This window comes from Pinus tabuliformis, chromosome 2_2 (assembly GCF_031772625.1).
Source record: "Pinus tabuliformis cultivar Carrire ecotype Pingquan chromosome 2_2, CPIR1, whole genome shotgun sequence".
Taxonomy (NCBI): Eukaryota; Viridiplantae; Streptophyta; class Pinopsida; order Pinales; family Pinaceae; genus Pinus; species Pinus tabuliformis.
Genome location: NC_142300.1, coordinates 1,031,785,774 through 1,031,929,952, shown reverse-complemented (window position 1 = coordinate 1,031,929,952; position 144,179 = coordinate 1,031,785,774). Strand labels below are relative to the sequence as shown.

Genomic DNA, 144,179 nt, shown 5'->3' with positions numbered 1-144,179 from the left:
TATTTTATTTAATATTATCATTTCCATATTATTTTACTGATTTGAAGAGATGGTTCAATTCTGGGTTGTGACCTAGGGTATGGGCCTGAAAAAGTGGCTCAAATCCTGGAGTTGTTGGCATAGCACTAACAATTTTGGTCTCTGGTCACTGGCAGGAAAGCCCGTGAGAGAGACTTTGGGTTGCTAGTCACTCCCTTGCCTATATCACAAGAGAGACTGTGGCTTAAATTGTCCCAAAAGATCAGTGGGACCCCAAGGCAAGTTGTCTAAAGTATTGGATTACTTCCCGAGGGTCCTATAGCAAATGATTAATGTCTGTATGGTGTGCTTCCATCGGTTCCACTTCCTTAATGTGACTTAGGAGGTCGAATTATATCATAGTGGCCTCTCATCGCATGTTTACCCTCGCTGGCCAATTGCTTGGGTAGATGTGGGATGAGGGTGTTACACTATTTTTGTGTGTTTTAATGGATGTATGAATCGTGTATGCAGGGACAATACACAATTTTGTGAAGTTTTCATATATTCAAGCTTTGCATATATTGATATAGGTGAACCAATAAAGGATTTTGTGATATCTGTATATGAGATCATTGTTTATATTTGTTGTAGATTTATGTTTGATAACAATAATTTTATATTTATCAATCTTGGGCATGGTGAAGTTTTGGATCTCAATCTTAAATATTATTAATGCTTTGTTTCCTTCCTACAAGAAAGCAATCTATGTATGTTGTTATATAATTGGTAATATTAAGTAGGGTTTATTGTAGACTATACACATTTGACCTTGTCCACTTTATATCTAGATCATCAATGAGTGCTTAACAGTGGTGTAACCTCGAGGGAAACTTAGGATCAACCACCTTCTTCCTTATAAAATCATGTGACAACAATGCTACCTAGTTGATAGGAGTTAATTGTAGCCTAGGTTCATTTCTTGTAGATTGATTTTAGAACCCACAATGAGTTCTTGAGTCCTTTTTCCACCCGAAGACTCGAGGGAACATAAAGCCAATCAGTATAGGAGGGTTTAGCACTAGGACCTCAATGGTCCCTTAGATAGGATTTCCTGATCTAGTTGTGTGAACCTGCCACTGAAGGCATTTTGATTGTTGTAGTCTAGGAGTAGGCTCTTCGATAACCACCCAAGGTGATGAAATTTTTATGCTTTCCTAGTTAGGTCCTTAGAGTAGTAGATCACCATTGTTTCCATCTCCACACATACAATGAAGTGTCTCTAAGTCTACGACCCTTGATTGTCAAGTAAATGTTGAGTAGTTGTAATGATCAATTATTCCACCCAACATTAATGCAAAAGCACTACTCATTCATCATGAGAGACTATCTACTAGCAAATGACATCTTTGTAGAATTATAATATTCACTTTTCTCTCTGGTGCTTTTGGAAAGAAAGAATAAAACTTCCCTTATTCTTTTCTACTGGTATATACATAATCATTGCACATTTTTCTGTATTATTGTCTCCAACAAATATGCCCACTCTCTCAATTAAAAATGCACAGTATATTGACTAGGTTGACCAAGTAGACATTTATGAGGAGTAGTTGAGGTTGACCATATAATATCATGACTCTAGCAAAGTTGATATTTCATGATGGTATGCCATGCAAATGCATTAGATCCTCAAGGTTAACATGATTGATTTAGAGTGATATTCCATTTAACATCTTTGATACTCCAACCATAATCAACGTTTTATATTATAAACCAGTAAAACAATTTTCTTTTCCACACAAAACAACAAAATTTCTCCAAAATAATTAATCACTAGATTTCTCAGTAATTCTTACTCAAGCATTTTTACCATAATAACCATAGCAATAACTTCTTACATTTTTATTTTCTCTTTTCCAATTGCTTGGGTAGACGAGCAATATCATACTTTTATTTTTACTTGTGCAAGATTTGGTAGACATAGTCCACGTGTAAACATCCACGAACAATGTTATAAATTTTCAGGTCTTCCACAAGCATCTTCATTATATTCAAACCGTGGTCAATCAATATTTTTCACTTAACACAAAATTCCCTTAATAAATATCCTAGAGCATCTTCCCAGACAAATTTGATGCGCAGGTTAATCCTCTCACTATTTTCTTTTCGTAGGTTCAAACCACTGCCTCCATTTGCTATGCTGTCACTCAAACCGAATGAAGGAGGAAACCATTCCAAAGTTTTGAAAGTTGAGCTTTCAATACACAATCAAGAATACACTACATTGCAACATTCAAGTAAGAATACACACAAACACATGAGGAGTACATTCAAGTAAGAATACACACAAACACATGAGGAGTACATTCAAGTAAGAATACACACAAACACGAGGAGTACATTCAAGTAAGAATACACACAAACACATGCGGAGTATTGGGAAGGATTCTAACCATCTTTGCATTAAGTCTTCATGTGCATTTATACATTAGGGGAATGGTTGGAGTGGTTATACTTGTTCCAAGTAATCATTCGTTAAGTATTTTTACCCTTTATTACATACATATATTTACTTAGTGTTTAATGACTAGTGTATGATGATTATTACATAGGCCTAAGAGGGCCTTCCAACATGTCAGTGAAGAAATACTTTGGTTATAATTTCCACACCAGGAAAGTAAATATATAAATGTAGCTAATGAACAAATCCTTGTGAAGAATAATAAGAGGGATTGAGCTAGTATTCAAAATTAGAGATGATAAAACCAAATCCATCATTTGCCTCACTATTAAAGATCTAAAGTTACATCGTGTAGATATGGAACTATCATCCAATGAAATATGGGATACATTGAATGCATTATTTGGAGCACAAGCACTAAATGCAAAGTTACCTTCAAAACTACAGTTATTTTGTTTTAAGATGTTAGTCGAAATCACTATGTATAGTCACATAAACAATTTGAGATATATTCTCAAACAACTAGTAGAGGTCAAGTCTACTGTAAATTAGGAGGATGCCAAAGCCATTTTGTTAAATAATCTATTATCTAAGTACAATGGTTTTTATTTTTACTCTAAGTCAATTGCCTTCTCAAAGTCTAGAAGATATGACCAGTGCACTCTTAATTGAAGAAAACAAATCCATTGCAGGGGATATATAAGGTGATAATCAATTCGTGATGGAATTCTACTCAAGAAATACTCATAATAGATCAACTAAAGACAAGAGGGAGATACAATACTACTACTACGAAAAAATGGGTCATATAATAAGTAATTGTAAATTACATGTTGATATTCTCAAAGGGAAGCTTAACGGATTCGTAAATATAGTTGTTAACGAAGATCCATCAAATATAAAAAATGGAAAAGCTTTGATAAATAATTTACATTTTAAGAAGGCCCACACTTTGAAGAAAGATAGGGATGCAAAGGAAGATAAATAGTTTTATAATGGTCCAAGATACTAGTGGATTAGAGAAAATATACATCTCTAGGGTTATGAAACATGCACATGGGGATTGCTATGTAATAGTTTGGGGGAGAACCATGATTTGGAAGTTCAACATCATACCTTTGCGAGAGTTACGAGACATTTCAAGTGCTAATGATGCCCATTGATGTTGGGAAACTTAAATCACAACTAGGAGATTATACCTTTCAATGGAATAGGGAGTAGCTTGAAGGAGTCTTACTAGTCCAAGCGTTGTTTTCAAAGACAAAGCCTCTTAATAATGACTAGCTATATTTTTAGTTGTGTTTATGTGGGTTTGCATTCAACATGTTTTGTCCTTAACTGTGTAATCCTTAAGAGGGGGGTTAGATTATAACGCTTACTTATGTAATAATATCAAGTTGTTATGCATTAAGTTATTGTTGGATGATGATTTAGATAATCACTTAGCAATCTTCTCTCGAATAAGTAGTTAGATCTTACAACCATTTACAATCTCTATAAAATATACATTGTAATAATGAACTTGAGCTTATATTGAATATCTTCTTCAAGTTCCTCATGTTCATTCTTCATTCTTCATTAATTGTGCATCAAAGTCAATATTTCTTGTAATATATTGTTCAATATATCATGAGTCATTCTCATATATATGTTATCATCTCATAATTCAATTGTTGATATTTATATATATTGATGGAGAGAATGAAATGGCAACTTAAAAGTGTCTTTGACATTTCCACTTTGGAGATACCAAACACATCACCCGAAAATTGGTGGCAATTGATTTATTAGCATAATTGTAGTTAAATCAACCAATGATAAAATTTAAATGCATCTTTTGTCAAGTAACATATCATTCAACATGAGTTGCTCTCATGAATATGTTGTTGTCTCGCAAGTTAATTGTCGATATTTTTATGAGTTGATTGAGTGATTGAAATGGTAACTTCTAATTGTCTTTGGGATTTCCACTTTGGAGATACCAAATACATCACTAAGACAACTCTACAAATGTGATTCAAGTTATAACACTTAAGGAGCCCTGGTTAGAAGGGAAACCACTTGTAATGAGTTTTAAAGCTTTTGGTTTATGCCTAGATTCTAGATAAGACTTGGACTCATTTCAATAGGCTATAATGTGCAAATTGTTAACACCTCTGAAGTGATATTTGGTGGTCTTTTCTATGCCTAGGAAGGAAGATGCATCGTTGGTAGTTGGTAGTGAAAGGGGGAATGGCTAGAAGTGTAGGTGGACAATTAAAAAGATATTCTCTGAAGTAATCTTTGGTAGTCTTTTCTATGCCTAGGAAGGAAGATGCATCGTTGATAGTTAGTAGTTGGTAGTGAAAGGGGGAATGGCTAGAAGTGTAGGTGAACAATTAAAAAGATACAATAGTTACCGAACAAATTCAATGGCCTTGAAAAAACTAAAAAAATGAAAAACATGAGTTTGAGAGAAAAAAATCTTACAATATAACAATATTAAAAAAATTATAATTACAATTAATAAATTTAAATTAAAGCCTAAATATCAACCAAATTAAATAATTTAAACATTCAAAAATAGAAAACACACTATGTAATTTCAACATTAAGATGCCAAACCGTATTCACACTTGTGTTGAGACAATAAATTGATAATAAAGATATATGAGTCGGTAATTTCAACATTGAGATCCCAAACCGTATTTACACTTGTGTTGAGACAATAAATTGATAATGAAGATATATGAATATTTATTTCTCACAATCAATAAATATATATGGGTTGATAATGAAGATGTGTGATGATTTGTATCTCACATTTATTAATTGTGATTAAAAGCACTTGGGTTTTTACTTCTTTTACTATATATGGGTTGATAAGGAAGATATATGAAGATTTATTTTTCACATTTATTAATCGTGATGAAAAGAGAGATATATAAAGTTCTATTCTTATTTGTATTCTTTGTATTATAATTTTCAATTAATTTTTTTAAATATATTAAAATTTAAAAAATATATTTAAAAAATCAATTTTTGTATTTAAGCTTTTGTGATCTATAATGAATTAAGCAAATTTTTTTGGTGAAAATCATAAATTTTTTTTTCTTAGATTTTGTTTAAATCAATTTTTAATTTATACTTTTTAATTCCATTAGAAATGTCTCATGAATAATTTTAATGATTTTAATGATTTTTATAAATTACAAATGTCTTGTGAATAATTTTGATGAGTTAGTAAATATAATTTAATGGGGATTTGAAAGAACAACTCTTTTGCAAAGAGTGTATTAACATTACACTCATTGACCATTAATTCAAAGGAAAGTAAACATTCTCCTCTTACTTTAAATATTTTTTTTTTCTGTTTGTGGAAAAACCTGTGAACAATTTTTGAAACCAACGTTTAAGACTAGCTTAGTGAGACAATGTGATTTATATTAAAAAATTACAAATTTAAAATAAAACAAACAAAATTTATAATTTTTATTTAATTGTGTTATTCATTTTTATTCCTAATAATTTTTTCCAATTAATCAAATTATAAATAAATAATTTTATTTATTTGTGTGTGTGTGACGAATAAACCTCAACCAAATTCGAGAGTCAACGTGATTAATCAGAAAATCTTTTGCTTAAATCATCAATCACAGGAGCCTCCAAACTCTAGATCAAATTTAATCGGCCATTTACTTGAGTGACTCGATCGTAACCAAAACCTGGCTTATCGAGTGACCTGATCCCAATAAATAAATATAAAGAAGTTTGCTACCCGTTTAGGCAGAGCTGCCTTTCGATACCCTGTCTTACCCATGGGACTGTTGAATTTTCTATCTACCTGAGATGCATTACTCATTCTCGTCACCATTTCTCCGGCGTCTGCCCTCATTATTACTGTCGAGGTATTTTTATATGTTGAACATTTTCTTTGTCGTTCCGGATAATCCTGATTTCTGATAGATAGCCTTCTGCTGCAGCAACTGCAGAAGAAGACATTTCGTGGCCGCATATTCATCAATGGCGGCCGAGAAACCCCGCGTGGGATGGATCGGAACTGGCGTAATGGGACAAGCGATGTGCGGCCACATTCTCTCGGCCGGTTATTCCGTCACAGTTTTCAACAGAACTCTGTCAAAAGCCCAAACCCTCTGCGACAGAGGGGCGATCATAGCGGACAGTCCCAAATCTGTTGCAGCTGAGAGTGACATAGTCTTCACAATCGTGGGTTACCCGAAAGATGTCCGAGAAGTAATCATCGGGGAGAATGGAGTTCTGCAGGGTCTAAAACCTGGGGGCACGGTGGTCGATATGACAACAAGCGAACCCTCTCTAGCCCGTGACATATTTGATTATGCAAAGCAAAAGGGATGTGAATCAGTGGACGCCCCGGTGTCTGGTGGCGACAAGGGGGCTAAGGCAGGAACCCTGGCGATCTTTGCAGGTGGGGAAGAAACCGTGGTGGAAAGGCTTAAGCCCCTTTTTGATTGCATGGGCAAGGTCACATACATGGGGGGACCGGGGCTAGGGCAATGCACTAAGTTGGGTAACCAGATAACCATAGCTTCAACCATGGTTGGGCTGGTTGAGGGTATGGTCTATGCCCACAAGGCGGGTTTGGATGTTGAGATGTATATCAAGGCTATTTCCACCGGTGCAGCTGGGTCTAGGTCTCTGGATTTGTATGCAGATAGGATTCTACGGAGGGATTTTGATCCTGGGTTCTTTGTGAATCATTTTGTTAAGGACCTGGGCATCAGCCTCAGAGAATCCCAGCAGATGGGTCTTTCGCTTCCGGGTCTTGCATTGGCTCAGCAACTTTATGTGTCCTTGAAGGCCCATGGTGAAGGTAATCTAGGCACCCAAGCTCTGGTTTTGGCTCTTGAACGCCTCAATAATGTGCAGCTCCCCAAAATCGGTTAGTTTTTAGGATATTAATTTATCCTTGAACGTTTATTTTAAGCATTATTCTGAAAAATCCAATTCTCCAATTAGCAAAGTGTTTCGGTGACTCGCATTGCCTCAGAACTCTGCACAGGGAAGTCAGCAATAAGAAGAGAATTCTGTTTTAGTTTGATGTTGTTAGCACTCAAGAGCGCAAATTCAAGACCAGCTAGCTATGGATTTTACTAGGCTTGAGTCGAATTCTAGATTTCATGTGGACCTTGAGTTCATTAGATAGATTTGGTTCAGTGGTTATGTAACTGAAAAATGCAGACCTGTTGTTATATAAGTGATCGCGAGAGGCTTAGTGCTTGAATCATCTAGCGGCCATGTGGTCATTAGATCTGTTAGAACTCGTATATTCTAATCAATATGTGCAATCTTCTCTCCTCTTCAACTTTGATCAAATGGGTGTATATTGATGGCCCAATATGTCCAATTATGACTCCACGTTTGGTCTGAGGTAACAGGTTAAAAAATATATTGGAATTAAGATATTTGGTGCAACATTATAAGGCAACTATATTAGCAGCCTCATAGAGCTGTTTTTACATTTTAGTTGATAGTTTCTATTTTATTTATTTATTTACAGATGTCACTTCTTTCTACATTTACAGATATCTCCAGAGTCTCACAGATTTTTGCAGTATACATTGTATGGCAGTGATTTAAATGGCCGTTGTTTCTAGATATTTTCGCAAATTGGGTCACACATGCAGGGCACCTCATTGTCATGTTGTGCTCATTCTCATTGTTTGATAGGTTACAGAATTTTGCAGTTTACATCGTAGGGCAGTGATATTTAAATGGCCCTTGTTTCTAGATATTTTTGCAAATTCGGTCACACATGCAGGGCACCTCAATGTCATGTTGTGCTCATTCTCAATGTTTGATAGCTTACAGAATTTTTGCAGTGTACATTGTAGGGCAGTGATATTAAAATGGCCCTTGTTCTAGATATTTTTTGCAAATTTGGTCACACATGCAGGGTACCTCATTGTCATCGTTGTGCTCATTCTCAATGTTTGATAGGTTACAGTTGACCTTTTTTAATCTCATGACGCTTTTGAGTTTTTCTGGTTGCTTATTTCATTTTTAGATGATGAGAGCTGTGTTCGACCCTATTCTTAACACTTCGAAGACTTGCAATATAATATGATCGAGCTAATTCGCTATTATTTCCATGGGATATTTTACTCTCTTTTTTTTTTTTTTAACTTCTGATTTTGTAAACTCATGCATCTTGGAACTGAAATGATTTTTTATGATTAACATATCAAATCTAATTGAATTTCGTAAATTTAACATGCCAATGTCATGAAAAGCTGTTTAGAAAACATTGGAAAGTATGGTTTTGCTCTGGGTCAGTGAATTTCTCTATGCTGCAGTGATCAGCTATAAGTCATTAGTGCCTTTGGGCAGTGTTATAGAACTCATATGTGGCATTGAGTCAGGTCGAGTCCAAAATCATTGACTTGGGAAAAATTCCACCAAGAATCAACAAGCTGTAAAAATGGAAAATTCATTTTTTTCAACTAAATTAAAACAACACTATGGATGAAACGCCCATCTTTCCCTTCTTTTGGAACGCTAAATTGAATTTTTCCCTTGTGCAAACAAAAAGTCCAAGTGAAAATAGGCAAAGAGAACCCCACATAGTGACTTATAAATGAAAAATTCGTCCTTCTCAGCAAGAAAAACCGGGAAAATATCAGCAACCTTCCAATATATAGCAGGCCGATTTTTGTCTGAGAGTAGTTGCATCAGGAGACCTACAACACTGCCATGAAGTTTCACTTCCCGTTCATTTCTTGTGAAGTAGTGATTTCTCCTGCCAGTAGCAGCAGAATACGAAACTGTTGAGTGGTTACCAGTGCTTCAAATTTTACCATAGGATGGCTTCTTGTGAGCAAGGTGGAGTGCAATACCAAAGTAATTGCTTCCGACATACCATTTGAACCTGTCATTAAGTTGCTTAATATCTGTGTAGTCTTGTCATGCTATATCTCAATACCATTAATCCTTCTATTTCTGGTAAGTTTTCTTATGACCAGCGACGATTATGATTACAAATTTTCCCTTCTGATAATATAGCTATTAATTCTGCTTCCTTTGTTTATCTTTTTTTGTCAATTTAAATTTAAACTTCATTTTTGATGAAATGTACATCATGGAAAACTCACTGGGCACATCCCCTCATTCCGAGGATGGAATCTAAGGTAAATCGGTTGCCTGTTGCAGTTTTGACAACCTAACCTGGCGGGAACATTGAGTGAGGCCCAGAAGCAGCCAGCCAGGGGATTTGACCTTGTACCTCCTGCTTGTAATTTACACTAAACTATTTGAGCTAACTCACCTGGCTAAGTTTCCTTCCTTTATTAGAGAAAGCAGTTAGATAGTCATAAACTAACAAACCACTGGATTGACCATTTGTTGTCAGCTAAGGTTTGTCTTTAGTAATTGTTAGGGTTTGTGGATGTTTTTAATCTTTGGCATGTTAAAGTGTTTAGAAAAAGATCAACCACATGACAGGTCTCTTTAGTACTTGACTATGAATTGGAAAGACCCAATGGCGTCAGAATATGTTTTTCTTTCCAGCAAGTTGCCATTGGCCTCTATAACATGTTTATTTCTTTATACACGCTTGTCTGTAATCTGACATCCATTTTTCGAAAAGTAGGTTGGCAATACTTCAAATTTGTTTAGTAATTCTCTTTTTTTGAACCCAACATGTATGTTCGTAGAAGATTGAAAACTTTGTATTTTTTTTTCTTTCTTATTCAATTTTGTTCACAATACCATGGTTTTCAAGTTATTCATTTGGTACTGGTTTTCAAGTTATTCATTTGGTACTGTTTGTACTTAGCTAGACCTACTCTTGAGATATTTGGTACTGTTTGTACTTAGCTAGACCTACTCTTGAGATATTTTTTCACAATCTTGGCTTTGTTTATGCTTAGTTAGATTTACTATTCAGATATTTGTTCCCATCTGAATATTTGTTGCCATCTTCAAATCTTCAAGTTTTTATGTGGGAGCTAACTTATCTAGATAGAAATGTCTCGATTTTAATCAGCTTGGATTATTAAGCTCAATACGCTGTTTTGCTGATGAACCACATTGGTTGTTTTGAGACGTCGACCAAAAATCCTAATGATGTGATTAATTCGAAAGACATTTATCTACATTATGAATCACAAAAGTCTTAGATCTAACCCCCACAAATGTTAGTCAAATATAAACTCAGTAAGCCTGTAGCAAATAAAGTCTTTTTCAAGTTCAAAATAATGTTTTATGTAGTTTGGAATCTTTTTGTTTATGGATGTGGTTCTTACATTCATTCCTAGGGCTTAATGAACTAGTTTCCATGCCACTGTATTTTAGATAATGAAAATGCAACCATTTTGCACCTTCATTGAACTCACATTCTGTTATCCATGGTTAGAATTCAATTTCTCTCATCAATTCTAGATTGTGGTATTGAGGACAATCTCTAAGCTAGAATTAGTTTTAGTAACTAATTAATAATATAAAGAGCTTTTAAAACCCCCAAGGATGATAAATTTGTGTAGGATTTAGGATTTAGATCATTGAGAAAAAGACACATTTTTTACACTAAATAGGCTCACTACAAAACATTACTTCCTTGTAAATAAAACTTTCTATATATTTTTACAGAAAATATATATTGCAAGCGAGCTTCCATGAGGGCATTTATGTTGCGAAGGATTACAAGTGGTCATGAAGTCCTACTTAGGATTAGATATGAAGCCCAAGGAGTTCTACTTAGGATTAGATATGAAGCCCAAAGGCTTGAGAAATTATCTAGCTAATCTACCTTTGAGCTTAACATCTTGAATGACATCGATGCTTACTTTTTTGCTTCCTTTTAGTTATCTTGGTTGTGGTATTAATCAAAATCTTGTCCTTAGAGTGCCAAGCTTCCTTTGAGGTGCTTACATCTTGCATCTCTTGATCCTTCACCTTCACTTGTGCCAATGGTAAATGATGCTGTTTTCTTGAACTAGACTTTTGTAGGGATTGTCAAAAAGGTTTTCTAAGACTTTGGGATTAACTTCCCCTATGTTTCATCCACCAATGACTCTTTCCTCTTTATCAACAAAAGTATCAACATTACTGATTCATTTTTTAAACTTTTTGACTTTAGGTTTATGTTCGATTTAGTAATTTTGTTTGTTGGCTTCTTTTCCTTTGAAGCTTTGGAGGGTTCATTTTTTACTTATTTCCATTTTGAGGGAGTTTCTCATTTTCTTGAGTTGAGGGCTTCTGAGCTTTTGTATTGTTGGAAACACTGAGAGGTGGGTGAATCAATATTTCTTTTCAATTGTGACTATTACCAGTTGGATCACTTATATTTAGAACACAAAATGAACAATAAGAATACATGCTTTTATTAATTTCTTTAATAAATCAAGTACAATGTATATAGGGCTCCAACCCTAGATGAAGATACCAATCTTCGATCACCCAGGCTCCAACCTATTGACAAGCACCAACTTGGACTTTCGTGAGACTCCGACCGCTAGGCCACCAACCCTATCTTTTCAAGGCACCAACCTTGTGTTTAGAGGCTCCAACCCGTAGGGCACCAACCCTTCTCTGGTATAGGCTCCGACCTGGTTTCTTGAAGACACCGATTCTCTAGGGCTCCAACCCTATCCTCCAAGGAACCAACCTTGTCTTTTCGAGGTTCCAACCTCTTGGGCTCCAACCCACTGTAATACTTCGTCAAGATATGTTTGGTAGTAACTCACGGCTCCCAAAATCTTCTTCACCAAGCCCTGTCAATCTCTAGCTTCACTGTAGTCTTCCACTTTACATCATCAATGACAACCTTGCCATATAGAAGCTGTCACCACTGTTCTTCATGGTACCCAATCAAATCCTCCAAGTTTACTTCATGATGACTTCAACACAACATCATGTCTCCAAGGATGTTTATAATGCTTCTTCAAGATTTACTCATCCACACATCACAGGTTCCAGGTGACTGTTCTTTTCACAAGTCAATAAACTTTAAACCCAAGCTTCAATCTTCCTATGAGCAATAATCCTTCATTGCATCAGACCACTGTTCAAAATATCACACTACCCAGTGCACCATGCTACACCAAGACTTCAACAATGACAATCCATGCACCACACTACACCACTGTCCAATGCACCATGCTGCACCAAGACTTCAATGATGACAATCCTTGCACCACACTACACCACAATCCAACGCACCATGCCAATTGTATCAAGATATTTGCACCATACTACACCAACAACCCCAAGAAAATCACATTGCACCAAGACTTTTCCCTACTCCAAACTCTAAATCAACTGTTGCACCAACGCTGTCACAAGTTCGGATTACAAACAATTCTCCACACCACCATCAAGTTTGCTATACCACCAAGAGAGGTCTGCCACAACACTGAGAGAAGTTTGCTACAACACTAAGAGAGGCTTGCCACAGTGCCTGTTGAAAATGCAACAAGATGATGGAGCTTAGTGAAAGAAGTCGCCTTCACTAAGTGGGCCCACAGACTATTTTTGGCATAAAGTCTATTTTTAGACATATGAATCATGGTCTATGAGCTGCAGGATGCTATTTATGGCTGATTGGTCATGTTGGTAAAAATAGATGGACTTCTATTTTTAGACGGCCAGTCTAAAAATAGAACAGTCGAATATTATTAGCTCTTATTAATATTTGGACTATAAACATTATCTTATCCTCTTGCAGCACTTCAGTTCGAGCTACGGATGTGGCACATGCAACTGCCAGAAGGAAATACGCTTTTCCTATGGGTTAGTTGAGCTATTGCATGGACTTCAGTTAGAACTCAAGTGATTGAGTTTGGTGGAGTTGATTGAGGAGTTGATGGAGTTGTGTTCAGTTTGACTTAGTTGTATTTAGTCTAACTGCGAAATACATTAGTGATGAGTGATGTGGATTAATTATTAATTAATTCACTAATTATTAACTCATAAATTAATTAAAGAATACATCAGTTAACTTAGTGCATGGACAGTTTAGTGGAGACAAGTGTTAGAGGTGGGTGAAAGGGTAAGACTACTATCAGTTGTGACTATAGCTGTGCATGAGATTTGCACAATCATTGATGGAGATTGCAAATGAGGATTGCACAGTACAGGCCAAGGGAAAACGAGGCTGGATCAGATCTATTCTCAACTTGGATTGTGCAGTAGACGTAGGCAAACAGTGGAGGAGATTTGAACCTGTGACTTGTTCAGATCTGAGCTAGTTTGTGTGTAGCAGGTGGAGATAGTACTGAGTACTTGTGAGGAGTATTGTACTATGTATTGTTACATGTTCTCTATCATTATAATATATAGATAGTTGGGGGTTTTCAGCTGTATGCTTTCCCCATGAGATACTGTGTTGATATGTGTGATTGATGTTTCAATGTGTGCATGCGATTGTTTTTAATTCCGAAAATTGATGATCAATGGTAGAGGAGGTTATGTATTATCTATGCATTCCGCAAATAGTGTATAATCAGGATAATCTCTGTGAATAAGTGTTATATTATTGAAAATTTCTACATGGTATCAGAGCGAAGTTGATCATCAGATCTATTATTGAGAAAGTGATTACATTTTATTTCTTCAGGTAGAGTCTGTAATCGGGCCAGGTAGCCTATGGATTCATCCTTCTTTTGGAAGGTGAGATATCCGGTAAATGCCCATACAGTCAATCTCTGTACGAGAAATACTTTGTTCTCACGAATTTTAGATCAGAAGCGGTTGAGTTTTGAGCTGGTGGAATTCGAATTTGCAGTAGTGTTTTCTTGGTGTCGAAGTTGAAATGTCTTTCAACGGATTGCGATTGGAGTATGCCCTTGAAGGCAACTCGAATTATATTGCATGGAAAGACAGGATGGAGGCGATGTTAGATGACAATGGGTTGAAGGAGTTCATAGAGGTTGAGGTCCCAAAGCCTACTGATGCTGCTCACGTTGAGGCTTGGCAAAAAAAGACAGCAAAGTGTCGAAGGATTCTATTGGAGGGCGTGAAGGATCGCATTGTATCCAGCTTGCATGGAAAGGCTTCTCCATACTTGATGTGGAAAGCGTTGATAGATTTATTCCAAAGCAAGAGCGACCAGAGGAAGTTGGCGCTCAAGGATAAACTCAGAAACATTAAGTGTGAGAAAGGAGACAGTATGCCCAAGTATCTCACGAAGTTCACCCAATGTCGGGATGAGCTGGGAAGTGTGGGGGTGACTGTCGATGATGAGGACTTGGTGAGCTTGGCTCTCCTTGGTCTTCCAAAGAGTTGGCATTCCTATCAAGACTCTGTCAATGGTCGGGAGAAATTGCCAGGATGGGAGAGACTTTGGTTTGATCTTGTGCAAGAGGAGATCAGGCGGAATACCAGGGACGGATCTTCATCAAAGGCATCTGATGAAGAAAATTGCGCTTTGGCTGCCAAAGCAAAGAAGGGGAAGAACAAGAAAGCTTCTCATTCTTGTGCGAAAGGCAAGAAGCAGGGCATGTCGAAAGTGAAGTGCTTTCACTGTCACCAGCACGGACATTATGCCACAAATTGTCCGCAGAAGAAGAAAAATAAGCAAGCTGCTGGATCTGCAGTGGGAGAGGCCTTAGCCTCGCAGTTTGAGCTGGATTTTTTGCTGATCGCATGCTTGGTATCAAGTGTGATGGGATCGGTATGGTTTTTGGACAGTGGTGCATCTTTTCACATGACAGGAGATCGAGATTTGTTTTCTGATCTGGATGAGAAAGATCTTGGAGTGCACATCGAGATGGGCGATGATGGTAGATACAGTGTGACCGGTATCAGTACCATTTCCTTTGAGAGGGACTCTGGTAAACCCTTCGTATTGAAGGAAGTGATGCATGTTCCAGGATTGAAGAAGAATCTTATCTCTGTGGCGATGTTAGAAGATAAGAGATATGATGTTGTCTTCAGCGAGGGAAAGGCTTTCTTGCAAAGTAAGACAACTGGAGAAACCCGGAAGATAAGGGTTCGAGTCAAGAACCTTTATCAGTTGCATGTAGATGGCTGCGCAACAATGGCATGTAAGGCAGAAGGATTGGTGAGCCGGGATGATGGCGAGCTGTGGCACCGGAGATTGGGCCACCTTCACCATGGAGCCTTGAAGATACTGCGGCAGATTTCTACTGGGCTTCCTAAAGGCAGTCTTGCGCAGTCAGATGAGTGCAAGGGGTGTACTTTGGGAAAATTTGTGAAAGCCACCTTTCACGAGAAGGATAGTCGCGCCACGATGATCCTTGAGAGAATTCACATAGACGTGCGTGAGCTTTTCTCAGTAGCTTCGACAGCAAAGTACAAGTACTATGTGATCTTTGTTAATGATTTCTCTCGAAAGTGCTGGATCTTCTTCATGCAAAAGAAGAGCGAGACATACTCAAAGTTCTGTGAGTTCAAAGCACTGGTCGAGAAGGAATCGGGGAAGAAGGTGAAGGCTCTTAGGAGCGACAATGGTGGTGAATTCATCTCTAGCGAGTTCAAGGACTTCTGCAGCGTAGAAGGGATTCGAAGAGAGCTCATAGCTCCCCATAACCCACAACAGAACGGGGTTGCTGAGCGGAAGAACAGAACGATTGTGGATGTTGCATGGGCGATGTTGCATGATCAGGGCCCACCCCTTCACTTGTGGGCAGAGACATGCAATACTGCAGTTTATGTGCAGAACCGTTGTCCTCAAAAGATACTTGGCATGAGTACACTCGAGGAGGCTTATTCTGGTAAGAGGCCTAATATTTCCCATTTGAGGATTTTTGGTTCTCCTGTTTACATGCATGTGACGAAGGATGCCAAGAAGAAGCTCAAGCCGACCGCAGAGGTTGGGATATTTGTGGGGTACACTGATACGCTCCACAACTATCGTGTGTATTTGCCAGATAGTTGCAAGACTGTTATACGACGGGATATCAAATTTCAGGAGGAGAAAGCCATGAAGTGTTCGCTTGAGAGGGAGCCACACTTGCATGAAGATGAGGAGCTATTAGTTCCTAAGGATGAGCTTCAGGATGTGGATCAACCACAAGATGCAGTTCATGGAGTGGAAGAGACCACTCATACAACACCAACCATCAGAGGGCGAAAGTGCACTACAAAAGTTGAGCGACTGGCTCAAGATGCAAAGAAGGTTGTAGGACCACCTACAGCACAGCGCAGACAGAGACAGTCACCTGATCGGTACACTGGATACATGGCTCTTGTGAGCAAATGTGTCGTGACTGAGCCATCCTCTTTCGAGGAAGTTGTGGAGGATCCCGCATGGGTAGATGCCATGGTGGAAGAGTATGATTCGATTGTCAGAAACAGTGCATGGGAGATTGTCCCAAGACCGGAGGGGAAATCAGTGGTGGGTTCGAGATGGATCTACAAAGTGAAGCAGGCAGCTGACGGGAGTGTGGAGAAGTACAAGGAAAGATTTGTTGCCCGAGGCTTCTCACAGATAGAGGGGATCGATTATGAAGAGACCTTTGCACCTGTCGCAAGGTATTCTTCCATACAGACGATTCTTGCTCTCTCAGCGCAGATGGGGTGGCATATCCATCAGATGGATGTGAAGACTGCGTTCCTCAACGGAGTCATTGAGGAGGAGGTGTACATAGAGCAGCCCGAAGGTTTCGAGATCTTCAGCAGCGAGTCGCATGTGTGCATGCTCAAGAGAGCGCTGTATGGGTTGAAACAAGCACCTCGTGCTTGGTACACACAGATAGACAATTATTTCACCGGACTTGGATTCTCCAAGAGTGAGGTAGATCCTAACCTATACCAGATTGTGGTGGAGGGTAATTCGCTGATCATTGTACTTTATGGTGATGATTTGATTTTGACGGGAGATGAGCTGTTGATACTTTCATGCAAGGAGGATCTTGCTAGAGAGTTTGAGATGAAGGACTTGGGCCTCCTTCATTATTTCCTGGGATTGGAAATTTGGCAGCATAGTGATGGACTATTTGTTTCTCAGGGTAAGTATGCCCGGGAGATACTGGAGAAGTTCAACATGCATGGTTGCAAGCCTGTTGATACTCCTCTTCCTAGAGGTTGGAGGAAGGAGGATGCTACTTCAGCGGAGGTAGTGGATATCATTGTTTATCGACAGTTGGTGGGGTCGCTTATGTATCTGGTCAATACACGACCCAATATATGCTATGCTGTTAACCAGCTTTCACAAGCTATGGTTAAGCAAACCAAGCTCTTCTGAAAGGCAGGCAAGCATGTATTGCGTTATCTCAGAGGCACATCGGGATATGGATTATGGTACAGACAGGAGGATGAGGTGATGCTATGTGGCTTCACGGATGCAGATTGGGCAGGGAGCCCAACGGACAGAAAGAGCACATCTGGAGGGATCTTTAGTATCGGGTCGACAACAGTTTCTTGGTACAGCAGGAAGCAGATATCTGTGGCACTCAGTTCAGTAGAGGTCGAGTATATGGCAGCAAGTTTGGCTGCATGCGAGGCTATATGGGTGAGGAAGATCCTGGTCGGGTTGTTCGGGTCACACTTGGAGCCCACTGTGATTTATTGTGATAACCAGAGTTGCATTAAACTCTCGGCTAATCCAGTATTTCATGATAGATCCAAGCACATCGAAATCAGGTACCATCATATCAGAGATTGTGTGCAGTGGAGAATCATGTTACTTTCATACATTCCCACGGAAGATCAGGATGCTGATATCTTGACGACGGATCTTCATCAAAGGCATCTGATGAAGAAAATTGCGCTTTGGTTGCCAAAGCCAAGAAGGGGAAGAACAAGAAAGCTTTTCATTCCGGTGCGAAAGGCAAGAAGCAGGGCATGTCCAAGGTGAAGTGCTTTCACTGTCACCAACACGGACATTATGCCACAAATTGTCCGCAGAAGAAGAAAAATAAGCAAGCTGCTGGATCTGCAATGGGAGAGGCCTTAGCCTTGCATTTTGAGCTGGATTTTTCGCTGATCGCATGCTTGGTATCAAATGTGATGGGATCGGTATGGTTTTTGGACAGTGGTGCGTCTTTTCACATGACATGAGATCGAGATTTGTTTTCTGATCTGGATGAGAAAGATCTTGGAGTGCACATCGAGATGGGCGATGATGGTAGATACAGTGCGACCGATATCGATACCATTTCCTTTGAGAGGGAGTCTGGTAAATCCTTCGTATTGAAGGAAGTGATGCATGTTCCAGGATTGAAGAAGAATCTTATCTCTGTGGTGATGTTAGAAGACAAGGGATATGATGTTGTCTTCAGCGAGGGAAAGGCTTTCCTGCGCAGTAAGACAATTGGAGAAACCCGAAAGATAAGGGTTCGAGTTAAGAACCTTTATCAGTTGCATGCAGATGGCTGCGCAACAATGGCATGCAAGGCAGAAGGATTGGTGAGCTGGGATGATGGCGAGATGCGGCATCGGAGATTGGGCCACCTTCACCATGGAGCCTTGTAGATACTGCAGCAGATTTCTACTGGGCTTCCTAAAGGCACTCTTGCGCAGTCATATGAGTGCAAGGGGTGTACTTTGGGAAAATTTGTGAAAGCCACATTTCATGAGAAGGATAGTGGCGCCGCGACGATCCTTGAGAGAATTCACACAGACGTATGTGGACCTTTCTCAGTGGTTTCGATAACAAAGCACAAGTACTATGTGATCTTTGTTGATGATTTCTCTTGAAAGTGCTGGATCTTCTTCATGCAGAAGAAGAGCGAGACATACTCAAAGTTCTGTGAGTTCAAAGCACTGGTCGAGAAGGAATCGGGGAAGAAGGTGAAGGCTCTTAGGAGCGACAATGGTGGTGAATTCATCTCTGGCAAGTTCAAGGACTTCTACAGCGTAGAAGGGATTCGAAGAGAGCTCATAGCTCCCCATAACCCACAGCAGAACGGGGTTGCTGAGCGGAAGAACAGAACGATCGTGGGTGCTGCACGGGCGATGTTGCATGATCAGGGCCTACCCCTTCACTTGTGGGCGGAGGCATGCAATACTGCAGTATATGTGCAGAACCGTTGTCCTCACAAGATACTTGGCATGAGTACACCCGAGGAGGCTTATTCTGGTAAGAGGCCTGATATTTCCCATTTGAGGATTTTTGGTTCTCCTGTTTACATGCATGTGACAAAGGATGCCAGGAAGAAGCTGGAGCCGACCGCAGAGGTTGGGATATTTGTGGGGTACATTGATACGCCCCATAACTATCGTGTGTATTTGCCAGACAGTCGCAAGACTATTGTACGACGGGATATCAAATTTCAGGAGGAAAAAGCCATGAAGTGTTCACTTGAGAGGGAGCCACACTTGCATGTAGATGAGGAGATATTAGTTCCTAAGGATGAGGTTCAGGATGTGGATCAACTACAAGATGAAGTTCATGGAGTGGAAGCGACCACTCATGTAGCACCAACCATCAGAGGGCGAAAGCACACTACAGAAGCTGAGCGACTGGCTCAAGATACAGAGAAGGTTGTAGGACCACCTACAACACAGCGCAGATAGAGACAGTCACCTGATCGGTACACTGGATACATGGCTCTTGTGAGCAAATGTGTCGTGACTGAGCCATCCTCTTTCGAGGAAGCTGTGGAGGATCCCGCATGGGTAGATGCCATGGTGGAAGAGTATGATTCGATTGTCAGAAACAGTGCATGGGAGATTGTCCCAAGACCGGAGGGGAAATCAGTGGTGAGTTCGATATGGATCTACAAAGTGAAGCAGGCAGCTGACGGGAGTGTGGAGAAGTACAAGGCAAGATTTGTTGCCCGAGGCTTCTCACAGATAGAGGGGATCGATTATGAGGAGACCTTTGCACCTGTCACAAGGTATTCTTCCATACGAACGATTCTTGCTCTCTCAGCGCAGATGGTGTGGCACATCCATCAGATGGATGTGAAGAGTGCGTTCCTCAATGGAATCATTGAGGAGGAGGTGTACATAGAGCAGCCCGAAGGTTTCGAGATCTTCAGCAGCGAGTCGCATGTGTGCAGGCTCAAGAGAGCGTTGTATGGGTTGAAACAAGCACCTCGTGCTTGGTACACATGGATAGACAGTTATTTCACCGTACTTGGATTCTCCAAGAGTGAGGCGGATCCTAACCTATACGAGATTGTGGTGGAGGGTAAGTTGTTGATCATTGTACTTAATGTAGATGATTTGATTTTGACGGGAGATGAGCTGTTGATACTTTCATGCAAGGAGGATCTTGCTAGAGAGTTTGAGACGAAGGACTTGGGCCTCCTTCATTATTTCCTGGGATTGGAAATTTGGCAGCGCAGTGATGGACTATTTGTTTCTCAGGGTAAGTATGCCTGGGAGATACTGGAGAAGTTCAACATGCATGGCTGCAAGCCTGTTGATAGTCCTCTTCCTAGAGGTTGGAGGAAGGAGGATGCTACTTCAGCGGAGGTAGTGGATATCACTGTTTATCGACAGTTGGTGGGGTCGCTTATGTATCTGGTCAATACACGACCCGATATATGTTATGCTGTTAACCAGCTTTCACAAGCTATGGTTAAGCCAACCAAGCTCTTCTGGAAGGCAGGCAAGCATGTATTGCGTTATCTCAGAGGCACATCGGGATATGGATTGTGGTACATACAGGAGGATGAGGTGAAGCTATGTGGCTTCACGGATGCAGATTGGGCAGGGAGCCCAACGGACAGAAAGAGCACATCTGGAGGGATCTTCAGTATTGGGTCGACAACAGTTTCTTGGTACAGCAGGAAGCAGAGATCCGTGGCACTCAGTTCAGTAGAGGCCGAGTATATGGCAGCAAGTTTGGCTGCATGCGAGGCTATATGGATGAGGAAGATCCTGGTCGGGTTGTTCGGGTCACACTTGGAGCCTACTGTGATTTATTGTGATAACCAGAGTTGCATTAAACTCTCGGTTAATCCAGTATTTCATGATAGATCCAAGCACATCGACATCAGGTACCATCATATCAGAGATTGTGTGCAGTGGAGAATCATGTTACTTTCATACATTCCCACGGAGGATCAGGATGCTGATATCTTGACGAAGGCACTCACCAGGAGCAAATTCGAATACCACAGAGGCAGGATAGGGGTTGCAGATAATCCATATCTTGTTGAGAGGGAGTGTTGAAAATGCAACAAGATGATGGAGCTTAGTGCAAAGAAGTCGCCTTCACTAAGTGGGCCCGCGACTATTTTTGGTGCAAAGTCTATTTTTAGACATATGGATCATGGTCTATGAGTTGCAGGTTGCTATTTATGGATGATTGTTCATGTTGGTAAAAATAGATGGACCTCTATTTTTAGACATATGGGCGGAGTCTATTTTTAGACTGCCAGTCTAAAAATAGAATAGTCGAATATTATTAGCTCTTAATAATAGTTGGACTATAAACATTATCTTATCCTCTTGTAGCACTTCAGTTCAAGCTACGGATGTGGCACATGCAACTGCCAGAAGGAAATACGCTTTTCCTATGGGTTAGTTGAGCTAGCATGATGGACTTCAGTTAGAACTCAAGTGATTGAGTTTGGTGGAGTTGATTGAGGAGTTGATGGAGTTGTGCTCAGTTTGACTTAGTTGAACTAGTTGTATTTAGTCTAACTGCCAAATACACTAGTGATGAGTGATGTGAATTAATTATTAATTAATTCACTAATTATTAACTCATAAATCAACTAAAGAATACATCAGTTAACTCAGTACATGGACAGTTCAGTGGAGACAAGTGTTAGAGGTGGGTGAAAGGGTAAGACTACTATCAGTTGTTACTATAGTTGTGCATGAGATTTGCACAATCATTGATGGAGATTGCCAATGAGGATTGCGCAGTACAGGCAAAGGGAAAACGAGCTTGTATCAGATCTATTCTCAACTTGGATTGCACAGTAGAGGCAGGCAAACACTGGAGGAGATTTGAACCTGTGACTTGTTCATATCTGAGCTAGTTTGTGTGTAGCAGGTGGAGATAGTACTGAGTACTTGTGAGGAATATTGTACTATGTATTGTTACATGTTCTCTATCATTATAATATACAGATAGTTGGGGGTTTTTAGCGGTATGCTTTCCCCATGACACACTGTGTTGATATGTGTGATTGATGTTTCAATTTGAGCATGCGATTGTTTTTGATTCCGCAAATTGATGATCAATGGTAGAGGAGGTTATGTATTATGCATGCATTCCGCAAATAGTGTATAATCAGGATAATCTCTGTGAATAAGTGTTATATTATTCAAAATTTCTACAGTACCAAGAGAAGTCTGCTACACCACTAAATTCATTATTTTTTAAGGCACACAAGTTCCATACTTATTTTACCCAAAAAATTCACTTATTCACATAGGTTTGAGGCTGCGACAGGTAGAGGGCTTCATCACTGGTTAATACCCATTGCAAAAATTTACAATACTGTCATACCTGTGTCAAAGAGTGCTAACTCAACTACCAATGTGAACGAAACAAGATAGCACTAGTCTGAGCCTCTGATCTTCTATACAGTCTGAGGTCTGTAGCACTTGATCCCTTAATAGGATTGTCTCAAAGTCCAAGTCGTTGTAGGATTATCTCCACAGGTCCGAGCCTTAATTCTGGACTGCAATAGGTTCGAGGTTTGGTTTAATTGTTCTAAGCCTTAATCTAAGGTCGCAACACATATCCGAGCCTCAAAACAACATACTGTTCCATCCTTTCACAAGAGGCTTGTCAATTCTCCAACCCGCAGTCTAGTCAACCCTTAGACACCCTTTCATAATATCTCTGCCATCAATCCGCAATTCTGTTCCCTTTTCCGCAACTTCCACAGGTGTATAACCTTTGTTATATGGTTCACAAGATGTGAACTCGGTTTCTGTGTCACTTGTAGGATCATCACTGAAATTTCTTGACAAAAACAAAGGTTTAACCTTCTTATATATATACCTATTCATCCTCACAACAAACAATCACGTCCTCTAGGTTCAGGCCGACATGAAAAAGAGTTTAGGTCCGCTTAATGACTAGATTAATTTCCATATCTTTAAAAAATTCATCTCTTAGAATATTTGGAGTTTCGGGGCATGTGATAGCTCATTAGAAAGCTAAAAATATGCTATAAAAGATGGCATATGTATCATGTTTAGATGGTGCCTCTAAAGAGTGAGAAATATGTTTTTATGTGGCTGGTCAATAGATGGTGTAGAAAAAATAGAGGACAATGGAAATTCTTCATGGATAGGCTTCATGTCATGAAGGGAATCTTTCATCATTAGGATCATCATTGGAGATAGGGCATGTCATCATGTTTATGTCATATAGACAATCTTCCAAGTGTAGTCCTCTTCTGGCATCTTCAAGAATATTTTCCATCCAATCATTGCTATATCAATGATCAACTATTGACATCAATGACAACCTAGATTAACAATCTCCCCCTTTGTCATTGATGGCAATATTATTGACTTTTCAAATATTCCCTCCCTCTTTGACATCAATGGCAAACGGGGTGTCCAAGAACTCCCCTTGTCGAGCTGCTTTTTTTCTTCATGAATAATAGTTCTTCATAGGTATGTTACTCCCCCTGTCATGGTGCTCTTCTTTCTGGCAATGTGGTCCATGATAGATGTGCTTACATTTATTCATGTGATGAACCAACTTCCCCTGTCTATACAACCTCTAGCTCATGAAAGATTACCTACTTAGTGATCAAGTGGAAGACGTCTTAACAACAATCCATCATATAGATGAGAGATCATGTTCTTCAATGGAGCTATTCTCAAGAGATAATCTATCAACGAATGATTGTTCAAGTGTGACTCATCAAGGTTCTCATAGGATCCATCCATGACTAGCTTCTGCAAGAATGCTTAATCATCATAAGCTCCCCCTAGCTATACGCATGATCTTCCTTTTGGCAGAGTCTCCCCATCAAATGCTTAGATTGTCGAAGATCAGGTCAACAACATGTGTTGTTGGCTGGAGAGTTCAAGGGACTTCCGGATTCAATTTGTTTCTTTCTCCATACTTGTGAAACTTTCTTTTCTAGTATAGTTCTAGCTTGAGTAGGTGCCCAAGTCAAGTTACAATTACGTGCCATATGTCCAATGTTATGAAACTTGAAGCACTTTATGTTGTTCATGAATAAGAATTCATGACTTCTTCTTGCAAAATTGCTTCTTGGAGATTGACGGGGACCATTATATTTATCTTTGTGATATGCCCTACAATTTTTTGCCATGTGCCCAAAGTTTGTACAAGAATAACAATAACCAAAAAATATACTTTGGTACTTGGGAGAAGAAGGTTTCCTTGATGTACTTCCGAAGTCTTTTTGCCTTGGGATTCTTTGATGATAACCATTGCTTCTTGCATCCTTGATACCATCTGCATTTTTTCTTACAGTAGGATTTATTCCATAGTTGTCTTGACTCTTCTCCTTACTGTTGCTGGAATTGGGAGCATCAACATTTCTTTATGGCTTCCTCACATCCTTGATGTTTGAAGTATTATCATACTTACTTTAGGATTCACCTGCATAGCCAAGACTTGATTTATCAAGTGGAGACCTTTGATGACTTAGGATGTCATCTAGGGTCTGATAAATTTTCAAGTTCTTATTCAGCAAGTCAACTTTCTTTTTAAGAAAGACAATTTCTTCCTTCATTTGCTTGCATTCTTCATCCCTCTTTGATAAAATGATCTCCATCTCTTCCTTCATCTTGGTTACTTCACATGATTGGGCCTTAAGAGAAGTGACTTCTGATTTTAACTTGGTGATGTCGTCATCCTTTTCTTCTAGTTGGCATATCATGGTGTTTCTCTCCTTTTCTGCGTCATCAACTTGTCCTCTATGAATGTCAAAGCTTCCATCACCTTCTCAGCTTCTTGTGCTTGTTTCCTTTCTTTTTCTAGTTGAGATCTAAGGGAGGAGACCTCTTCCTTGTATTGACCAATTTCTACTTCAAGTTTGTTAAAGATCTTATGCCTTTGTTCAAGGTCGCTTTACAAGGTATCTTCCCGTTTATTTGCCTTATCCAATTGATTTGTCATGGATATGAATTCTTCATGATGCTTTTTCTTGTTTTGATGAAAATTTTCCTTAGTCTTGGCGAGCTCCTCATCTCTTTCTTGTACTTGAAGCTTGACAAGGTCAACTTCCTTCCTTGTCTTGTCCTGGTCACCAGCTTGCTCTTTCTTCTTAAGTTCCTCATTTTCCTTTTTCAAATTGTTAATCTCTTCCATGACAGCCATAAGTTTAGTGAGCTGATCTTCTTCAAAATCTTTTTCATTCTCTTCATCTTCTAGGTCTTCTTTAGCCTTGACGTCATCACTCTTATCTTCAACTGCCTTGATGGGCTATGGATTTTCTTCTTGTTTTCCATAATTTTCTTGACTAGAGATCATTGTCAATGCTCTTTTTGAGAGAAGATCATGAAGTTTATCCCATATGCCTTTTGCTGACGAACATTTTTCAAAATTGGCCTTCATAGAGTCTGGTAGCCCATTCAAGATTGCTTTCATTGCTCTTGTATTATTTTCCTTGGATTCTCCATCCATCATGCTATTAGTGATCATTGATTTCCAGACTTTAATGCCTTGAGTCTTTAAGAAATTCCTCATTCTTGCCTCCCATATATCAAAGTTTCCATTGAAAAATGGAGCCTTTACAAATTGATTGACTTCAATTTCGGTGGTTGAGGGAGACAAATCTTTAGGAGGATTGGAGAATTTTTTCTTTGGCTTCACCATTTGTGTTCTAATGATCAACCTTCAAGCTGTTACACTTTGAGAGAAGGTACAAGCTTTGATACCAATTGTTGGAAATACTAAGAGGAGGGCGAATCAATATTTCTTTTAAGTGGTGAATTTTACCAATTAGATCACTTATATTTAGAACACAAAATGAACAATAAGAATAAATGATTTTATTAATTTCTTTAATAAATCAAGTACAATGTATATAGGGCTCCAACCCTAGATGAAGATACTGATCTTCAATCACCCAGGCTCCAATCTGTTGACAAGCACCAACTTGGACTTTTGTGAGGCTCTGACCTCTAGGGCACCAACCCTTCATTGGTACAGGGTCCAATTTGGTTTCTTGAGGACACCGATCCTCTAGGGCTCCAACCCTATCCTCCAAGGCACCAACCTTGTCTTTTCGAGGCTCCAACCTCTTGGGCTCCAACCCACTGCAATACTTCGTCAAGATATGTTTGGTAGTAACTCACGGCTCCCAAAATCTTCTTCATCGAGCCTTGTCAATCTTTAGCTTCATTGTAGTCTTCCACTTTACATAATCAATGACAACCTTGTCATATAGAAGGTGTCACCACTGTTCTTCATGGTACCCAATCAAATCCTCCAAGTTTACTTCATGATGACTTCAACACAACATCATGTCTCCAAGGATGTTTACAAGGCTTCTTCAAGTCTTACTCATCCACACATCATAAGTTCCAGGTGACTGTTCTTTTCACAGGTCAATAAACTTCAGACCCAAACCTCAATCTTCCTATGAGCAATAATACTTCACTGCATCAGAGCACTATTCAAAATATCACACTACCCAATGCACCACGCTGCACCAAGATTTCAACAATGACAATCCTTGCACCACACTACACCACTGTCCAATGCACCATGCTGCACCAAGACTTCAGCGATGACAATCCTTGCACCACACTACACCATGGTCCAATGCACCATGGCAACTGTATCAAGATATTTACACCATACTACACCAACTGTCCTAAAAAAATCACATTGCATTAGGAATTTTCCCTACTCCAAATACTAAATCAACTGGTGCACCAAGGCTGTTACAGGTTAGGTTTACAAACAGTTCTCCACACCACCAAGTCTGCCATACCACCAAGAGAGGTATGCCACACTACAGAGAGAAGCCTGCTACACCACTAAGAGAGGTCTGCCAAAGTACTGAGAGAAGTTTGCTACACCACTAAATTCATTATTGTTGAAGGCACACAAGTTCCATACTTCTTTTACCCAAAAACTTCACTTATTCACATAGGTCTGAGGCTGCAACAGGTAGAGGTCTTCATCACTGGTTAGTACCCATCACAAAAATTTACAATATTGTCATACCTGTGTCAAAGAGTGCTAACTCAACTATCAATGTGAACGAAACAAGATAGCACTAGTCCGAGCCTCTGATCTTCTATACAGTCCGAGGTCTGTAGCACTTGATCCCTTAATAGGACTGTCTCAAAGTCCGAGTTGCTGTAGGATTATCTCCACAGGTCTGAGCCCTAATTCTGGACTGCAACAGGTTCGAGGTTTGGTTTAATTGTTCTAAGCCTTAATCCAAGGCTGCAACACAGATCCGAGCCTCAAAACAACAATATTGTTCCATCCTTTCACAAGAGGCTTGTCAATTCTCCAACCCGCAGTCCAGTCAACCCTTAGACACCCTTTCGCAGTATCTCTGTCATCAATCCGCAATTCTGTCCCCTTTTCCGCAGCTTCCATAGGTGTATAACCTTTGTTATATGGTTCACAAGATGTGAACTCGGTTTCTGTGTCACTTGTAGGATCTTCACCGAAATTTCTTGACAAAAACAAAGGTCTAACCTCTTATATACATACCTATTCATCCTCACAAAACAACCACGTCCTCTAGGTGCAGGCCGTCATGAAAAAGAGCTTAGGTATCATGATAGCTCATTTGGAGTTTCGGGGCATATGATAGCTCATTAGAAAGCTAAAAATACGTTGTAAAAGATGGCATAGGTATCATGTTCGATGCTGCGTCTAAAGATGGTGCAAAAAAAATAGAGGACAATGGAAATTCTTCGTGGATGGGCTTCATGTCATCAAGGGAATCTTTCATCAATAGGATCATCATTAGAGGTAGGGCATGTCATCATGTTTATGTCATATAGGCAATCTTCCAAGTGTAGTCCTCTTCTGGCATCTTCAAGAATATTTTCCATCCAATCATTGCTATATCAATGATCAACTATTGATATCAATGACAACCTAGATTAACATGTAGTATTTGAGGCTGAAACCATTGATTGTTTTTGTTTCTATGGGAATCTATGTGTCAATGAATGTTTTGAAAGTCCGAGTCAAACTCAAAATTAGTCAAGGGTTAGAGTGGACTTGGATTAAAATTAATCAACCACTAATTTTATAAACCAATTTAATAAAACAAATATAAAATTTTGATAAGAAAAATAAATTAATTCCTTTATAGGGATTAGATTTCATAATTGGAAGGAATATTCTCATATTCCAAAGGCCACTTCTACGAAAATCCAACCCTATCTTCAAATTAACATAAGTTGGAATTGATTTGCTAAAGTGTAAGTCCACTCACAAGCTTTCATATGACAATTTAGTGTGCTATGCTGGGATCTTCAAAGATATTGAGTAGATTCCTAAAATGTTTTCTACCTATAAGAAGTTAGCTTATGCCAAAACACTAGAGATAAGTTGACTTGTACTAGAATAGATGGAGGTGTTTTTTAAAGGAGGTCAAGACCTTGTATCCGAAGTTTTATAAAAGGTTTAGCTCATCCCATCATTGATGATACCTTTCAAAAATTGAATCCATATCTCAATGACTTGAGAAAAAGCTAGAAAATATCCTCTTGGAAGACACTAAGCAGTAAGGTCATTTTGTGTTTTGAAGTTTTGTTTGATTCATTTGGTGATCTTTTTAGTCAATATAATTTGCACATTAAGGCCTATTTGAAGATTCCCAAGACGTTTAGCAAACAACTTTTGGTTTAACACCTATTGATTCCTCTGTAAATTGAAATATTCAATTTCTTGGGCATTAGAGATTTCTTGCATCCCTTAGTCTTCAATATTTTGTCATGGATTCAATTTGTGAGGTGATGGTCACTATGCCTTAAAAAACTATTTACACTAGTGTTTTGTCTCCACTTAGTTTGTCATAAGTGAAAGAAAGTGGTTTCTTTTTAGTCAATATAAATTTGCACGTTAATGGCTATCTTAGAAGATTCCTAGGATGTTTTGCAAACAACTTTTGGTTTAACGCCTATTGATTCTTTTTTAAGTTCAAATATCAAATTCGTTGGGCATTAGAGATTTATTGCATCCTTTAGTATTCAACACCTTGTCATGGATTTAATGTGTGAAGTGTTGGTCACTACTTGAATAACCATTTCCACTAGTGTTTTGTATCTACTTAGTTTGTCATAGGCCTCATCAAGTGAAAACTTGTGGTGTCTCACTCCCATCATTGTTTGGAATTATATATGTATCGAAATTTTGTCCATTAATTAGAACTAGAAAAAAAGGTCTTAACATGTTGTAACATTGCCAAATAGGTTTTTGGTATTAGGTATAAACATATACATGACTACCTAGAATCCATACTTGCCAACAATTTAGATATTACTACAATGATATCCCCAACATGTTCCCCTTCATTCACGATTTCTTTGGATGTGGCTTGTTAAAAAACATCGATCAATTAGGAGTGACGACATTCTCATCAAGTGTGTTAACACAATGCTTTGTTGAAAATGGCAACAAGAAATGCTAAAAATAGCATTGTTATAAATAACATTTCAGGATATACTCCAACTCTGTTGGAAATAGCAAAAAATAGAAATGATAAAAATAGCATTGCTATAAATAGCATTTCGGGATAGATTCCAATTTTAATTAGTCCCTGAATTAAAATTTGAATTTTGTCTCAGCCGCTGTTTAAAAAATAATTAATTAATTCATCTTGAGTTAATTAGTTGGAGAAATCAAACATGACGTCTATATGAAGACATACAACAATTATCCCTTTGATTGAGAAAGTTATCTCTTAATTAAGCAGATAAGGATGCGTTGTATTTGAGTTGTAATTAGTTAGCTCAATTAACTGAGTTAAGTCCAGTTAAATTAGTTCCAAATAGTTGGAGGAACTAATTGTGAGTTTAGCCAGTTAATGCATGCATTCATGCAACTAGTGTTCTCCAGATAATTGAATATTTTCTCATAAATAACTCATGCATGTTAGTTTAGACAAAGACCCAATTGAGATTAAATACAAGGACATTGTATTATCAGTTGGAGGATTTTTCCTATAAAGAAAACTCATCCATGCAGAAGGAATTATCTCCTTCAGGATTGCACAGTTATTTTAGAGGTCAGAGTTGTGTGTGAGGTGAGAATCACACAAGTTGCAGATGGAGGACCCAGAAGAAACTGCGCAAGGAAATAGGGGGCTTGGAGGACTGAAGGAAGGCACAGGGGTTGTCTATTTTTTCTATGAGCAATAGTGAGGGATTGTACTGAGAGCTGGATAGCTTGTGAGCTAAAGCTTTGTGTAATCCTGAGATATTTCCACTTGTATGATAATACAGATAGTGGTGTTTTTAGCTGAGGCTTTCCCCAGAGTATTCTTCTGTGTTCATGTGTGATTGATTTTTCATTCTCAGTTATATGTCTTCTATTTGATCTTGCTCATAATCGATTAAGCTTCCGCAAGTTTGTTGTAGAAGTAGATATTGTATTTTACTTTAGTATATTGCATAATTTGTTGATCTACAGTGGGAATTTTTAAATGCTTTACAATTTGCATATAAGCCATTCATTTATTTTAAAAAGGAAAATTTTGGTTCCACTTAAACTATTCTTAAGGAATTTCATTTGACACTTTCAATTTTTATAAATTTCAACCTATTATTTGAATTTAAATATGTAATTCAATGGCCAACATCAATCAATTTTTTGATAACGAATATGCTATATTTGTTGCTCCGAGGCCAAAATTGAAAAATAAATAGCTGAAAGATACTTTCTAGTTTAAGTTGGATAAAGACATTTATTTTGTAGAATTTTCTTGTAGATTCAAACTACAGATTGTAATATGCTAAAACAATTGACTTGAATCTACTCTACTCATCAGTGGAAACAAAATTTGATCAATGAAATCACGAAGCAAAAAAAGAAGAATTTCAATCACACATAACACAATAATTTTATGAGAAAAGCAACAACTACAAACCCTTGCTATTTGTATATTGCATTAATGAGAAGGCATGAGAAGAAAATACAATGCTTGTTCAACTCGAACAATCTCTGCACAAGTACAAACTAACTCACTGCATCAAAAACCAGCTCAAGCCAATACTTAGCCAAATCTGCCGCCTACCAAACTCTTACTTCCTTGTGCAGTTTCGTAGGGAATTAGCCCATATTTAATTGGGAAATTCCTCACTCATAACTATGCAATCCATTCATAGGACTTCCTCTTATTGTATGCACCATTGGTTTAATTTAGATGATTTTACAATTGATAGTACACTGTCCCTGAATTCTAATCTCAATTGGGTTTTTCTCAGAACTGGCATGCATGGGTTATTTATGAGTGAATTATCAGTTGTCTGATTGATCACTGCATGTGAATTAAATCTAATTTAATTCACTTGACCTCTCACTAGTTCCTCCAACAGTTAGAACTAGTTTAATTGAATTTAACTTAGTTAAACTGAATTAAATAATTACAACTCAAAAGAACTCAACCCGAGCTCCTAAAATTTAGGGACCACTCTACATGTCTCTAGATAGACTCTCAACTCAAATTTACTGAGCCAACTTAACTTAGGTAACTATTACAAGTTGCTATGAGAATAGAATTACAATTTAATTTTCAATTTAATTCAAGAACAAATTAAATTAGGATTCTTCTTGATGCTATTTTTAACATTTTCTTGTTGCTATTTTCAACACTCCCACTCAATAAGAAATGAATTAAACTCTATCCCGATTTGACATCTTTGTGATGTTTTGCATGCAACTCCTGTCACTGTTGCTGTTGCTACTACAACATCTGCAACAAAAAAATATCCAAACAAAATAAACTAAATCAACTGTCTGTAATTGTGTACTGGGAAAACTACGTTGATGCTCTTTGCTACTGAGCCTCCTACTCTATTGTCAACAGTGCTTTTCACTCCTCAATATCTGATTGATGCTGATCCTCCTGATACTAAACACTGTGGGTCCCCGTAGCAAGGCAATGATCTATGAGACAAAAAAACTCCTCAATGGACCTTGCCGAATTCCTGCAACACTTGGACTAAGGTTTCATATCGCCCCACCTCTCACTTGGAAGTATGGTTGCATGAGCTCCCTTTGCCCACTTGGCTCAAAATTTCCCTCTTTTGGAGGTTTCTTCTTGAGTGAATGTCTCCACTCAATCTCCTCTTTGATTCTCCAATTGTGGCTGCTACACAACTTGCTGAGGTTGCTTCTGAGGCTGCATCTGACGCTGCATGTTGAGAGGTAATTTATGCTCCCTCTTAACCATCAAGTCTCTAAACTTTTCCTTGCTCCTCAAGACTTTTCATGCATCTTATACCTCAAGTGCATATAGGTTCTTACCTCACACACCGATTTGTTTCACCTGTCCCGTGGCAATGTGTCTAAGGAAAACCTTTCCTTTTCTAAATATCATATCGTAGCCACTTTCTTCCAATACTGCGGTGAAAACAAGATTCTTCTTTAGTCTTGGAACATACATCACATTTGTGAGTTTGAGAGGGGAACCAGACTCCCTCTAAAAAGTAATAGTAACAATACCGATGTCGGTCGTGCCATAAGGTATTTATCCTTCAAGTCACTGAAGATATCTCTACTCCCCGTCATATGGAACGAGGCACCACTGTCGAGATACCACATGCTTCCCATTATAGTGCTTTCCATGCATGCAATGAGAGTGAAATCAAGTTCGAACTGTGAAGCTAGAGATTCACTTGCTACTGCTACTATAGACTCCTTGCTCACTTTCTTCAGTGGGAATTTCGTGGCGTAGTGCCCAAACTTGTGACAGTGAAAACACTTGATGTTCGACAAGTCCTTCTTGCTGTCCTCCTCGCCTTGGGACTGATTTACCTTGGATTTATTTTCTTTGTTGACTAATGCAAAGTCCTCTTCCACTTCTTTGGATGAGGTCCCATCTCCGGTGTTCTGCCAAATCTCTTCTTGTACCAAGTCGGACCATAATTGCTTTCGCTCTAGTATCCTCTCCCTCCCATTAACCGAGTCCTGGTAGCTGCCAGCTCTTGGGAAGTCTTAGAAGTGTTAGGTTCACCAGATCGTCTTCCACAATAGTAACATTGAAACTTCCAAGCTCATCTTGACATTGAGTGAAATAGTCAAGTACTTCGATATTGTATCGCCCTTTTCCATATTGATCTTTCTGAGTTTGTCCTTCAATTCCAACTTCTTATGGTCAATGCTGTTTTGAAACAGGTCCGTCAAAGCCTTCCACATTGCAAATGGAGCTTCCTTATCGTGGAGATTCGAGACAATATGATCTCAAACTCCTTCTTGCCTTTTCCACACACTTTCTCCATTATGCTAGATCTTTAGCATCAGATGTTAGAGGCTTCAGAATATCATTATCTATGAATTCCTTTAACTCGTTGTCTTCCAACACTACCTCCATCCTATCCTTTCAAGCTATGTAATTCGAGCTACCCTTAAGGGCATACTTAAGTCTCAATCCATAGAATCCTGCTGGCTTTGAAGTATGATATTGCAAATTCGATTTCTTGTGCACAACAAACTAGTATTCTCCTTTTCTATAGTGATTTCAGCTTCGATACTATGTACAATTTTCTTGTAGATTAAAACTATAGATTGCAATATGCTAAAACAATTGACTTGAATCTACTCTCATCAACGGAAACAAAAATTGATCGATGAAATCACGAAGCAGAAAAGGAAGAATTTCAATCACACAACACAATAATTTTCTGGGGAAAGCAACAACTAAAAACCCCTGCTATCTGTATATTGCATTAATCAGAGGATCTGAGAAGAAAATACAATGCTTGTTCAACCCAAACAATCTCTGCACAAGTAAAAACTATCTCACTGCATCACAAACTAGTTCAAGCCAATACTTAGCCAAATTTGCTGCCTGCCAAGCTCCAACTTCCTTGTGTAATTTCCTAGGGAATTAGCGCATTTTTAATTGGGAAATTCATCACTCATAACTGCGCAATCCATCCATAGGTCTTCCTCTAATTGCATGCACCATTAGTTTAATTTAGATGATTTTACAACTGATAGTACACTATCACTTTAATCTCAACTAGATCTTTTTCAAAACTGACATGCATGAGTTATTTATGAGTGAGTTATTAGTTATTTGGTTGATCAATGCATGTGAATTAAATCTAATTTAATTCACTTGAATTCTCACTAGTTCCTCCAATAGTTAGAACTAGTTTAACTAAATTTAACTAAGTTAAACTGAATTAAATATTTACAACTCAAAAGAACTCAACCCAGGCCCTTAAAATTTAGGTATCACTCTACATGACTCTAGATAGAATCCCAACTCAAATTTACTTAACTTAGTTAACTACTACAAGTTGCTATGAGAGTATAATTACAATTTAACTCCCAATTTAATTCAAGGACAAATTAAATTAGGATTTTTCTTGATACTATTTTTAACATTTCTTGTTGCTATTTTCAACATATTCTTCTTATACCATGCTAGATCCATTTTAAATTCGGATTTACCAAGCATTGAGTGTTATCAAGTCTAGAGTTAATATGGATCTAAGCTAGTACTTTTTAATTACATAATGGATTTCCTCAAGCCTTTAAATAGGTTTTGTCATAACAAATACCACATACAAATACCATAAGTAAACCCATCAAATGACTAACTAAAACTTATCTTAACTAGTCTATGACCTAAACATTTATTTTTAATTTTATTTTTATTTGACCGAATCAACATTACATTACATTACCCCTTACATAATGTTTTACAACATCACTACATATTGTGTTCTAGAATGCCTCTCCGCGCAATCATATAGAAATTTATATTACTTAAGTTTACACTTTACATCGCTTGTTTTTTCATTAGTAGTAGATGATGGTTATAGTCAAGCACTTTGCTACCACAAAGAGGAGCGCTGATTAGAGTAGAGCAGTAAGGGCTCTGCTTTCCTAGGTGCTAAGGCTAATAGAGGGACCCATAAGATATCCACTTTAGCAGAATATTAATTTATCTAACTATTTCCTAAAGTTGGATTTAGGAAAAATAAAAAATTCCTAAGTTATGTTATAATTTAATCTTAGCCCTTCATTATGATTTAATCTCAACCATTGAGAGTGATATTAGGGTTGAGGTTGAAATTATAAGGGGGAGATAAAACGCGTAAGTACCCAGATCGAAGAAGCACAGAGAATGTGTGATTGGCTCAACAAGAGAAGGGTTTTCAGCAGTCAACAAGCAGATCAAGGATTGAGACGTAGGGAGGAAGAGGTCGAACAACCGTATCCCAACACATAACTTGCACGACCATACAACAAGTTGTAGGCGTAAGGAGAAATCAACCTGCACAACTGTACAATGCACATTCATGTGCAAAAGAGGAGATTTGCACAAGCATTGCACAGGGGTTGTCTTGCTTTTGATTCAAATCAGATTTTTAGAGGAGTTTTGCTGTAAAAGGAAAGCATTCCCTTGTTGTATAAATTTATGGAAAGAGCTAATAGAAAACACACACAATTGTAGGTTTTCCTTGGAGTTAGGGTTACTTGGGCATATCTTGTGTTCTAGGTGATTGAATGTGTTTGTCTTCAAAGTTATTTATTTATTCTCTAATGTGCATGCTAAGTTAGAATTTGTATTTGCAATTTCAGTTTCCAGCATAACAATTGTTTGTATCTCTAGTTTTACACTCAAAGAATTGCAAATCATTTACTGGGTTTTAAGGAAATCTAACATGGCATCAAAGACAAGTTCTGATTAAAGACCAAACACAATTTTTATCTTCAGGAGCAGGTTCTTTGGTTCAAAAGGAGCGAGTTTATCAGATTGATTTGGCTGCTAGGGTTTTTGGGTGGTGTGATTTTTTTGAATAGTGAAAATTGGCAATATGGTGTACCAGGGTCTCATTATCGAGGACAAATTGGACGGTGTGTCCAACTTCTGTTCTTGGCATGAGAGGATAACAATGGTGCTGGAGGAGAAATGGGTGTGGCAATTTGTTAATAATGTCCCAACTGCACCTGCTAAACCTCATCAGTGGGCTCATCATAACAAGAAGGATGCCAAGGTAAGAAGAATAATTTTGGAGGGAGTCAAAGAACACATTATTCCTCACTCAACTAGGAAGAATACAACTAAAGCCATGTGTACAACCATCATTGGTCTCTATTAGGGTTTGAGTGAGGCCGAAAAGCTGGTATTGAAGGAAAAGCTCAAGAATATTAAACTGTCCAAGTTAGTTTCTGTGGTGTCTTACCTCACCATGTTTACCCAAGTGAGGGAAGAGTTGATTGTTGTGAGTGAGACAGTTCTAGATAGGGATCTTATGAATTTTGCTCTGTTGGGTTTCACCAAATCTTGGCAAGCCTTCACAGATGGGATTTGTACTAGAGAAAAGCTTCCAAATTAGAAGTGATTATGGGGTGCTTGTGTCCAAAAGGAGATTCACAGAAAAATTGGGTGTTGTGTTAAGACTAAGAAAGGAATTTTTTTTTTGCCTTAGCCAGCAAAGGGGGCAAGTCAAAGGGAAAAAAGAGTAGTGGTGGTAGAGAGCCAAGCTTCAAGGGTGAGAAGAAGAAAATGGATCTTAGCAATATCAAATGCTTTTTGTGCCAACAATATGGGTATTATGCTACTAAATTCCCTAATAGGAAGAAAGGGTCCAAGAAGGACCAAGTAGCAACCTCTGCAGAGATATATGAGTTCTCTTCTCATTTTGAGGAGGAATTTTCACTCATTTCTTGCATGGAAATCTCAATGGCTACCAATTTATGTATGTGGATAACAATGTGTTCTACCATGTGACATGAAACAATAAGTACTTCAACAAAATGTTAGAAATGGACATGTAGTTCAACATTAAGATGGGAGATGATAGAAAGCACTGGGTTGAGGGCACTACTACGATTCGATTTGATAGGGAGTCAGGAAACTCTCTGTATCTCAGAGTTGTCCTTTATGTACCTAGGCTCAAGAAGAATCACGTTTCAGTTTCAACATTGGAGGATAAGGAGTGTGAGGTGACCTTCAGACAGGGTTAGGTTTTTATAAAACCCTCAGACTCCAAGATGACGAAGTAGATCAGGGTTAAGAACAAGAGCCTTTAAAGATTATAGTTTGAGACAACCACAACATTAACTAGTAGAGGGAGTCGTGACTCAAGAAGGGAGATTGGAGAATTGTGGCATAGCTATATGGGACATCTACACCATAGTGTGTTGAAGATTCTTAGAAGACATTGTTAGGGTTGCCATAATGCAATGTGGATTAACATGAGGTGTGCAAGGGTTGCATGTAGAAATTTCCCTTGTAGATCAAACTCGTAATGCAATGCACTAAAGAAAAACACATGATCTACTTCTACAAAACACTAAGCGGAAGCAAAATCGATTTCATGAGCAACATCAACCATAAAAACATATAACTGATCAAGATAAATAATCACACATAACACAGATATATCACTGGGGAAAGCACCAACATAAAACCCCAACATTGTATTATCAATCAAGTGGAAATCCTCTTCTGTTTACAAAAAATATCAGCTCAAGAGCTATCCTGTACTTCCTGCAATCAAAAGATGATGATGATAGACTCACTATGCCTCAATATGTAGGCAACCATACATCAATCCCCTATTTCCTTGCGCAATTTTGATTGGGGTCCAATTCATAACATATGAGCATTGGCCCCAAATCATACCTGCTGTCAACCATAGATCCAACTACGCAATCCTTGAGGACACTAGTTCCTCATGCATGCAAGGAATATTCCATGGGAAGATCCAAGCATCTGATAGTACACTATCCCTCATCTGATCTCAACTGGGTCTATGACAGAACTGATATGCAATAGTTATCCATGAGTGAATCCTCAGTTATCTAAAATAATAGTTGCCACATGCATGCAAGCATTAACAAACTATATTTTATTATTTTAACAACTTGTTAAAATAATCTAACTGGACTTGACTAGTTAGAACTAAGTCAACTGATTCTCTCATTATAGGACTCATAATTATTCCCTCAATCAGTGGAGGAAATTAAGGATAAATTCCTCAATCAGTGGGGAACCTCATGTGCATGCTCACAAAGACTTCAAATTCGAATTTCCTTAACTACTTAACTCCACTGAATTAATTAATTAATATTTCCAACTCCTGTTAAGACCAAGATTAATTTTACTTCCTATAAATAGACTAGGGACTACTATAAATAGGAAGGGACCCAAAAATGCTATTTTTAGAACTTTCTATGTTTATCAGTTTCACCTCTCACCCAAGGTGGCCAATGACCTCACTGGCCAAACTGCTATTTTTAGACATGCTATTTTTAGACATTCTATTTTTAGCACATTCTAAATTTAGCATTTCTTGTTGCCCACTTTTCAACACTCCCTCTGAACAAGAAAGGGATTATCAGCAACCATGATCCTGTCTCTGTGGAACTAAAACTTGCCTTTTGACATGCCTTTGTCAAAATATCTACATCCTGCTCGGTCGAAATGTATTGCAACATCATGATCCTCTTGACCACATAATCCCGTAGATGATGATAGCGGATATCTATATGCTTGTACCTGTCATGAAACACTGGATTCTCAGAGAGTTTAATGAAACTTTGATTATCACAATGTATCACTGTAGGATCCATCATCTGACCAAACAATCCCACTAGAATCTTCCACATCCAGATGGCCTCACATGTAGCCTAACTAGCTACCATGTACTCTGCCTCTGCTGTGCTAAGTGAAATTGATCTCTGTTTCCGGCTATACCAAGAAACTGCAGCTGACCCAAGCTTGAAGATCCCTCCAGACGTGCTCTTCTTGTCTGATGGACTACCTGCCCAATCTGCATCTGTGAAGCCTTGGAGCTTCACTCCCTCTGTCTGCCTGTACCATAATCCATATTGTGTAGTGCCTCTGAGATATCTCAGCACATGCTTTGCTGCCTTCCAAAATAACTTGGTTGGCTGAACCATAGCTTGACTCAGTTGGTTCATTGCAAAGCACAAATCCAATCATGTGTTCACCAAATACATGATTGAACCCACAAGCTGCCTGTAAACTGTAGCAGCTACTACCTCACCTGAAGTAGCATCCTCCTTCCTCCAGTTACCTACTAGAGGAGTCTCCATGGACTTGCACATCTCCATGCGGAAGTGCCTCAATATCTCATTGGCATACTTGCCCTGAGACACTAATACTTCCCCATATCTCTGCCACACCTCCATGCCTAGAAAGTAGTGCATGAGGCCCATGTCCTTCATCTCAAAGTCTCTTGCAAGATCCGCCTTGCAAGACTTGATCAATTGATCATCACCTGTCAAAATTAGATCATCGACATAAAGTACAATAATCAATAGCTTACCATCTACAATGATGTGGTAGAGGTTCGCATCCGCTTCACTCTTGGTGAAGCCCAACCTGGTGAAATAGCTGTCGATCTTGGTATACCAAGCACAGGGTGCTTGCTTCAACCCATACAATGCTCGCTTGAGTTGACACACATGTGACTCACGATCGAAGGTCTCAAATCCCTCTGGCTGCTCTATGTATACCTCTTCCTCAATCTCCCCATTGAGGAATGGTGTCTTCACATCCATTTGATGGATCTGCCAACCCATATGTGCTGATAGTGCTAGAATCAATCTAATCGATGAGTACCTTGCAATAGGAGAAAAGGTCTCATCATAGTCAATCCCCTCAATCTGTGAGAAACCATGGGCAACAAACCTTGCCTTGTGTTTCTCAATACTACCATCAGCTTCCTGCTTTACCTTGTAAAGCCAACCACTGACTTGTCCCCTGGTCTAGGAACAATATCCCATACACTGTTTTGCATGATAGAATCATACTCCTCTACCACCGCATCCACCCAAACTGGCTACTGCAATGCCTCCTCAAAAGAAGAAGGCTTAGTCGCTACACACTCCCCAACCAGGGCCATGTAGCCAGTGTATCTATCAGGAGATATCCTCTGTCTGCGCTGAGAGGATGGCTGCCCCACATTCTCTCTTGCATCCTGCATCAATCTGTCAGCTTCCCGTGAGCGTTTCCGCCCCTCTCTGGAAGACTCTCCAGTAGTGGTGATCTCCACAACTGGAATCTCTGCATGCAGCTGCTCCACATCATCAGGAGGCTCCTCCTCCTTAGGAACTAATAGTTCCTCATCATCACCATGCAACTTGAGCTCCCTCTCAAGTGATGCTTGCATGGCTCGCTGCTCATCAAACTTCAGATCCCTGCGCACTACGGTCCTCTCACTGGCAGGCAGAAACACACGATAGTTGTGAGGTGTATTAATGTACCCCAAAAGTATTCCCAACTCAGCTATTGGGTCTAGCTTCTTCCAAGCATCTTTGGTCACATGATAGAAGACTGGTGATCCAAAGATGCGGAAGTGACTCACATCTAGTTTCTTCCCCAAAAAAGCCTCCATAGGTGTCTTCATCCCCAAAATATGATGAGGACTTCTGTTCTGAAGATATACTGCTGTATTGCATGCCTCAGCCCACAGATGAAGTGGTAGACCTTGGTCATGCAACATCGATTGAGATACGCCCACAATAGATCTGTTCTTCCTTTCCGCCACCCCATTCTGTTGTGGGTTATGAGGTGCCATGAGTTCCCATTTAATTCCTTATGAAGCACAAAAGTCCTTAAATTGCTGGGAAATATACTCTCCACTGTTATCACTTCGCAAGGCCTTTAATTTCATCCTTGATTCTTTCTCTGCCAAAGCTTTGAACTCACAAAACTTCAAGAAGGTTTGATCCTTCTTTTGCATGAAGTAGATCCAACATCTACGATAAAAATCATCAACAAAAATAACATAATACCTTTGCTTTCCGATGGAGGCTGTAAAGAAGGGCCCGCATACATCTGAATGAACTTGCTCCAGAAATGCTCCTGCTCTACCATCCTGATCATGAAAAGAAGATTTTGCATACTTACCCAACGTGCAACCTTTGCATGTGCTCACTTGCTCCAACTTGCACTTGGGTAATCCAGTAGAAATTTGTTGCATGATATTTAAGGCCCCATGATGCAAGTGGCCGAGTCTCCTATGCCATAACTCACCAATATCTTGCCCATGCATCACCTCTGCTTTGGAACTCAAAGTAGCACCGTCTTCTACCTGTAACTTATAGAGATTCTTAACTCGAATCCCTATCTGTTTGGTCTGTCTAGTGAGGATATGCCTTAGGAAAACCTTTCCCAAACTAAAGACTACATCATAGCCTTTATCCTCAAGCATAGCAATAGACACAAGATTCGTTTTCAGCCCTAGTATATACATAACATTAGAAAGAGAGAGGGGAGAACCATGCTCTCTCTGAAACACAACCGTACCTTCACCTGAGACACGGTCCTTTCCGTCATCATCCATCTCGATCTATATCTGCAGATCCTTCTCCTCCAAAGTGCTGTAAATAGTCTTGTCACCTGACATGTGGAATGAAGCTCCACTGTCCAAGTACCAAACACATCCCATGTTGGATGAAACCATGCATGCAATAAGTGAGAAATCCATCTCAAATTGTGAAGTTAGAGCATCACCATCAGATTCCTTGGAGGAACCTTTCTTGGACTTCTTCCTCTTTGGGCAACTAGTAGCATAGTGACCCAACTCATGACAATGAAAGCATCTCACCTTCGACTTGTCAAACTTCTTCCCTCCTTGAGATGACTTGGATTGGTATGCTTTCCCTTTCTCTTTATTAGCTTTAGATGCTAAATCCATGTTCTCTTCATCATCATTCTTAGATGAAGAAGCTCCATCTATGGTGTTCCGTTTGATCTCCTCCTGCATCAAATCCGACCACAGTCGTTCCCAATCTGGCAGTTTGTACCTTCCATTCACTGAGTCCTAGTAGCTATGCCAGCTCTTAGGAAGGCCAAGGAGTGCTAGAATCACCATATCATCATCGGCGGTAGTGACCCCTACGCTTGCAAGCTCATCTCTGCAGTTGGTGAGCTTGTTCAGGAATGTAGTGATCATATCGCCCTTCTCACACTTGATCTTTCGAAGCTTGTCCTTCAATGCCAGCTTCCTCTGGTCACAGCTATTCTGATATAAATATTTCAATGTTTTCCACATTGCAAATGGAGTCTCCTTCCCATGTAGGCTCAAGACTATGTGATCTCAAACTCCCTCTAAGATGATTCTACTAGCTCTAGCCACGTTCTTCTTCCAGTCTGCAGCCTGAGTAGCATCAGTAGGCTTGGGGACATCTTGATCAATGAAGTCCTTAATGCCATTATCTTCCAACACTGCCTCCATGCGATCCTTCCAAGCTATGTAGTTTGAGTTGCCATTAAGGGCATACTCAAGCCTCAACCCAGTGAAGGTCATCTGGATGAAATCTGAACTGTGATGAGAACTAGATATCTATATCCCGAATAATAAACTTTGAATTTCTTTCTGTTGCTTGTATATTGTTCCTTTCTTGATTATCTGTGCTCCGATACCATGTAGACATTTCACCTGTAGATCAAACTGGTAATGCAATGTACTAAAGAAAAATACATGATCTACTTCTATAAAACATTAAGCGGAAGCAAAATTGATTTCATGAGCAACATCAACCATAAAAACATATAACTGATCTAGAGAAATAATCACACATAACACAGATGTATCACTAGGGAAAGCACCAACATAAAACCCCAACACTGTATTATCAATCAAGTGGAAATCCTCTTCTGTTTACAAAAAATATCAGCTCAAGAGCTATCCTGTACTTCCTGCAATCAAAAGATGATGATGATAGACTCACTATGCCTCAATATGTAGGCAACCATCCATCAATCCCCTATTTCCTTGCGCAATTTTGATTGGGGTCCAATTCATAACATATGAGCATTGGCCCCAAATCATACCTGCTGTCAACCATAGGTCCAACTATAGGTCCAACTATGTAATCCTTGAGGACACTAGTTCCTCATGCATGCAAGGAATATTCCATGGGAAGATCCAAACATCTGATAGTACACTGTCCCTCATCTGATCTCAACTGGGTCTCTGAAAGAACTGACATGCAACAGTTATCCATGAGTGAATCCTCAATTATCTAAAATAATAGTTGTCACATGCATGCAAGCATTAACAAACTATATTTTATTATTTCAACAACTTGTTAAAATAATCTAACTGGACTTGACTAGTTAGAACTAAGTCAACTGATTCTCTCATTATAGAAATCTCACTTATTCCCTCAATCAGTGGAGGAAATTAAGGATACATTCCTTAATCAGTGGGACAACTCATGTGCATGCTCATAAAGACTTCAAATTCGAATTTCCTTAACTAATTAACTCAACTGAATTAATTAATTAATATTTCCAACTGCTGTTAAGACCAAGATTAATTTTACTTCCTATAAATAGACTAGGGACTACTATAAATAGGAAGGGACCCATAAATGCTATTTTTAGAATTTTCTATTTTTAGAAATTTCACCTCTCACCCAAGGTGGCCAATGACCTCATTGGCCAAACTGCTATTTTTAGACATGCTATTTTTAGACATTCTATTTTTAGCACATTCTAAATTTAGCATTTCTTGTTGCCCACTTTTCAACATTGCACACTTGGAAAGTGTGCCAAATCCTATTTTCCCAACAGATATAACAGGGCTAAGGGCATCTTGGACCTTTTTCATTCAGATGTTTGTGGTATTTTCTCTACAATATCCCTTAGTGGGTATAAGTATTATGTCACCTTCGTAGATGATCACTCGAGGAAGACCTAGACCTTCCAAGAGTATCTTGGACCTTGTTCATTCAAATGTTTGTGGTCTTTTCTATACATTATCCCTTAGTTGGTATAAGTATTATGTCACCTTCATAGATGATCACTCAAGGAAGACCTAGAATTTTTATTATTTATTTATTTATTTATGAAAAGAAGTATGAGGTCCTCTCGAAGTTTATGGAGTACAAGGCCTTGGTTGAGAACTAGTATGGCAAGAAAATCAAGATGTCAAGGTCTAATAATGGTGTGTAGCACACCTCGAACACATTCAAGGAGTTGCGTACCAAGGAGGGCATCAGGAGGGAGCTGACTACACCATATAACCCTCAATAGAATGGAGTGGCTAAGGGCAAGAACATAGTCATAGTTGGAGTGACCAAAGAAATGTTGCATGACCAGGGGCTGCCAAAGTTCCTTTGGGCTAAGAAAAATATGAGCCCACACAGAGTGTTGGGGCGAGTTACAGTAGGGGTGTTTAGGGGTGTTTATAGGGAAGAAATTGAATGTATTACATTTTCATATATTTGTTAGCCTTGTATACTACCATGCACCAGACGAGAAAAGGGAGAAATTGGAGCCCACAACAAAGAGGGGCATTTTCGTGGGCTATAATGGGATATCCCAAGCATACAAGGTGTATATACCAGCACTCAGGAAAACAATCATTAAGAGAGATGTAAAGTTTAAGGAGGTAAGTGCTTTGAGCAAGTCCTTAGAGCATGAGTAGGCTACAATGCATGAGGAGGAGCAACATGCTCCCAAGAAGCAAGCTCAACTACCACCTCAGACTACAACTGTGCATGGGCATGTTGAGTAGCATGAGGATGAGAGGGACATGAAGATGGAGGTGAGAGTAGTGCCCACTCGTGCTGTGAATCCCAATACAGGGAGAAGGAGAAGGTGATTGGTAGATCAACTAATTTAGGAGGTGCAAGAGAAAGTTCGAAAAAGAAAATATTTGTAGAGGTATACATGATATATGACAGTTATGATTGATTTGTTGGGTGTTGAGCCTTCTAGTTACCAAGTGGTAGCCACTTAGTAGGTGTGGAGACATGCCATGGTGGAGAAGTATGCCTCCATCACGAAGAATGATGTTTGGAAAGTGGTGCCGAGGCCAGAGGGAAAATCTATGGTGGTTTTCATTGGGTCTACAAGATCAAGCACGAGTCTGATGGGGGCATCGAGAAATATAAGGAAAGATTCATGGAAAAGGGGTTCTTACAAGTAGATGGGATTGATTATGTGGAGACCTTTACCTTAGTGGACAAATATTTGTTTATCAGGTCTATTGAAGTTCTTGCACCACAGATGGGGTGGATGATCCACCAGATGGACGTTAAAACAACATTCCTCAATGGGGTTGTTAAGAAGGAGATTTATATTGAGTAGGTGAAGGGATTTGGGACATGCAACAAGGAGACTCATGTTTGCAGATTCAAGAGATCCTTATATGGGATTAAGTAGGCTCCACAAGCATGGTATTCTTGGATAAATAGTTACCTTCAGGGATTGGGATTCACCAAGAGTGAAGCAGACCTTAAGAGTATACTACATTGTTGTTGGAGGTGAGATGCTTATTGGTGTTACATGTGGATGATCTGATTTTGACATGCACATATAAGCTCATCTAGGACTGTAAGAGAAATCTTGCAGGCGATTTTGAGATGAAGGATATGGGTTGATGCACTATATCCTTGGGCTTGAGGTTTGGTCGAGTGATGGCGAGATCTTCTTGGCGAAGGGAAAGTACACCCTGAAGATTCTAAGTAGATTTCAAATGCAGGATTGTAGGCCCATGACCACGCCTTCAGTTGCAAATTGGAGGAAGGTTGATACATCCACATTAGAGTGAGTAGATACTTCACTTTATTGGTAGTTGATTGGGTCGTTGATGTATTTAGTAAACATGTGACCAAACATATGTTTTGAAGTTAACTCTTTGAGCCTATTAGCACTTTGTAATTTTCCGAGGTTGCAGAAGAAAATCACAAAGCTAACCACAAACCTACTTTGGAAGCTAGGATCTAGCCCTGCCAGCTTCAGAGAGGGCTCTCTCTGTAAGATTTAACTTTGTTGTATTGAATATTAGGCTAGTTATGAGTGTTCGAAGTTTGGTTTATGAATTGGTTTGGTTGGGATAGCAAGGGAAGAGCCATTGGGAAATGGAGTCAGAATGGTTTAAGATGATCAAATGTAGAAATAATCAAGCTTAAGTGCAACAGGGCAAGGCAGGCATATTATTGGATCTTTAAAGTCTGTGAAATGGGGGAAAGAAGAATAGATTATGATTCACTTGAGATATAGAGCATTGTCACCTGAATTCTATGCTTAAGGTTCAATAGAAAACATTGATTTTGCTTTAAGACATAGCAGAGTGTATCTTTCAACAAATTTTGAACCTAATTTTCTTAAAGACAAAACAAATCTGAATACAATAGAGAGAAAAACTAAATTACAGTGAGAAGTACTTCACCAATAGATATGAAATGAGAATCTTGAAACAATTTGATTGTATTAAGGTAAATGGCCACTAAACCTTTGTGATCAACTTTACAATAATGGTAGTCTTTCTCAATACAAGTCCCAACCTCTATTACTTCAAATTATGAAGTATTTATAAAAATTATTACAAAAACTTTGAGTGGAAAATATCTAGAATTAATTACAAAAAATATCTTCAAACTTATTACATAAATAGAACCAAAATCTAGACATGTGAAATTGCTGACATTATTGTCAAGGATAGCAGTAGTTGTTGATGACAAGACCTGAAAAATAGTAGCACGCTGTTGATAACTAGACCTGAAAAATAGTAGCACGCTGTTGATGGCTGGACTTGAAAAATAACAACATGCTGTTGATGTCCTTGTCCTTCTGGAGATCTGATCACTGATTGTGCATTGCCTTGCTCACCATATTTTGAATACTTTGTTTTATCACAAAATACTTGGATTTAAATAATATATTGAAATTAATATTTCCAAATATTTAAATGAAATTCATAATTCATAATTCAAAGTATTTATTAGAATGATTTATAAATCCATCATGTTTTTGAATCCGTGTACTGTTTTTCTTCCCATGGATTTTGAAATCCATGTGTTGTTTTCGAAAATCATGTCTTGTTTCTCCTTTTGCCTTTTCTTGTAAATTTCCTTTTACTCATGTAAATCTTTGGATGGATTTCCAAAACCATGTGTTGTTTCACGTGCAACTGTATGAATTTCACCATATACATGTATTATTTTACTTATCCTCATGTTCGTAAAACTCAATTACATGAAGCTCATTTTTCTCACTTGTACATTACTTTCATATGATCGCAAAATTTCCCTTTTATTTTCTATCATGAATTTATTTTCTTGCACCCATGAATTTATTTTTACCTGTAGGTGTAAAAATGTTTTACTCTTTCTCTATCATTTCATTTCACCCACTTAGTCTTCCATCTGTGAATTTCATCACCTCATCTCTTTCACTCAACCTCCCATCCACATAGCATTTATTTCATAGTCGTATGAAATTCCATTCTGACCACATTTTGACGTTGGGGGAAATTGATGTATGAGTGTGGGGTGGACCACAAGCTTTAACATTGGGGGAAATTAATGTATGAGTGTGGGGTGGACCATAGGCTTTGGTTTTTGGATTTTGATTATTTATTTATTTGGTGATGCATAATGAATAAACTAATTTTTCATGCCTTTTAGATTTTGATTATTTATTTATTTTAATACTTCAAAATAAATGATTTCTCACTTATGTCTTTTCTTTTATTTCTGGTGCAGACTTCAACTTGCTCTTGCCTTCCATCCGATGTCGGTTTAAAGCACTAGATATATCATTAGAAAGCTTCTCCTGAGCACTTTATGATGGAAGCACCTACAAAATGATCTGATCCAACCATTCCTATACAAAGCACTTCCGTGATCTTCATAACTTCCCCTTGGAAATAATTTGAAGGGTGAAAAATTATTTACAATGTCTCAAACATAATAATGATCAACTATAATCAAGCAATCTTATAAAAATTTATAGGACCCTAACATAGGCTTCAGTTGGGGATGACACTTCCCTTGTGAGGTGTCAAAAACACTATAGACTAGTAGCCTGATCCATTGTGCTGATTTCAAATTTACAACCTATTATGTCATAAAAACTCTGCGACTGAAAGTATTAAACTGAAACCAAAACCATTATACACACTGAAATCTGAAATATACACTGAACTAAAAATTGTACTGCAACTTGAAACTGAAATTGACAATAATGCTTGAAAAAGATGCTCAGAGTGCTGAGCTTATTTACACATTTCCACCTACTCTACACTGCTGAAAATTACGCTGAATCAAATAATACAAAAATGCCGATGAATCCAGTCAAGAAGTTGTTGAAATAAGTGGACTACTTGACTGCTTGTTAGCAAAATCAACAGGTTAGCTTGACTTTTTGATCATAAAATCAAAGTTGTAGAGTGTAATGGCAACTACTATTGGATCTGGTCATGAAAACATGATTGAACACTTGAGCTGAAAAGAATCTCCATGTAATTTGCTATAGGATTAGTAAAGGCATATTAATTAGTTTACCTTGCTGGCCTTGATTGACCAATTGAGCATGGAATATTTCATCAGTTGTATTCTCAAGGTTAAACCCTGATTCAAGACGCAGCGCAAATTCAAGCTCGAAACCCTCACACTCATGGAAGCCGCCGCCGACGTTCAGATCGGCTCGGTTTTTTGCGCAGATCTCAAGAAGGGGTACTGCAACGCAGGTTCTCTCGTGCCCATCTCCCCCTCTTCCCATGCCGTGGACCTGGTAGGGTGGAGTTTCGATGCCAGTGATTCTCTGCGGGCATCACACGATTTGCCTGTAAATCCTGCTCAGAGTTTCCAGCCCTCTCTAGTTAATGAAGTCAGTGAGCCCCTGAGAAGAATCGGGATTTAGAACTTCATGCAGAATCACACTTCTGTTCAACAGAATAATCTCTATGGCGAGCCTGCTCCTCAGGCAAGAGTCGACAGAAAGGAGCCAACTCACAGATATTTGCCCGATGAAATGGATGACTTGAAGGAGGAATCAGATGAGAACGCACAGCCCAAGGCATTGGTCTCCCCTAGGGTGGATCTCGGGATCTCTATCTCATCCTCATTCCATTTTCGCGGCCAGATTGCCCCAAATCTCCTCTCTGCCAAAAGCAAGCAGCGAATCTACTCCTCATTCTCGTCAGATTTGCTTGCAGAGGTTCCTCTTTTGATTCAACCAGATCTGTTGGAAGAATCTCAAGAATTTAAAATCCAAGTCAAACTACTGGGCAAGACAAGGATGCATTGGGTTCGAGCAACAGATCTAGTCTAGGATCTTCTGCAAAAACTCGAATGCCAGCTGGGGATCCCCTCCTCCTTCCTCAGATTGTTATATAAGGGTAAGAAACTAATGAATCCCCTTCCTCTCTCTTTTTACAGCATTCATAAGGACGCCTCTATCAGGGCTTCTTTTCGTTTAAGAGGTGGTTCCTTTGGGCAGACCTCCTCTGCCCCTTCTTTCTCTTATAAAGATGCAGCTCGCAAAGACGCTGCCCAACCTCAGTCCTCTCCGAAAGCAGCCCATCCAAATGGGGCTCCAAAGCCATTTTTGGTAGACAAATCAGAGGAAATTCCTTCCATCAATTTCTCTCATGCTGAGATTGAAAATCGCTTACAGATTTTTGAAGAATCAGCACTCATTTGCAGATTTAATGGGCTTTGGCCTCGCACAACAGATCTATACCAATGGATCCACTCCACTTGGACTAAAAAAAGCAAGATTTACTTATGTTCAAAAGGATTCTTCATTGTGGTTTTTGACTCAAATGAAGATTACCAGAAGGCCTTAATGGGAGGCCCTTGGTTCTAGGGTGCGGCTGGGCTTTTTTTCACCCCCTGGTTTCCAGACTTCGACCCTTCTACAACAGTCATCACCAAGCTTCCCATTTGGGTCAGGCTCCCGAATCTTCCGGCTCATCTATGGCATGCATCTGTTTTCATAGCCATTGGAGATACTTTAGGACGCTACCTGGCTACAGACACCTCAAGAAAGGAAAATGGTCTTTACACCTACGGCAGACTTTGTGCAGAAATAGATATCAGCAAAGGACTACTGGATCAGATTAATCTCAAGATTGGAGATTTCCACTAGACTCAAACCTTGGATTACGAGAATACAACCTTCCGATGCCGCCATTGCCATCAAATGGGGCACCTCCAGAGTACATGTACTCAGTTCCTCGATAAAAAGAAGAATATAAATCGCAAACCCAAATCCAAGCGCTGGAATCCTTGTGAGCCTCCCCGCTCAATGTATGATCTAGATTTCTCTAGTTCGGATGAGGAGGAAACTGAAGCTGTTTTGTAGAATGATGAGGCTATTGTAGCAGATGTGCAGAATGATGTGATTCCGATGGAAACTCCCTCGGGTGCTCCAGCAGTCTCCTCTGACCCTCAGTTTTCTCAGAAACGTTCTCATTTTTCTTCTTCCTCAGATTTTGATAAGGATATTCCGCCGCCAGTGCAGAATAGTCTACAGCTTGTCATGGCTCAGCCACACTCCACAGGGTGGGTCAAAGTAAACAAGAAAAAAGGCAAAAAATGTCGTGTGGATGGAAATTACCCCTTGGGGTAGTTCTCTTAGCTGAGTTCTTTCTCTTTGTTCTCATTTGTCTTCTTAGCCCTTTCATGGACCCCTTGGGGTAGTTCTCTTAGCTGAGTTCTTTCTCTTTGTTCTCATTTGTCTTCTTAGCCCTTTCATGGAATGTCTCTAAGGCGCGAGGTGGATAGCCTATCACCTGTGGCTCCCTTGCTTTTCTACTTCGCTTGCTTGCAAGCTTGATTGTACTATACTTTTCTTATCTTAATAGAATTAGTCTTTATTCAGAAAAAAAAAAGGTTAAACCCTGATTCCCACTGTTGAGTTTCAGCCTTATGCTCAAAAACAAAACTCTCATCCCTCTGCAAATCAAAAGGCAATACAATCTCCTCTTGTTTTGGAGAAGGAAGATTTTCCAAGAATTGTCTAGGATCTTGGAAATTATAGGACTGAATCTGAAAATCCAAAAGTTCAATATCCTTCTCGAATCTTTCAGAAACTAACTCAATAAAAAAAATTACTTTCAGGAGAAAATTTGGTCGATTTCAAACAACGAAATACGACCGTTGAAAAATCTTTATCAATTTGAAAATCGGTTAATTTATCCCTGACTTCTTTTAAAAATTCACAATATAGAGGATTTGCCACATACCATGTCATCTCGTTTAGCAAGAAATCCAATCAACTTGTAGTGGAGTTGCCATGAATGCTCTAAAATCTAGAGTCTTTGACAATGGAGTCACCCTAAAAACTTTGAAGCTTTGGATACTTTGAACATGGAGTCACCAGGTGAATGATACAACCTTCTTGTATCTGGCCACTATCCACCATCAGTAATCAGATCTAGAACTTGATATTCTTTTCTTAGGAATCTAAAATGTTCAGGTCCCGAGTATGGTCACCAGAATGTTAGCGCTTTGTAATTTTCCGAGGTTGCAAAAAAAATCACAAAGGTAACCACAAACCTACTTTAGAAGCTGAGATCTAGCTCTGCCAACTTCAAAGAGGGATCTCTCTGTAAGATTTAACTTTGTTGTATTGAATATGAGGCTAGAAGTTTGGTTTATGAATTGGTTTGGTTGGGATAGCAAGTGCAGAGCCATTGGGTAATGGAGTTAGAAGGGTTCAAGATTATCAAATGCAGAAATAATCAAGCTTAAGTGCAACAGGGCAAGGTAGGCATATTATTGGATTCTTTTAGCTTATGAGATAGGGGAAGGAAAAACATATTATGATTCACTTTAGATATAGAGCATTGTTACCTAACATTAGGGGAATTTTTAGGTCTAAAATGGGTCTCCTAAGAAAACTATACAACAAAAATAAAATTTATAAGAACCAATAAGATTCAAGATGATGATTTCAACCATGGCGGATGATTCAATATTTTTGGAGTAAAAAAGTAAAAATACTAAAAAATAATAAAATAATAAAACTACTTTTTCAACTTATCTCCCTAAGGTTTTACTCAAATTTCGAGTGGGATTACTTGTTGGATGCAAAATTTAATTCCTCATTTAGGGAGTACCCATGTTGCATACTTTCGATGGACCCTCCTACACGAAAAATGAGAAATACATGAAAATTTGTGATTGCAACACGTTTTTCACGTATTTATCATTTTTCGTGTAGCAAGGTCTATCGAAAGTATGCAACATGGGTACTCTTTGGACGAGGAATTAAATTCCACATCCAACGAGTGTTTCTGCTTGAAATTTGAGTAAACCATAGGGAGATAAGTTGAAAATACGAGTTGAATATATCTATATATATATATAGATATATATATGTATATATATATTTCCCTGTAAAATTTGATGATGTAATCTAATATTATTTTATTATTTTTCACTATTATTTTATAATTTCCTTAGAAATCCCATTTTAGACCTCAAAACTCCCCTAATGATTCTATGCTTAAAGTTCAGTAGAAAACATTAATTTTTCTTTAAGACAGAACAAAGTGTATCTTTCAAAAAATTCTGAATCTAATTTTCTTAAAGAAAAAACAGATCTAAATACATTTGAAAAAACCAAGGGAAAAACTGAATTATAGTGAGAAATACTTCACCAATAGATATGACACAGGAATCCTAAAACAACTTGTTTGTATTAATGTAAATGGCCACTAAACCTCAGTGATCAACTTTACAATAATGGTAGTGTTAGCTCTGCTATAAGACGAAGTTTTTGGTGGATTGAAAACAGGTATGGCCGTGTGTTTTTAGCAAGCAGGGAGCCCGCAATAGTCCATTTTCCTCCTCTTCCTTCATTTTTTTCTTCACTCCCATAACCCTCGTTACCCCTGTTTTCTTCCAAAGCTCGGCATAAACCATTTTATTTAGCTCCCGGGCGCCGAGTGTATACCATCATGTAACAATATTCATATGAATGTGCGCATTCACTGACTTTTTCCCGCCACTACAGCCCTTATCCCATGCGCTAAACCCCATTCAGTTCTCTTTCGTCCGATTGTTTGCCGCACAATCCGACGACATTCGCACCTCGCACCGCTGAAACATGCACGCTCATTAGCCAGCGGAGAAATTGGTTTCTCCCCTGTCACATCCGCCACGCGTCAGCCAATTATTCGCATTGCGAGCCCGTGTACAAATATCGCCGCACACCAAAAGCGGTGTGATAATTACCACCGTCTGCCCAAAACCACTTTCCCGGCCGTTAAATTCCTCGCAGCTTCTGCGCCCAATGACCGTTGGATCTCCCTGCCCGAGATCCAATGGCGCGCGATCTCCACGCTCCCCTATCTTTTGATATCCTCCATAGACTGATCTCCACCATTGATCACTGCAATCTAATGATTGGTGTTCGTCCTTCGCCCACTTGTACACCTGCCATGAAGTCTTTGCAACCTTTGACTGAGCTGTGCTTCCAAAGGACAATGGCAGCCATCTACCAGAACCCTGTGCAATTATTCTTCAACAACTGATTTCAATATCATTATGGCCAAAAAGCAAGAAAATGACAACCTCGAGTAGTTAAAGAATTTATCAGTTATGGAGCTTCTTCTGTAGAACACTCCACCTATTCACGAAGGACAACCGAACACCAGAGAATGTCAAATTCAATTATTGAAGCAACAGATTGTATCAGAGACCCGTATTAGATAGTTAATGTGGTTGGTTGTCAGTTATGACTCCTCCACGCATAGGATAGCAGAGCATTTTTGTAATCAACCTCTATTTATACCCAAAACACAGATGTAATGAGGGTTGATGGTTGCAGTTCTGATGTAAGGTTCAACTTCTAGAGACTATAACTACTGTGATACCTGTAGCATCTGGTCTTCAATTTCAGCTAATACAAACTTCTTTTGCTGTTAATTGCTCACTTTCCACTTCTTCTACTCTGTTCTAGGCTGTGTCTATTATGTATTTTTCATGTGCTCTTGATGTTTAGCATTAGAGGGGCTATCATCCCACCTCTGTGTTAGAATCTAGTATGTATCATTGAATGTGCTATGCAGGGTTTTTTTTACTTAGTGCCACGGAGCTGTCATCCTGTCTGTGCATTAGGGAATAGATTTACAGACCTCTTTACTGGTTGTAGCCGGCCATCACAGGGTCCTGTGCATCTGCTGGTGTGGTTAGTATTCTTCATGTTCACCTAATCCTCAAACTGTGAGTAGTTGGTGGTCTAAAGCCTTGTAGTCTGGGGGTGTTCACCCATGTCTGGGGTTAAGCATAGTAGAAGTGGTTATCTAGCTTGAATATTTATCATTCCTTCCATTTATCCAACTATTTCCGACATTTTTGTTGAGTTTGCAATGTTCCCGAGCATCTTTGAGATACAACCTAGGAGAGTTTCTTGGGATGATAACATTAATTGTGCCATTGCCGGGGAGAGGAGATTGAAGCTCAACTTCCCTGGGAAAATGACACAGTTCCAAGATTTGATGATAGACAAGGTTTGGACACATTTTCTGGTTGTAATCATCTATCTGGCGACTCCATTGGAGGAAGACCAACCTTTGGCGACTCCACATTGCAGTTCTGGCTCAGTTTGTGAGACATATTCGAAGAAATCTTCAAAAATCACCAGCTGAATCAGTGCCTAACCCTGAGAAGATTGTCAAATTGAATAAAACATTTCAGAAAGGGGCATCAGGATCAAGTAAGCCTAGGAAATCTCATGCATATCTGAAACATAAAGTTATAGCTGAAGATATACAGTTTGAAGACTTAGAGCCCAACACTGTTAGTAAGGAAATTCCTTCAGAGATTAATACAACCCCTTGTTCAGTTAGTTCCCCTTTGAATCTCAGTCCAAAGAAAGCCTCCCATACAGTCCATAACATCCCTTTGTCTTTGTCATTCATTTCATTGTTTCAAACTACTCAATCTGCCAGTGTCCTTCCACATACCCCAGTCATGGTAGGACAACAAGCACCTACGAAGATGGAAAGAATTATTGCTGCTAGATATGGGCCCTTAGTTTTCCCTGCTCCTTTGAATGCCATGCCTGCAGGAGAGTATCAAAAATATATGCCTAAGTTCACTGGTACAGAGGGAGTAACAATAGAAGAACACCTTGAGGCTTTTTATAGTTATGCTGTTAACTTAAACATAAGTGAAAGTGATGTGTGGATGAGATTTTTTGTACAGAGCCTTGATGGAGAGGCCAGAAAGTGGTTCAGAGAACTAGCCCCTAGATCTATTGCTGATATTGAAGCCGTAGATGATGCATTTTTGAAGCACTGGGGAGATAAAAAAGATTTGCTATATTATCATACTGAGTTTGGTAGCCTGAAGAGGGAAAATGGGGAGTCATTGCCTGATTTTCATAAAAGGTTCAATCGTATGTATAGTAAGATTCCAACTGAGGTAAAGCCTACCCCCACCTCTGCTAAACTCACTTATGCCAATGCTTTTGACTATGATTTCTGCCTGTTATTGAGAGAAAGGAGATGTGCTACTCTAGCTGAAATGCAAGATGCAACCCTAGAAGTAGAGTCTAATATCATGGCTGCAGAAAAGCTAAGGAGTCATGCTGATAGAAGAAGGCAGAGAGGTGAGGCTTCTTCTTCCTTTGCCTCATCTTCAGAATCAAAATTAGACAAAATGACTAAGATGATAGAGTCATTGGCTGCTAAAGTATCTAAGCTAAAGGTTGAGCAGAATTCAGGAAAGACAAGGCAACAAAACACATTTTCTCCAAGAAATCCAAATCCATTCAAAAGAGAAAATGAGAAATTACAAATAATTCAGAGTGGTAAAGAAACAAATGAAGAACAGAAGGTTAAAGCTCCTTTCCAAAATTTAGTCATGGAGGAGGAACAGCTCAAAGATGAGGATGAAATCCACTGCATGGAAGATAAAGGCAGTGCTGCCTTTTTGACATTGGCTGCATACGAAGAATCCCTGCTGTAGGAACAAGACAGTTAGGAGTGGGACAGAGAGGCTGTTCTGCAAACTGGTGAACAACAAAGATACAATCTGAGGTCAAATGCAAAAAATTTCAAAGAGAATCCCGCCCAAAGAGTAGCTTTCCAAACAGAGTCACAGAATATCAGACAGAGAAGACCAGTAGCTGACCCAGTCATCCTCAAAGCTCTAGTTCAAGAGGTAAGAGGTTCTGATAAATTATCTCCCTCTTTCAGCGTTGAGTCAGAAGTTCAGAAGTTGAAAATATCTGTGCCTCTGGTAGAGTTGGTAAAGAGTGAAGTGTTTAGAAAGCCTATCCTTGAAGCTCTTGAGCTGGAAACCACACAAACCTCCACTGACTCTGTCAATTTGCAAGATGATAAGCCTGCCATTGTGCTTAGCCCCATGATTGAACCTGCTGATAATAATTCTCCATCTTTTTATGTTTCCTTGACCATTCATGACAAAATCCTCCACAACTTCCTGCTAGACACAGGGGCCAGCCACAATTTGATGCCTAAAGCTGTCATGGAAGAGTTAGACCTGGACATCACTAGACCATATCATGATTTATTCTCTTTTGATTCAAGGAAAGTGAAATGTCTAGGATTAATCAAAGACCTGGCCATTACCCTAACTCAACTGCCCATGAAGAGTATGATGATGGATATTGTGGTAGCAGATGTCCCTCCTAAGTTTGGCATGCTGCTATCTAGAGGATGGATTAAGAGACTAGGTGGGACATTACAGAATGATCTATCTTATGCTACTGTCCCACTATTTGGAGGAGAAAGCAGGACATTGTATAGAGAAGCACAATTGGCATACATCATCAGTGACGAGAAGAATCCTACTAATCATCCAATTTATGCTATGGACACCGATTTTGGAGCATGTATCCTCCAAATAGAAGAATCTCAACAGGCCTCAATGTAGCTCAGGAAATCAACATTTTAGGCTGAGGAAGAGCAAGGAAGTCAGGTTTGGGAGATGTTCTTTGATGGAGCATGTTCCAGGGAGACTGCAGGAGCACGGGTGGTGCTGGTATCTCCAGAGCAGAAAAGCACACAACTGTCTTTCAAGCTGGATTTTCAAGTCAAAAACAATATAGCAGAGTATGAGGCTCTGCTATTGGGCCTTAACGCAACAAAAGATAGAGGAATGAGGAATATAAATGTGTTTGGAGATGCTGATTTGATCATTTAGCAAGTAAATAAAACATTTCAAGCAAAGCACCCAAGGCTGAAAGCATACAGAGATGAGGTATGGAGAATCAGAGATTCTTTTGATTATTTCTACATTTCATATATTCCTAGAGCCCAAAATCAGCTTGCTGTGTCTGCTAGCATGTTTATTCCTCCCATGCCTCCCATGCTAGTTTATGAAGTGAAAATGAAATACAGACCATCCTTGCCTGATAATGTCCACTATTGGAAAGTTTTTGAATATGATGATGAATTAAATAGGTTCCTTCAAGTCATTGATGAGTTTTCCGAAATGCAAATTGACCAAGAGAATGAAGCCTTGGAAGAAAAACCCCAGTCCCAACTTAGAAATAAAATTGGCAAAGATAGCATTGTCCAACTTCCCAGAAATCATATACCTAAGGTTTTAATTCCTTTAGAAAGACTATTTGACCAAAATGATGTGCCTTATAGGGCTGCCTAGAAAGAAGACCAATATGCAGTCTGTAAGCATGATATAGGGAGTCCAGATCAGCGTAGATACACAAATCTGTCCACTCATCTGTCTGCTAATAAATGTTCCGAATACTGCAATTTAATGAAGCAATTTGCTGATGTGTTTGCCTGGGAATATAGTGACCTGAAAACCTATGATAAAAAGATTATTCAGCATAAAATCCCTCTGGAGAAAGACACCATACCTTTCAAGCAGAAGTTTATACCAATAAATCCTATGCTTCTTCCTCTTATTGAAAAAGAAATTAAAAAGTTGTTGGCTGCCAAAAGCATAGTCCTTCTCAGATATTCAAAATGGGTAGCCAACTTGGTGGCAGTGAGGAAGAAAAGTGGAGAAATCAGACTGTGTGTTGATTTCAGAAACTTAAACAAATTCTCTAAGAAAGACAATTACCCCCTACCCAAGATGGAGCGTTTGCTGCAGAAGGTCTTAGGAGCCAAAGTAATGTCTTTCCTAGATGGATTTTCAGGCTTTAATCAGATTGCTGCGCATCCAGATGACCAGAAGAAGACTGCATTCACTACTCCTTGGGGAACTTTTATGTATGCCAAGATGCCTTTTGGGTTGATGAATGCTGGAGCAACCTTTCAGAGAGCTATGGATATAGCATTCTTAGGAGAGAAGGATAAATTTGTCCTCATCTACCTAGATGATATAACAGTATACTCGAGCAGCCATCAAGATCATTTGAAGCATTTGAAAAAAGTGTTCCTGAAGTGCTGGAGGTTTGGGATTTTGGTCAATCCTAAAAAATCACAATTTGCTTTAGAAGACGACAAGTTGTTAGGACATGTTGTTTCTGATGCAGGTGTCCGGATTGACCTAGAAAGAGTAAAAGAAATATAGGCCCTGATTATCCCGAGATCAAAGAAGGACATATAGTCCTTTCTGGGCAAGATTAATTTTGTGAGGAGGTTTATACCAAATTTTGCAGAACTGATAAAGCATGTTACTTCCATGTTGAAGAAATGGTTAGAGGTCAAGTGGAATGATTCAACAACAAAATCCTTTACGTCCATTAAGAAAACTATTATGGAGGCTCCCACTTTAATAAGTCCAGATTACAACAAGGAGTTCCATATATTTTCATTTGCCTCTGAGGACACCATTGCAACAGTTTTATTGCAAGCAGATGAAGAAGGTTCAGAGCATCCGGTGGCATTTTTCAGCAAAAACTTAAGGGATGTTGAACTGAGGTATGACATTATTGAAAAACAAGCATATGCTCTTATCAAATCCTTGAAAGATTTCAGAGTTTACATTCTACATTCCAAGATAATTTCATATGTACCCTCTGCTGCAATAAAAGATGTCTTAACACAACGTGATGCTGATGGAAGAAGGGCTAAATGAATTGCAAAGTTAATTGAATTTAATATAGAACTGAAGCCCACCAAACTTGTCAGAGGTCAGGGTCTTGCCAGGTTGCTAGCTGAAGAAAATTGCAGATCATTGGATATTGATTTCCTGTGTACAATTGCAGAAATTGGTCAGACAAATGAAAAAGAGGAAGCAGTTGAACCAGAGGGAAAGCAGTTAGTGGCCGAAAATATAGCTTCTTGTGATTGGTATTCTGCAATAGTTAAATTCTTGCTGAAGCTAGAAATCTCTCCAGGCTTAAGCACAAGTCAAGCCAAAACTATTAAGCTTAGGGCAGCTAAATATTACATTAATGAAAGTCTTCTCTATTGGAGGGATCCATCTGGAATGCTTTTGAGGTTTCTAGACAAAGAACAGTAAATAGAAGTTATGCAACAATTTCATTCCAGCATGCGTGGAGGACACCATTATTGGAAACTACAACCCATAAAATCCTCAGAGCTGGATATTACTGGCCCTCTTTATTTTCTGATGTATTTTCATTTGTTAAATCTTGTGACAGGTGCCAAAGATTTGAAGGAAAACAACAACTAAAGTCCATGCCCCTAAAGCCAATACATGCAAAAGGCCCTTTTCAGCAGTGGGGCTTGGATTTCATTGGAGAGATCAATCCACATTCCAGTGGCCAGCACAGATGGATATTAGTAGCCACTGATTATTTTACTAAGTGGATTGAAGCAATTCCTACCAGGAAGGCTGATCATAATGTGGTCATCAAGTTTTTAACAGAAAATATTTTCACCAGGTTTGGATGTCCACACAAATTAGTCACAGATAATGCAGCAGCCTTCAGGGCAAAAGAATTGGTGGAAATGTGTGATTCAATGGGTGTTAATTTGGTTCATTCCACTTCATATTACCTTCAAGGAAATGGTCTAGTAGAATCCTCTAAGAAAAGCCTAATAAGGATAATAAAAAAATTGTTAGAGGACAACAAAAAGAATTGGGATTCTAAGCTCAAGTATGCATTGTGGGCTGATAGAGTGACCATTAAAAAATCCACAGGGAGTTGTCCTTTCAAATTGGTATATGACACTGAAGCTGTATTCCCAATTCAGTTAACTCTCCCTGTGGCAAAATTCCTTCAAACAGAACAGAATGAGGAAGAAGACATGGCACAAAGGATCACTGAATTGGCAGAGATACATCAGATCAGAGAACAACTGGTTGAAAAGGCTGCAGCACATTAGAAAAAGATCAAGCAAGCTTTTGACAAAGGGACAAAATCAAATAATTTTCGGGTTGGAGATCTGGTTTTGAAGTGGGATACACTAAAGGAAAAGAAAGGCAACCATTGGAAGTTTGATGCTTTCTGGACAGGGCCTTTTATCATTTCTCAGATTCAAGGGAACAACACCTTCATATTGAAAAGTATGGGAGGAGAGGTAGTTTTTGATGGCCCAGTTAATGGGTGTTTTCTTAAAAATTATGTGATTTAAGGTCTTGTGGCCTTAAAAGTTGTAAATATTTTGTTTTATCAGCTTAGTGTAGGTTCAGTCAGACTCCATGCCCAATGGAACACTAGGAATTTTGTTAATTTGTTTTCATCAGAAAGGCATTGATCTGCAGGTTCTTGAGACCTCACAGGGAGGATCTCATCCCCAGAAGGAGCCAGTGTTAGCTCTGCTATAAGACAAAGTTTTTGGTGGATTGAAAATAGGTCTGGCCGTGTGTTTTTAGCAAGCAGGGAGCCCGCAGCAGTCCATTTTCCTCCTCTTCCTTCATTTTTTCCTTCACTCCCATAACCCCCGTTACCCCTGTTTTCTTCCAAAGCCCGACATAAACCATTTTCTTTAGCTCCCGGGCGCCGAGTTTATACCATCATGTAACCGTATTCATATGACCGCGCGTGTTCACTGACTTTTTCCCGCCACTACAACCCTTATCCCGCGCACTAAACCCCGTTCAGTTCTCCGCCGTCCGATCATTTGCCGCACGATCCGATGGCATTCGCACCTCCCACCGCTGAAACATGCACGCTCGTTAGCCAGCGGGGAAAGTGGTTTCTCCCCTGTCACATCCACCATGCGTCAACCGATTATTCGCATCATGAGCCCGCATACGAATACCACCGCACACCAAAAACGGTGCGATAATTACCGCCCTCTGCCCAAAACCACTTTCCTGGCCATTAAATTCCCCGCAGCTTCCGCGTCCAACAACTGTTGGATCTCCTTACCCGAGATCTAATGACCCGCTATCTCCCTGCTCCCCTATCTTTCGATATCCTTCTTAGACTGATCTCCGCCGTCGATCACTGCAATCCAACGATTGGTGTTCGTCCTCCGCCTATTCGTACACCTGCCATGAAGTCTTTGCCACCTTTGACTGAACTATGCTTCCAAAGGACAATGGCGGCCATCTACTAGAACCCTGTGCAGAGATTCTTCAACCACTGAATTCAAGAGAATTATGGCCAAAAATCAAGAAAATGACAACCTCGAGTAGTTAAAGCATTTATCAGCTATGGAGCTTCTTCTGTACAGCACTCCACCTGTTCAGGAAGGACAATCGAACACCAGAGAATGTCAAATTCACTTATTGAAGCAACATATTGTATTAGAGACCGTATTAGATAGTTAATGTGGTTGGTGGTCAGTTATGACTCCTCCACGCATATGATAGTAGAGAATTTTTGTAATCAACCTCTATTTATACCCAGAACATAGATGTAATGAGGGTTGATGGTTGTAGTTTTGATGTAAGGTTCAACTTCTGGAGATTGTGACTACTGTGATACCTGCAGCGTCTGGTCTTCAATTTCAGCTAATACAAGCTTATTTTGCTGTTAATTGCTCACTTTCCACTTCTACTCTGTTCTAGGCTGTGCCTGTTATATATTTTTCACATGCTCTTGATTTTTAGCATTAGAGGGGCTGTCATCCCACCTCTGTGTTAGAATATAATATGTATCATTGAATGTGCTATGCAGGCTTCTGTTTACTTAGTGCCAGAGAGCTATCATCCTGTCTGTGCATTAGGGAATAGATTTACAGACCTCTTTACTGGTTGCAGCCGGCCATCACAGGGTCCTGTGCATCTTCTGGTGTGGTCAGTATTCTTCATGTTCACCTAATCCTCAAACTGTGAGTAGTTGGTGGTCTAAAGCCTTGTAGTCTGGGGGTGTTCACCCATGTCTAGGGTTAAGCATAGTAGAAGTGGTTATCTGGCTTGAATATGCATAATTCCTTCCATTCATCCAACTATTTCCAACATTTTTGTTGAGTTTGTAATGTTCTCGAGCATCTCTGAGATACAACCTAGGAGAGTTTCTTGGGGTGGTAACAGGTAGTATTTTTCAATACAAGTCCTAACCTCTATTACTTCAAATTATGAAGTATTTATAAAATTTATTGCAAAAGCTTTGAGTGGAAAATATCTAGAATTCATTACAAAAAATATCTTCAAACTTATTACATAAATAAAACCAAAATCTAGGCAATCTGAAACTGTTGAAGCCGCTGGCACTATTGTCAAGGATGGCTGTTGATGATTGGACTTGAAAAATAACAGTAGGCTGTTGATGACTAGACCTGAAAAAGGCTGTTGATGACTGGACTTGAAAAATAGCTGTAGGCTGTTGATGACTAGACTTGAAAAATAGCAGCAAGCTGTTGATGAATGGACCTGAAAAATAGCAGCACGCTGTTGATGTCTTTTTGGAGATTTGATGATTGATTGTGCATTGCCTTGTTCATCATATTTTGAATACTTTGTTTTGTCACAAAATATTTGGATTTATATAATATATTTAATTTAATATTTCCAAATATTCAAATGAAGTTCATAATTCAAAATTCAAAGTATTTATTAGAATGATTTATAAATCTATCATGTTTTCAAATATATGCACTGTTGCTCTTCCCGTGGATTTTGAAACCCATGTGTTGTTTTCAAAAACCATATCTTGTTTCTTCTTTTACCTTCCCCTCTAAATTTCATCTTACTCGTGTAAATCTTTGGATTGATTTCCAAAACCATGTGTTGCTTCACTTGGAATTGTAACTCAATTTCACCATATACCTGTAAGTATTATTTTACTTATCCTCCTATTCCTAAAACTCATTTACATGAAGTTCATTTTTCTCAAATCCATGTACTATTTCTCTTCCCATAGATTTTGAAACCCATGTGTTGTTTTCAAAAACCATGTCTTGTTTCTCCTTTTACCTTTGGATGGTTTTCTAAAACCATGTGTTGCTTCACCTGGAACTGTAAATCAATTAATTTCACCATATACCTATAAGTATTATTTACTTATCCTCCTATTCATAAAACTCATTTATATGAAGCTCATTTTTCTCACCTTTACATTACTTTCATATGATCGCAAAACTTCCCTTATGAAGCTCATTTTTCTCACCTGTACATTACTTTCATCTTATTGCAAAATTTCCCTTTTATTTTCTATCATGAATTTATTTTCTTGCACCCATGAATTTATTTTTACCTACTGTAAATTTTTTTTACTCCTTTCCCTGTCATTTCATTTCACCCACTTAGTCTTCATATGAAATTCCATAATCTAAACAATACAGTTAATGGATTTCGGAGGGGGTTCTAAATCACACGAGGATGACAACTGTAAAGGAAGGTAAAAGTGAAAACCACTTTTGGGATCCCCCTTTGGTTAAATGTCAAGGAGGGTAAAAGTGAAAACCACTTTTTGGATCACAGCTGTAAAGGAGGGTAAAAGTGAAAACCACTTTTCACATCCCCTTTGGTTAAATGTGAAAACCACTTTTCAGATCCCCTTTGGTTAAATGTTTGGGGCCAAAACACATTTATAGCGATTGATATTGATTTTAATATGCACATATCTCGAGGCCTTTAACATTGGGGAAATTAATGTATGAGTGCGGGGTGGGCCATAGGCTTTGAATTTTGGATTTTGGTGACCTATAATGAATAAACTATTTTTTCATGTTTTTTAGAGTCTTGATTATTCATTTATTTTAATACTTCAAAATAAATGATTTCTCACGTATACTTTTTTCTTTTCTTTCTGGTGTAGGCTTCAACTTTCTCTTGTATTCGATTTGGATGTCGGTTTGAAGCACCAGATATATCGTCAGAAAGCTCTCAACATTTTGGAAACACCTACAAAATAATCTGATCTAACCATTCCTATAAAAAACAATTCCATGATCTTCATACTTGGCTTCCACTTGGAAACAATTTGAAGGGTGAAATAATATTTACGACATCTCAAACATAACAATGATAAACTATAATCAAGCAATCCTATAAAAATTTATAGGACCCTAACAAAGCCAATTTATGGTCACGCCTAATAGAGTGCATTAGGTTGTTGCCGAGCACAAACTAAGGTATATCAAGGGAGCATGTGATGGGGTGAGGCTTGGGGGCTTCATTGATGAAAATTGGGAGGGAGCTCCACAGACAAAGATAACACAATGGGATGCACATTCAATGTTGGATCAACAATGTTTCTTGGTTTAGATGGAAACATATATCAGTTGCATTGATATTAGCTAAGGTTGAGTACATGGTTGCTAGTTTGGTAAGGTGTGAAGCTATTTGGTTGAGGAAGCTTCTCGTGGGCTTGTTTGGATAAGACTTGGAGCCCATTGTGATCCACTGTGACAATTAGAGTTGCGTCAAGCTTTATAAGAATCTAGTGTTTCAAAATCGCTCAAAGCACATCAACATACATTATCATCACATTAGGATATTGTTCAGAGAGGTATATTTACGCTCTAGTACATAAAAACGAAGGAGCAAACAACAAACATTATGACCAAGGCTTTCCAAGGACCAATTTTTTTTACCACAAAGAGAAGTTGGGTGTAGTGCATAACGCCTTCCTCTATAAGAGGGTGCTGATTGGAGTAGAGTACTAAGGGACCCACAAGACAACCTATTTAGCATAATATTAATTTATTTAGTAAATTCTTCAATTTATCAACATTTGATTGGGTCACTAATGTATTTGGTAAACATGCGACCAAATATATGTTTTGTAGTTAACTCTTTGAGCCAGCTTATGGTTTATCCTACTATAGCGCATTGGATTTCTATCAAGTTCATATTGAGGTATGTCAAGGGGATAGTGTTGAAAAATCTAGGGCATTGAGATGTACAATGATTCTTCGAGACTAGATAACAATTTGTGAAGTATTCTTACCATTTTTCCTGGTTAGCTTAATCTTCTTCTCTTAATAATGCATGTGTGTGTACTTTCACACTGCTATCAAAACATAAAAACAAGAGCACAAGATATTGGCTCTTTTGTAGGGCCAAAACCTCTCTTCTCTTGAGAGGAAAACCCTTCGGTAAGTTTTCTATTATTGAAGCTTCTTTCTTGATCAATGCCAAACCCTAGACCCTTGACTAGAAGATACTCCAAGCACAAGTCAAGTCCTTTTCCTTTTCTCTGTACTATGTTTCCCCGACACTTTGTCTACCTCCTTCCGGCACTTTATTCCCTGACACTTCGTTCTTCCTTCTACTATTAGTAGACCTTCTAGAAGAGATACTTATATTTTGTACTTAATGATATCCTTCACCTAAGGATACTCCTTCCTTCTCTTGATTGTCTGGGTTGCTTCTTAATGTATAGTGGTTAGCTTAGTGTGACAACACTACAGCCCTAATTCTCACACGTGTGAGAGGTACCTTAGATAATTAAGGTCCTTTTCTTTTGCTAGAGATATAGTCTTCTTTACTTGACTTGGAAGGCCTTTTAGGCCTAGTTTCAAACCAAAAAAACACTAGTTCATGGACTGTTTGTCCCTGCTATCATACCTACATATCTGACCTCTTTTTCTTTGCACGGGCAACTGTTTCTAGCCCTAGAAACAATCCTCTACCTTTTCTTTTCTTCCTCCTTTGCTTCACTACACTTTGGAGACCCTTTTAGACTTATTTCCCTTCACTTTATATCGGCTTCTTCCTTCGCTAATTTCATAGATGATTGCATTCAATTTGGAGGAGTGGACAACCTCTATATATAGAGGACTGTCCCTCCTTTAGGCTGACTTGACTTCCTTTGCTTTGATGGGTGCTTTTAATGGTGCCATTGCTTCTTTTGATGGTGTGTTTTCTAGGAGGAGACTTGCATGTGCTTGGAGGTGACTTCTTTGACTCTTATACACAATGTAACATACCCTTAAGGTTTTTAACATAATTCTTTTGACCTTTTGACTTACCTATAGCACTTTAGCATGTTCTAAACCTACTTCAATAAGCAAGAAACTCATTGATGTATATCATAAAAATAATATTTCTTTTCTTGGACAAATAAAAATTTCAAAATTACATTTATGAAGACCGAACCTAGTTACATTTCCTTCAACACTCCCTCTTAACTAAGGAGGTATCCATACAACATTATAAGATGCTTGGCTATTATCAATCTTGAAGAATTCACATAAGAGAAACCAGATTGGAAATCCATTTGTTATAACATCATAATAATCAACATTATTTCCATAGCAAGGCCTTGATTGACAATTTTATCTCTCAATAGATTAGTGCACAATGTTGGTGAGACCAATGACTTATAGACACCTTAGTCATTGTCTCTCAAGGTACATACCTACCTAAGTGTTCACTAAGTATGACCTTTCTAGGAATATTCTTGTCTTGGGTTCCCAACCCTGAAAGAATATCGGTCCTCTTACCTACTCTTCTTTTGGATTCCCTACACATCCTCAAAGAGTATCATATGCTAGATGATTACCCAATCCTCCCATTATTTCTTCCCAAGTGAAGACAAGAATGTTGTGTCTATTACTTCCTCTCAATTGAGGAAGACATGCCCAAGTATCTTCTGACAGGTACTTGTCCAAGTTCCTTTGTAATTGGGAACTTGTTATAACTCCCTCTTAGCTAGGGACTTGTCCATTCATCGACAACTTCTTCTTCATGGGTCCTTCAGATGCTTGATCTTATTCTTTCTTTCGATGTCATGAAGTCTTGCTTCGAACTTCCTTTTGGTAGGGCACCATCCATCGATCACTTTCCTTCATGGTTTTTCATGTCTTTGCTTCCTTTGTGGAAAGTGGCCTTATTTTCATATATCAGGATCTTTTGTTATCTAGCCACTCCTTTGTCATATTATCCATGCTTCGGGATACTCTTCTCATGGATGCTTCATTGAGCATGCTTGTTCCCATTTTTTGATCTAGTAGCCCTTCACAACTTCATCCTGATATTGCTTCAAAATTTATTTGTTTTCACTGGATGGCTTCTTCATCATGTCATCTTTGTTAGAGTAGAATCGGTTATTTGCACCTTTCATATCTCCATGGCCTTCATAGGTGTCAAGGGTCCTTTGATCTTTTTCTTCCTTTGTCAAAGTTGTCATGCCTTCTTTTAGGAGATGTCTTCAATTTATCTTTTCAGATGGTGTTCTTCACATGCTTGATATCTTTCTTCATTTTCTTCTTCATGGAGAGATTGGTCAACCACCTTCTACTCCTTGTGGGAGCACTTCTTCAATTCTTGCTTCTAGGACTAGTCAAAATTTCTTCTTCACATGCTTCTTAGTCAGCAATTTTATACTCCTTGTGTGAGTATTTCCTTTTGTTGACCTTCATTGTATTGTATTACATGCCTTTGAGCATGTCATTGGTGAAATATATTCTTCCCTACTTGATCATGTTATAGAACTATTCCCACAACTTAATAATATACATATAATAACATGACTAAACTTTGATGCATACATACCTCATCTTGATTCTCTATTGATGATCTTAGCTTCATTTGGTTGTCCTTGATGTGGCCCTTCTAGATTTATCTTAGCTTGACTTCATATCATCCTTTTCTTGAATCCCATGAATAGGATTCCTAATGAGACATCTGCTTTTGTTTATGAATCTTCTTTTGAAGATTCCATCATAGGATCTTGAAGACCCTTACCCTGCAAATGTTTCTTTCCTTTTGATGATGGAGGTCTCCTAAGATTCTTAATCATGATCAATTTTATTTCATTGTGGATGAGGTCCCATTCTAGGTATGCTCCTTCTACGTGAATATCTTGACCTATATATACCATGCTCCTATATTATAGAAGATATTTCTAACCAAGCATTTAGTTCTATTTATAAATGCTTCATTTACATGAGTATTTTGAACTCTATGTACATCATGCTTCTAGATTTTAGAAGATGTTTCTAGGCATGTGGTTTTATTCTATTCCTACATGCTCCTATACAACTCAAAACTTTGAAAGAATACTTTAAGTAAAGAAGTAGACTTAGTCATAGTAGAGATTTGGAGGATCTTCCTTCTTTTGCTTCTTGTCTTCTTATTTTATGTCTTGACTGAGATTCTTCCCTTTTTCTCTTGTTGTTGTTGAACTTCTTAAGTTTAGGACAATTCCTTTTGTAGTTTCCATATTCTTGGCATCCAAAACATTGGATTTTGGACATGTCTTTGTTGTTTGTTCTTCATGGACCAAATTTGAAATTTTTTCCATTTCTCTTAGCCATGTGTTATAGACATTTTTGTGCCTTACAACATTGAGCATGAAATGTCCATAATCTAAGGGATCCAAAGTCCCTAAACATGTTGTTCCTACCCCTAGAGGAACAAGGCTAACAAACCACAGCAATTCACAAAAGTTCTCATCCTGAAACTGCTAAAAAACAAGTCAATTCAGGATCATGTCAACTGCTCCACTAACCATCTGCGCTGAATGTCAATGGCTCCACTGGCTACCTGCGCTGAATGTCAACTCCAACACTGGCTACCTGCGCTGAGCGAGATTGGACAAGTGGCAGACTCATTCCTCAAGGTGTCAGAACCCAGGAAGCTTCCAAAATGACACTTGCCTCAAGGAATTCGACTGGTGATGAGTAAGAGGTTCCAAATCTCCAAGTGGAAGCAAGAACCTCCAAGTGGACTCAAGAACTGACAGAGGGAGAGGACACTAGTCAGATCTCAAGCTGACTCATCCTCTCTCCAAACATCTATATATGGATCTCTCCTCCATGAGATCGAGGGGCTGGAATTTTGTTATTGCAAAGAATTGCTGTTGGTTTGAGACTGGAATCATTGGGTGCTTAATGCTTTGAAGGGGCTAAGGATAGGAATTCCATTTTCTGGGAAGGAGATGCTGGATTGGAGCCCTCTGGGTTGTATCTCTTCCTGAACCTTGTTATTCATCAATAAAGCTATCTTGGTTTCTCCTATATGCTGATGTATTTTGATGTATAAATGTATTAGTGTATTTGGTTTATTTCTAATCCTAAACTAGTTATGAATGTGAACATCTGTCTTTGTGTAGTGTTCTTCTCTTGTCTCAAGTAGCTGGTCTCTTGTCGCAAGTAGCTGTTCTCTTGTGATCTTGCAGGAAGCTGTAGCTGGAGAAGCAAGAAGGCAAGTAGCTGTGAACACCCAAAGAGAAGGGAGATTGGATCGAGGGACAAACAAAAGACACTGGTAAGTCTATTGATCTCTCTTCTTTCACATTTCATAAAGGAAGAAACCAGTGTAGCTGTACTCGTTTGTTGCTAAGGCACTGTCACACCTTAGGTGGATAGGATCGTCCTGCATAGGCATTTTTCCCCACAACAAATTGGCAACTCCACTGGGGAAGATTTGTTTAGTCATTTTATTTGTGTTTCTATCATTTGTTTACTCCATAGACTTGACAGCAACAATCGAACTGCATCTTTCCCGGATGCAAAGTAGAAAGTTGCTGCTTTGATCCAGTTGCTGGACTTGTCTATGATCTGAACAATGGATTCACAAATGATTTGATGATACTTGTGATAGATCTTAGTAGCTTTCAAAGCATCCCTTTGATTATACCTTGCTTGTGTTTCTGATTTGGCCTGAAACTGTTGATTTTTGAGCAATTTGTGACCCAGAACCCAGGAGAGACGAGAGTTTCTCCTTCAGCGCAACTGCTGTGAAGGCAGTCTACATTTCAACGCAGGTCCCGTGAAGGCTACCTGCGTTGAATGTCAAATCCTCAGTGTTGAGGTTGCGCTGAACCAGTTTGACCTTGTGCAGCTGGGGTTCTTTGCTCTCTGTTGCCCTGTTTTGATCTCTGTTTTTTGCAGCCTTTAACCAGCATAGGTACCAGTCAGATAACTCCTTTTCTTTGCTTAGATTCCACCTCCTTTTGTACAAAAAGACTGTGAGTGTTTTTATGTGTTTGTGGCGTCATTTACAGTTTTCCTTTGCATGAGTAAAGTAGTCATCCTATAGCCTTTGATTCAGATCTGATTGATTGTGATCTTAGAAGAGAGTTCATTGGCTGTTTGCAGATTGATTATACATTTACTTTTGCTTATTGGTTTGAATTTGTCTCTTTTAAGTGTCAAAACAAGTCTTTATTTCGAAAATCGTTAAGTAGTGTAATCTCTTCTATCTTCTCTGATTTCGAAAAAGTGAACTTGTTTGTATTGATCATTTAAAAGCAAATTCAAAGTTGTACAAAAAGCTTTCTTTGTAGGCATCAATACTAAGAAAGTGGAAAACAAACACCTGCATTGTGCATTTTGCATTTGATAGTTTGCATGTTGGATTTAGGAAAAGTGCATTAGAGTGTGCTGATTTCTCTTTGAGAAAAGATGGTGTCTTTCTTTTCCCTTAGTAGCTAGGATTTTCAAAGTTGAAAAGATATAAAGCTTGCTTATCATCTTTAGACTGCATTTAGGAATTTGTATCATACATCTCGTGGTGAACCTTGAAAGGCAAACTTTAAAAAGATCAACCTAAAATAAACTGAATGAACTTAACAACGCTTTGCAACATAACGCACAACATAGAGGTCTAGGCTAGAGACGTGTTCCGGCGTCGTTAAGCCTAGTGACTGTCGATCTTGTGGAAGGTGGGTGATTCCTCCTGAGGGATGATAGCGCTAGTACGGATTGTGCTCCCACGTACCGTCGCGTATATATTGGGAGACCCCTATAGGCATATATCCTTTATCCTTAGGAAACCGTGTCGGCCGCCCTACTGATCACAATGCAGTGAACACAACATTCACGAAGATCGACCGCCCGTACCCTAAAAAGTATTCTGCGGTTTTGCGAAAAGTTTGGCACACCCTCTGCCTAGAACTCCAGAGCAGTTTCTTTTGGCCTTTTTCAGACTCTATAATAGAAAAAGTCCATCCGAGCATTTGTCACTTTGGGCTCGTTAAAACATCGAAGGAGACTAGAGTCATCTTTAGCTTTTTCTCGACTCTTTAAAAGTGAAAAAGCAAGTTGTGTCTAAAGCGTCTAATAAAATTCATTCAATTCGGAAACACCAATTTCCCTTTTTGTATTTTAGTTGATCGAGTAATCTGCAATCGTGGAAGAAAGTCAATTGAAACCCCGTCGTTCGCAGAGGCTTACGAGTCAACCGTCTTTGTCTCTGGAATCGAAAACAGTACGGACAAAGCGAACTCGTTTAACCGGTTCAAAATCTCCTATCAAAGTTAGAACAAGTGTTCCAACAACATCTGAGATTCCGGTTACTCCAAACATTTCTGGAAACCCTGCCTCTATAGAAGAAGTTCAACAGCCACAGAGGGACAGTAATACTGATCCTAGTCTGGGGGCAAATACTTGCGTTACTGAACTAGTTCCACCTGTAACCGGTTTAGAGAGTCTTGCTCCCCAAACAACTGTTGCTGTCGATTCAACCCCTTCTTCGGCACCAGAGATATTTTACGGACCTGACGGTCTTCCTCTTCCACCGGGTTTGATTGCAATAGAGGAAATTGTAGAGGATCCGCAAGCAAGTACTCCAACCCATTTTGGAGTCGGGGTCACTCTATTTCCTTCATCAGAAGTTAATCCACCACAAGTGGAAGTTCCTGTAGAATCGCTAGGCAATCTATTGGATAGACTCAAAATGTCTGAACAACCGTCAACATCTAGGACTGTGTCGAACGACACAGCGACAGCAGAAGCTCCTGCCGTCACTCCGACAATGTTTGCCGGCATACCATCTGTCCCAACTAGCTCGCAACCGCTAGAAGGAGTCCACCAAGGGACTATTTCGACAGTGTGGTCTGTTCTAGTTTGTTCATCCGGAATAATATCCGGCAACTCTTATGTTGAGACTCGCCAGATTGATCCATTTGGAGGTCAGTTTGGGCAATCCAGTCCACAAGGACAAACAATCCCCTTGAGTTCCGGATTGCTACCGTATGGGGGGCAGTATGCCCTTTCATTACCCCCTCCGGGAGGGTATCCATACGGGAGTTCACAACAGTATTCAGGTTATACTAGAATTACATCGAGTGGTTGGGTACCTATGCTACCTCAACAACCAAGGGTTGTATATTTTATGCAACAGTGTGCACCTATGTCGAACATCCCGACCACACCGACTATTGTAACAGTGTCACAAGTTCAAGCGATGCCTGTTGTATGTCAACCTCAGATTTCTCAGGTTGTAATGCAACAGCCTCTTGACCCTGGGTCACAACCACAATCGCCAACTGGTGGGGCGACACAGGTCCAAACGGGTACAATTACCCCACACCTTGGTCCAACAGTTAGTGTAGCACAACAGAACATGGCTTCACAACCATGGCTGGTGCAATACCAACAACCACAATTCCAGCAAGTGTACCAAGGTTCTGAGCAGCAGATCTTTGCGAACAGTGGACAACCGTATATTCAAAACGGTCAAAACCAACCACTTTATAGTGGTCAAGTCCACCAACCGTATCAGTCATACCAACGTCAATTACATTATGCTGGTATGCAAAGGCCCACTGCTCAGGCAATTCCGTCGTACCCTGGGTATGCTTCACCTAACCTGAATCAACAGTTACCATTCGTGGCAACTTTAGAGTTACCCGATTTACACCGGTTAACCAACGATCCGATTGCTTACGCCCCTTGGTGGCCAACGATTCCTCACAAACTTCCATCTGACATTCCTAAATTCAATGGAAATCCAGGTGAAGACCCATCGAATCACGTGATGACTTTTCATCTGTGGTGTTCATCAAACACCCTAAATGATGATTCGATAAGGCTTCGCCTTTTCCAGAGGACGTTAACGGGTCCAGCGGCAAAATGGTATATTGAATTACCTAGAGCCTCGTTCGACAATTTTAGCTCCCTAGCCACGACTTTCTTAACCCATTTTCAATTACCGATAAGGTATGAAACGGGAACCGAAATCTTAACCAACTTCAAGCAGACAACTGCCACTCATATATCCGATCATATACATGAGTGGCATCGTCGTCGTAGGATGGTGAAAACATACGTTCCCTATCAGCTGTTAGCTAAATGGTTTATAAAGTCGTTACTTCCTGCTATAACAGAAGATGTGGCAAAGGGGGGAGTCGTAACAGAGGAGCAAGTTATTGCTCGTGCACAATATCTAGACTTAGTTTATACTCAGTCTGGAACGCTCTACGACAAAATATCTGACGCCCCTAGACTGGAATTCTCAATTCCTCCTCCTCCTAAATCCAATAGTGACTCTCATGCCGGCGATGGCGTGATTGGCACGGCAAACGCGAAATCGACAAAGGCTTCGTCTAAGAAAGCCTGTAAGAATTCGGATCAAAATGCAAAAGAGGAAATTCTTGCTTCGGAAGTAAATGCCGTATCAGCAGATAAGGGCAAAGAAACCAAACAACCAGGGAGCAAGAAGAAGCAAAACAAAGGGAAGAAGAAGAAACAGAGTGAGTCGTCTCCCGGAAAAACTTCTTCAAACCCTCCTAGGAAAGGGAAACCAAAAAGTCCATGCATGATATGTGACGAGGATCATTGGACAACCGATTGTCCATACAAAGCTGAGCTTAGAAGGTTCTTCAAAAGTTCGCAAACCTCAGCTGTGTTAACTGATCCATTTCCCAAGCCAGGTCAAAATCTGGTTGATAGTAGAAATGCTTCCCCGTCGCAAGTACTTATGTTGTCGGTTTCAAAACAGCAGAATGATGTGTTGATTTCAACAAGGAACAAAGATTACGGGAATCCGCAGCTGTCGAACGACAAAGGTAGAGATCAACCAAGTAGTTCAACAATAATTTCGACAGAAGTTGTACCACCCATCATTCCTGAATTAACAATAAAACCGCCAAAGGGAGTAGTACACAAGTCGACATTTAATCCTCGCGCCAGAGCGGCGCAGCATTATAACATAGTGGAAGATTTGGCCCAATCGCAATCGCTATGTCGACTCTTGAAGTACTACAAAATTGCCCATCCCAAAGGCAGGCTTTGTTATCGGCTATTGGTGGGGTTGATCCTAAGGATTCCAATCTTGTATCTTTTGATCACAAAGGATACGATCCTCAGTTACCAGCTCAACTAGCTTTCCTTATTCAAGTGAAAGCCCTCAACAAAACTGTTCACAGAACAATTATTGATGAGGGGGCATCTACATGTATTATGTCAATGAGTTGCTGGAAAACTTTAGGATCTCCAACCTTGTCGCGATCTTCGACGACATTAAAAGCTTTCGACGGAAGGACTTATACCCCGTACGGTATCCTTAATAACTTGAAGGTTGAACTGGGAGGAAAAACAGTAGAAATAGATGTTGAAGTCATCGATGGGAATCTTGACTACAACATCCTACTGGGTAGACCATGGATCTATGCCATGGCTGCTGTTGTGTCGACTTATTTTAGGAAGATCGCATTCCTGTTTGAAGGAGGGATTACGATCGTCGACCAACAAAACTTCCTCCCTAATGGTTCACAAGTTACAGGAAGCATTCCCATGATCCATGGAAGCAACCATTCGCTTCAAGACATCGGAGTAGGCCTACTGAAAGACCCCACATTAATGGGAACTTTCGCACTTCCACCTCCATTCTATATAGGAGAAGTAGCATTCGTAAGAACCTGCAACATGATATCTTCCACGAATATCTCAGGAGACGATGTCAAAATGGATCATGCAATGGTTTTGCCCCCAAGCCCTATAGAAATATTGTAGCAATCAATGTTTCGAGCATGGGAGGCGAACCCAAATCAACGCTCATCAAGCGTTTGGGTAGATAGGTCTAGAGAATATGGTACCCCATTAGATCCTTGGTCAAAAGTACATGGGACTGACGAAGGAATTCTACAATCAATGTTGATTCAGGGAGCACCATGGAATGATTGCCACCATCGTTCCCTTCTTTCGGAATATGAAGAAGATACTCAACATGACCTTTATCACCCCTCAATTTTTGAATTCCTATCAAATATTGTAAATACGGTGGATTCCGAGTGAAACTTATCCAATATTGAAGAGACTATAGCCATAAATATCTCGACTAAAACAAATGTTGTAGAGAATATTTATGTCGGCAAAGGTTGTTCCCCTTCAGAACTGGAAATATATAACGCTCTTTTTCGCGAATTCAGAGATGTCTTTGCTTGGTCATATGATGAAATGCTAGGCATTGACTCGAGTATCATTGAACATGAAATTAAAATGTATCCTGATGTCAAACCAGTAAGACAACGGCTTCGACAGGTGCACCCCAAGAAGGCCTCTGCCATTAAGGCAGAAGTTGAAAAACTTCTCCATGCTGGATTCATCTACCCGGTTCCTCTAACCGATTGGGTATCGAATATTGTCCCTGTTATGAAGAAACAAGGGACAATCAGAGTGTGTGTCGATTATAGGGATGTAAACTAAGCTTGTCCAAAGGACAACTACCCTACACCCTTCATCGACCAGATAATTGATGAATGCGCCGGATGTGAAATATTTTCATTTATGGATGGTTTTTCAGGGTATAATCAAATAAATATCCGCCCATAGGACCAGTCAAAGACTGCATTCATCTGTCCGTGGGGCACATTCGCTTATCGAAAATTACCCTTTGGTTTAAAGAACGCAGGGGCGACGTTTCATAGGGCAATGAATTATGCCTTCCATGACATTAAGAACATCGTTCAACCTTATCTCGACGACCTTCCGGCTCATTCGTGAAAGCGGATTGATCATCCGCAACATTTAAGAGCGATATTTCTACGTTGCCGACACTACAAGATAAGACTCAATCCACACAAATGTGTGTTTTGCGTCGGTTCTGGTCGTTTACTTGGCTTTGTAGTCTCTAAGGATGGGATTCGTCCAGACCCTTGTAAGGTTCAAGCAATCATTAATTTGCCTCCACCTTTAAATTTGCTTCAGATTCAGAAACTCCAAGGGAAAGCAAACTTTCTGAGGAGGTTCATTCCAAATTACGCAGAACTTGCTAAAGGTTATACTCGTCTTTTGAAAAGGATGTACCTTTCATCTGGGACCAGGTGGCGCAAGCTTCCTTTGATGCTCTGAAAGATTCTCTAGTAAAAGCATCATTAATGTAGGCCCCGGACTATCAAAGAGACTTTAACCTAGATCTGGCTGTAGCAGATACGACCATTGCGATGGTTTTAGTTCAAGAAGTCGATGGAATTGAACATCCAATATATTATTTAAGTAAAAACTTGAATGATACAGAAAGCAAATATTCTTATGTTGAAAAGCTAGCACTCGCTGCTGTTCAAGCGATACAAAGATTTCGACATTATGTCCTCTTTCGGAAAACTACCATTCTATCAGATTGCAACCCCATGAATTATATATTGTCGCGACAGTTGCTGGGGGGAAAATATTCAAAATGGATAGCGATCCTTCAAGAGTTTGATCTGGAATTTATAAAATCCAAATCAAAGAAAGCTTTAGTTTTCGCAGAATTATTGTGCGATCTCCCATCGTCGTCCAACGATGAAACATCAGAAGAATCAATCGTGGACGAAAGTTTGTTTCTGATATCTACAAGCAATGAGTGGTATGGAGATATAATAATTTATCTCCAAACCCAAAAATGCAGGCCTGACACCTCTCACTCAGAACAGAAACGTATACGACACCAAGCGAAAGACTACATGATCGTCGGTGATACGCTTTATCGTCGTGGTATCGATACAGTTCTGAGGAGGTGTCTCACCCATGAAGAGGCCGAAAAAGCCCTGAATGAGTGTCATTCAGGCGCGTGTCGGGGGCATCAATCTGGATATGCTACAGCACAGCAAATCTTACGAGCAGGATACTTCTGGCCAACCATGTTCAAAGATTGCATAACCGTAGTCAGAAGTTGCCATGCTTGTCAAATTTTCGATAGCAAAACCAGAAGACCACCCGCACCATTACAGCCAATAGTTGTTGTTGGGCCTTTCGCCAAGTGGGGCATCGATTTCATGCAATGTAACCCCACCTCAACCGGGGGGCATGGGTATATTATAGTCGCTGTTGACTATTTTACCAAATGGGTCGAGGTGATGCCTACATTAGATAACACTGGTGAAACAGCTGCCCTTTTCTTTTTCAATCATGTAGTCGCCAGGTTCGGCATACCACAGGCCATAGTTACAGATCATGGATCGCATTTTCGCAATCACATGATGGTCGAATTAGCTGCCAAGCTAGGGCTATCTCACAACAGCTCTACCCCGTATTATCTGCAAGCCAACGGACAAGTTGAAGCAATCAACAAGGTCCTGAGGCGTATGTTGCAAAGGATGATCGGGGTTCACAAAAGAAGGTGGCACCTAATCCTGTACTAAGCCTTGTGGGCTTACCAAACATCAGTAAAGAACGCGACCGGGTTCACACCTTTCCAACTGGTGTATGGCCTGGAAGTAGTCTTGCCAATCCAGTGTGAAATTTCGTCGCTTAAACTCGCAATTGATCTCCTCCCCGGAACTTCGGAAGAAGAGGCTCGTTTCTTGGAATTAATCCAATTGGATGAAACCCGTCGTGATGCCACTTTGGCTAACGAAGCCCATAAGAAACGAGTCAAGGCGCAGTTCGACAAAAATGTCAAACCCCGTGTCTTCTCAGAAGGTGACTTAGTCTTGCTTTATGACCAAGAATCCGATAAATTGGGAGCAGGTAAATTTAATTCCTTATGGATAGGCCCCTATATTGTTAAACGAGTGTTAGCAAAAGGAGCCTACGAGTTAATGGATTATGACGGAATTCCGCTGGTGCAGCCCCGTAATGGGTTGTACCTCAAGCGTTACTATGCTTAAATAGTAACCTGTATGCTTTTGTTGTATTTTGTTTTCGCTAAAGTGTTTGTTTTGGTCGAATGATCCACCTTTTTACATTTATTGCAGATATCAAACCTTCTGGAGACATGTGTTGGATATGCCGACGGAGCGAGTCGTAGTTCGCGGAACCTATCCTCCGCAGCCTGGGCCATTTTTGATCCAAGCGGCGAGTTAGTAAGTTTCAGAGGTGTGTGTATTGGGCAATCAACGAATAACATCGCTGAGTATAGCGCGTTGATAGAACTACTCTCTGATGCCATCACCCGTGGTATACGCCGACTAATTGTCAGGCTAGACTCACATCTCGTAATACTACAACTCAATGGTATAAATTTCGTTCGCAATCCAGCTATTTATCGCATGTTCCTAAGGGTTAAGATTTTGGAAAGACGATTTGATTCAATTCAATACCAGCATATTTCCAGAAACTTAAACACATTAACCGACTCATTAGCAAACTATGTGTTAGATAGACATTTGCGACATTTATAAAAAGAGACACATCATCAATGATTGTACATATGGATCATATAACTCAACCAGAATAAAACCCGAAAATCAAAATATATATAAGCTGTTTATCGTTCATACATAATGTTCTGTAACCAAGACAAAATCAGTCGTATGACCCAAAAACTCAAAAGTGCTAGGGGGCACCCTAGCCTAGTGATGCTCATGATAGCACGTCACGGCCTGTGCAATCATGCGCAAGAGACGAGTCCATCGTCTAGGTACACCAGTAGTATGCCGCTGCAACTGTAAAGGTAACTCATCAATCCTCACATCGGGAATGCCGAGAGTAAGGCTCTCAACCTGCTCCTGCACAGCTGTAAGGGTCTCGGCTATGTCAAGGTCGCGGAGAATAACTCTCCCAACAGTCTCTCCTGCTGGGGCAGCAACTGGCGCTCTCGGGTGAACTGCTGGACGAACAGAACCAACATCTGCATGCACACATGAGTTTGATTAAAGTCTTGATAGAATAAAGCACAAGGACATTATAAATAAGAACAGTAAATAGTGATATGGTCGAAGATTTTACCAATAGCGCCCCACTGTTCGCCATCCGGCAGTACCAAGTCCGGATCACCTCGGAAATCCATACCAACGTATGGATACTCAGAATAGACCATCTCCTGACGCTCGAACCACCTGAAGAAGGTATCAGTGAAAGAAATCTGAGATTGACCAGCATGCCTAGACATGTGATCAACCCATCTCTGCATGCGTGGCTCGGTAGGAGAAGGCAAGTCGAGTGCAATATACTGAGGCTGCATCAGTGGTATTTTCTCCAAGGCAAAGGCAGTCAGAATAGAACCAAATCCAAAGTTCTTCAGCTTCCCGTCCTTTACCTTGTTCAACTGAATTTTCATCTGAAGAAGTACTGCATCACACCAGTTGAATACTTTCGATTGGAGACACTCCAAGGCGTGCTGCACATAAGATCTGTTGGCAACATGTAGAGATGCGCTACCGGCCATCCTACCAATAGTATATAGAATGGACCTGAGAGACCTGTCAGTAATCTCACGGATAACAACCTTGCCGTCTCTACTCGACTGGGACCCCTCCCTGCAATACTGGCGGACATAATCTCTCACGGAGTCATTCCCTCGGGCCGAACCAGACAAAGAAATGGGGGTACCCCGCCTCGACAAACCAGTCAAGAAGTAAATGTCTACCACGGTCAAAGGGATGGATTTGCTCTTGATCTGAAATACTTGGTTAATAGGATCCCAAGCATCAAGCATATACTGCAGTAAAGAGATCTGCGCTCTCATACTAGAGATACGAAAGAACTTCAGCAGGCCACAGTTCCGCAGCGCATTCACTGTGACAGGGTCATGGAGGGCAATCATGTCCTCCTCTTCATGTTTTCGTTCTCGCCAGGTGAGGGTCATTTTGCTTAAAAGTCCCTGCAAAACAAACAAGAGAAAGAGTAAGCTCCTGGATTTGATGAGAAACTGGCAAAATTTCATCAAAAACTGTGCAATAGAACTGCTTTTCTATGATCAACGCAATTGGCAAGTGTCCTACCTGCATTGAAGGTCAAATTGCCTTAAGGCAGCTTGAGATTCAATGCAGGTTTCGAATGGACTGCTTGCGCTGATGGCAGAGCGCCTTAGCAAAACCCTGGGGGCTCATGGGAACAGGAAAACAGGCACAGAATGGAAAAAGGAAACCATGAAAAGAAAGAGCTAGAGTTTAGCTCCTACTTGGTCCAGACGGCGCCGAAAATCGTCCGCAGAATCTCCCGGAATCAACTGGTGAAAATCAAGGGGGAAGAGGCACCTCCAAAGCTCCAACAAACCAAGTTCAAATGAAATGGTAAAATGAGAGGTAAAAACACCTTTTAATTGCTTTTTACGTAGTTCAAAGCGAAATATTAGGGTTATATTCTCATTTCCATGTAAATATTATTCATTTCTAACTATTTGATGCAGCAATTGAGGATACAATGCTATCTTTGAAAAGGGCAAAGCTAGTCATGGTAAAAATCAAAATTTGACCATACAATTATCGAGCAGTTTTAGCGCAAAGTTCATGCTCGTTAAAAAATAAACGTAAGATCCGAGCAGTTTTAGCACATAGTTCATGCTCGTTAAAAAACAAACATAAGATCGAGCAAATGTTTCCACCCGCATTTAAGCTCGTTAAAAAATGAACTATCCTGGTAAATAACCACTGTGAATGTAATATCATCAGCCGTTAAAGCCTTGGTCGTGTTTGCACCGTCACCTCCACTTTTCATTTGGCCGATCGTTCACCTCCATATGATTTTTTACCCATTTTGAGGAACAGCTGCGAAGAGTGATTTCACCTAGCCATCCTTGTGACACTGCCGTGATTGGAAAATTCCAACCTGTACCTGGAATCAGCTGCTATCCCTGTTTATCACTCATTCCTCAAAAGACGAGTCTTCTTTAAGCTCTTTTCAATTGAATCATAAAATATGAAAAGATTGCTGAGTTTTGGCCTTCCAGCTCGTTAAAGAGACTGGAAGAGCTATCCCTCCTCTAGATTTTAATCTTTTTGGACCTGAGGGATTATTGCACAAAAAGGTCGAGCGCTTGTTTTATTCGGCTCGTTAAAATTATCGAAAACTCATCCCTTTTGTATTGTTTTATACTTTTTCGGACTTAAGGGATTAGATGATGAAAAAGGAATTTTGGAGTTGACTTTATGTACCTTTTCAGACTCTCTAAAAATTAAAAGGACCGAGTTATCCTTGTCGTTAGACTCGTTAAAATCATTAAATAGCGACAAACTTGTCTTTAGACGAGAACGAGTTTCACTATCGCTAGGCTCGTTAAAACATAGCGATGGGCTTGCCCGAAGGGCAGGTTATAGAACAAGCATATGTTATCCTCCTCAAGCTTAACAAAAATAAAGAGGTACTGGTCAGCAATGACTGGGGAAAAATTGGGAGAAAGCAAAGAAAACTTTGATGGTAGCAAGTCGCTCTTGAACATGACACTTTTCCTCCGTACCACAATCGAGTTGGGTTGTTTCATTCACCGGTCACATCACCATGGTCTCGCCATACCATCCATATTTGGGGTAATGCTACCGATCCATCACATCAGTGTCGCCATATGTTCAAGAGAAGTCGTTCAGAAAGAGTCAACCGTGTCCCATCCACTGCCATACATTATCCTTCATCCATTCATGACCGCCACCCTGAATCATATGTCACAGATCGTTTTCACCTCCATTAAAATCATTAGCTCCATTCTGTGTCACTGATGTGGGATTCATTAAGGCCCTCCTTTGACGGATCACTTCTTGTCGACATCAGCTCATTATCCAAGAAGTTGATCTAGGAACACCCCCTTCAGTACTTTGAGGCTTGCATGCCACAATGGCAAGTTTCTCACTTCCGGCGACAGGTATACATCAATGACCTTCGACTGAAAGATTTTGCGTGGTGTTCGATGCCAAGTCCTTTATTCACACCACGTGAATTGTACTACAGTACCTTGAGGGTCATTATCATTATCGGTGATTCCTCTCGCGCTTGTTAACGGTTTACATCATTGACCGGTAATCAAGCGATGTCTTTCCATGTTCGACTTCAGAACAATTCTCACATGGATTGACTTGTACTTAGAGTGAAGATCGAACGAGTTTGAAGACCCTGGATCTAGTTTCATCCATCCGGGCTGCGATATATATTCAGGAAAGATAAAGACATTGACATGTACATCATTGCAGCAGATAATCATCCTACTCAAAGGATGATAATTTCATCAAAATTATCAGTCTACCATCAGACGATTGTCTGTTCTATGTACAGAAAAATGTATTTATAAAGCTGAGCATGGGAATGCCCGCCTCAGCTAGATCATGAAAGCAGTATGAAAAATAATGTATTTTATTGTATTGTATTACAGGTCTCCCTCATAGCATTGGATGAACTTCGGATCCCCCTGATAAAGCATTTCGCCCGATAAACAGCCTCATACTTTAGGGGGCAACTGTTATAGACATTTTTGTGCCTTACAGCATTGAGCATGAAATGTCCATAATCTAAGGGATCCAAAGTCCCTAAACATGTTGTTCCTACCCCTAGAGGAACAAGGCTAACAAACCACAGCAATTCACAAAAGTTCTCCACCTGAAACTGCTCAAAAACAAGTCAATTCAGGATCATGTCAACTGCTCCACTAACCATCTGCGCTGAATGTCAATGGCTCCACTGGCTACCTGCACTGAATTTCAACTCCAACACTGGCTACCTGCGCTGAGCGAGATTGGACAAGTGGTAGACTCATTCCTCAAGGTGTCAGAACCCAGGAAGCTTCCAAAATGGCACTTGCCTCAAGGAATTCGACTGGTGATGAGTAAGAGGTTCCAAATCTCCAAGTGGAAGAAAGAACCTCCAAGTGGACTCAAGAACTGACAGAGGGAGAGGACACTAGTTAGATCTCAAGCTGACTCATCCTCTCTCCAAACATCTATATATGGATCTCTCCTCCATGAGATCGAGGGGCTGGAATTTTGTTATTGCAAAGAATTGATGTTGGTTTGAGACTGGAATCATTGGGTGCTTAATGCTTTGAAGGGGCTGAAGATAGGAATTCCATTTGCTGGGAAGGAGATGCTGGATTGGAGCCCTCTGGGTTGTATCTCTTCCTGAACCTTGTTATTCATCAATAAAGCTATCTTGGTTTCTCCTATATGCTGATGTATTTTGATGTATAAATGTATTAGTGTATTTGGTTTATTTCTAATCCTAAACTAGTTATGAATGTGAACATCTGTCTTTGTGTAGTGTTCTTCTCTTGTCTCAAGTAGCTAGTCTCTTGTCGCAAGTAGCTGTTCTCTTGTGATCTTGCAGGAAGCTGTAGCTGGAGAAGCAAGAAGGCAAGTAGCTGTGAACACCCAAAGAGAAGGGAGATTGGATCGAGGGACAAACGGAAGACACCGGTAAGTCTATTGATCTCTCTTCTTTCACATTTCATAAAGGAAGAAACCAGTGTAGCTGTACTCGTTTGTTGCTAAGGCACTGTCACACCTTAGGTGGATAGGATCGTCCTGCATAGGCATTTTTCCCCACAACACCATGGTAGCAAATGCTTGCTCATTTGATCCCATATCTTCCTTACCTTTGAGTCTGGATTCCTCTGTCTTGCATTTCTCTTAGTGTGGTAGCTTCCTTATTGGAATATATGCTTCTTGTGAGGCTACCCTAGTACTCAGGTAGAGCATTGAGTACTACATTTGTAATTTCTTTGTTGGACATGACTTCCCCTAGATATTGAGGTTGATCCCTCATCTCAAATATCTTCATGAAGTAGGGAGCTATTCCTTCCTTTGATATCTTCATCTTGTACAATACATTTCTTAAAGATATCACTTCTCTGACTGTGGATACCAAGAATAGCTCTACTAGGTTATCATAAATTTCTTTTGATGTTTAAATTTGGAGACATAAGGAATGAGAGAGTCCTTGATAGATTCTATTAGAATCCTTTGAGATCTTGTCTCATCCTTATTATACTTGGCTAAGGCTTGGGTTTTTTCCTTAGCAGGGATAGTGATATTCCCTTTGACATGTTCTAGAAGTTCATTCTCCTTGAGAAGTAAACTAGTCCTCTTTCAACCATGCAAGAAAGTTATTGGTACCTACCAATTTGTTGCTTTCCTTACAAAAAGACATTGATGTATATTCAGAAGGGGACATATACTTGATAGATTTTGAAATGTAGTTGAATTTTTTTCTCCTTGAAGTCTTGATGGATTTATTTCCTTGAATCTTGATGTTCCTCAAGTTGTCTTCTCCAAGTGGGCTTGCTTGATGATTTGTGGCTTAATGTAGGTCCCTCTTTGATATGCTCTTCTTTGTAGGTGCCTTTATATAAGGCTCTTCTTCTAGCTTTGTAGTCTCCCCTGATGAATGATAGAAGATAGACCTTGTCCTGACGATGAACCACACTGGTTGGTTCGAAACGCGTCGACTTAATATTGATTATGTGATTTTGCCGAAGATTACTAAACAAAGATAGACCTTCTTTTCCTTGATGTGATAGAGACTTCTTGGCTTGATGCTTCAAATTTTGTAGATGTCATTCCTTGATGAGTATTCTTGAGATGCCATTTCCTTGATGTGCTACCTTAGCTCCGAAACCATTTTGAAAAATCTAGGGCATTGAGATGTAGAGTGATTCTTCGAGACTAGATAACAATCCGTGAAGTCTTTTTACCATTTGTATTTGTTAGCTTAATCTTCTTCTTCTCTTAATAATGCATGTGTGTGTACTTATTTCAATCTACTATCAAAACATAAAAACAAGAACACAAGATATTGGTTCTCTGCCACGGCCAAAACCTCTCTTCTCTTGAGAGAAAAACTCTTCGGTAAGTTTTCTCTCATTGAAGTTTCTTTCTTGATCAATTCCAAAACCTAGACCCTTGACTAGAAGATCCTCCAAGCATAAGTCAATTCCTTTTCATTTTCTCTGCACTATGTTTCCTTGACACTTTGTCCACCTCCTTCCGACACTTTGTTCCCCGACACTTCATCCTTCTTTCGGCACTTCATTCTTCCTTCCACTGTTAGTAGACCTTCTAGAATAGATAACTATCTTTCATACTTAGTGATATCCTTCACCTAAGGATACTTTTTCCTTCTCTTGATCATCTGAGTCCCTTATTGATGTATAGTGGTAGCGTGACAACATTGCAACCCTAATTCTGGCACGTGTGATAGGTACCCTAGAGAATTAGGGTCAGGCTAGAGAGATAGGATTCTTCGCTTAACTTGGGAGGCCTTGTAGGCCTAGTTTCAAACCCAAACAACACTAGTTCATGGACTGTTTGTCCTTGCTGTCACACCCACAGATTTGACCTCTTTTTCTTCACACCTGTGATTCTTTCTATCCCTAGAAACAATCCTCTATATTCACTTTTCTTCCTCCTTTTCTTCGCTGCACTTTGGAGACCCTTTTAGAATTATTTCCCTTCACTTTATCTCAGCTTCTTCCTTCGCTAATTTCAAAGATGATTGTGTTCACTTTAGAGGAGTGGACAACCTCTATATATAAAGGACTGTCCCTCCTTTAGGCTAACTTGTAGGTCAACTTGCTGCCTTGAGGTTGACTTGAATTCCTTTGCTTCGATGGGTGCTTTTAATGGCGCCATTGCTTTGTTTGATGGTGTCTTTGCTAGGAGGAGACTTGAATTTGCTTGGAGGTGACTTCTTTGACTCTTATATACAATGTAACATACCCTTAAGGTTTTTAACATAATTCTTTTGACCTTTTGACTTACCTATAGCACTTTAACATGTGATAAACTTACTTCAATGAGCAAGAAACTCATTGACATAGATCATAAAAATAATATTTATTTTCTTGGATAAATACAAATATCAAAATTACATTTATGAAGACCGAACCTAGTTACATTTCCTTCAACAAATAATGGAGTACGGATTGTGGTATAGATAAGTTGATGGAGTGATGTGTGGGGGCTTCACTGATGCCGATTGGGCAGGGAGATCCACAAACAAGAACACATCAAGATTCAAATTCAGTGTTGGATCAACATTTGTTTTTTGGTTCTATCGGAACTAGAGATCAATTGCATTGAGATCAACTAAGGACGAGTACATGGATGCTAGTTTGGTAGGGTGTTAAGCTATTTGGTAGAAGAAGCTTCTCGTGGATTTCTTTGGACAAGAGTTGGAGCCCATCATGATCCATTGTGATAATGAGAGATTCATCAAGTTGAGAATCCAATGTTTCATGATCACTTGAAGCGTATTGACATACATTATCATCACATCAAGTATATTGTTCAAAGAGGTATAGTTGCAGTCCAGTACATACCGATAGAGAAGCAAACGACAAGCATTCTGGTGAAGACTTGCTAGGGACTATATTTTTTTTACCTGAGAGAGAAGTAGGGTGTAGTGTAAAATACCTTCCTCTCTAAGAGGGAGTGTTGATTGGATCAGAGTAGTAAGGGTTTTTCTTCCCTAGGTGGTAATGTTAGAAGAGGGACCCACATGAAAACCACTTTAGCAGAATATTAATTTATTTAACTATTTCCTAAAGTTGGACTTAGGAAAAATAATTTTTTCTAAGTTAACTTATGCTTAATCTTAGTTATTCATCGCGATTTAATCTAAGTAGTTGAGAGTAATTAGGGTTGAGGTCAAAATTATAAGATGAGATAGAGTGTGTAAGTGGCTAGATCGAAGAAGCACACAGAGTGTGTGATTGGCTCAACAAGAGAATGTTTTTCAGTAGTCAGTGAGCATATCAAGGATCGAGAGGAAGAAAGGAAGAGGCCAAACAACCTTAGCCCAACTCAGAACCTGTGAAATCGTACAAGTTACAGTGCGTAAGGAGAAATCAACCTACTTAGTCGTATAGTGTGTTAACACTCAGGTTGTTCCCTTTGACTCCTAAGGGAATACGGCCGAGGTAACCACTAACCAATCTTTTGGCCACAGGTCCTAGCCTACCTGTAACCAGAGAGGGCTCTCTCTTTATGATTTAACTTTGTTTTGATAAGGTTTTAGGCTAGTTATGATGCACAAGGTTTTGTTTTAAATTTGCTGGATGATGATTTAAGTCAGAACATGTATGTTTTTGCAGGGTGATCTAGGCCATTGGGCATGGAGTCCGTGATGTTTAATTGCTTGATATGTCTGTCTTGAAACACCAGTGATGCTACAGAGCCAGATAAGTGTCTATGGAACAATTCTTTAAAACTGTGATTGGATGGGATGAAATCAGGGCGTGAAAGGCAACTAAGGATCTTTCAGTAGGCTGATATGGAGAACAGTGGGAACATTACTTAGGAGCATTCAAGAATTCCTGAATAACATTCACGTTGATAGAACCAATACAAACATGAGCAACTAAGAATTCATGCTTATGATTAATTCTGAAGAAAACGTATTCAACAATAGAGATTGAGCACAGGGTGTAATCAAACATTTCCTATACCATTCTTTTTCTCTATTGTTAGACTAGTGAAACATGTATATGACTTAAGTAAACATAAGAAGACAAAACATAGTTCAGGATAACTTATTGTTCCATTAGACAGCACAGGAATTCTGTAACAGCACGCAGAGCATCATTGAGACATCAAACCTTCAAGAGAGAATGAACTTTTCCAGCTTTTTGCATTAGATCATCTGAAAATATACAATATATTGTCCCAGAGAGAAAATCACCAACCCCAAATACGTTACAAGGGGAGGTATATATACAAAATTTAGATACAAAAATATCTAGCTGATGAATTAATGGCTCATAAATAGTGTGCCAACTCCTGAAGAATTACAGCTGAGAGAGTAAATGCTGTAATAACTGCTTAGTGCATTAGCTGTCCAAAACTGTCAGAGAATTTTGACTTTGTGACCCACTGAGTCGGTTGGAGCCATGTCGCCCAAAATCTGCGCGTTTCCTTTGTCTTGGCTTGCTGTCGTAGTATCATGCTGAGTCACTTCTTTTATCCGCCCTGCCTGCTGTCTCCACGTTGCTTTTTGACTTTGGTTGACCTACAGCTGATTAGGATAGACCAAACCGAGTTTATTGAGGCAAAATTTGCAGCATTGCCTGCCACCAATCTTCCTTGGGCAGTTGGTGTCTTCGTATCTTTATCAAGGTTTCATCCGCTTCTGTATACCTGTAAAAATTTGGTGGGACCTCAAATAAGTGATTAATTTCATGCTCAATGTAGAATAGATTCTCAAGCTTGTCATAGAGGCTCTGCCTTGATGGAGGTCCTATTTCTTGCCCCTTTCCTCCTGTGCAGGGGTCTATAAGGCAGGCACTGTTGGTGCCTCTGTTTGTGGTGGAGGAGTTTGCTCTTGCTGCTGCCCAATTGAGGAGGCAAGTTTTTCTGTCAATACTTCTTTTTCTGCACCCATTATCCCCTTGCCTTTGTCTGTACTTGATGCTGATGTAGATGGCCCCTGGGTGACTGGTGCGGTTGCAGCAGTGGAGGTACCTTCTCCAATTGAATGCGGCTGTTTGAAAGTTACCTGCTGCACAGAATCCAAGTCAAGAGTTTTTTCTAAATCCTTGACATTTCTTTCCATTATTTCTTCTTGAGTTAGTTCCTCAATTAATGTGCCTTGCAACCATTCATCTTGGTTGGCATACTGCTCAATTTATGGATATTTATAGTGCTCATACCCTAGCAGCCTGTATTTGACTCTTCTAGCACTGATGAAGCCTTCGGGGTCATAAGGGACCCACCAGAAGCTTCTCTTTAGTTTGTATTTATCTCTGAGAATTTGGTCAGCCTCTTGCCAACCCTCTTTCTTATTCATGATAAAGGGGCCCATGTGGTCTTTGAACTTGAGATGGGCTTTCTTCTTGGCACTATGAAAGTGGGTGAGGTCAGAGTTAATGAGTTGCCTATAGTATTCCAAGGCGAACATTCTCATCGGTACATATCTTGGGAGCCTATATGGACAGAGCTCACAGCCATAAATTCTGATGACTGTATGGTTTTGGTATAGGTACCAATCACCTATTTTATAGTTCTTGGACAGCTGCAAAGTTTTCTGGATTTCAAATGACAGTCTGGGAGGAGGGGATCTCATTAATAGGCAAGAGACCGGGTAAACAAATTGGTCAATAAATTCACAGTAAGAATATGGTGAATCTTGGACTTGGTGGAAAACTGATGACCAGAAGATGACAGACCTCCTCTCTCCCCTAGAATCCAGTTTCTTGATGGGGCATTGAAAAACCTCAGACTGATAATACATGAACAAGTGGTAGATATATGATGAATATTTGAACACACCCTCCCTATCCACTTTCAAGAGCTGGTCATGTATTTTGTTGGCTATAAACTTGGCAAAGTTATATTTGTAAGCAGGAGGCTGGCCTGGGCTATAAGCAGCTAATAATACCAGCACTGTCTCATCAATGTGCTCACTGGTTTTGTAGCCCAACACATAGGAGATCATGTCAACTAGGAGCTTGCCTACATCAGTGAAATGGACATACAAGAAAGGAGGTGGCCCTGTAGGCTGGCGGTCTGCCCTCATGAATGTCTTGGTGACCTTCTCAATGTCAGCAGTGGAAAGTTTGGCGCCTGCATCCAGTAAATAGTTCATGGAGAAGGGAAACAGCAGCTGAGTTTGCTTGAAGTTGAGCATTTGGTTGATGGAGTCAGGATTGATGTGGAAGAGTATGCTCCCAGATGGAGACTTGACAGTTCTCTGAGTTGGATCATAATTCTCAGCACATAAGCGGATGATTTCTGGAAAAATATTAATAGATTGAAGGAAATAGTAAGGCAGATTGGACTCCCATATCCCATATGTGTCATTGTTGCTCAAATAGCTATCTCTTAATTGGCGAAAGGTCTGTAAATGGTTCCTGTCACCCACAAGGTCTTGGATGAGGTAATCTCTGTCAGCAAGAGGCATGGCCTCAAGCTCCTTGTTTGGTGGATTCATAGGAGTGATACTGAGAGCTGATGGTGTAGCCATTTGTAAAATTTTCAGGTCTTTGACTATAGAGTGCAGCTTCCTGGTGTAACAATCTGAATATGATGGCTTATGAGGCTTTAGAAGTGAGGTGGCAGAATGAATGCAGATGGGGCCAAATTTGCCTTTTGGAAGGAGCAACTTGGAGGAGTTGACTTGACTCTGGTTTTTTCTGGTGAATTCTCAGGATTTATGGACAGTAAGGTCAACTGCTGAGGAGAGAGAGAGTACAAGTTGGTATAATGAGGCTTTTCAATCAAAATTTCGGCAAACGGGAACAATGCCGGGCAGGTGGAATGGTGAGTCGAATTTTAAGCCCGAGAATCGACTGTGCAACAGTGAAATTTGAACAGAGGGTGCTTTAGATCTTTTTAGGCTAATCATTAACAGGCCAACACCACTAATTTAGGAGTTCCTTAGGTAATTCAGTGGCAAATTTGCAGAGAATGGGAAGAATCACGGCAAACGGGTTGGATTTGGCGAAATACCTGGATAAACTAGCTCCGAAGGCCGCCGAATTGACTTGAAGATGGAGAATGTCGTTGAATTTGCAGGCGGCAGCGTCCAAACTGGTGAATTTTGAAATCTGGAGGCAGTTGGAGGTGACCAACTGTTATCGGGAAAAGTGTCTATCTAGATCTGCTATATCCCACTAAGGTGTGACAGCTACCTTAGAAACAAACAGAGAAAACTACTTTTGTATTCTTCTTTATGAACTATAAACGAAGAGGAATAGGATGAACCAACCTGTGTCTTGCGTTAGTCCTTTGATCCAATCTCTCTCTTCTTTGACAGCTTCCAGCTACCTGCTCTCTCACTTGCCCAGCTTCACCAAGTACCTGTAAGATCACAGAAGAAAGAAACTATACAAAGACATGGGTTTATATTCATAAATAACTTAGGATCTGATTTAAGTTAACCATACAAATGTAACAAGCATCAATGAAACACAAGCATGGAGAAGAAACTCAAATAGTTTTATTGATATACAAGAAGATCCAGGAGGAGTTACAACCGATGATTCCTGACCCAACATCAACCTCCCAGCAAAGAAATCCCTTCTTCAACCCCAACAAAGCATAGATCAACCAATTCTATGATATGTATCTCAAAACCAACAGAAATTCCTTACAATGTGCAAAATTCCAGCCTCTGGATCTCTGGGATGAGGGATCCATATATAGATGTATGCAAGGAGGATGAGTCAGCTCATGAATTGATTAGTGGCTTCTCTCTGTCAGTTCTTGCTTCCACTTGGAGACTGAGAACCTCTTACTCATCCTTGGTCGAATTCAGTGAGGCAAGTGTCATTGGAGAAGATTCTGGAAGATTCCATTGTCTCTCCACCTCGTGGAATGACTTTGCCACTTGTCATTTCCCGCTCAATGCACCCTGGTAGTGCATTTAGGTGCGTTGCAACGCACCTAGCTAGTGGACTTAGGTACTATGCAACGCACTTGGCTAGTGGAGCAGCTGAAATGATCCTGATTTGACTTGTTCTGAGCAGTTTCTGGTGGAGAACTTCTGGGAGAAGCTGTATTTTGTTGACCTTGTTCCTTTAGGAGTTAGAACAACACTTTTAGGGACTTAGGAGCCCTTGGTTTATGGACATTTCATGCTTAGAGCTGTAAGGCACAAAAATTTCTATAACAGTTGCCCCCTAAAGTATGAGGCCGTTTATCGAGTGAAATGCTTTATTAGGCGGATCCGAAGTTCTTTCAATGCTGGGAGGAGACCTATAATAAGATACAATACAATACATTATCTTCATACTGTTTTCATGATCTAGCTGAGGCAGGCATTCCCATGCTCAACTTTATAAATTCATTTTTATGTACATAGGACAGACAATCATCTGATGGTAGACTGATGATTCTGATAGAGCCATCATCCTTTTGGTAGGATGATTATCTGTGCTGCAATGCTGTACATTTCAATGTATTTATTTTACTGAATATATATCGCAGCCCGGATGGATGAAACTAGATCCGGGGTCTTCAATCTCGTCCGATCTTCACTCAAAGTACAAGTCGATCCATGTGAGAAATGTTTTGAAGTCGAACATGGAAAGACATCGCTTGATTACCAGTCAATGACGTAAACTGTTAACAAGCGCGAGAGGAATCACCGATAATGATAATGAACCTCAAGGTACTGCAGTACAATTCACGTGGTGTGAATAAAGGACTTGGCGTCGAACACCACGAAAAATCTTTCGGTCGAAGGTCATTGATGTATACCTGTCGCCGGAAGTGAGAAACGTGCCATTGAGGCATGCAAGCTTCAAAGTACTGAATGGGGTGTTCCTAGATCAACTTCTTGGATAATGAGTTGATGTCGACAAGAAGTGATCCGTCATAGGAGGGCCTTAATGAATCCCACATCAATGACACGGAACGGAGCAAATGATTTTGATGGAGGTGAAAACGATCTGATGATATATGGTTCAGGGTGGCGGTCATGAAAGAATGGAGTATAATGTATGGTAGTGGGCGGGACACAGGTGGCCTTTCTGGATGACTTCTCTTGAACATGTCGGCGACACTTATGTGATGGATTGGTAGCATTAACCCCAAATGTGGATGGTATGGCGAGACCATGGCGATGTGACCGGTGAATGAAACAACCCAACCCGACTCGGGCACGGAGCGGAAGTGTCATGTTCAAGAGCGACTTGCTACCAATAAAGATTCTTTGAGTTTTCTTCCCAATTTTTCCCCAGTCATTGGTGACCAGTACCTCTTTATTTTTTTCAAGCTTGAGGAGGATAACATATGCTTGTTCTATAATTTTCCCTTCGGGAAAACCCATCGCTATGTTTTAACGAGCCTAGCGATAGTGAAACTCGTTCTCGTCTAAAGACAAGTTTGTCGCTATTAATCTTTTTAACGAGTCTAACGACAAAGACAACTCGGTCCTTTTCATTTTTAGAGAGTCTGAAAAGGTATGTAAAGATAACTCCAAAGTTCCTTTTTCGTCTTCTAATCCCTTAAGTCCGAAAAAGTATAAAACAATATAGAAGGGATGAATTTTCGATTAGCTTTAACGAGCCGAACAAAACAAGCGCTCGATATTTTTGTGCAATAATCCCTCAGGTCCAAAAAGATTAAAATCTAGAGGAGGGATAACACTTCCCGTCGCTTTAACGAGCTGGAAGGTCAAAACTCGGCAATCTTTTCATATTTTACGAGTCAGTTGAAAAGAGCTTAAAGAAGACTCGTCTTTTGAGGAACGAGTGATAAAATGGGTATCAGCTGATTCCAGGTAAGGTTTGGAATTTTCCAATCACGGCAGTGTCATAAGGATGGCTAGTGAAATCACTCTTCGTAGCTTTTCCTCAAAATGGGTAAACAATCAAATGGAGGTGAATGATCAGCCAATGGAAAAGTGGAGGTGACGGTGCAAACACGAACAAGGCTTTAATGGCTGAAATGCTACATTCACGGTGGTTATTTACCAGGGGATAGTTCATTTTTTAACGAGCTTAAACGCGGGTGGAAACATTTGCTCGGTCTTACGTTTATTTTTTAACGAGCTTGAACTATGCGCTAAAACTGCTCAATTAATCCAGTCATATGATAAGAATGTCTCATATAAAAATGGAAATTTTTAGATTTTTGCCCCACATCCTTTCTTTATGCAAGTTAGGTGACGAGTAATCCTACGAGTTTAAAGGGTTAGAGGTCCTAAAAATTTAAAAAATAAATAGTCGCCCTTCGCTTGCACTCCAAAAGGTTTGCATGCCCCCAGGTATAAAACAGAGTTTCGAGGTCTCCCTCTATTCGAGCTGACAAAACATTCGTTTTATCAGGAAGGGTCACCCTTTATTCGAGCTGACAAAACATTCGTTTTATCAGGAAGGGTACTACCTCTTACAAGTTACCCAAAGATTGTTCTATTTACGGTGTAAACAAAACACTTCTATGGTGATGTCTACCGAGATAAACAAAGGTGAGTGACGATGCCCGCCAACTCACATAACTTTGACAAGAAAATCTTATTCTAGAATAACCCCTCTTCCACTGACGGACGGGGTACAGACTAGTCATATTCTCCCGCGGAAACCTACTCTATACCCGAAGTTTTCCTGCCGAAGCAGACCAGGACGCATGCCCCCTGGGTTTCAGTCATATCCCTCCGAATTACTCGCGCTCATTGGGAGGACGGACTGGGGATGGAGACATTTCTTGCGTGAAAAGACCATTTAGGGATGGTATATGACTATTTGCTATGCGTGATCTGGGAAATGAAAGCTGGTCCACGAGCTTGACCACTCTTCCTTCGTGCGGAAAACACATTACTCTAAAGAGTGAGGAGACAATGGCTCCCATGCAATAAATATAGTCTCGTCCAAGGAGTAGGTTATAATCCAAGGGTCCTTGAACTACCATTACGTTCATGCGAACTGTCTTCCCTCTCAATGTTATGGGCACATCGGAAAGGATCCCTAAAGGTCGACTAGTTCCTTTATCAAAGCTTGTCAGATTTCTCATCTCAGGAAAAAGCGATGGTGAACCAAGCGCTTTCCAAGCAGTAGAGGAAAGGATACTCACAGAAGCCCCCTCATCTATGATGGTACCAGCCATGACCATTCTATATATTTGAACGATAATTCGGAATGGTATGGTTGCTGGTAAACGGGGTCTGCCTAGTTGATTCCAGTTGAAGGAGACAACTAGGTTGCTTGGAGGTGGGACCGAGTAGACGGCTGGGTATGGCTCTGACGAACTTCCTTCCTGCGGTAAAGGAACGGGTAGATTTCCCCCATGTTCATCGGAGTCTGTGTTTATGAAGAGAATTTGGACGGTGTCATCCTTGTTCTCTTCAGTGACTGTATCATCCAAAGATAAAACCTCTGAAGGCAAGATCGGGTCAACTGCTGCCTCGACCTTTTGAATTTCGTCTGGTATGGATTCAGTTGGTTTATCTTCAATGATAAGCACTTCAGCCGACCACCTGAGCGGGCCAGCTAGATTCTCAACTAGTGACGGACTCGACAAGAATTTTTTATATCCAGGAGGAAGTCGTAACAGTGAAACCGGACGATCATCCAAAACTCTTTTAGCTTCGTCTAAGAAGGGACAACGGTGGAGGGCATGATTGCCTTCGCACAGTTTACAAGGAAATCTAGCTTTCACTTTTTGTCCTGGGGCTTCACTTTCACTAGTTGACAGTGTGCTTTCAACATGATAACCAGAGGTTGACGGCACCGGGTTGTGCAAACGAGGAGACCAGTTCCTTAGTATCCGGGGGATGCAAGGACAATCTCTGTGAAAGTGGTCTCCTTTGCAAATGACACATGGTGATTTAGGCCTGGTCGGTGCAGTGTGTGGATTTTTGTTAGACGACACTCGTTTTCCCCCATTCGCCTTTGGCTCCTTCTTCTTCTTCTCTTTCTTCTTCTTTTCCTTCTTCTCCTTAGGAACTTGGCTTTTAGCTTTACCAGTTCCCTCAAGCGAAGAGGAAGGAGGAGAGGAAGAATTAGAGGAAGTAGAAGGCTGGTGGGCAACTCTGGACTCGTCTAATTGCTGATTCAATTGTTCAGGAATGGTGGTGTTCTGAACGACATTGGTTGAGAAGAGCCATACTGGCAAGCCAATTGTCAGTCCTGGAAGCGACAATGTGGCCATATGGGGCGCACCAACATCTCCCCAAGAGGAGAAGGGACTAGGATTTCCACCAAGGGGAATTCCTTGGCTGGTAGGCTCCATTTTCTCAACCCAAGATCAACGTAGGAAAAGGGTATGAATATTCCGTTTAAAATAAATTTTAACACGCTTTGACACAACTTGTTTTTTCAGTTTTTAAGAGTCGAGAAAAAACAAAAGATGACTCTAGTCTCCTTCGATTTTTAATGAGCCTGAAGTGACAAGTGCTCAGATGGACCTTTTCCGTTAAGGAGTCTAAAAAGGAACGAAAGGGACTGCTTTGGAGGTCTAGGTAGAGGGAGTACCAAACCAATTGCAAAACTGCAGAATACTTTTTACGGTACGGCAGTCAATCTTCCCGAATGCTGTGTTCGGTGCATTGCGATCAGTAGGGCGGCCGACACGGCTTCCTATGGATAAAGGTTTTAAGCCTATAGGGGTCTCCCAATATATACTCGACGGTACGTGGGAGCTCAAGTCCGTACTGGCACTTATCATCTCAAAGTGGAGGAATCACCCAACCATCAGTGAGGACAACAGTTACCAGGCTTTACGACGCCGGAATACGTCTCTAGCCTAGACCTCTAAATGTTGTGCGTTAAGTTCCAAAGCGTTGTTAAGTTCATTGGATTTATTTTAAGTTGATATTTCTTATGAAGTTTGCCTTTTGGGATCACCACGAGATGTAGATGTAATTCCTAAAATGCAATCTAAAGATGATAAACAAACTTTTATCTCTTTTCAGCAATGAAAATCCTAGCTACTAGGGGAAAAGAAAGACACAATCTTTTCGCAAAGAGCAAAGAGCACACTGTAAATGCACTTTTCCTAAATCAAGCCAAACAGACTGCCAATATGCAAATGCACATGCATGTGTTTTGCTTTTCACTTTCTTAATATTGATGCCTAAAAAGAAAGTTGTTGTACAAATCTGAATTTGCTTTCAAGTGACAAACACAAACAAGCTTCTTTTCGAAATCAAAAGGTAGAGATGATTACAACACTTTATGATTTTGAAATAAATACTCGTTTCGACACTAGAAAGTCACAAATTCAAGCCAAAGGCAAAAGTAAAATCATAATCGAATATCAACAGCAAATAAACTTTCTCCTATGATCAAAATTGACACTTGCGACAGATCTAAATCAAAGGATGACAGTACGACTATTCTACTTTTGCAATGGAAAACTGTAAACGACGCAACAAACACATAAAAAACATCTACAGTTTCTTTTGTACAACTGAGGCAGAATATCAGTAAGGAAAAGGGGTTTGAAACAGTGAAACACTGATCACAGGCTGCAAAAAACAGAGACAAAACTGGAAAAAATGAAGCAAAGAACCTCAGCTGCACAAGGCTAGGCTGATCAGCGCACCTGTTACACAGAGAAACTACATTGTAGTGCAGGTAGCCCTCTCGGGAAGTGCGTTGAAATGTAGAACCTCTTCACAGAGCCTGCGCTGGGGCAGAAACGAGAATTCTATCCGGGTTCTGGGTCACGGTTTGTAGTTTAATCTATGGTTTTTGGCCGAGTAAAAGCAATCAGTAATACACAATTAGAGGTAGATCTAAGGGGGGTTCTAAGAGCTATCACAAGGGCAATCAGTTGGTCTATGAATTAGCTGTTCAAATCATAAATAGATCCAGTGACTGGATTGAAGCAGTAGATGTCTACTTCGAATTTGTTAATGGCAAATGCAGTTCGATTGCTACTTCTAAGTTTATGAAACAAACAACAAGAGAAACACAAACAAACTAACTAGATACGATCCCCAGCGGAGTCGCCATTTTGTTATCGGGAAAAGTGTCTATCTAGATCTGCTCTATCCCACTAAGGTGTGACAGCTACCTTAGAAACAAATAGAGAAAACTACTTTTGTATTCTTCTTTATGAACTATAAACGAAGAGGAATAGGATGAACCAACCTGTGTCTTGCGTTAGTCCTTTGATCCAATCTCTCTCTTCTTTGACAGCTTCCAGCTACCTGCTCTCTCACTTGCCCAGCTTCACCAAGTACCTGTAAGATCACATAAGAAAGAAACTATACAAAGACATGGGTTTATATTCATAAATAACTTAGGATCAGATTTAAGTTAACCATACAAATGTAACAAGCATCAATGAAACACAAGCATGGAGAAGAAACTCAAATAGTTTTATTGATATACAAGAAGATCCAGGAGGAGTTACAACCGATGATTCCTGACTTAGCATCAACCTCCCAGCAAAGAAATCCCTTCTTCAACCCCAACAAAGCATAGATCACCCAATTCTCTGATATGTATCTCAAAACCATCAGCAATTCCTTACAATGTGCAAAATTCCAGCCTCTGGATCTCTGGGATGAGGGATCCATATATAGATGTATGCAAGGAGGATGAGTCAGCTCATGAATTGATTAGTGGCTTCTCTCTGTCAATTCTTGCTTCCACTTGGAGACTGAGAGCCTCTTACTCATCCTTGGTCGAATTCAGTGAGGCAAGTGTCATTGGAGAAGATTCTGGAAGCTTCCATTGTCTCTCCACCTCGTGGAATGACTCTGTCACTTTTCATTTCCCGCTCAACGCACCCTGGTAGTGCATTTAGGTGCGTTGCAATGCACCTAGCTAGTGGACTTAGGTGCTATGCAATGCACTTGGCTAGTGGAGCAGCTGAAATGATCCTGATTTGACTTGTTCTGAGCAGTTTCTGGTGGAGAACTTCTGGGAGAAGCTGTATTTTGTTGACCTTGTTCCTTTAGGAGTTAGAACAACACTTTTAGGGACTTAGGAGCCCTTGGTTTATGGACATTTCATGCTTAGAGCTATAAGGCACAAAAATGTCTATAACACCAGCTAAAAAGCACGGCTACGTTTGTGCAATGAAAATGACAAAAAACGGTCATTTTTGGCCGTTTTAACAACAAATTTGGCGCATATGCGCTTTTGGCTCTTTCCCGAGATGACGTCAGCATGACGTCATCAGCGGGCCCTTGGTACGGACCGGTGACGTGGATGCTGACTGGGATGACAGTGTGGAGGGACACGGTGGCACAAATGCGGCGGTGTGAGGACAGCGTGGCGGGCAACGTGGGGTCGTGGCGGGGGACGGGCATGACGTCGTGCTGACGGGGTGATGACGTAACAGGGGTGCGGCGGTTTGAGGGAGGCGGTTTCCGGTTTCCCCGCACCGCCTTTGGGGGAAGGTGGTTTCGGGGGGGAGGGCTCCGAACAACCCCGGCTGCCGACACGTGGCGGGGGTACGGCGGCCAAAACCACCCATCCCCCGGACGTTATATGTCGGCAGATCCGGGGCTCACATCACCCGCCCACCATTGGATCGAACGCAGCGGGAAATCAACGGCCGGCGGGGCCTGTGGAGTGGCGTGCAGGTTTGAGAGCGGGACCCGCCCGATTTTTAAATGAGATTTAATGGCGCGGGCCTTCAACCTTAGTTTTGGTGGGTTTTTGGGGTTCAAATTAACGTATGCGATGGGGCCACCATATAACAAAGGTTTTTTAACCACTTTTAGCAAAACATTGGGTTTTAACTTTGAGGGGGGGATTATTTTGCAAGGGTTTTCGGGTGAATGGTGGTTTTTAGGTTATTAATTTAACCAGGGGTTAGATTAATTCCTGGGTAAGGGTTGACTATAGTCCCAGATGGACCAATGTCTCCCATGACAATGTTACTTAGCTATAATGCTAAGGGGGGGGGGATATTTACATATTTTTTGGGTTTTTGCATAAAATGCTATAATAGTAAGGGGAAGTGGGGGACTTAGGGAACTATATAGTAAGTTTAGAAGTTAATATGAATTTTGGATGTGAAAGAGGAACAAAGAGCTAAGTTTTAAGGAGTGAACTTATATTTAGAAGTAGATGAGAGTGAGAAATGATTCTAGACAAGAAATGTGGCTTCTTTTCAGAGAAGAAGGTCACAACTTGTCATGAATTTTAACAAATGAGAAATGCAAGGAGGACTGTTTAGGCAGATCCTAAAGTCCTCAAGGGGATGTTAGTAAGAAAGCTTTTGAAGGGAATGAGGGAAGTTAGACATGCTTGATGGTTTGCCACATAGATCATTGTTCTTACCTTTCTCCTATTGGTGAGACCAGATATGATTTTCCATATATCATGTGTTTAGATCTTGTTTTCTGCAACCTCCAACTGCCTACCCTGCCTAATAGGCCTAACATTTTTTCTTCTTTTGGATGGGTGCACTTAGCCTTGCAAACCCTGATAATCCCCTTTTATTTTTGCTGCCCTCCTATCTAAATCTACCCTTATGTCTTCCAAGCGCCCAAATTAAGCAGTTGGGCTCCTTCCTTTCTCTATCCAACTAGTCATCTGCCAAGCTTGAACTGTTTGAGCAGGTATTCTCTCTCTAGTCTAGAACAGGAAATTTAAAACATGGCATGGCCCAGCTTGAACTGTTGGACCATCCATCAAGATAGCAGTGGCATTTTGGTTAACCACTTTCATGGTCTTTGTTTGGGGTTCATTTCATTTATTTTTTCTGACCAGTTCATTTTCTTGCCTTTTGCTTATTCTTTTAAGGCATACCCTCTTTACATTTTTTAATTGTCTGCTTCTTTCACAAAAATGGAACCTCTGTATCATCAAAGATGAACATTTTTGGCCCTTCCATTGTCAATCATGAAAAATGATACCCTATTGGTATAGGAGGCTAACATAGTGCACACTAGTGCACAAAAGAGGAGATTCACGCAAGCATTGCAAAGGGGCTGTCTTGCTTTTGATCCAAATTAGATTTTGAGATGATTTTTGCTATAAAAGGGAAGCATTCCCTTGCTGTATAAATATCTAGAAATTTATTATTTGTTGAGCTAATAGAAAAAAAACATAGTTGCAGTTTTCCCTGGAGTTGGGGTTTCCTGGGTATACCTTGTGTTCTATGTGATTGAATGTGTTTTTCTTCATATTTATTTATTTATTTATTTTTCATTGTGCATTCCAAGTTAAAAAACTCAATATATTTGCAATTAAAGTTTCCACCACAACAATTGTTTGTATCTCTGGGTTTACACTTAGAGGATTGAGAACCAATTACTGGGTTTTAAGGAAATCTAACATGGAGAAGGCCCAAGCGATGGGAGTTTGGAAAGGAAGTGGAGATGCTACTTGATGTTTGGGGGAAACAAAGAAAATTTCGGAAGGGGAGGAAAGAGGATATGAAGAAGGCCATTGGATTAGTTAGCGTTTAATAGAGTTGTTTATGTCATCAGGGTGTAGGTTAATTAGTCAAGTTGCGAGTTAAATTAAGTACTAACAACAAAATAAAGCTAACTAGAAAAAGAGATAGATCAAATAGAGTAAAAGATGATTATTCCTTTCTACTATGTGTTAAAGATCCATTTGGGCACATCAATCCCATCATCTAGATCGGTGTTTTAGGGCTCATCAAACCCTAATTTCAGTTTCTACATGCCCTAAAAAAGTCACCCCTTTGAATGCCTCCTTCCCATACAGTTTCATGACTTGAAGACATCCATAAATAGCCTCTAGAGGGACCAACGCAAGTAAGCCCTTGTAAAGGTGCGTTGCAAAGCAGTTGAGTCCACTGCCAGGGTGCTTTGCAAATCACTTAGGCTTCCTTTCACCTGTGTTGGGCGAGATTGAGCGAAATTCAAATAGGGTTTAGGGAATATTCTTATCTTTTGGAGTCATCTAGAAGGTTCCCTCACTTATCAACTCCTATGAGCTCAAAAATGGATGAGGAATGAGTTAAGGTGCATCCTATCGTCTCATCCCTTTCTCCATGGAACTAATTTTAAGTATGGAAGGCCATTCAATGCCACCATTTATGACAAAACCTCCTTCATCTTCCTATAAATTGACCACTCATCTAAGTTACCAGGGGCTGGATTATGTTGAATAGTAAGGAGATAATGTTGCTATGATATTTGGCTTTGAAGCAAGTATTGTAATGCTACAAGTTTTTCATGCTTTTGATGTGATGTTGATGGGATCCAAGTTGGAGGAATGGCTTTGAATCAGACACCAATGGTTGCGATTCCTTCTTCTATTTAATAAAGTGTTTGAACCTTTCTCCCATATGTTTGTATTTTCTCATAATGCTTATATGTGTGAATTGTATTTGATTCCTTTCACTTATATTCAATAGATCATGTTCTTTGATCGATTCTTTGATTTCTGTTGTGTTTACAGGTACTTCTCAAGTGTATTAAGTACAGGAAGGAGCGACATGATCGATACAAGGGAGACGAGAGGAAAGCAGAAATACAAGTAGGTATTCTCATATTCTCATCTTATCTATTGCTTATAGGAAAAGACTAAAACACTTTAAACTATTGTTCTAGATACAACTACTTATCTAGGGAATTAGTATTTATCCATAGATACCAAATTCTCCAAAACACTATGTATGCTAATTATCTACAGTGAATGAAAAGAAATAGAATGCAATATATCTAACTCTTGATACAGTGCACCTACTATGAAAAACACATGTTAAACCAATTAACCCCATTCACTATGGTTGGAAATCTAGGGGAAAGATGGTTCTTAGCTAGGTTTTGATATGAAATTAGCCAAGTAAGAAGGGAATATACTTGAGTTTAGAAAAGGGAACACACAACAAACAACCAAAGGAAGAAGAAAAATGCGACACAAAATATATAAATATGCTAGTTTCCTTTTGGAAACTAAATTTATAAATATTATTTCCAAATATATTAAATGAAATAAGCAACAAAATCAACCAAACATAAATAAAATACTAAGCCCTAAATGCAAGTATGATGATCTAAGTTCCCTTAATAAGAAGGCACCTTTCTCAATCGTATAATTTGTTTGAAACTTCATTGAAGTGATGTTGTTTGACCAAGATGTAAGAGTAGATAGAGCCAAGAACACCAAAGGAGCAATCAACCACTCTAGCAAGGAAAGAACCAACCAATGAAGTAGAGAAATTTTTAAGGAAGACTCTTGTTGGTGGAGGCTTGAAGGAGCCAACATATCCAAGTACCCTGAGTGTGTGAGAGGAGGTAAGAGCATTATATCATAAATTTGGCATCAATTTTATAAGTTTTGATATATAAAATAATGAGAAAAGAGACACTTAACAAGGAGGAAAGGAGTGATTTAAATAGAATTTATGATGGTGTAGGAGTGTTGGAAGGAATTTGCCTAGTTGTTGGACAAGGTATTACTTTCTTTATAGCTCAATATGGCTTTTTATTGAGGAATTGTTGGTCAAGGGTTGTATCACATGTATTTTTGAGAAAAATCACTTTATGTTTCACATGCTCTAGGAAAAAAGTATGGAAGAGTACATAAAACCCATGAATCACATCACAAGCTAAGGCCAAGGAGGGTTAAGGAATGTTTTAACAAGTAGACTCCCTTGAAAAGCATGCCAAAATGGACTTGGTGACAATGAGGACCCATAATGATGTCTCCAACCATCTAAAATATTTCCCGAATGGAGAAACCAAAAGGTCTACTGAGGTAAAATATGTGAACAAGGGGGAGAGACAAAGGGGTAGGATGAAATGAGGGCCCTATCATGGAACTAAACACCAAGTTAATATACTAGGATCATGTTAAAATTTCAATCATGATGTGCATATTTTCACTCTCAAATATAACCTACAATTGAAACTTAAAATCTTACACAACCCCAATAAAAACTTCATATTTATGAAAACTAAAACCATTGAAGTATGAAAACTAAAATCATTGAAGTATATATGAGGAGTAGAGATAAAACATGCAGGAATTTCAAATGAATTCATCATGTCATGGAGTTTAGATATAAAAAATAATAATTTTGAAAATCAAAATCATGCAACTTGAAATATATAACAATAATCACACTACTTTTCATCAACCATTAAAGAAAGATTTCCATTATACAATAAAATAGGGAGACACCCTAATTGTAGAGAATCTCGTAGATTCACAAGCTCATGCAATGTACTAAATAATAGGACAAGAATCTACTTCTACTTTCAACCAGCGGAAGCCAATAGATCGATGAAAACAATTTGAAAAAGAAGAAGATAAATTAAGGTCACATAACAGAAGATGTATATGGGGAAAGTCATTGCTCAAAACCCCGCTATCTGTATTGCATATATCAGAAATGTGAGTGAATATATAAAACTTTTTCTCACTAGAACAATTCCGCACAAGTATGCTCAACTCTCTTAGCTCACAAGCTAGCTCTTGGCCAACACTTAGCCAATTCTACAACTCTCCAAGATCCTAATCTCTTGCGTAATTCCTAGGATAAATAACTCGTATTTAAAGGGAATTCATGCTTCCAAAACTGCGCAATCTAAACATAGGATCAATCTCTGATGCATGCATGATATTTACACTTCGGTAAATAATACCGTTGATAGTACACTGTCCGTACACTTTAGTCTCAACTCGGACTTTCTTTGAACTAACATGCATGAGTTTCTCATGAGGGAATCTTCAGTTAAATGGAGTAGCACTAGTGGATGCATTAGTGCACCAACTCACTGTTAGTTCTCTATTAGTTCCAAAAACAATTTAGAACTAATTTAATTGAACTTAACTAAGTAAACTGAGTGATCTAATTTCCAACTCAATTTAAACTCATATTGGACCCCTAAAACATAGGGATAGCATATACATGACTACATAAAGACTTCCAACTCGAAATTCCTAAGCTAATTAAGTTAATTAAACTTAATTAACTATTTACAAGTTGTTATGAGAATATAATTTGATTTTAATTCTCAGTTTAATTCAAGGAAAAATTAAACTGATTCTTGTTGCCATTTCTCAACACTCCCTATCAACAAGAAAGGGATTATAAGCTACCCCAATCCTGTCTCTGTGAAACCCAAATTTACATCTTGAAAATGCCTTTTTTAAAATGTCAGCATCTTGCTCCTTCGTGGGAATGTACTCTAACAACATAAGTCCCCTCAATATACAATCTCTGAGATGATGATATCAGATATCAATATGCTTGGATTGATCATGAAAAACTGGTTTTTCAGAGAGTTTGATACTACTCTGATTATCACATTAAATCACAGTTGGATCCATCTACTAACCAAACAAACCAACCAAGATATTCCTCATCCAAATAGCCTCACATGTTGCCTGACTTGCAACCATGTACTTTTCCTATGCCGAACTGAGTGAAACCGATCTTTGTTTCCTACTGTACCAAGAAACTACCATTGACCCAATACTGAAGATCCCTCCTAATGTGCTCTTCCTGTCAGATGGAATCCCTGGCCAATCTGCATCGGCGAAGCCTTGAAGCTTCACTCCCTCTCTCCTTTTGTACCATAATGCATACTGAGAAGTGCCCCTGAGTTATCTCAACACATGCTTTGCCACCTTCCAATACAAGTTGGTAGGCCTAACCATCGCTTGACTAAGACGGTTAACTTCATAGCACATATCTGGTCGTGTTTTCACCAAGTACATGAGTGAACCCAAAAGATGCCAGTAAATAGTAGCTTCCATTATTTCTCCTGAAGTAGCATCCTCCTTCCTCTAGGTACCTCCTAAAGGAGTATCCATAAGTTTGCTTCTCTCCATGAAAAATCTCTTGAGTATTTTGTTGGCATACTTTCCCTGAGACACAAACAACTCCCCGTCTCCCAGCCATACCTCCATGCCAAGAAAGTAATGCATGAGCCCCATGTCCTTCATCAACAATTTACCTTCCACCATTATGTGGTACAGGTTCACATCCGATTCACTCTTCGTGAAGCCCAACCCAGTGAAGTAGCTATCTATCCTAGTGTGCCAAGCACTCGGTTCTGTCTTCAGCCCATACAATGCTCTCTTGAGCCGTCACACATGCGACTCATGGTCAAAGGTTTCAAAACCTTTAGGCTTCTCTATGTACACCTCTTCCTCAATCATGCCATTAAGGAACGTTGTCTTCACATCCATCTGATGTATCTTCCAACCCATCTGTGCTGATTGTGCCAATATAAATCTGATTAACTAGTACCTTGCAATAGGAGCAAAGGTCTCATCACAATCAATCCCCTCTACACAAGAAAAGCCATGGGCTACAATTATAGCCTTATGCTTCTCCACACTACCATTTGTAGCTTTCTTTACCTTGTAAAGCCAACATGAGCTCACCACTGACTTGTTCTCTGATCTAGGGACCACATCCCAAACACTATTATGAACTATGGAGTCATACTCCTCCACCATGGCATCAACCCAAACTGATTGCTGCACTGCTTCCTTAAAGGAAGATGGATTTGTCACAACACATTCGCCCATAAGATCCATGCATCCAGTGTACCTCTCAGTTGACCTCCTATGCCTACGCTGGGTGCTCCCAAATTCCCTCGTGCATCTTCCAAAAATCTGTCTGCCTCTCTGGTGTGCTTTCTTCCCTCTTTGGAAGAATCTTCCTGAGTGGATGTTTCCACTCTCGGATCCTCTTTATGTGGCTGCTCCAAATCAATCTCAGGCTCCTCAGACTTAAGAGCTAAAAGCTCCTCATCCACATGTAGCTCAAGCTCCCTCTTAAGGGAAACTCACATGGCCTTCTCCTCATCGAATTTTACATCCCTGCGAACCACTGTCATCCTGCTGGTCCGCAAGTACACTCGATAGTTGTGAGGTGTATTAGTGTACCTCACAAATATCACCAAATCTGCTGTCGGCTCAAGCTTATTTTGTGCATCTTTGGTCAGATGGAAATATATCGATGACCCAAAAATCATGAAGTGACCAACCTATGGCCTCTTATCGGAATAAGCCTCCACTGGTGTCTTCATCTCAAGTATCCGTTGTGGGCTAAGGTTTTGAATATAAATTGTTGTGTTGCATGCCTCAGCCCACAAGTATTGTGGTAGACCCTGATCATGCAACATTTCCCTTGTTGCCCCTATTATGCTTATGTTCTTCTCTCAGCCACTTGATTTTGCTGAGGGTTATGGGGTGCTGTCAACTCCCGTTTAATCGCTTCCACTGCGCAAAAATTCTTAAACTCATTTGAGACGTACTCACCACCATTATCACTCAGTAGAGCTTTAACCTTCTTTCCTGACTCTTTATCCACCAAGGCTTTAAACTCAAAAAACTTTGTGAAAGTTTGATCCTTTTTTTGCATGAAAAATATCCAGCATTTTCGAGAAACGTCATTAAAAAATATAACATAATACCTATATTTGGCCATAGATTCTGTCGAGAATGGTCCACACACATCTAAATGGAATTGCTCTAGAATAGCCTCTTATCAATTGTCTCTATCGTGAAAGGAATACTTGGTGTATTTTACCAAAGTACACCCCTTGCATGTATCAACTTGCTCAAGCGTACCTTTGAGAAGATCGGTAGAGATCTGTTGCAATATCTTCAAAGCCCCATGATGCAAGTGGCCCAATCGCCTGTGCCACAACTTGGCAACGTCTTGGCTCTGCACCATTTTTGATTTTGTACTAAAATAAGTACACTCCTCTACCTCTAGCTTATAAATATTCTTCACCCGAATCCCTATATTCTTTACTTGACCCGTGGCTATGTTTCAAAGGAACACCTTTCCTTTCGGGAAGATCAAATCATAGCCCCTACCCTCAAGCATGGAAACATATACTAAATTCTTCTTCAGCCCAAACACATACATAACATTCTTCAAGGTGAGTGGAGCCCCATTCTCCCTCTAAAAAGTAATCGTGCCCAATCCAGTAACACTATACTTCCCTTTGTCACCCATCTCGATATGCATCTAGAGATCTTTCTCCTCTAGGTCACTACATAAATCTTTGTCGCCAGTCATGTGGAATGAAGCTCCACTTTCTAAGTACCATACACTTCCCATTATTGATGACACCAAGCATGCAATGAGGGAAAAGTCCAATTCAAATTGAGAGGCCAAAGCCTCACCCGCAGCTCCTCCCGAGGACTTCTTCTTGGACTTCTTGAGTGGACAATTTGAAGCAAAATGGCCCAACTCATGAAAAGGAAAGCACTTAACATTTGTCATGTATTTATTCTTACCTCCATGATAAGAATCCAATTTGGAATGGGAAGCTTTCCCTTTCCCCTTCTTCACCTTAAGCGCTAAGGCACAATTCTCTTCATCACCATTCTTTAATGAAGAGCCATCCCTAGTGTTCCTCCTGATCTCCTCCTACATCAAATATGACCACAGTCATTCATAATTTGGCAACTTCTCCCAATCATTGAAAGAGTCCCAATAACTATGCCAAACCTTTGGGAGTCCTAGAAGATAAAGACTCACCATATTATCCTCGGCAACCGTGATTCCAACACTTCCAGGTTCATCACGACATTAAGTGAACTTGGTCAAGTATTTTGGAATAGTCTCGCCTTTCTCCATTTTGATTTTTTGAAGTTTGTCCTTCAATGCCAATTTCCTTTGGTCACTATTGTTCTGATACAAGTCCGTCAATGCTTTCCACATATTATACAAATTTTCCTTGCCATGGAGATAATGTGGTTTCAAACTCCCTCAAGGATTATTTGCCTCGCCTTTGCCACACACTTCTTCCATTCAACCAGATTCTGTGCATCTAATGATGCTCGCTTAGGAATTTCTTGATCAATGAATTCCTTCAAGCCATTATCCTCTAGAACAACCTCCATTATATCCCTCTAGGATATAAAATTCGAGCTGCCTTCCAAGGCATATTCAATATGCAAACTGCAAAACACCATCTACTGATCCTAAAGTATGTATTCCAAATTCGTATTTCACCTATAACCCAAAACTAAAAACTTTGAAGTATCCTCTAGTATACTATTAACAGCTCTGATACCATGTAGAAAATGCTATATATTCACAAGCTCATGCAATGTACTAAAGCACAGGACAAGAATCTACTTCTACTTTCAACCAGCGGAATCCAATAGATCGATAAAAATAATATGAACAAGAAGAAGATAAATCAATGACACATAACACAATATGTATATGGGGAAATTCACTGCTCAAAACCCCACTATTTTTATTTCATATATCAAAAATATGAGTGAAGATACAAATCTTGTTCTCACTAGAACAATTCCACACAAGTATGCTAACCTCTCTCAACTCACAAGCTATCTCTTGGACAACACTTAGCCAATTCTGCAGCTCTCCAAGCTCCTAATCTCTTGCATAATGCATAGGATGAATAGCCCTTATTTAAATGGAATTCATGCTTACAAAAATTTGCAATCCAAACATAGGATCGATATCTGATGCATGTATGATATTTACACTCCAGTAAATAATACCACTTATAGTACACTATCCCTACACTCTAGTCTCAACTAGGTATTTCTCTGAACTGACATGCATGAGTTTATCATGAGGGAATATTCAGTTATTTGGAGTAGCAATAGTGGATGCATTAATGTGTCAACTGACTATTAGTCCTCTATTAGTTCCAAAAATAATTTAGAACTAATTTAATTGAACTTAACTGTTATGAAACCAACTCAAAAAATAGAAGAAAATATAGATCAACGACTTCAAAATAAGTCTCTTCGAGGGGGAAACCTCCTTGACATTACACAAATCAACAAATCTTGGATGATTCAAATGATACGAGCTCCTTTATATATATGGGTCTAAGGGGTCACAATATAATCAGAGCCGACATAAAAATAATAATGTAAGGGCACAAAAATAACAATATGGGGAACAATAATAAAAATATGGGGACTACATGGGGCACAACAATACAATAAGGGGGTACATTGACAATAACAATGAGGGAATACACTAGTATCATAGGGACCTAACAAATCCCTCTCCATAAAAGTGTTGTTCTCAATCCTTTAGTAGTTCTAGATGATTTTGTATAAAATTCTCATCCTCCCACATGGAATCTTCAGTGGGTAAGTTCTTCCACTTGATGAGATACTCTTAAATTGACCGATTTCATAACTGTCAAGTTCTTATTTCTATGACTGCTTCAGGTTACAATATCATTTTTCCTTCCTCATCAAGTTCTAGCAATATTGTTTGAACTGGGAGCTTATCACCTATAACCTTATTTAAGCATGAAACATGGAAATCTGGGTGCACTTGGGAAGATGCATGAAGCTCCAATTTGTATGCCATAGTACCAATATTTTGCAAAACCTTGTAAAGACCATAATACTTTGGTGATAATTTATTATCCTTCTTAGCTTGCTTGAGGGACATTTTTTGTATGGTTGTAGCTGTAAACATACCCAATCACCTACATCAAAACTTATTTTACTGTGAATTTGATTTTCCTGTTGTTTCATTTTTTTCTGTGCCAAAGTGAGGTTATCCTTTAAGAGTTGGAGAACTTGTTGTTGATGCTTGATGTGATCTTCCACTGCTTGAACCTTATAATTTTCTCTTAAACATGATGTGGTTGATGGTGGATGATATCCATAAAGTGTCATAAATGGGGTAATTTTTGTTGTAGTATGGAAGGAAGTGTTATACCACCATTCCACCATAGGTAACCACTTGACCCATTGTGTCTATTTATCAGATACAAAGCAACAAAGATATCCTTCCAAAAATAAGCTCATAATCTTAGTTTTCCCATCAGATTGAGGATGATAAGATGAGATATGAGCTAATTGAGAAACCAAACAAGAAAATAATTCTGTCCAAAAATTTCCAATGAAAATGGGATCTCTGTTGCTTACAATAATATGTCGATTTCTATGTAGATTTTGAATTATTTCCATAAATTCATTAGCAACTGTATTGGCTTTAAATGGACGCGATAATGCACAAAAGTGTGCATACGTGGTAAGTCTATCATCTACCACCATGATGACGTTATTTCCTTAGGACTTGGGTAAACCAATGATAACATCCATTGAAACCTCCTCCGAATGTTGAATTGGAATGGATAAAGGTTGCAACAAACCTGGAGTCCTAACTGTCTCAACTTTATTTTGTTGGAAAACTAGATATTCCACCAAAAAATTTTGAATATCATATTGAAGGCCATACCACAAAAATTCCTTCTTAACTTTGTTGTAAGTTTTTAAAATTCTCGAGTGCCCTCCTAAGGGAGAGGTGTGCAATTCCAGAAAAATATTTTGTTTGAGTTGGGAATTCTTACAAAGGTGTAAGCAATATTTGTACCATAATGAATCATTTTTCTAGCTAAATGTATTAGATGTACTGGGATCTTGCTGCAACTTTTGAATGAGTGCCCACGCTTCTTTGTCATTCTTCCATTCCTCCCTCGCTTCGGTTATCCAATCTGGTTGGATAATATAAATGGCACAAATAAATTCTTCCACATCCTCATCCTTTCTTGAGAGTGCATCTGAAACAACATTTTTCTTTCCTTTTTTATAGATGATTTCAAAGCCATAACCCAACATCTTTTTGACCCATTTTTGCTGCTCTTCAGAAGATAATATTTGTTCTAAAAGGTATTTAAGACTATCATGATATTTTTTTACCTTGAAGTGTCTCCCTATTAGGCAAGGTCACCATTTCTTAAGTGCATGTAGTATTGCCAACATTTCCTTCTCATAAATAGCTTTGTGTAAATACTTTCCTTTAATTGGACAAATTTCAAAAGAAACGGGTCTTCCTTCTTGCATTAAGACATCACCAATTCCATTTCCCGAGGCATCACACTCCACAATAAATGTTTTTGTATAGTATGGCGTATCTAAGACCGGTGCTTGGCACATTGCCTCTTTAAGATGTTAAAATGCCTTAGTTTCTTTAGGAGTCCAAGAAAATGCATCTTTCTTCAGTAATATTATAAGAGGTGCAGTTATTCTCCCATAATTCTTAACAAACTTGTGATAATACCTTGTCAACCTGATAAATCCTCATAGATACTTTATGGATGTGGGGATTTTCCATTCCTTAATGGATTTAATTTTATTAGGGTCTACCTTAACACCCTCATGAGATACAATATGACCCAAATATTCCACCTCCTGTACTCCAAAGAAACATTTATATGTTTTTGCATATAATTATTTCTCCTCCAATAGTTTGAGCATTTTGTCAACATGTTGAACATGATCGTTCCAAGACTTGCTGTGGATTAGTATATCATCAAAAAATACTAACAAAAATTTTCTAAGGAAGGGTTTGAAAATGGAATTCATCAAACCTTGAAATATATAAGGTGCATTGGTAAGGCCAAAAGGCATGACCAAAAATTCATAATGACCTTCATGAATTCAAAATGCTATTTTCAAAATATCTTCGGTCTTCATTCTTATTTGATGATATCCTGAACGAAGATCTAACTTGGTGAAGTAAATTTCTCCATGTAATTCATCCAATAATTCATCAATGGAAGGAATGAGAAATTTATCTTTAATAGTGAGCTTGTTGAGCTACCTATAATTCAGACACATGCACCATGATCCATCCTTCTTGTGCACCAATACTACTAGAGCAGAGAAAGAACTTTGACTAGGTTGAATTATACCAACCTCTAGGATTTCTGCAACCATATGTTCAATTTCACTCTTCTGTGCACATGGATATCTGTAAGGCCTGATGTTTGGAGGAACAATTCATGGAATCAAATGAATAGTATGATCATGATCACGAATAGGTGGGAGGCCTTTGGGAGTCTCAAATACATTGGAATGATTGTCCAATACTTTTTGGAGATATGGAGAAATATATGATTTCATTGTTTGAACCTCTAGTGAACATGATTGTGCAATTATGCCCTGTTGTTCTTTCTTTAGAAGATTGGTCATGATATTAGAGATGATTATCTTGCTTGGTTTCCCTGTGAAACCTATTAATTCAACATCCTTTCCTTCCCAAAAAAATGTCAAGAAAAGTTCTTGAAAATTAAAAGATATTGTACCCAAAGATTGTAACCATTGGAATCCTAGTACAACATCAACACCCCCCATTGGAATGGAAAGAATTGAACTATTCAATATGTATTCTCCCATGGATATCTTGATATTTTGGCACTTTCTAGAGAAATTTATGGTTCCTCTATTTGCAATCATCATTTTACACTTTGGTTATGGATATAGGAAGCAATTCAATTCCTTGGCTATCTTATAATGAATAAAATTATGGGTACTACCTATATCAATCAAAACTATCACCTTTTTCTTCTTGGTATGTCTTTCTATCTTAAGAGTTTGAGGAGTGGTAATTCCTGCCAATGCATTACAATATATAGTCATATTCATTTCTTCTTTATCTGAGGTTGGTTCTTGTCGTATATCCTCCTCTTTTGATGTTTCTTATTCCTTTTCTTCCTCCTCTTCACAATCTATGTAGAATAATTTCTTCTCAGCACATTTATGACCTTTAGTGTATTTTCTATCACAATTGTAACAAAGCCCTTTTTCTCTTTCTGCCTCCAATTGTTGTGGTGTCAACCTTGTAGGTTGTGGAGGACTAGGATTAGAAACACTTCCATCTTTATATTTCTGAGTGGTAGACTTCCTTATTGCCATAATTTTTATTTCAAATTTTCTTGCCACCCTGAATGCCTTCTCCAATGAATCAAGCTTCGAAAGGAAAACCTCATGTTGGATGTTATATTTTAAAGTCCCTATGAATACATCAATCCTATGCTCCTCTGGAATATCAACTACTCTAATATTCAATTTTTGAAAGTATTCAATGTGCTCTGCCATTGAACCCTTTTGTTTGAGATTTATCAATTGGGTAAAGAAGGTGTTTCTCTTTGTATCTTCATAATGTGATATCATTTCCTCCGTAAAAATTAACTAGGTGACAAGTGGTTTATGAGAACAAAGGCATCTATACCATGCAAACTAATTGGGTTCTAAATATAAAGATGCAATACACACATTTTGTGAGGGTTTCACCTCATGTAGATCAAAATATTGCTCCATATGTACTATCCAAGTTATCGTATCCTTGTCATCAAACTTCCTCATATCTATTTTCGGAATGTGGTGGTTCTTAAACCCCACATTGGAGTCTCTAAAATATTGATTGATATTCCTCTTTTATTCATCATGATTTTCATGGATTTCCTTGTCACCAATGGAACACCTTTCTTCTAGCAACTTTGCCAAACTTTCCTTCAATCCTTCTATCTTGACATCCATCATTACTTCCATGTCTGGTTTTAAACCATCATTCAAAACTACCATGTCCCTTTTTAATTCCATCTATCTTAACATTCATCATGGCTTCCAATTCATTTTTTGATACTTTTAGCGAGAGCGAAATTTGTTGCATTTTGTCTTGCAATTTTGATATATCATGTTGCATTTCTTCCTCTTCTTCATGTGTCATAGTGGAGCTTGCGGGTTTCTTACTAGGTGTTTCCATTTTCTTTCTTCAGGGCATAAATTAACAATAATTGCTTCACTATGCCCTTTGAAGCACTTCAAACTATTTTTTCAAACCAAACTTATGCAAAGTTTTAAAAATGCTACACACCTTTTTTTTTGCTTCGTAGCTTGATATTAAATCTGCTGTATCTCTGTAATTTTGGATCTCCAAGGTCACAAAATTTAGTCTTGTGGTATCCCTCTGATTCCTCTTTCCATCCCCACAAGTGTGATCAAGATTGGATTCTTCACCAAATATTCCATGGTGACCTAATTATAGAGTAGTTTAGTAAAGTGAACTTTTATGAAGTGCCACATGTCATTGTTTCAACCTTTAGACCTGAAAAAAATAGAAAGAAAACTAAAATCCATCCTCTTTCTGAATCTTCTTACTAATTGCAATCTGATACTCAGAGAGAAAGTTATGACGATTTTCCCAAGCTCACTTGTTTGGGATGTAATTTGGGATCTTGCAAAAACCCTAATGTCATTGGATCATATCTCCAAAAATATAGTGAGGAAAAATTTTAAATTCATAACTAAGGTTCACAAAGATTTCGGGTCAAATGGGTTTTTCTTTCATCTTCTGAAACTTCGTAGAAAAAAATTTACAGTGAAAATTCCATGATGATCTGTTTGGAGCAGCGAGACCCTAGAATCCAAAGCTCTGATACCAAATGTTATGAAACCAACTCAAAAAAATAGAAGAAAATATAGATCAATGAATTCAAAATAAGACTCTTTGAGGGGGAAACCTCCATTATATTACACAAATGAACAATTCTTGGATGATTTAAATGATAAGACCTCCTTTCTATATATAGGGTCTAAGGGGTCACAATATATTCAGAGCTGACATAAAAATAATAATGTAAGGGCACAACAATAACAATATGGGGCATAATAATAACAATATGGGGACTACATGGGGCACAACAATATAATAAGGGGGTACACTGATAATAAGAATGAGGGAATACACCCGTATTATAGGGACCTAACATTAACTTAGTAAATTGAGTGATCCAATTTCCAACTCAATTTAAAATCACACTGGACCCCTAACACTTAGGGAGAACATATACATGATTGTATAACGACTTCCAACTCTTAATTCGTAAGCTAATTAAGCTAATTAAACTTAATTAACTATTTACAAGTTGCTATGAGAATAGAATTTGATTTAAATTCTCATTTTGATTCAAGGACAAATTAAACTGGAATTTCTTATTGCCATTTCTCAACACTAATAGGGTATGTGCTTTGCTTGCATTTGTTGTGTTAATTCAATTCACTATGAAACTTGCCACATGTTCATCTCAAGAAACCAAGTAGTAGAAGACAACTGTTAGATAAAAAAGATATGAAAGAAAGACATAAATCTCCTACACTAAATCACTATTTATACTAGTAATGTCACTAGATGAGGCAATATCTCATTCAAGTTTGAAATGTGTTAACCATTGAAGTGGATCAAACTTTTCCTCTAGATAAGGCACACTCGTGCATGAGGAAAGAGTCACACTAGGGGAAAGAGTATAAAGCACTAAACTCGTTGGATAATCATTAGTAAAAAATCAACTATAGTTTAGAAATAACATTATTAAACACAAATAGTCTAAAAATAGAGTTCATAAAAAAGAAATGAAACAAAGGAGATAATAAAAATTAGATGCTCCTAAAAATAGGAAACCCTAATTTTTAGGGGGTAAAGGAAATCACTGGAGAACAAACTTAGAGAAAAGAAAAAAAATCCTTTGTTGGGATGTTTTCTCCACCAATCTAGGATTGTATCTCAACAACTCGGACTTTATTTTTTCTAGGGATTTGATCGAAGTATTGACCATGTGAAATTGTAACAATGTAGTTTAGGGCCATTTCTCCCTTTCATACTTCATCTCTTAAGGAATAACTCCTGTTCTCAATTTTGATTTGATATTGGAAAACTAGATTGTCAAAGAACTTTTATGTAACTTTGGTTATCATAGTAAATCACAATGGGCTTCAACAACTCATCTCTAAACTCCTCTACCAATTTGTGTTACCAAAGAATTCCTTAACTAGTTGAAGAAGCTGCCATATACCCCAATTTTCTTGAATAAAGGGAAAACGCTCTTTATTTCTTTCTAAACCAAGAAATCATCTTTGTGCCCAAAATAAAATACTTATTGGAAGTGCTCTTCTATGTACCTATATCTCTTGTGCAATTTTAGTCAACAAAACAATGGGGTAGCAACCCACCATAATATACATATCACATGCCATAATGTATAGTACCCTTCAAATATTGTAGCATATTCATACAAAATTTTCAATGAGACTATTAATACTCTACCTTAAATTAACTCAATGTGTTAGCTACATATCTCTAGCACGATATTCACGAGGTACAACAAGGACTTTCAATTGACTATATAGAGTAGGATACCCCAAAGTTAAATGCTCATCACAATTTAATTTTAGAATTTGGAACCATTAGGGTGGACATGGTCTTGCTGTCCAATATTTGGAATCTTTTTAGAATCTCCAAAGTATGGTTTTACTGTCCAAGGAAGACTCCACTTGCAACTTTTGAAACTTCTAGTCCCCAACAATAATGTAGTAGAACAATTCCCTTCATATCAAACTCATTGTTGAATTCCTTCTTACACTAGGAAATAAGATATTTTGAATTTCTTGCAATCATAAAGTCATATACATATAACACCAATACAAACAAAGATCATATTTATCAAATAAAAAATAAATATTGTAATATGCACAAGTCTTGGAAAACCCAACTTGATCAAATACTCATTGGTCTTTGAATACACTGGTTGTGGTCCTTGCTTCAACCCAAAAAGTGATTTCAAATTGCCAATATGGGTCTCTTGTCAATGGATTTGAAAACTGGTGATTACAATATACCTGTTTCAATCAATCATTCCATTGAAGAATGTTGTCTTCACACAAAAGCCACAATTATTCTGATAGAGGTATTGATTGTTGTTGGAGAAGAATTATCATCATAGTCAACTCCCTCCTTTCTAGATAATTATTTGGAAATCAACTTGAACTTGATGTTACAACGCTCCATTAGTTTCCTACTCAATCTTATAAACTCGATTGGAATTAATCACTAATTTCCCAATAGGTCTTGAAACTATCTGCAAAACATCATTCTTGGTGATGGTGTTGTGCTCCTTTGTCATGGAATCATGCCATACATGCTATGTTGCTGCATTGTAAAATCCATATAGTTATGTCTAAGGAATAGAAGTCATCAATGTAGCATAAGTATTTTTTTTTTCCAATTGGATGATTCATGCAAAATGCAAATTTAGATGCTCGAACTTGTTCTTGTGCATATTGAAATGTTTGGGTAAGCTATCTTGGCTTTCTCACTGAAATAGAGGGAAATGGAGCCAATGTTATTTTCTTGTTTGATTGGATTTTAATTTGATTTCTCATTTAAATTTAGGTCTAAATCTAGAACTTCAAGTAGTTTCCTTCTTCAATCACTATAAGAGTCTCATGTGATGTTGATAACAACCCATCCTCATTAAAATTTAGTGCCTTACTTACCATTATGTCATGCTGTACTTGAATGTAGTTTAGACAACGAAAATCCCCTTGATACTAGAGGGATTAAACTTAGTATGTCTATCATAAGGAACATAAATATAAATTAGATAACCAAACGAGTGGAAATGAGATCCCTATGGATTCTCACTAGTAAAATATTTTGTTTTGTGTTTTGTCCTTTAGAATCTTGTGTGGACATATGTTCAAGATATAGACAACAATATTACAATTTACTTCTAAAAGACATATTGGCAAGTCCTGTCATGAATATATACTTTTTTTGCTAGAGGAATGAACAATTGGGCTTGTCTTGTACTTGCATGACATGGGGTTGATTCTAAAAACTACCATTATAACCCGTAAGTGAACCACGTGATGAGTTTTGAAATTGTGACTTTTTCCACAAAACTAAGTTGCTTTATTTTTTTATCAAACCACCCCTTTTCCACCTTAAATTACCATAAAACTTTCTACATACTTTCCAAGAAGCTAAAGGTATGAATTGCTTATTAACTAGTTATCTTATTACATGTGTATGGAATAAAGGGGCTAAATCAAATGATTGCATAAGTACAACCATTTATTACTAGGCGTCATGTGATCAACAACGTGGTGCTAGCTTAAGGAAGGAACATTTGGCATTTGGATAATTCAGGAGCATGCCACATGAGGAGAAACAATGTTGATTTCAACATCTGTGAGAAACAAAGTACGCATGGTCGCAACCACTAGCATATTGTTGTGAGAATCTTGTGTACAAATCTATTTCCAACAAATTCGCTATGGTAGATTCAATTCAATTCCGAGGAAGGTGCTACAATGGTTGATGGATTGTTATGTTGCCAGCTAAAGCATCTATGGGATGACTCTACATGTAATAATCATTATGGTGCCAAGGGTAGAATAGTTATCCTTGATCAAAATCGATCTATTAAGATTCCTCTTTATTTAGACCTCTGATGTTACACATGAAAAACTATACCATTTGTTTTAGTTAGCATCCTGAGACCACGAATGGTCTCTCGAACCATTGTTGGGACTCAGATTCCATTTTTCTTATATAAATATGTACTACAATAAGATGATGATAGACAATGGAAGTGTGTGACTTGCTCTATAATTTTGATTTCCTTTAATAGAAGAATCTCCTACTTATGGATGTTTTGGATTACTTGCTAAAGTTGTGTTGGTGAATTTATAAGTCTTCAGGCGTAGGCCAAACCTTGAGTTGATCCCGCTTGAGGTAAATCCTTGTGTTGCATTTATTTCCTGTTCTTTTAGTATAGTGTAGTTTATATTTTGTTCGCTTGCAAAGTAGATAGCAATGGCCATGTTTAATTTATGCAATTATGTGTTTTAATTTCCTTTCTTATGGTATGTTGGATTTCATTCTAAACAGTTTGTTGAATTTCCTTTATGCATTTATTTGGGCCATGTTTTGATTTTGATTTCAAAAGATGATGATTTCATAGCTATGCTACGAAATCTAGCTAATGTGAAATTAGTGGCAGTAACTACAAAATCGTAGCTCTACAGAATTGCTCAACCTTAGTAGGAATAATGACACTGAGTTAAGAATTGCACTATAATCTCAATATGTGAGGTTCCACGTAGCTAAAATGAAGTATTGAATTAGGCCCTGTAAGTACTTGGGCTCTATATTATCAATAGGTTTTCCTCGAGTTCAGTTTGTCACATATAGAAGTTGTAGGAACTCTGATGTTTGTGCATATAACATTGAGAGTCTCACAATTCATTACACACTAGGTTGACGAATTAAATTATAAGTGAATACCAACACCTCCTCATATAGGAATCAAATATTGACATAGTAATTTTTGGTGTCGTTTCTGGGGAGACACTCAAGAGTATTAGGTTTTCTACTTTAGGTGAAATAGGAATGATACTGGTAGTCAAAGTGATTAAAGGGAAAATGTCAATTATTCCATTTTAGTAACCTACATCTTGAATGTCCTGAATTTATAGCATGATAGTTACATTAGAACACCATAGGTAGAAAGAAGAAAAATCCACTAAAACACCAACACATTGTGTGGTAGGAGCCACTCGAACTAACATTATGGAAAGCGAAAAGGGGAATCTTTTAAAGGCCACTTTAGTTCAAAATAGTACAGTGGGGCAACCATTAAATGGAGAAGCACCAAGGAGGGAAGAAAATACATTGGAAGAGGAACTTGGAAATTCCGAAGCCTTCCAATAAGATTTAGAACCCTGCACCTTCAAGAAAAGAAAAGAGGGGGATGGATAAGTAAATGGGACTAGACAATAGGGACTTGTTACCTTTTAATTCCATGGTCCAAATGAAAAAAATTCCTCTTTGTGCCCTTCAAAATTTCATGGCCTGTCTAAGGAGGATCTGGATGCTTTTCTGTTTGATTTTGATGTCCTTTGTCGTAGCTATGATTACTCTATGGATGCTCAAAAATTGAAATTATTTCCTGCAACTTTGAAGGATGCAACCCTCTGTTGGTTTATGGGACTTGGGGGAAAAACCATACGGACTTTGGATGATACAAAGAATTTTTTTTTGAAGATATATCTTGTCTATTGACGTAAGGTTTGGGATATTAGAGAATAAATTTTCAAATTTTCCCAAGCGGATGACGAAAGCTTGGTGGATTATGTGGAGAGGTTACAATATAATCTACAAAGAAAAAACAAAATACTCTAGACCCAGAAACTTTGTGTATCCATTTTATTAAAAGAATATGATAGGATGGTATTGAAATATTAAACCTTATGAGGGTTGGAGGTGTTTCTATATTTTCATGAGGAGATCTGTGACCTTTGTAAGGGATATTCTAGAGGGAGATCAAAATATGGAAAGAGTTATTGGGATTTAGCTTATAGGATTAATAGGTCAAGTGGGGAAGGGTGACTAAAGTTGAGTTAGGCAACCTGTTAGATAACTTAAAAACTAATATCATTAGAAAACTTAGCTCCTAATTAGATGCTCTACAAGCTAAAAGGCAGGAGGAAGAGGCTGAGTTATCCTTAGCTATATTTTTCTCCAAATTTCAAAAGAAACATCCTCTTCAAGAATTTCCTTTAAACAATGTCAAGACATGTAATATTTTCGAGCAAAAATATTCTACTCAGGATTGTCATTCTCTACTAGGGCTTAAGACAATGCTTGAAGAGGCTAATGAGGAGACCGAGAAAATTTGCTTTGTGCATCAAAAGAAACCATGGACGCCTTCATCTCTAGACCTACATCTTCCAATCCTTCCCAATATTTTACTCCATATTTTGGATGGCACCTTCCTATGCCATTGCCATAGTGGTCCCCTCAGATGAAAAATCAAGGTTGGGCACTAGGATAGAGAGGGCCTCCCCCCTTTGGAAATATGGTGCCACAAGCTCTGCCTCAAAAACATTCGAAACAAATTCAAATACCTTCCCGTTAACCTTCTAAAACTCTATAGAGACCTCACTTATCTACCTAACCTATACCTAAATCGAACAATAAAGTAGTCCAACCCACCTGCAATGATGAACTACCTCTTTTTCCTACTTATACCCTTTCATCAATGGACTACAAAGATATTAATCTACATCCTAGGAAGGTGATTCAAAACCAAAACCATCCTATAATCCAAGAGAAAGATGATGAGGATACCTCTCTAGAACCATAATTTCTCTCCTCCAAATCTCAAGATACTCTAACAAAACAATCTCATAAAATTGAGCTAGACTTTGCTCCTTATCTAGAAAGACCATGTCTAGAAAAACCCCATATGAAACCCAATTTTTTTTATTTTTGGGGAATTAAGAAATGTATGTGTAAACATTACACTATTTAAAGCCATTAAGGACGTACCTATTTATGTAAAAGTAGTCTGGGATCTTTGTTTGAAAAAGTTGGGAAGAAAAAAGAAATATCTTGTTGACGTGGAAAAATGTACCGCCAACAGTTCGGGGTTCTCTACAATGTGAAGTCCCAATCAGATCTCACACCATTTGGGATATGAGCCCTGTTAGCCATGAGGTGCAGCACTGCTATTTTGAAGGCTAAAGGAAGGAAATGGTCTGTTTTGCTGTCGTGGAGAGATTCCCACATGATCCATCACCCCACTTTTATCACTCATCCACTCCCATTCTCATTCACTCATGTCCTAACCCAACCCGCACATCATAACAAAACCCACTTTCGCCTTGGCCCTATGTGAATTAACCAATTTTTTCCTTGAAAACCTTACCTTTTCACCCATATGCACCCCTTTATACATTTCTCAAGGTCATCCTGTACCTTCGTGTCCCCCTCCGTCGATCTTACCACTGATTGGATGGCCCGCACTTCACCCGACTGACGTTACATGCTTGATCAATCATCACCATTATATCGCTTCCACCAGATCTAACAGCTATCACACATATCGCTTGGGAAACCAGCGAGAGGGATACTTGCCTGATAAAAGTGGTTTCCTCTCTCTCCTCTGCTGCTACATGGCGCCTGATGAATGGAATCGGGTGGGCTCCGACCTTCACTGCTTATCACCCGATGACTGCATGATAGAAACCATTTCCGCTTGGGTAAAACCACTCCTGGGTGTTATCTTTCAAGTGCCTCCTCTGCTTGATAGCCATTCGATCTAGTCATCTGAGATCTGATGGCTCGGACTTATTCTGCTCCTGCCACGACTTCAGGCCTCTGACGATTGATCTCCTCCGTCCATCTCTCCCAATCCAACAACATTCGTTCATGATCACCTCAGTTCACCTTTCGTCGCCTGACCAACATCCTGACCGTCAATCCATTCCATCCAGTGACCCACATGCCTCTGTACCCCGCTTCCCATCAGTCACCCTGGGAGGAAAATTGTTGGCTCTATCAGCGTTTTTGACAGTCAGACATTTGAATTGAAATAAAAGAATACATGGCCGAAAGGGGAAAAAACAACAACACGATGCAACCAAACCAACAGAAATGGTCATGGAACATAGCTAGCATGAGCGAGCCACCTAACAGTGCGGCAAAATTACCAGAATTTGATTACCATGTTTGTTAGAAATAGAGCCCTCTGAGCTCATGTTTGTCTAGTTATGGCATCAAGTAGTTAAAAGACAGAGCGGATAGATTAAGACATCTCGAGCCTTAGAGAGCTCGAGAGCATTATAAAAATCCTATAAATAGCTGAAAGTTAGAAAAAGCAAGGGTTCAACTTTTGGAGACTATAGATACTCTTTTACTCCCAGCGTCTCATCTTCATTCTAGTAATACAAGATTGTTTTGCTATTACACGTTCAATTTCCATCTTCTCCTCTGCTCTAAGCTTGTGCTTGAATAGCTTATTCATGTTTTCTTTTGTGTCTAATGCCAGATAACTGTCATCTTATCTTTACGTTGATAAATTAGAATTTCAAGCTTCATTTACTTTCTATAGCTATCCATTCATATGTGTTTATGTATTTATCTTCTCGTACAATCATGATTCTCCACATTTTCATTGAATCTATAAACTATTTAGAATTAATGGTCTAAAGCCTTGTCAAGCTGAGGGCGTTCATGCATATCTTGAGTAAAATAGAGTTGAAATAGTCGTTTGACTTGATCCAAACCCCAATCCATTCCAATAGTTCAGAGAACGATGTTAAAGATTTATATGTTACCAGGCATCTCCGAGCTACAACCTAGGAGAGTTTCTTGGAGTGATAACATAATTGGCGCCGTTGCCGGGTAGAGGAGACTAAAGCTTAGCTTCCCCGGGGGACGACACTGATCCAACTTTGATGATAGACAAATCCTGGACATTATTTGGGTTGTAATAATCTATCTAGTGACTCTACTGGAGGACAAACCTCTTGGTGACTCCACTCCATATTTCTGGCTCAGTTTGGGAGGCATACTTGGGGAAATCCTCAGAAGCCACGAGCTGACTCAGTAAGTGACCCTGAAAAAATCATCAAAGAAATAAAGGCGTTGCAGAAAGGAGCATCAGGTTTAGGTAGCTCTAAACAATATTTTATATCTCTTCAAGAAAATCCTATAATAGAACAAATACATGTTGAGAGTATAGCATCTAATACTAGTAGTGAAGAAAAATCCTAAGAGATTCATAGAGCTCCTTATTCTTTAGGTTATTCTTTCGTTGTAAGCCCAAAGGAAGCCTTTCCTCCTATCCATCAGACTCCTCTAGTCCTATCAGCCATTCCTCAACCCTCTGTCATTGAGACTTCTAGTACCCTTACAGCCACCACAGCTATGGCAGGACGACAAGCACCTACCAAAATGTAAAGAATCATAGCTGCTAGGTATGGACCTCTAGTGCTGCCCACTCCTTTGAATGCCATGCCTATTGGAGAATATCAAAAGTATATGCCTAAGTTAACTAGTACTGAAGGTGTTACAGCTGAGGAAAATCTTGATTCATTCTATAGCTATGCTGATAACCTGGACATTAGTGAAGCTGATGTATGGATGAGAGTCTTTGTCCAAAGTCTAGATGGAGAGGCTAGAAAGTGGTTCAGAGAACTGACCCCAAGGTCTATAGCAGATATTGAGGCTTTAGATGATGTTCCTAAAGCATTGAGGGGATAAGAAGGATCTACTCTACTACCACACCGAGTTTGGGAACTTAAAGAAGGAAAAAGGTGAGTTTTTGTCTGATTTTAATTAGAGGTTTAACCTTATGTATAGAAAGATACCGACTGAAGTAAAACCCACCACTACCTCTGCTAAACTCACCTATGCCAGTGCCTTTGATTCTGACTTCTGTCTACTGTTGAGGGAGAGACGATGTGCTACCTTGGCTAATATGCAAGATGCAATCTTGGAAGTAGAATCAAACATCATGGTAGTAGATAAGCTCAAGGGAATGTTTATAGAAGGAGACAGAGGGGCGAACCTTCATCATCTTTAGATCCCAAGATAGATAAAATGACCAAGATGATAGAGTCATTAACCTCTGAAATCTCCAACTTAAAAGTTGAGCAGCACCCTGGGAAAGGAAGAGTTCCTAATACCTTTGCCCCTAGAAATCAAAATCCATATAGACAAGCTAATGAGCAGTTGTAGATTTTTATAAAGAAGCAAAGATGCCAATGAAGACCAAAGGGTGAGTACCCCTTTCCAAAATGTAGTCATGGAAGAAGAACAGTTTGAAGAAGATGATGAGATCCAATGTTGGAAGACAAAGGTAGTGCTTCCTTTTTGACCTTAGCTACCTATGAAAAGTCATTATTCAATGACCAGATCAGCCAAGAGTGGGATGGTGGAGCTGTTCTGCAAACTGATGATCAACACAAATATGATATGAGGTCAAAGATGAATAATGCAAAGGAAACTCCTGTTCAAAGAGCTACTATCCCTACAATAAAACAAACTAATAAGCAGAAACAACCGACAGTAGATCCCATCATCCTCAAAGCTCTAGCTTACGAGGTAAGAGGCCTTGACAAGTCTCCTTCTCCTTTCAGTTTTCAATCAGAAATTCAGAAGCTAAGAATACCTATACCTTTGATTGAACTAGTGAAGAATGAGTCCTTCAAAAGATCTATCCTCGAGGCACTTGAGCCTAAAGCCATCCAAGCCTCCATTGACTATGTAAATATGCAAGATGACAAACCAGCTGTTGTTGTCAGCCCAATGATTGAAAAGTATGATGAAAACTCCCCATCATTCTATGTCTCTTTGACTATTCATGACAAAATCCTCCACAACTGCCTTCTGGACATAGGAGCCAACCATAATATAATGCCCAAGGCTATCATGGATGAGTTGGGTCTTGACATTACCAAGCCTTATCATGACCTATTTTCTTTTGACTCTAGAAAAGTGAAATGTTTGGGATTAATCAAAGACCTAGCCATCACCTTGTCCTAGTTGCCCATGAAGAGCATGATGATGGATATTGTGGTAACAGATGTACCCCCCAAGTTTGGCATGTTTCTTTCCAAGGTTGGATCAAGAGATTAGGTGGAACATTGCAAAATTATCTGTCCTATGCTACAGTCCTAGTTTTTGGAGGTGAGAGTAGGAGATTATACAGAGAAGCTCAGTTGGCTTATATCGTCAGTGATGAAAGGAATCCCACTAATCATCCCATATATGCTATCAACACTGATTTTGGAGCCTGTATTGTTTAGATTGAAGAATCCTAGTTGGCATCCATGCAACTTAGAAAGCCGGTTTGCCAGATCACAAAGGAAGAAGGCCCACAAATTTGGGACATGTTCTTTGATGGAGCTTACTCTAAGGAAGTTGCAAGGGTAGGTGTAGTCCTTGTGTCCCCCACACAAGAATGCATTCATTTATCCTTCAAATTAACTTTTCAAGTCACAAATAACATAGCAGAGTACGAAGCCTTGATATTGGGTTTAAACGCTGTTAAAGAAATGGGAATCAAAGGTATAAAGGTGTTTGGAGATGTAGACCTTATCATTCAACAGGTGAACAAAAATTTCCAAGAAAAGCATCCAAGGCTGAAAGCATACAGAGATGAGGTATGGAAACTCAAGGGTCCTTTTAATAGTTTCAACATTTCTTACATCCCTAGAATGAAGAACCAACTTGTTGATTCCCTTGCTATGTCTGTTAGCTCGTTTATTCCTCCTGTTCCTCCTAAATTGACTTATGAAGTTTAGGTGAAATGTAGACCATCTCTGCCTGACAATGTCAAATACTGGAAAGTTTTTGAAGATGATGATAAAATTAATAGGTTTTTACAAGTCATTGATGAATTTTCTTAAATGCACATTGACCAAGAAAACAAAACCATTGAAGAATGCAACTAGTCCAAGCTAAAGGACGAGATTTGTCAGGATAACATTGTTCAGCTACCTAGTAACCATATACCCAAAGGATTGGTGCCCCTAGAGAAGCTGTTTGATCATAATGATGTACCTTATAAGCCTGCCAAAGAAGAAAATGAGTCTACAGTTCATAGACATAATGTAGGGAGTCTAGCCCATCTAAAGTACATAAATTTGTCCACTCACTTGTCTGCTACCCAAAGTTCTGAGTATTGCACCCTGACGAAACAATTTACTGATATTTTTTCTTGGGAGTACAATGATATTAAGACCTATGACACAAACATCATTCAACATAAGATTCCATTGGAAAAGAACACCATCCCTTTTAAGAAGAAATTAAGACCTATCAGCCCTCTCTTATTTCCTTTGATTGAAAAAGAAATCAAGAAGCTGTTGGATGCCAAGATCATAGTTCCCCTAAGGTATTCAAAGTGGATAGCTAACCTTGTGGTAGTGAGAAAGAAGAATGGAGAAATCATGCTTTGTGTTGACTTCAGGAATCTAAACAAATGCTCTAAAAAAGACAACTACCCCTTGCCTAAGATGGAACACGTGCTGCAAAAAGTTTCAGGGGTTAGAGTCATGTCTTTATTAGATGCATTTTCAGGTTACAATCAAATTGCTATATGCCCAACAGATCAGGAAAAGACTGCCTTCACTACTCCTCGGGGCACTTTCATGTACTCCAAGATGCCTCTTGGATTGATGAATGCTGGGGCTACTTTTCAGAGGGCCATGGACATAGCCTTTGTGGGAGAAAAGGACAAGTTTGTCCTTATTTACCTTGATGACATAACAGTCTTTTCTAGTAGTCACAAGGACCATTTGTAGCATTTGAAGAAGGTGTTTCTAAAGTGCAGATAGTTTGGAATTTCTATGAACCCAAAGAAGTCAGTTTTCTCTAGAAGAAGGAAAACTTTTGGGACATATTGTTTCTGATGAAGGTGTGAAGATAGATCCAGCAAGGGTTCAAGCAATTCAAACATTGTCCATCCCAAGGTCAAAAAGAGATATTCAATCTTTCCTTGGTAAGATTAACTTTGTAAGGAGTTTCATTCCAAATTTTGCAGAGCTAGTGAAGCATATCACCTCCATGCTGAAGAAAGGATCATAAATAAAATGGATAGGTGCTGCAAGAAACTCTTTTGAAGCCATCAAACAAGTTATCATGGAAGCTCCCACTCTAATCAGCCCAAATTACACCAAGGAGTTTTATATCTTCTCTTTTGTCTCTTATGATACAGTTGCAACAATTCTATTGCAGAAAAATGATGAAGGTGTAGAGCACCTTGTGGCCTTTTTCAGCAAAACTCTGAGGTATGCTGAACTAAGGTATGACCTTATTGAAAAACAAGCTTATGCTCTCATAAAATATTTTAAGGCATTCAAAATTTATATTCTACATTCCAAAGTGGTTGCGTATGTACCTTCAGCCTCAGTAAAATATGTCCCAACTCAGCCAGATATTGATGGAAAGACAGCTAAATGGATTGAAAATTTCATAGAGTTCAACATAGAGGTGAAGCCCACCAAGCTTGTCAAAGGCTAGGGCTTGTCTAAGCTTATGGCTGAGGAAAATTGCAGTTTGATAGACATCAATTGCATGGGTTCAAGTTCAGGTGGTGAGCAGACAAAGGAAGCAACATAAGAGCAAGAGAAGAATTAGTCTTTGGCTGAAAATCTAGCCTCCTGTGAATGGTATTACAGTGTAGTTCATTTTTTGCAGAAGCTAGAAGTCCCTCCAGGGCTTAGCTCAAGTCAAGCCTGGGCCGTTAAGCTCAGATCAACCAAATTCTGCATTAATAAAAACATGCTTTATTGGAGAGACCCATCAGGGATCCTCTTGAGATGTCTAGACAAAGGACAATCTGTGGAAGTCATGCACTAGTTCCATTCTAGCATCTGTGGAGGGCATCATTATTGGAAAACCACAACTCACAAGATCCTGAGAGCTAGGTATTATTGGCCTACTCTATTCTCTGATGTGTTTTCTTTTGTGAGGTCTTGTGACAAATGCCAGAGGTTTGCAGGAATACAATAGCTAAAATATCTGCCTTTGAAGCTAGTACACACCAATGGTCCCTTCCAGTAGTGGGGTTTGGAGTTTATAGGTGAGACCAATCCACATTCCAGTGGCCAGCACAAATGAATCTTGGTAGCCACTGATTATTTTACCAAATGGATTGAGGCCATACCCACTAAAAATGCTAATCATCAGGTTGTCATAAGGTTGCCCAACCAAACTAGTCACTGATAATGCAACAACTTTCAGGGCAAAGGAATTGGTGGACATGTGTAAATCCATGGGCATTCAATTGGTGCATTTTACCTCATATTATCCTCAAGGAAATGGCCTAGCAAAATCATCTAACAAGAGTCTTGTAAGGATAATAAAAAAACTGTTGGAGGAAAACAAAAAGAGGTGGGATTCCAAGTTGAAGTTTGCACTGTGGGATGACAAAGTTACCAACAAGAAGTCCATAGGAAATTCTCCATTTAAGCTGGTGTATGGTGCTGATGCTGTTTTTCCTATCTAGCTGATTCTCCCTGTGGCCAAGTTCTTACAAGAAGATCATGACAAAGAGAATGACATGGCGAGGAGAATGAGTAACTTGGTTGATTTATAGAAAATCAGAGAACAACTGGTTGAGAAGTCAAGAATTCATCAGAAGAAGATCAAAGAAGCTTTTGATAAAAAGGCAAAAATGGACAGTTTTTAGGTTGGTGACTGGGTTTTCAAATGGGATGCATTGAAGGAAAAGAAGGGCAACCATGGTAAGTTTGATGCCTTATGGACAGGACTGTTTTTCATTGCTCAAATTTAGATGAACAATAATTTCATTCTGCACAATTTGGAGGGGGAAGGTGTTTTTGATGGCCCAGTCAATAGGTGGTTTTTGAAACTTTACTTCATATGAGGATTTAAGGCCTTAATATTGTAATAGGGTTTTCAGTCTTTATTTTTATGCAAATAAACTCCATGCCCAATGGAACACTAAGCGATAATTTTGTTTTGGTTGTTACTGGAAAAGCAATGGTCTGCAGTCCTTGAAACCTCACAGGAAGGCTTTCATCCACAGAAGGAGCCAGTGTTAGCCCTGAGGTGCAGCGCTGATATTTTGAAGGCTAAAGGAAGGAAATGGTTTGTTTTTCTATCCTAGAGAGGTTCACACACGATCCATCACCCCACTTTTCCCACTCATCCACTCCCATTCTCGTTCACTCATGTCCTAACCCAACTCACACATCATAACAAAACTCACTTTCGCCTTGGCCCTACGTGAATTAACCAATTGTTTCACTGAAAACCTTACCTTTCCACACATATGCACCCCTTTACACATTTCTTGAGGTCATCCCGTACCTTCATGTCCCCTGCTGTCGATCTTTCCACTGATAGGACAGTTCGTACTTCACCCGACCGATGTTACATTCTCGATCAATAATCATTGTTAGATTGCTTCCACCAGATCTAACGACTATCTCACATATCGATTGGGCAACAAGCGAGAGGGAGAACCACTTGACAAAAGTGGTTTCCTCTCTCTCCTCCGCTGCTACGTGGTGCCCGATGAATGGAATCAAGCGGGCTCTGACCTTTACCGCTTACCACCTGATGATCGCCCGATAGAAACCATTTTTGCTTGGGTAAAACCACTCTCGGGCGTTATCTTTCGAGTGCCTCCTCTGCCAGATAGCCGTTCGATATACTCATCTGAGATCTGACGGCTCAGACTTATTTCGCTCCTGCCACGAGTTCAGGTCTCCAATGATTGATCTCCTCCGTCCATCTCTCCCGATCCAATGACCTTCTTTCATGATCACCTCAGTTCACCTTCCGCTGCTCGACCAACATCCTGATCGTCGATCCATCCATCCAACGGCCCACATGCCTCCGTACCCTACTTCCCATCAGTCACCCGAGGAGGAAATTTGTTGGCTCTGTCAGTGTTTTTGACAGTCGAAAATTTGAACTGAAATAACATAATACATGACTGAAAGGGGAAAAAACAATAGCACGATGCAGCTAAACCAACATAAATGGTCATGGAACATAGCTTGCACGAGAAAACCACCTGACAACACAACGAAATTACTAGAATTTGATTACCGTGTTTGTTAGAAATAGAGCCCTCTGAGATCATGTTTGTCTAGTTATGGCATCAAGTAGTTTGAAGACAAAGCGGATAGATTAAGACATCTCGAACCTCAGAGAGCGCGAGAGCATTGTAAAAAGCCTATAAATAGCTGAAAGTTAGAAAAAACAAGGGTTCAACTTTTGGAGACTGTAGATACTCTTTTCCTCCCAGCGTCTCATCTTCATTCCAGTAATACAAGCTTCTTTTTCTGTTACATGTTCAATTGCCATCTTCTCCTCTATTCTAAGCTTGCACTTGAATAGGTTATTCATTTTTTCTTCTGTGTCTAATGCCAGATAACTGTCATCTTATCTCTGCATTGATAAATTAGAATTTCAAGCTTCATTTACTTTCTGTAGCTATCCATTCATATGTGTTTATGTATGTATCTGATGGTACAGTCAGGATTCTCCACCTTTTTATTGAATCTATAAACTATTGAGCATTAGTGGTCTAAAGCCTTGTCAAGCTGAGGGTGTTCATGCATGTCTTGAGTGAAATAGAGTTGAAATAGTCATCTGACTTGATCCAAACCCTAATCAATTCCAATAGTTCAAAGAACGATATTAAAGATTTATAATTATGTTATCACTCCAAGAAACTCTCCTAGGTTGTAGCTCAGAGATGCCTCGTAACAAGCCCCATATGGTATGTGAGCCCAAATGTCATCATGTGTATTTTACTCTTGGTTGTTCAGATGAAGAGAGGTTAGCATGAAATCAAGACAATGCATATGATTGGGAAATTAACAGATTTAATGTCGAGAAGAGTGTTTATGGATAGATATGGGGATTTCGAAAGCCCCATCATTATCGTTAACATTAATAATATCCCCATATCTAGTACATTAATAGATTTACGGGAAGCCATAAATGTTATGACAAAAGAAACCATAGAGAAACTCAAAGTACCTAGTCTTCAACCAACTCCCACCATCCTTCAACTGATTGATAGGTCTACCATAAAACCAGAAGGAATGGTGGATGATATTTTCATTTTCATAGATTTAGGGGAATACCTAGCTGACTTCATGATTATTCAGCCTAAAGCTAAACTTGGAGGCTACCAATTAATTCTAGGTAGACTCTGACTGACCACAACATATGCCTATATCAACTGTAGGTTTGGGGATATGACTATTTCCCACGAAAATTCCATGAACATGCTTACTCTTTATCCTCCCGCTAAATCTTCCCTAGACCATGAAAACTCTCTTTGGTTTGAAGATAGTTATGAAGAATATAGCTGACCTCTCTTGACCCTTGACTAAGCTTCAAATTTTAAATAAAATACTGGGGATGATCTAATTTGTACCTTTATATCACATCCCTACATTGACTACAATTCACCAATCAATCAATTTTTAGGGAAAAAAATCCCAGGAAACATGTTCACCCACTAAAATAGCACAACAATTGGATACTATAGCTCCACCCCATAATGTTATATAAAATCAAGTCAAGGATGTTGAAATTTTTCTTGAAAAAACTTTGAATATTAATGCCCATTTGGAGCCCTCATAGAAAAAACAACTTATAGAAATGCTCAAGAAAAATAATAGTGCTTTTTCTTGGGATTACACTGAATGAAGGGAATTTCTCCCAATATATGTAATCATTATATTTATATGAAGGAATATTCCTGACCCATTAGACAAACCCAAAGGAGGATGATCCAAAATTGATGGACACAATTAAGGAGGAATTGCAAATGTTGTTGAATGAAAACTTTATTTACCCTATCTCTGATAAAATGTGGGTCTCTCCCCTAACTATTGTCTTTAAAAAGAATGAAAAATGGCAAGTGTGTTTCGATTATTATGAAGTAAATAAGGATACTTTAAAATATTATACTCCCTTGCATTTCATTGATCAAGTCTTTGACACCCTAACAAGAAATACATTATTTTATTTTTCTTGATGGATTCAATGACTACGATTAGATCCAAGTAGCCCCTAGGGATCAATAAAATACAAAATGTACTTTTCCATGAGGAACTTATGCATACCGAGTAATTCCATTTGGGTTATGTAATTCTCCAAAAAATTTCCAACAACCATTCTCGAGATATTTTCTAACTTGACCAATGACTGTCAAATATGGATGATTTTACCATATACGAAGAAACTTTTGAAGAGTCATTGAATAATATAGAAAATGTAATGATTCAATTTGAAGAGACAAAACTTTCTCTTAGTGACATAAAATTTCAAATGCTTCTCATTGTAGAAATTGTGTTAGGACACCATATTTCCCTCGAAGGGATTAGTGTGGATCCTGCTAAAATAGAAGTAATTCTCAAGCTATTAAGCCCAACTACACAAAAAGGTGTCTACAACTTTCTAGGATATGAATGTTACTATCGAAGGTTCTTAGAAAATTCTACTAATACAGCCTCCCAACTATTCCATCTCTTAATGAAATTTGTATACTTCTATTGGATTGATCAATTTTAGCTGGCGCTTGATACCCTTAAAGAAAAATTATCCATTTCTCCTGTCTTGCAAGGTCCCAATTGGTCCTTTCCTTTTCACATTCATATTAATGCTTCATGTACGACCTTTGGGGTTGTATTAGGACAAAAGGAATAAAAAAACCCTATGTCATTTATTATGTCAGTAAGAACTTAGCATTTGCCAAATTAAACTACATTGTAACTAAAAAACAATTCCTTGTTGTGGTTCACACCATAAATAAATTTCATCATTACATTATTGGATGTCTTGTATTTGTACACACTGATCTCTCTGCCATTCAATATATTATGAACAAACTCATTACTTATGGTAGAGTGACCATGTGGCTTCTTTTGCAAGAATTTGACATTACTATCCTTAACATGTTGGGAAAAGAAAACATTGTCGCTAATTTCTTATCATGACCCTAACAAAGATGAATATAGTTCTATAGAAGATGTCTTTCCAGATGAACATTTGTTTGATTTGTCTACTAATGCACCATGGTTTGTAGATATCACTATTTTTTTAGTTGCAAGGAAACTCCCACAACATTTTTTTCCCATAGAATGATATACAGTTGTCAGAGATAGTGATATTTACTCTTGGATTTGGAGGTACTTATTCTAAATTGGGCCCGGTGATGTGATCAAGCGATGTGTTTAGGAAGATGAATTTCATGATATTATGAAGGCATGTTATGACGAGCCTTGTGGGGTGAACTTTGCTAACAAAAGAGTTGTAAGAAAAGTCTTGCGACAATGAATCATATTATTGGCCAACTATCTTCAGGGATGAAAATAAATATGTCAGAAGATGCAATGAATGTCAAAGATTGTGGAAACAAACACAATCCAACAAAATTCCACTGCAATTGCAAATTGTGTGAGAGCCTTTTGAAAGGTAGGGTTTCAACTTTGTAGGGATGATTAAAACTCCATCAAAACAAAAGGCATACATCTTGTATGTATCGACTATGTAAATAAGCGGGTTGAGGCTAAGGCCCCACTTAAGGTGACAAAACAAGAAGTGGAAAATTTCTTGTATGAAGAAATATCTTTTCATTTTGGTGTCCCACAGGAAATTGTTACAGACCAAGGGATTCAATATACTTCCCAACTCATCTAATCTATTACTGAGAACTTCAAAATTAAGCACCATATGTCCACTCTGTATCACCCTCAAGAAAATGGACAATTAGAAGTTATTAACAAGGTTCTAGAGACTATCTTGACCAAGATAGCACAAAAACATCATAAGGATTGGGTTGAGAAAATTCCAAAGGTCTTGTGAGCCTACCAAGTCACTTGGAAAAATGCCATTGCTTTTACTCCTTATGGGTTCGTATATGGGAGGTATGTCGTCCTCCCTATCGGGTTTGAAATAAAAAAACTAAAGAAAACTTTGCAAGTGGGAATGGACCTCTCTAAAGCTCAACATCATTGTTTTGATAAACTTAATGAGCTCGATGAAATTTGCCAAGATGCCATATAACAAACAACTATTATCCAACAACAATGAGCAAAGTGGAATGAATAATTTATCAAGAAGAATAAATTTAAAGAGATATATTGGGCTCTCTTGTTTGAATTGAGATACAAGTATTTTAAAGGAAAATTTTATATTCGATGGTTAGGTGTTTATGAAATTGAAATTGTCTTTGATAATGGGTTCATAAAGCTTCACACCATTAATGAAGGACTAACACCATTGATGTATAACGAGCATCCGTAAATGTTATATCAAAAGCCTAAGTCCAAAGAAGATTTCTACAAGATTTATTAAAGCAATCACACCAACAATTCATAGAAACGACGGATGATCCAACCCCTTCTATGACCTCTTAATTTTCAGTGTGTGAAAAAAAGAAGGAGAGAAAGATCTCGTAGTAAAAACCTAGTTTTTTAGGTGCTACCAACACTTAAATGATGTTAGAAAACCAGGTACTTGCTAATATCACTAACACAAAATAATTCCAACTGTGAAAACCTTTCAAGACATAGTTGGATAGACTTATGCTAGAAAATTGTTGATCCATATGGTAGAGTTCGAAAAAAAAATAAAAGTGAGAAAAGAGAAAAAATAGATAATTTTTCTTTCTCAGTATGAAATTTATAATGCTATGTGATCCAAACACGTCATTAGTCTCACAGGTTATGATTTTTCAGGAATGTTAAGGATAATGATAGTACCTTTAAGACTATCTCAAGTAGACCACATGGGAAAAACAAATGAATGACACAACTATGAATTATGTTCCTCTCACCATGGGTTAGGTACTCTTTAAACATTTCTTTAGTTTCTTTTTTAAAACATTTTTAGGAAACTAGTGATATGTTAAGAATATCATGAGCTTTCTTATCCTAGTTACCCACTATATCCCACTTAACCTCTATAATTCCTTTTCAAAATCCTCTTCCCCTCATCCTTTATGATTAATCTAAGGGCCATTGGATGGTTTATAATGTTATACCTTATGTCGTGACTATTATATGATGATGATCATGTGCCATTTATAATCACCAAATAACAAATCACCATATAATGAAATGATTCCCCATTATCCCATTTTGTAGTATATATACTGTTTTTATAGCCCATGTCATATTTTGCAGCACAAAATGATAATTTGCAGTACCACTCCATGTGATTGGGTGGTACTATCGTTTAGCAAATCATACGATGGCACGAAAAACAATGTGCATCAACTTGAAGTCATTTCATAGCCCAACTGACTAGGCCATAATTTTGGAGAATTTATGGAAATGAATTGAGATGGTCTCCATACTGGTTGAGCCAAAGAGGTGGTGTGATAAAAAAGAACCACCATTGGAACAAGAAACATAGAGTACATGAAGGTGAGCAAAGGAGATTACTTAGGTTGATGTAGTGAATAATTTTTGATAGAGGGAGGAAAAAATTACATAGAGAGCCATGGGAGGGGCGATGGTCTGAAACAAAAAATATGGTGTAGAGGCTATTTGTGCAAACTGAATGTTCTAGGATGTCTTCTTTAGAGAAAACTGGATTACATTTCTTGAGAGGTTCCAAGGGCATGATGCCTAAATAGCCTTGGAATTTTCCAACAAATTTAAAAAACCAGGACCTTGGTACCCCAACTCATAATTGTCGTGAGTGAAGGAACCATCAAGATGAAAACCAAGCTTCCACATAATGGTGAAAGGTGGTATACAAATCATAAGATCTCCATTGAAAGTTGGTGCTCCTTTCTTGAAGAGCACTCACCACTTCCTAACTTGAAACAAAGGATTTAATGAGACACATTGCAATATTTATGGAGGGATGTCATTTATTTTGTTCAAAGATTCATCACTAGCAAGGGGCACTTTATCAAAGTTTATCACTACCACATATGAATCCTCTTGCATTTGGCTGGGATAAAGGCTATGAATATGTCCCACTATCTTGTAAAGATTCTGACAAAAATGGCCATAATAGTTCGTAAAGGAAAAAACCCTAAGATTGCAATATTTCACTAGGTCCTGATCAAAATTATTGTCATTAATGAGTTAAAGCAACTTGGAATTCCTTGGGGTCCATTTTCACAAAAAGTAAGGACTAAGCCCCGGGTGACAGTCTTTCCAGTAACTAAAATTAACTTCCAAGGGAGGAAAGGGGTCTGCCACAAAAAAATCCCCAACATCGATATCATATAAAAGCTTCACGAAAGGACAAAGGCAATGAGATTGCATATGAGTATGTAGATATTACTTGTGATGATTGGTTTGAATCGATGGAGAAGGCGCTGCTAAATTTTTAGAAGCTTACCCTCCATTTAAATATTCAACTACAAAATTCAATATTGGGACATCGGATGGCAAGCCCAAGAAGTAAAAGAATAGAGGTAAACCTATTATGCCTCAACCTTTTAATTTTTGTAGCCAATAATATCAAAATTTAAAAAAAAACAAACATCTCTTGTTTCCGTACCAAAATTTGAGAGCCCAATTGCAAAAGGTGAAACCTAGGTTTCATAATTTAAATACCCTCATTGAAGCCACTGACAAAAATAAGGGCTTGGAAGTTTAGGGAAGAAAAATATTCATAATAATTCACTACTAAGGCACAACACCTCAATAACATCTTCGATGGCTTGTATTAAATACCTATGCCTTTCTTCAACTCAAGTAGGACATTCCCTAATGGAAAAAAAAGACATATTGTTTGATGTTGGAATTATTGACAAAGAAACACATTGCGAAGTCATTGAGAAAATGAGGAAGTGATGCTTCACCATGTATTTAGCTAAGGAGGAAAAATGGGGAATTGAAATACGAAAATGGAAAGAAAAGCCTACAAAAAAGGAAAATGTTGAGAAAATTGCATGTGAAGTAGGTTGGCAAGTTGTCACCTATCGGGTACCCTCCAAGGCGATACCTAATATTTCTACATGAGCATTGGGTGAATTTTGAATTCAAGCAATTTTTGGTAGGTCAACCTTATTTGGTAAATTATCCATAAGAATTTATGGATCTTTACTTTAATTCTGAGAATGCAAATCAAAACATTTTCTATTAACTCTATCTTTTTAATTCATCTTGACAAAAAATTAATAGTGGAACCCCTTTGCTTATGTGGGGTATGTACAACTTTGAGCCCCAAAGTTCTACATATCCATCTTGATATAGTGGAATAAATGCACAAAATTATTTGAAAAATGGAAACTGTGGTGAAATTGGTAGTGAGGGAAGAATATTCGTTGACTGGGCTTGTCCAAGAAGGTATTCACAGGCTTAGGACAAACCTAGGAGGTGCTATCACTACTAAGCATAACTAGAGGTATGTAGTTATAAATTTTTGATATATTGTCATCACTGAGTCATTTAAGGCCCTTATAATTGCACATGATATTTAGGATGGATTAACCGAATTTGTCCAGGAGAGGCACCCACTTGGGTACCCCTATTTTAACTTGGATCTTAATTGAGCCTCCTTCTATGCCAAATCTGTATGGAGATGGGGCCATATGGATTGATCTGCGATTCCACTTTCCCCTCATCGAGTGTCCCACCATATTTTACCATGCAGCCATTCAATGGGATGAATAGGAAGAAATGACACACTGGTAGGAGTTAAAACAATTTATGGGTTATTATTATGCAGGGGATTTGGTCATCCATCGTATGCCTAGAGTGACATAAATGCCAAGATTGCAAAGCAAGAAGATGTTGTTGCATGAGGACATGCGACAAGATTAGTAGGAGGAGATGATAAGTTCAAAATTGTGACTTTTCTATGAAACTACTCTGCTTTATTTTTTTTCAAACCACCCCTTTCCCACCTTAAATTAACATAACATTGTACATATGTTCTAGGTAGCTCAAGGTATGAATCACTTATTAAATAGCATCTTATTATCATTTCTAGAGTATAACTAAGGCTAACTCAAATGATTAGAAAACTATAGCCATTTATTACTAGGTGTCATGTGATCAACCGTGTGGTGGCAACTTAAGGATGGAACATGTGTCATTTGTGCTCAATTTTCTACAACAAAGTATAATAGGACTGATCTTCTAATCTAATTTAATTACTTTCCAATGATTTGCAGTCAAATTATCTTCTATCATTAAGAGTTTATACATAGAAAATCTCAACAATAATGCAATGGTAACAGTAAGGTCATAAAGAGACAACCAAGCACCAAAAGACAATAAATTTAACTTGGGAAAGCCCAACCTTGGGAAAAACCCAACAAACTTTTCTTTTTAGGAAATTATTTTCCTTAACACTAGTTACAATATTCCAAAATATTTTAGGGATCCATGACAAAAAATCAGATGAAAGAAACCAATCAAACTTGGTTAAATACCAACTAGTAATGGCTAGTCAAACCTTAAAAAATCACCAAAAGTCAATGATGGTCAATGGCCTGAATTTCAGCTTGAGGTCAAATTTGTACCTGTGGTCAACTGTGGTCAAAGTGATTCAGGTATGAGGTCAAATTCCAAGATTCCTATGGTAAAAAAACCTCTTTTCCATAGTCAAATTTAGTGAAAAATATCAGTCAAAGGTAACTTAATTCTCAGTGAAACAGAGCTGATAAAATTTGTTCAAGGGAGTAGGTCAATAATGGTCAACATCAACTTCAAAACTTGGTCAAAATTCAACTCTACTTCTCCTTCCTTTGCACGTGTGGGTCAGATTAGATAATGTGTTTTTTTGCTCAAATTGGTCAAGGCGAATGCGACTCTCATGTATTTATATTGGTCAAAGTGGAGTGACTTTTGACCAAAAATCACACCCCTTCGTCTTGTGGGGTCAAATTGTCACTTGGGGCCTACATCAAGTCCAAAATAAATAATTTCAAATTTTAATTCTTCATGAATTTATTTGGTTAACTTAGGAGACCCTTTTGGCATGCGGGAATACCTCCCGATGCTACACAAAAATCAACGCTCCCTCTTAGTGAGGGTGGTATCCTCTTGCAACTAATTTCCCCTTAGCTGGAAATTCTACTTCTTAAGAAATGTTCATGATATTTTCATGTTGATGCATGTCTATAGATAACTCCATCTTGGAGTGGGAAATGTAACTCCTCCTATATCTAGGGTTGGCCAAAGTTCTTTATAGCTTCTTAGGAAAATCATATCAATCTCCTCTGGTCATGAATTAGCCCAGACATCTAAATTTTTCTAGCTTCTAGAGAAAATTTTCTTTTGGACCATTCACCTTTCCAGTCTAGGTCCTTTATGATCTATCCAATTGCTTCTGGATTCAAAGGTGAACTTCATATATTTCTATCGACATAGCCAAATCTTGATGGATTCTAAGGAGAAGATATATCCAATTGATATTTTCCCTTTGACATTCACCTCTGGTCTACCTAGCCAATTTCGTCTGGATTCAAATATGAATTTATTAATATCCCTTTGGTCATAGTCTTTTATGAACCAACCAAATTCCTTTATGGCTTCAAGAGATGGTTAGCCCAATCCTTCAAAGACTTCATCATTTTCTTTCAATGAGGGATACTTTCAACATCAAACTAAGCCCGAATTTGTCCACAATCGACTCATTTTTGTATATGTACTAGAGCTCTATTTCTACTCTTTACATCATGTCTAGGATGAAGTGACCTAGTCATGTCCTTCTAGATTTTGAAGCCTCATTTCTTTATGAAAATATTTACTTCACCTCATGAGACATATCTGAGATCAATTGTATAACATATGCTTTGCTGTTATCCACAGTGTATGCCTTAAATCAACCATAAAAGTGGTTTAGGGTGTTTACTACAAAGAAAATATTTGGCTTGGTGTTAACTAAGTACATCACAAATCCAATAAACTACCTATACATTGTGGGATTCACCAAATATGAATCTCCAATTCCAATAAATAGTGTATATGTTAGAATCCTTCATTTCCAAGGCCAAACTACCTCTATCATGAAAAAAATCTTCTTGCTACGATTGCTCCCTCTATCATGCAAGCAAGTCCTTCCGCTATAGCTTCTCCCTCTTACTAGGAGAACCATCTTGTCACAATCTTTCCTTTGTTTTTCCTAATGCTGCTAGAATCATTGTCTTGGAAGCCTTCATGATGTACCTGTAAACCTAATTTAGGAGGCATGAAAGAAACAATTATAACCAAGCAAAAAATACAAAGACAAGAGGTTGGCCAAGGAAAAAATAACAAGAATTAAGGGAGAAAGATATGAAGTACTTATCTTTTGATTAAGAAGGAAATTTCTAAGGTTTGTAGGGAATTTTCAACTCCCTCTTGATCCTTGCTTCCTTGTAGAAATCAATGAAGTTCATATGCAATCTTGTCATCCTCAACATTAGGTGGTAATGATGCTTTCCTTCCTTGCATGATCTATAAGGGTTAGGGTTTTTTCATTCTTATACAAGTAGGTGAAGGAGCCTTTCTCATGATTTCCCTTTGGCTTTGGAGTAAGTTCCCTGGTGGACAAATAAGAGAGATGTACTTAGTCAAATTAATAACTTCCCTTTGGTCCAAATTCCAAGTAATCAAGTTAACCATATCTAACATGGACAATAAACAATGATTTCAATCCATGGAAAAAGTAGGCTTATGCTTGTCATCATATCCATACTTGAAAAATGTTTTCGTCCATATAGTAGGCTTTCTCATATAAGTCATATCCTTCTTTAAACCTCTTGAATCTTCTCATATACACACACCTTTTATGTCTAATTCTCATGAAATTGTTCATCTTTCTTTCTTAAATATTCAACAAATACCTTTACATTGTCATGCCTGTTATAGACATTTTTGTGCCTTATAGCATTGAGCATGAAATGTCCATAATCTAAGGGATCCAAAGTCCCTAAACATGTTGTTCCTACCCCTAGAGGAACAAGGCTAACAAACCACAGCAATTCACAGAAGTTCTCCACCTGAAACTGCTCAAAAACAAGTCAATTCAGGATCATTTCAGTGGCTACACTAGCTGTTTGCGCTGAATGTCAAACCCAACACTGGCTACCCGCGTTGAATGTCAACTGGAACACTGGCTACCTGCGCTGAATGAGAGTGGACAAGTGGCAGGCTCATTTCTCAAGGTGTCAAAACCCAGGAAGCTTTCAAAATGACACTTGCCTCAGGGAATTCGACTGTCGATGAGTAAGAGGTTCCAAATCTCCAAGTGGAAGCAAGAACCTCCAAGTGGACTCAAGAACTGACAGAGGGAGAGGACACTAGTCAGATCTCAAGTTGACTCATCCTCTCTCCAAACATCTATATATGGATCTCTCCTCCATGATATCTAGAGGCTGGAATTTTGTTATTGCAAAGAATTGCTGTTGGTTTGAGATTGGAATCAGTGGGTGCTTAATGCTTTGAAAGGGGTGAAGATAGGAATTCCATTTGCTGGGAAGGAGATGCTGGATTGGAGCCCTCTGGGTTGTATCTCTTCCTGAACCTTGTTATTCATCAATAAAGCTATCTTGGTTTCTCCTATATGCTGATGTATTTTTGATGTATGAATGTATTAGTGTATTTGGTTTATTTCTGATCCTAAACTAGTTATGAATGTGAATATTTGTCTTTGTGTAGTGTTCTTCTCTTGTCGCAAGTAGCTATTCTCTTGTGATCTTGCAGGAACCCTTTGAAGCTGGACAAGCAAGAAGGCAAGTAGCTGTGAACACCCAAAGAGAAGAGAGACCGGATCGAGGGACAAACGGAAGACACCGGTAAGTCTATTGATCTCTCTTCTTTCACATTTCATAAAGGAAGAAACTAGAATAGCTGTACTCGTTTGTTGCTAAGGCACTGTCACACCTTAGGTGGATAGGATCGTCCTGCATAGGCATTTTTCCCCACAACAAATTGGCGACTCCACTGGGGAGATCTGTTTAGTCATTTTATTTGTGTTTATATCATTGTTTGCATCATAGACTTGACAACAACAATCGAACTGCATCTTTCCCAGATGCAAAGTAGACAGTTGCTGCTTTGATCCAATTGCTGGACTTGTCTATGATCTGAACAATGGATTCACAAATGATTTGATGATCCTTGTGATAGATCTTAGTAGCCCTTCAAAGCATCCCTTTGATTACACCTTGCTTGTTGCTTTTATTTGGCCTGAAATAGTTGATTAAATAGCAATCTGTGACCCAGAACCTGAGGGAAACGAGAGTTTCTCCTTCAGCACAGACCCAGTGAAGGGATTCTGCATTTCAACGCAGGTCCCGTGAAGGTTACCTGCGCTGAATGTCAAAACCACTGTGTTGAGGTTGCGCTGAACCAGTTTTGCCTTGTGCAGCTGGGGTTCTCTGCTCTGTTTTGCCTTGTTTTGATCTCTGATTTTTGCAGCCTGTAACCAGCATAGGTACCAGTCTGATAACTCCTTTTCTCTGCTTAGATTCCGCCTCCTTTTGTACAAAAAGACTGTGAGTGTTTTTATGTGTTTGTGGCGTCATTTACAGTTTTCCTTTGCATGAGTGAAATAGTCATCCTGTAGCCCTTGATTCAGATCTATTGATTGTGATCTTAGAAGAGAGTTCATTGGCTGTTTGCAGATTGATTATACATTTACTCTTGCTTATTGGTTTGAGTTTGTCTCTTTTAAGTGTCAAAACAAGTCTTCATTTCGAAAATCGTTAAGTGTTGTAATCTCTTCTATCTTCTCTGATTTCGAAAAAGTAAACTTGTTTGTATTGATCATTTAAAAGCAAATTCAAAGTTGTACAAAAAGCTTTCTTTGTAGGCATCAATACTAAGAAAGCGGAAAACAAACACCTGCATTGTGCATTTGCATTTGATAGTTTTCATGTTGGATTTAGGAAAAGTGCATTAGAGTGTGCTGATTGCTCTTTGAGAAAAGATGGTGTCTTTCTTTTCCCTTAGTAGCTAGGATTTTCAAAGTTGAAAAGATATAAAGCTTGCTTATCATCTTTAGACTGCATTTAGGAATTTGTATCATACATCTCGTGGTGAACCTTGAAAGGCAAACTTCTAAAAATATCAACCTAAAATAAATTGAATGAACTTAACAACGCTTTGCAACATAACACACAACATAGAGGTCTAGGCTAGAGACGTGTTCTGACGTCGTTAAGCCTGGTGACTGTCGATCTCGTGGATGGTGGGTGATTCCTCCTCAGGGACGATAGCACTAGTACGGATTGTGCTCCCACGTACCGTCGCGTATATATTGGGAGACCCCTATAGGCATAAAACCTTTATCCTTAGGAAGCCGTGTCGGCCGCCCTACTGATCGCAATGCACTGAACACAGCATTCAGGAAGATCGACCGCCCGTACCCTAAAAAGTATTCTGCGGTTTTGCGAAAAGTTTGGCACACCCTCTGCCTAGAACTCCAGAGCAGTTCCTTTTGGCCTTTTTCAGACTCTATAACGGAAAAAGTCCATCCGAGCATTTGTCACTTCGAGCTCGTTAAAACATCGAAGGAGACTAGAGTCATCTTTAGCTTTTTCTCGACTCTTTAAAATTGAAAAAGCAAGTTCTGTCTAAAGCGTCGTTAAAATTTATTTTAAACGGAACAATCACCCTTTAATTCCTACGTTGATCTTTAGGTTGAAAAAATGGAGCACACCAGCCAAGGAATTCCCCTTGGTGGAAATCCTAGTCCCTTCTCCTCTTGGGGAGATGTTGGTGCGCCCCATATGGCCACATTGTCGCTTCCAGGACTGACAATTGGCCTGCCGGTCTGGCTCTTTTCAACCAATGTCATTCAGAACACCGCCATTCCTGAACGAGTCAACA

At 39.0% G+C, this 144,179-nt stretch overlaps 1 protein-coding gene across 1 annotated transcript; it reads left to right on the top strand.

Annotated features, from left to right (window-relative positions):
- Positions 1-6,086: 6,086 nt before the first annotated feature.
- On the top strand, positions 6,087-7,903 carry LOC149196872 (putative 3-hydroxyisobutyrate dehydrogenase-like 1, mitochondrial). Its single transcript, XM_089405670.1, has 2 exons — positions 6,087-6,306; positions 6,382-7,903. Exons 1-2 carry the CDS (start codon positions 6,248-6,250, stop codon positions 7,322-7,324), a joined length of 1,002 nt encoding a protein of 333 aa, XP_089261796.1. The 5' UTR covers positions 6,087-6,247; the 3' UTR covers positions 7,325-7,903.
- The last annotated feature ends 136,276 nt before the right edge of the window (positions 7,904-144,179 follow it).

Coding starts and splice junctions, on each gene's coding strand:
- LOC149196872 (XM_089405670.1), top strand. CDS start 6,248: ATGCATTACTCATTCTCGTCACCATTTCTCCGGCGTCTGCCCTCATTA. Junction 6,307..6,381: donor CCCTCATTATTACTGTCGAG/GTATTTTTATAT, acceptor CTTCTGCTGCAG/CAACTGCAGAAGAAGACATT.